Here is a 124,697-nt window from a genome sequence, read left to right as displayed (position 1 = left end):
TTTACTGCTCTTTCTAACTAGAGAGGCTATGAACTCTGTTTCACCCTTTAAATTCAGTGAACAGTGATATCACTGACATTCCAAAACCACATCTCCCATCCAGCGCACTGTAAAAATGAGGTGTAAAGGTGCAACACCATTTGATACAAGTATATTTGCCAAAGAGGGAGTTCTAAATAAATGTCATTTGAGTAAATGGTTTTCATGTACAGTCAGAAGAGAATAGGACAAAAGAAACTTTCCTATCTGCATGTATTTTTTATATGTGAGATGCATTTCAAATATATTGTTTCATTCTAAAATGTATTAGAAACTAAAATAAAATGTTGTCCATTTTTATACATTTTCAAATTTGATTAATACATTTTACATGTTTTTCCTTTCCACATTACAATGATGTGACACAAAGCTCTCAATGTAGCTTTCCCAAAATTGGTGCTATTAAACACCATCATATATACATTGTGATTATTAATTTTTGCGATGTCTGCCATCAAACATTTTGGTCAATTTTGAAAGTAACCCAAAACAGCCCAACAGCCCATTTTGACGGGAAGATCACGAACCTGGCAACCCTGGTTGTATGGTGACCTGCAGATCACTTCGTGTTGATCCTTCTGAAAAAACAAACTCTCTATTATGTTTTCACCTTGCTTGACCTCTTTACTGAACAACAGTGTGTGAGAATTTGCATTTTACAAATGAAATGCTGCATTTGTTTCAGAATTGAATGCAGTCCACCTTGAAATGTAATAAAGGTATGACTATATTACTTTCCATTATGCAGTATTTAAAACAACATTAAATCAATGTAATGAATCTTTTCATTTTGGCATGTTTTCTGCAGAAAATGCATGTTACTGTTTAAACACAATTTCATGTGCACATTCTATTTCACTGTTTTGGTTGCATTTCAAAGAGGCAAAAACATTTAAAGTGCAAAAAAGAGGTCAAGTGATGTGAAAAACAGTGCTACCGAATAAAAAGCTGTTTGGGAGTCGAAAGAGGCTTTTATTTGTGACCTGAGCCAAATGATCTGATCTGATCACTGAAAAGAGCCAGAATGCCCATCATTAAATTAAATCTCCATTTTCGTTTTTCAGTTTTTTACATAATTTGAAAAGGCCTGTTGTCCTTTACATTGTGTGTAAACTTCATGAAGAATGGAGCAAAAGAAATGGCCCAAAATGACTTGGAAAAAATTCTGGTTCCTTTGACTTACATTAAAAGTAAAGTAGGTTTTTTTCTTCTCCTGTAAAGTTCTCATTTTGGAGATACAAGGTTTTCTTCTGACAACAGCGATATGCTCTATTAATGCCCACCGTTTATGCTTGTGCAAACTGTTATTTTTGAGGGTTTGTTTTTGTTTTTAAAGTTAAATACTGACATAGATTTGACTTTAAGTAATGAATAATGTGCATTAATGAAGAAATCATTTCAAAGTTGTTCTTCATAGATATTTTGAATGTTGATAATTAGAGAAGGTTTATTTCCAAAGTGTGCTAAAATATTCTGAAAACAACTTTTAATATGTTATCATTAAATTATCACACAAAAGCAAACCAAAGTTTGTTTTGTTTTATTTTTAGGTTTCATTTGCCTAATTAATGTTTTTATTGACTGAATATTTTCTGAGATATACAGTTCACAACAATTGTCATACTTTTGCTGAATTTCACATTATGATTTTTTTTCCCCAGTAAAGAATAATATCTGTTGTAAACTCATCAGGAGAAGATTGTGTCACTGCTGGAATCAGGATAAATGGGAGAATATGGCATCTAGAAGAAGCTCAGCTCAGCAAACTGGAACTCAGTTGTCAGTAACAGAATGTGTTGTATATGGTTCTATGTAGAACTTTTTTGAAAAACTTTTTCTACATAGCACCAAAAAGTGTTACCAAAAATTGTTACATGCTTGACATCATAACAATAGAATAACCCTTTCTGGTGGTATAAAGAACCATTTTCATCAACCGTATTCAACACATTCTCCATCAATCTGAAACATTTCACGACACAAAGAACCCTTTAAGCATACTAATCATTCTTTGAGTGTTCATGGTTCTATATAGAATCATAGTCTTTACTAAAGGACCCTTGAAGAACCATCTGTTTTAAGAGTGGATGTTAGAATAAGTGGATCTTATCTCTTTAGTGAGATTTGATTGTTGCATGATTTATTATGCCTATATGCTTATATATGATTATTTCCATGATGACTGCATGTTGAACTCAGTTGATTTTGCACTGTCAATTTTATTTTGCCTCCAGGTGATCATACAAACAGTGTTTCTCCAAAATTTTCTGTCTTCTTTTTGGGTCTTTAAGCTTCTAAATGGCTTGTTCATAATTCCTCTTATTGTCTCCGCCCATCTTTTTGCTGCTCATCCTCTTCCTCATTTACCTCCAACTATTCCAAGCATAATGGTCTTTCCAGTGAATTGGTTCTTCTCAAAAATGACTAAAAAATGAGAGCTTTAGTTTGATTGACTGGGCCAACACCAAAGTTCAAAGGTATAATTATTTTTCCTGACTTTTTTATTTTCCACCTTTCACATCCATAACGAACCACAGAAAAGACCACAGACTGGACAGCTCTTATTTATATTGAGCTGAAGTCTCATGCTTTTAAGGCAAGACAAGCCAGGTTTGTTTACATAGCAACTTTCATACACTGCTGTCATTCAAAGTGCTTTACAAATGAGAAAATACAGAGTCAGAGTTGTTAAAACACTTATAGAATAGATTAGATTAGAAATTAAAACATAATCGTGATTGAAACATGATTAAAACAATAGATTTAAAAGAGAAAATCATGACATTAAAAATTTAATTAGGATAGATTAAAAAATCGAATTAAAAATTAAAAGTTAGATTTGGAGAAAAAAAAGTGCCATTACAGAGAAAAAGGAGCTAGAAATGCTTTCACTCTGTTCTTAACTTTCCTTATAAAAGCCTTCCTGATTTTCCACTTTAAGTGTCATGGATTTCGCATGTGGAAAGTTATTGATGTTTCTTTCACCAATCTTGAATCCTCAATCGTCTTCCTCCAGTCCTGCTTCTCTTGTAAAATGTTCAACATACAGGTTAAACAATTGTGGTGATAGGAGGCAGCCTTGTCTAATTCCTTTGCCAGTGTGGAACCAGTCTTTTTCACATATGAGTTTTGCTTGTTTAACAGTGTAGTGATTCCTCATTAGAACACTAAGATGCTGTGGTGCACCATTTCTCTAAGAACATTCCATAATTTTACATACTCAACACAGTTGAGGGGTTTGCTGTAGTCATTTAAACACATGTTGACTTCTTTCTTGAATTCTTCGACTTTGTAAACTATCCAGCATACACGAGTAATTATATGTCTTTTTCCTCTGCCTTTCCTGAGTCTTGCTTGCACTCTGGCAGTTCTCTTTCCATGTAAGGCTCTAGTCTGCTTTGAATGATCTTGAGCTTAATGTTATTATGAATCACAAACAACTCTTGCATTAACATAGGTTTGCACTACTGTGACTGTGAGTCAGTATAGCACAGTGAGGTCTGATCCACTAGCTCACATATTCTGTAGGTTAGAGATAGTGGAAAAGATGGTGCCATCTTTTCTTCCCTCTCCCTTTTCTGACCCATTTAAACACAGTATACACAAAAATGCAAAATAATGTCTTTTTTGAGATCTTGACATGAGTGACTGCTCTCTTGCTATAAATACTTTTGAAACTTTTCACAATTTTGAAACCAGATTATTAATTGCTAAGGACCTGCTTAACTGCAGAAACATGGCTGGTTTAACAGAGCTGACTTTAGCTGGCAAAACATTGAATGCTAATAGAATTTTACATCTTAGTTCACAATATTTTTGTTAATGCCAGTAGCATCTCAATACTTACTATTGACTCATCAGAATCAACATTCATGGGAGTTTTCAATCACAATCTGTCTATTTTACCTGAAATTTGCCTGTCTGTGATCACAGGGTGAAAAAGAAGGACGGACAAAAATGAACACCTAGGGGCAATTTAGTGTGTCCTATTGGCCTGACAACATGTCTTTGGACTGTGGGTGGAAACCAGAGTAGATATTGTGAACAGCCAAACAAAAAAATCGGATTTGGTGAGAAAATCTGATTTGGGCCACCTGCTGTGTAAACGTGGCTTTTGTGACAGGGGCAGATCTAGCAGGACTGACTTGTAGCAGAGGAGGCATCCTATGACAGTGCCATGTTTAAAGTCACTGACCCCCTGTTCTACTGCCAGTGTTTGTCTATCAAGACTGCAAGACTATGTGCTTAATTTGATCCACTATAACTATATATATATATATATATATATATATATATATATATATATATATATATATATTATATATATATATATATATATATATATATATATGTGTGTGTGTGTGTATAGTATAACTATATATAATTGTATAAATGTATAATTATAATAATTACATACTACGTATTACTAATAAATAAAGAAATAAAAAATAGATTTTAGCAATTTAAAAAGTACATATACGCTATAAAAAGAAAATGACCCTTTAAGAGAAATTGTTTTGGGATGTCTTTTGTTTCTAGATATCTTTTGTTTATATCATTTAAATTGATTCATTTTTTCTTCCATTCCATTGATTCCATTCCAAAGATATTAAAGCTGTTTAACAGAAACTGATGAGATGTAGAAGCCCTGTTATCAAGTACAAGAGATAACCAACTCCTTACCAGAAGATGGTGGTAATGCACCAAACCATTGTTTGCCAACCACCACAAAACCCATAAAGAAGAAGCTCAGAAGTCCGTGCTCAGTGTTGTTGCAGGGAGAGCAGAGCTTTAGAAAGCAGACAGCTGTTCAACACTTATTGTTTGAATTGTGTTGTTCATTGACTCTTGTGGAAATAGCTGGAGAGATGTCTGCTGTTTGAGAAGAGGGACACAAAATATGTAAACTGTCCAACACAGAAGCAGCCTGCATCCTGACCTGGCTGAGTAGGTCAATGTTAACTCTCAGCTCTTGTGCTTGTGTTTTTATTGTTTTCAAATATAGATCTTTGGCAAATATAGATCATTTTCTGATGTTTTATGTAGGTTTGGGAAGATAAATATCCACAAAACAGTCAAAGGATTATTTTATTTAAAAAGAAATGTATTTTAACTGTTAAAGCTCCTAGAAGAGATTTTTTAAGCTCTTATTTAGCTTTTAAGCAAACTGTGCCAAGTTTATCCTGTCTGCTTTTTTCTGTTTTTTTGGTTGCTAACATTATAGAACTATTCATTATAGTGTTACACTGTACAGAGGAAACCTGTGGAATATCTGCATAACTTTCTCTGCCCTGTTATCATAGAATAGAATATAATTCAGAACCATTAGCCAACTGTGTTTGCACACAGAGGAATTAGACCTCTGCATTTAACCCATCCGTGCAGTGAAACACCCACATACATGCACACGAGTGAACACGCACACTAGGGGGCAATGAGCACACTTACCCAAAGAGGTGGGCAGCCCTATCCACAGCACCTGGGGAGCAGTTGGGGGTTAGGTGCCTTGCTCAAGGGCACTTCAGTCACGCTCTGTTGGCTGAGGGGATCGAACCGGTGACCTTCCAGTTAGCATGAAAGTTGTATCCTTGGTCTGCACTGAAAACAATGATATCTTGGCAAATGAACTCACTTTAAATTGACTTACAATGTAATATTTCTCTGAAAGATTGTTGTAAGAATACATTTACAAAAAGTTACAAAAGTGCTTTGTTGTCCACCCAAAAACAAGAAACAAGAGGCAGGGCTACACCTAGAAAGCAAAGTAGAAAATACAGAATTAAAATACATCACTATAAAATGCAATACAAGCCTTTTCTAAGTGCTAGATTAGCCTTTATGTAAATTCTTCATAAACAGACGGTTCTTCAGTTGAGGTTTGCAGACAGTGAAAGACACTTTGGTGTTCTGACATCCAGTAAAATTTCATTCCACCACCTGGGCTCCAGGACAGAGAGTGTCATGTGTCTTGAGTCTTTGGGTCAAGCTGAACCTTCCCCGAGGGCACAAGGCATAGATTGAGCCTTGGGAGGAGCCAGGTTGGGAGGAGTGTGTTTATTTATGACTTTGCAGGCAAGCATCAGGGTTTTTAATCTGATATGGGTAGCTATGGGAAGTGAGAGGAACACAGCAGGCCTTGAGATGACAACAGAACAACTGAAAAGGCACCTGGCTTTCTAGAGAGAAAGGGTGGAATCCTCTGGATTTTGTACATGAGACCTGCATGATTGAGTCAGATTTGCTGGAATAATAACTGGTCAACCAGAATCATAGCAAGGCTTCTTGCTTCTTCAGACAGAATCACCAAAGAGTTCTCTAAAGAGATGGCAAGATCATGGTGAGGACCTGTAGTCCTGTAGTTCCAAGGAGGAATAGCAGCTCAGTCTTGTTGGGACTTTAGCTTCAGGTGGTGAGCTGCCGTCTATGAAGAGATGTCAGTCAGACATGCCAAGATGTGGAAGCATGAGTGTCAAAAATTGGGAGGAAATGATGAGTGAAAATAAGGAGTAACTTGTATCCTCGCCAAAATTCCTGACCAATCAAAGTGTATAATTTGGTGCACTTTAACTGTTACAGTGTAAAAACAATTGAACTAAGTGAAAAAGATAAATTATCACAAAAACCCAAATTCAGTTTTGGACTTCAGCAAACAAACTAGGCATGAAAACAGCCTTAATTCAAACTTCGCATGTACCAGTACAATTCAGTTCCTCTGTGAGAAGCAGTTGTGCCCAATAACAGAAACTGAAAAGTACTGAATTAGATGTGATTTTTTTTTCAAGGTTTTTTTTTATTTGTTCTGTAAGTACCTGAACATTATTTTGGCTGCATGATTTTTGCTTCTTTTTCTCTTCCAGAAAAGAATTATGTCCTGTGGCTAACTCATCAGGAGAAGACAGCAAATAAAATCAAATGGCGTCTAGAAGAAGGTCCAGTACTCGGCAAACAGTCTCTGATTCCATCCAGTCTAACCCCAAAACAACTCTCCACTGTTCTGAGTGTGGAAAGAGTTTTAGTCGACTGAGTCGTCTTCAGCTACACCAGCGCATTCACACAGGAGAGAGGCCGTATTCCTGCTCAGAGTGCGGGAAGAGTTTTATCCAGCAGAGCGTTCTCCGACGACACCAGCGCATTCACACAGGAGAGAAACCGCATTGCTGTTCAGAGTGCGGGAAGAGTTTTATTCAAAGGGATCATCTCCAGCGACACCAGCGCATTCACACGGGAGAGAAACCGTATTCTTGCTTGGAGTGCGGGGCGAGTTTTTCTCTGCCGAGTAGCCTCTTGGTACATCAGCACATTCACACAGGAGTGAAACCGTATTATTGTTCACACTGTGGAAAGAGTTTCAGTGACAGTAGTAGTCTCCAGAAACACCAGCGTGTTCACACAGGAGAGAAGCCGTATCAGTGCTCAGAGTGTGGAAGGAGGTTTACTGAGAGAGGTACCCTTAGAAAACACGAGCGGATTCACACAGGAGAGAAGCCATATCAGTGTTCAGACTGCGGGAGAAGTTTTAGACAGAGCGGTAACCTCAAAAAACACCAAACAATTCACACAGGAGAGAAGCTGAATACATTCTGAGTGCTGGAAGCGCCGGGGCAGGTGTGGAGACTGAGAGTTTTTCTTTTATTATACGTAACATAAAATCACTCGGCTTTTCAGCCCACATACAAACTGAAACAACACGCACGCAAGGACTGTTCTGTCTTGTCTTGTCTTGCCATCAGCTCAGCTCTGCCCTCGTGTCTCCGATGGCCTCCTTCTCTCTGGGATCTGCCACCTACTGAGGAAAGAGATGGCTATAAGTAGGCTGGCAGAAACAAGGCACAGGTGAATGTCATCAGCTACTTAGCCCGCTGGTTCAGCCCGACCGGCTCTCCGTCCTCCACAGTTGCCTATATCCTACATCAGTGTTTCTCAGCCCTGGTCCTGGAGGCCCACTGCCCTGCACCTTTAGTGTGTGCCCTGCTCCCAACACACCTGATCCAACTAATCAGCTCATTAACAGCCCCATTATTGAGTTAAAATGGCTCTGGTAAAGCAGGAAAAGCACAAAAATGTGCAGGGCAGTGGGCCTCCAGGACCTGGGCTGAGAAACACTGTCCTACATGACTGTTTTTCAGCCTTTTATCCTTTTGAAGTAAACAGGCTGTTTTTGCAGCGCGAAACTGCTGTAGAGTGAGTCGGCAGATTAGTGTAAATCAAGGGCTGTTGCTGCATTTTAGTTTTTTATAAATGAACTACATGGACTTTTGTTTACACACTACTTCAAACGCTTTCATTTTACATGAAGTAGGAAAATTTAAGTTTCCATTACCTGAGCCGTTTAAAGGGTTTGGTTGAATTCACTGATGTACACTGTACTTCTCTCTAGTGAAGGCAGTTGTGAGTACTGTTGGAAAAGAGGGCCTGATTTTATCATCCATAAATGGCTGCATGTTACTTAACATCTTGTGTCCTTTATGATTAAAGCATGCAGTAGAATGAAATGCTGTCCTACAGTCTAAAAAAGGACTTTCTGAAACTCAGTTCTATATACACTAACAAGAAACAATAACATTGATCACCTGCTAATCTGCTGCTTTGGTTCCAAATGTTTAAGAAAAGGGATTTTTTTCCCCAAGGCTTTGTCAAATATCCTAAGGTGCCACTGTTAAGAGACAGCAGAGGCTTCAAGCAACAATGGTGGTAGGAACAGCTACTGCGGGTAAAAAAAAAGAAAAAAAAAAGTGCATGCATGGATTTGAATTGCTGCTGTAGCCTGCTATTCTACTATGGCAGAAACATTAGTTTGCCACAGCAACTAAACCTTTAATGAATTACTTAAAGAATAATTCCTAATTTAGATGAGATTTTCATTTTTTTGACTGTACACTATATGGCCAAAATCATATTTCGCAATAATGACACTTACACTTGACCAGGGCAGATCTAGCAGGGCAGAAATTTCATACACTGACCTGTGGCATCCTATGACAGTGTCACATTTAAGGTCCCTGAGCTTTTCGGTATGACCCATTCTACTGTCAGTGTCTAAGAAGATAGCATGGGTTTTCTTTTTGTTTGATGTTATACACCGGTCAGCAATGGATGTGTCTGAAACACCGAAACTCAATAATTAGGAGGGGTGTCCACACACTTGTGGCCATATAGTGTATATCATCAGGTAAGCAAAGACAGTGAAACACTGTTCCACCATTGTGGTACAGTTGTTGCTTAGTGACTTTAGTTTCCACAGCATAAAAAATATGTTAATTGAAAACTTATTTTCAAACTTCAGGTATAAAATCCTTATTAAAATTATCCTATTATTCTGACCGGGGCCCATTTTTGTAACACAGACAGTATGTACACTTTTTGAGTAGGATTACATGAAATAAAATTTTAAAAATCGAATGTTTTCCTATTAGTAAAATGTCCTTTTTTGGAAACCATCATTAAAAAGTATGTAATTTAATCCTTTTTTTTCATTTATAGACTCTTAATCTTGAAATCTGAATTTGACATGTCCTCACTGTTTGTACAAAAAACACTAATTCACCTCAAAATTTCAAATAAAAGTTCTGTTTATTTGATTAGTCCATCAATCAAGAACATTATTCAGCATTCATTTAAGGACCATTTTACTCCATTTCCATCATTTTTTAACAAGATGACCCTGTGACAGGGACAAACTGTCTCTCTATATGATCTGTTGGTTTTTTCATATATCATGTTAACAAGAACACAAATTAATAGCTTTAAGCTTTGGAAACACATTTTGGCACTTTTGTGCCTTATGCTTCTCATCAAATGTTGACCCAAATGGCACCCATTTGGTAGAATGACTCAACAGTGATTCAGCATCAGCACAGCAGTGGCACACCTTAGCAACACTATGCATTATCATCATATATAATGAATAATACACAAAAAACATAATTATTCAAAAATGCTACTGTGAAAAATCTGCTGTAATATGAACACAGTGCTGTAAAGGGACAGTACATACTAAATATGAAGCAAGCAATACTTGCCAACAGTTACATGGACAACAAAACCCAGTGACTGAGAAGATAAATGTCCCACAGCCTGACCACTTAAACTAGAAGACATACACAGACCAGGCATAACATTCTGACCACCTCCTTGTTTCTACACTCATTGTCCATTTTATCAGCTCCACTTACTATATAGGTGCACTTTGTAGTTCTACAGTTACAGACTGTAGTCCATCTGTTTCTCTGCATACTTTGTTAGCCCTCTTTTACCCTGTTCTTCAGTGGTCAGGACCCCTATGGACCCTCACAGAGAAGGTACTGTTTGGGTGGTGGATCATTCTCAGCACTGCAGTAACACTGACGTGGTGGTGGTGTGTTAGTGTGTGTTGCGCTGGTCTTAGTGGATCAGACACAGCAGTGCTGCTGGAGTTTTTAAACACCTCAGTGTCACTGCTGGACTGAGAATAGTCCACCAACCAAAAATATCCAGCCAACAGCGTCCTGTGGGCAGCGTCCTGTGACCACTGATGAAGGACTAGAGGACGACCAACACAAACTGTGCAGCAGCAGATGAGCTATCGTCTCTGACTTTACATCAACAAGGTGGACTGACAAGGTAGGAGTGTCTAATAGAGTGGACAGTGAGTGGACACACTCCTGGCCATTGAAGAAGAGGGTAACAAAGTATGCAGAGAAACAGATGGACTACAGTCTGTGATTGTAGAACTACAAAGTGCACCTATATAGTAAGTGGAAGTGATAAAATGGACAATGACCGTTTAAAAACTCCAGCAGCACTGCTGTGTCTGATCCACTCGTACCAGCACAACACACACTAACACACCACCACCACGTCAGTGTTACTGCAATGCTGAGAATGATCCATCACCCAAATAGTACCTGCTCTGTGAGGGTCCATGGGGGTCCTGACCACTGAAGAACAGGGTAAAAGGAGGCTAACAAAGTATGCAGAGAAACAGATGGACTACAGTCTGTAACTGTAGAACTACAAAGTGCACCTATATAGTAAGTGGAGCTGATAAAATGGACAATGAGGGTAGAAACAAGGAGGTGGTCATAATGTTATGCCTGATCAGTGTGTTTCATGCCAGCCGATTCCAGCATGTAGTAAATTCTCTGACTCTTCTAACATAACAAACACAAATAAATAAATAAATAAATAAATAAATAAAAATCTTGATTTATATAGCACCTTTCATACATTAAGAGTGCAACTCGTAGCTCTTGTCCTTGAAGCTAACTGTTGCTTAAAAGATAACTGATGATTAAGGTTGTGTTCACTTCAAAAATCAACACAATTTGAAATTTGTAATTTTTGGGTGACCAAATGACATATACAGTCAAAAAAATGTTTGATTTGCATTATTATATCTTAAATGTATTTATAATTGGCCATATCTATATTTAAGTGTGTAGCCTAAACATATAATTTGCAGTAATTACTGTTAGGAGGCAATAAAATAATAATCTTGAAAGATAATTTACAGAGAAGGTCAAACAGTGTGGACATGTGTTAGTACCTTAAGAAAGCACAGCTATTTGATCTGTTGAATCTGCTGAGAGAGGTGGTGGAGAGCAGTCCAGCTTTAGGCTGTGAGAGACATGCCGACCCACACTCTATACCAGAAGGTGGCGGTGAAGCACCGAATCATTGTTTCCCAACTGCCATTAAACCCAAGAAGAAGGAGAAGAGCATCAGCAGTCCCTGCTCACTGTTGTTGGAGGCAGAGAAACAGGAGCAGAGCTGTAGAAAGTAGTGCGCTATTCAATACTTATTAACATTGTTGCATTGTTTTTCATTGATCCTTGCAGAAGTGCCTGGAGAGATGTTGGCTTTTTGTGGGATGCAATATATGTAATCCAAACCAACACAGGAGCAGCCTTCATCCAGACCTGGCTGAGTAGGTTAATGTAACTCTCAGCTCTTGTGTTTGTGTGTTTAGTTATGAAAATGTTTTCCTAGCTGGGTTTGACAGATGTAGAGCATTTTGTGATGTTTTATTTAACATTTGAATATTTGCATGGCAAACACTCATAAACCTGTTGAATGTTTTATTGTTTTGATAGTTAGTGTTCTTAGTAAAGATTTAAAGATACAAAATAATGTGTTATCTACAGAGCCCCGCTGGTGGCCCTGCTGTATAAATAAAAATAATGCGTGGCCACGACTTAGTAAGCTTCATTGTCATGTTACAGTAAAATGTAACATAAAGCAAATCATGAGAATATGAAAACATTGCAAAAAGATACCATGCCATATATGCACAAATATATGTGCAAAAACTTGGGAAATTATACAAATATAATGTGAGGCATATATAAAATGTGCAGTTGTGCTGTGGGAAAATAGCAGCTGATTTGAAGTACTTCATGTTCCTGGTGGAGATCTGTAGTCAATGGCTACTAGATTAAGTGAGTGTGTTTACATGCACTCAGTAATCCGATCGTAATCGTATTTCTGCAGTTATCCGATTATTCAAATGGTAATGTAAACACCATACTCCGATCTAGAAATCCGAATAAGAAATCCGATAAAGAGAGCTGGACTTAGTAATCAGATTTCTCAGCGCAGCAAAATACTTTTGGAGTGACGCTGAAACCAAACACAAAATAAAGGATTGAGATATTCTTCTTTTTGTAGATGATGTATGTTCATATTTTAAGGTAAAGTGACGCGATGTTTCAAAAAAAGACGCAGGATGAAGTTCGAGTTTTACATTATGTCACGTCTTTTGTGAGTTCATTGGCTGGTTGCAAAGCAAAAATCCGATACTGCCTGACTCATGTAGACCCGGAGGTTTACATCATCTGATTAGTCAAGAGCATGTAAACATGTTGATCGGATTACTGGCAAAATCTGATTTTCTGCAGTTACTGGATAATTAAGTACATGTAACTGCACAGAATAAGAGGTTGTAATAGTAGTTGTTTATGGTGGGGAGTGAGAACCATTCAGGAACCTTTTGGCCTGATGTTTTAAAAATATCCTGGACACCGTATCCTTAATCTGTCACTCGCTCTCCAGACAGCAAATAGACTGTGGTGGGGTCTGTAAAGTAGGGCATGAAATATTCGTCCAAACCTGATGGGACCTTCACAAAATTTCTTAAATTTGTTCTGAATTTATCTGAACATTGTCTTTTATGTATGGTTCCCAACAATTTTGTTGTACATTTGTTTCATTTCACAGTCTTTTTTTCCTTGTTCTTCTCCAGAAAAATATAGTATCGTGTTGCAAGTACATCAGGAGAAGACTATCACAATGCCAAAATCAGGAGAAATTAAATCAGAGGACACATCTACAACGAGCGCCTCTGACCCCGTCCCCACTAAAGCATCTCACAGCCAGACACAGACAAATACAGGCGAGAAAGGAGCTCAACATAATCAACATGATCTCCAGCTACACCAGCTCATTCACACAGGAGAGAAACCGTACTCCTGCTCAGAGTGCGGGAGGAGATTTACTCTACAGAGATACCTCCAAACACACCAGCGCATTCACACAGGAGAAAAACCGTATCACTGCACAGACTGTGGGAAGAGTTTCACTAGATTAAGTAGTCTAAGACTCCACCAGCATACTCACAAAACAGAGAAACCGTATTCCTGCTCGGACTGTGGGAAGAGTTTTATTCAGCAGAGTCAACTTCAACGACACAAGCGCGTTCACACAGGAGAGAAGCCGTATTGCTGTTCAGAGTGTGGGAAGAGGTTTAAAATACAGAGTACTCTCCAACTACACCAGCACATTCACACAGGAGCAAAGCCATATCAGTGCTCGGAGTGCGGGAAGAGGTTTAGAGACAGAGGTAACCTTAAGGCACACCAGCGCATCCACACAGGAGAGAAACCGTATTCCTGTTCGGAATGTGGGAAGAGGTTTAATCGACAGAGTAATCTACAAACGCACCAGCGCATCCACACTGGAGAAAAGCCGTATTCCTGCTCGGAGTGCGGGAAGAGCTTTAATCTACACAGCACTCTTTTAATACACCAGCGCATTCACACTGGAGAGAAGCCGTATTTCTGCTCAGAGTGTGGGAAGAATTTTAGCGGTAATCTCATAAGACACCAGCGCATTCACACTGGAGAGAAACCGTATCGGTGCCCAGAGTGTGGGATGCGTTTTAGAGACAGAAGTAACCTTAAAACACACCAGCACATTCACTCAAGAGAGAAAACGTATCAATGTTCAGAGTGTGGGAAGAGTTTTAGACAAAGAGCTAACCTTACGAGACACCAGCGCATTCACACAGGAGAGAAACCGTATCAGTGCTCAAAGTGTGGGAAGAGCTCCAGACAGTTGAGTAATTTGAAGACGCACAAGTGCTGCTAACCCGAAGGTGAACACCTGTGACACTTATCCATTTAAAAAAGGTTTTCATTATCAGTTCTTTTAACCTTAACTTCAGTAATGTATCCTGTATTTCTGTAATTCAGTAGTGAAGGCAGTTGTTAGTTTTGTTGAAAAACAGAGGCCCTGACTTTATCTCCTTTGTTTGAGTTGTATGTCTTGTATGTTGATAGAGTGATTGCATATAACACTATATGTATAATAATCATTTCAGTACTGACAGCATGTTAAACTTGTATCCTTTTTACATGTGACTTATGATTAAAGCGTGCTGTGGAATGCAATTTCTTTTGGATATCTGGGAAATCATTTCTGAAGCTCTTTCCTCTATATCAAGGGCTCCAATTACCCAGGGGCCACTAGCCAGGGGGTATTCCACAAAGCAGGATTTATCAGCCAGTGATGGACAAAGATGAGGACTGTTCAATGGGAGTGTCCCTCAGCTCTTTTCCTATTAGACAGGCTTGACTTTGGGCTTAAGTTATCTAGCTAAACTGAGAAATCCTGCTTTGTGGAATACTGCCCAGGTGGTCACCTCCAGGGGAGTGCTGGTTAAAAAAAGGGGGAAAAAATTATGGAATTTTATTCCAAGTATGACTTTTGACTTCATAACATACACTCATGTGAGTGTGTGTTAGTCAGTGTTTTTTAGCAATTGTTCTCTCACAACAAACCACAACTATTACTACTACTACTACTACTACTACTTCTAACAATAATGATAATAATAATAATAATAATAATAATAACATCAGAGCTCGTGGCGTGTCGGTAGAGAGCACAGAGAGGGGCTTGGAGTGAAGGGAGGACGAGGCCGGCGGAGGGCGGGAAGATACTGTGAAGAACTGGTTCAGGGGGTCTGGGGCGAAGAGTATGCTCTCCTGAAGACAGCAAAAGAAAGCAGCAAGTCTCCATGAAGCATGGGTGACCGGGGGATGGTCCACACCCATAGCCTTGTTGAAGACAAGAAAACATGTGGCATGCTGGGTGGAGTGGGCCGGCGTCGCTTCCCCACACACAGGTAAGCTGAGGAAACAGCTGAACTGCAGCAGCTGATGGGGCAATTAGGTGTTGTTGTTGTTTGTTAGTGAAGTAAGCTCGCAGTCAATTGGAGTTTTCAGTTCTTTAACTGAAAACGACAAGTTTTCAGTGGTGAAACAGACAGCTATGACTTTTGTTTATATTGTATAATGTAATCCTATTCGGTACTTATTCGAATTTTCTGTTGCACCTCAAGTGGTGCAGCAGCTGCATTCTGCCGCCTACAGGTGTGGAAAATTTGAAGAAACTTCAGCTTCCTGGCGGTTACTGCAATGAACAAGTACCTTTGTTGTCTGATATCTTCCACTGATTAAAAGTCCGACCCCATCAGAAAAAGTAAAAAAACAAAATCAATAAATAAAAAAAGGCTGCAGTCCTGAGTTGTTTACTTTGCCATGTTTACGCACTAACACGTACACACAGAATTTCCAATGTAGGATACAGTGATTAGGGACCATTTTGGTCGTAGCAATAGAAACCATTAAGAGTTTCTGCTGGTTCCTGGTGGTGTCCAATAGTCATTAATGGTATTTTGTGTTTTCCTGATGGGTTGATATCACAGTGTAAAGGATTCTAATGGTTTAACAGGAGTTCTGGGACTGATTCCAGATGCATTTGCTGGTTTCCTAATGGGATCTAAAGGTTTCCTACAGGAAACTAGTGGTCTCTAATGGCAACCATTAAGACAATTCCTTAAAAAGCACAAACCGCGTTTTAATACTAATGGTTCTACTGGTCTTTTTCCAGTAGGGCTTTCACAAGCTGGCTGCAAAAACCAGAGAGAAAAGGTAGAGTGCATAGTTTTCTGTTTCTCAATAATAATAATAATAATAATAATAATAATAATAATTGTTATTATTATTGTATTATTAAAAGATGACGAAGAAGTAGAATACATTTAATAATGAGTTAAAAATCATTATTATTGGTTTAATACAGAGTTTGAATAATATTACATTGTCACTGTAATAATGTAATAGGATATTAATTAGGATTTTGACCAAATCCTAATAAATGTCCTGTTAAATAACTACAGTAACAATGTAATAATATTTAACCTATTTGTTAAATGAATTATAATGTAGGGATTGTTACAAAATAGGAATCTGAAGGTATCCTGCAGGAATTACGCAGACATTAGAAATTCCTGCAGGATCCATATAATAATACTATAAAAATATACTAAATCATTTTTAAAGTGAATTCATTAATACATCTGAACAACTGAATTACATGTTAAAATATATTTTGAGCATTTAATCTTGTGTTTTCTCACTCCAACTACTCCAGAAGTCCATTAAAGATTTGACCACTGAAGAATTATCCAGAAGAGTTATGTTCAGCATTCAGTTTTCTGTTGATTCTCTGGTCCCATTGCGTTCTATTGTAGCCACGGTGCTTGTTAATGACTGTTCAACAAGCCAATCCGCGAACTGCAGGAAAGAGCTCCTGTCCAATCGGAGCGCAGGAGGCGGAGCTTGTCCGAATACGGGTGGGATTAGAAATAGCAGCCCGGTTGGTTGAGCCGCGCTCAAAGAAGCCCCTTTGACCAGCAGGTGGCGCTGTGCTTCTCCAGCGCCGGTGAGGTCAGCTCGCACAGATCGCCCATGTGACTCCACTGTGTTGTTGGAGGAAGAGAAAGAGGAGGAAGAGCAGCTGCTCTGCACTGAAGGTAAAGACGCTCTCCACTGTGTTTTCATTTTCAGTGTCAGAGAAACTCCAAACGTTCGAGGCAGCGAAGAAGCAGCACAGATACTCAGCTGGACAGAGCAGAGCAGGCTCATGTTGGCTCTTGTGCCTGTATGGACATCTCCTTCATGCTGTATTTAGTGTTTGTAGTAAGAACACTCAAAAACCTTACATCTTAACCACTTCATTATGTAGAAATGTTGAAAAATTGGTGGAGTACCCCTTTAATGTCTCTCTTCCGTGACTAATATGCCTGTGTGATGTGTGATTATATCCCTAATGGCTGCATATAAAATTTTGAGTCTTTAGTTTCTTATAATTGAAGCAAGTAACTTGTCAGTCATAATTCATTCTGAATCATCTGAAAAATGTCACGATACATTAAGACAGATCCTGATGTAGCATGCATTAGATAGGAGGTCTAAATGTATTATTGTATAATGACATTATTTTTGGACTAATAAAAAAGCCCACTGTCCATGGTAGTTTCAAATGAACTACTCATCACCATCGGAAATAAATGAATCAGTGTATATTCATTTTTTTAATTCATGTAAATTGCTGTAGATATCAGAGACATGGATTAATTTACAGTTTAAAGTTAAAAAATATAATAATATATTTTTCTCCATTTTAGTGTAAAACTTAATTTATTTATAGTTTGTAGTTTAAGGAAAACCAAGGGAAATTGAAACAGTGTTGCATGAATCACTCTGGAATAAAATATTACTCTCGCTAATATAAATGCATCGGTTCCTCTTACATTTGGACCTTTTCACTAAACACATTGACTTTGAAGTTGAAGCTGTGCTTGTTTATGTTTTTCTATGTAGTTGTGATTTTTATATTTTGATTTGATTTGATTATATATATATATATATATATATATACACTGATCAGGCATAACATTATGACCACCTCCTCGTTTCTACGCTCACTGTCCATTTTATCAGCTCCACTTACTATATAGGTGCACTTTGTAGTTCTACAATTACAATTACAATTACTTTTACGCTGTTCTTCAGTGGTCAGGACCCCCATTGACCCTCAAAGAGCAGGTACTATTTGGGTAGTGGGTCATTCTTAGCACTGCAGTAACACTGACGTGGTGGTGGTGTGTTAGTGTGTGTTGCGCTGGTACGAGTGGATCAGACACAGCAGTGCTGCTGGAGTTTTTAAACACTGTGTCCACTCACTGTCCACTCTATTGGACACTCCTACCTTGTCAGTCCATCTTGTAGATGTCAGAGACGATAGCTCATCTGCTGCTGCACAGTTTGTGTTGGTCATCCTCTAGTCCTTCATCAGTGGTCACAGGATGTTGCCCACAGGACGCTGTATATTTGGCTGGATATTTTTGGTTGGTGGACTATTCTCAGTCCAGCAGTGACACTGAGGTGTTTAAAAACTCCAGCAGCACTGCTGTGTCTGATCTACTCGCACCAGCACAACACACACTAACACACCACCACCACGTCAGTGTTACTGCAGTGCTGAGAATGATCCACCACCCAAATAGCCCCTGCTCTGTGAGGGTCCATGGGGGTCCTGACCACTGAAGAACAGGGTAAAAGGGGGCTAACAAAGTATGCAGAGAAACAGATGGACTACAGTCTGTAACTGTAGAACTACAAAGTGAACCTACATAGTAAGTGGAGCTGATAAAATGGACAATGAGCATAGAAATATATATGTATATGTATATATATTGTTTTCTTTTTTCTCCTCCAGAAATAAATTTACACTGGGAAATTTATCTCTGCATGCACATCAGAGAGGACAACACGACTGCTCAAGAATGGGAGGGATCTGAATATGAGAATATGACATCTAGAAGAAGCTCCAGAACTCGGCGAACGTTCTCTGTTTCTCACCTCAGGAACACGTTTCACAGACGAACACAGATAAATCAGAACAATAAAAGCCAAAAGAGAACTCACCACTGCTCAGACTGCGGGAGGAGTTTTGCTCGACAGGGTCATCTCCAAAGACACCAGCTCATCCACACGGGAGAGAAACCGCATTGCTGTTCAGAGTGCGGGAAGAGTTTTAATCAGCTCTGTAATCTCCAAACACACCAGCGCATCCACACAGGAGAGAAGCCGTATTCCTGCTCGGACTGCGGCAAGAGTTTTACTCAGCAGAACTTTCTCCAAAGACACCAGCTCATTCACACAGGAGAGAAACCGTATTGTTGCCCAGAGTGTGGGAAGAGGTTTAATCAACAGACGAATCTCCTAAACCACCAGCGTATTCACACAGGAGTGAAGCCGTATCCCTGTTCAGAGTGTGGGAAGAGTTTTACTCGGCAGAGTGAACTCCAACGTCACCAGCTCATTCACACAGGAGAGAAGCCCTACTGCTGCTCAGAGTGCGGGAAGGGTTTTACTCAGCAGAGCACTCTCCGAAATCACCAGCTCATTCACACCGGTGAGAAGCCGTATCGCTGCTCAGAGTGCGGGAAGAGTTTTACTCGACGGAGTTATCTCCAACTGCACCAGCACATTCACACAGGAGTTAAACCATATCACTGCACTGAGTGTGGGAAGAGTTTTACCCGACACGACTATCTCATAGGACACCAGCGCGTTCACACTGGTGAAAAGCCGCTTTACTGTTCAAAGTGAGGGAGGAAGTTCAGGTATTCAGTAGGGATGCACTGATCATGAATATCTTATGACCGATTCCAATTTCTTTACAACCAAATTGGATTTTTATGAGCCTTTTTTTAATCTGAAGCTCACACTGTGTGGGGTTAAATAAACTCATGCAACACCCAAGTACATTTCCAAGTGTCTGTTAATTAAAGTCACAATATAAACAACTTTTTAATGGGCCAAACTTGTCTATTAATGGTATTCAAACTATATCAGACATCTGTGCTGTTTCTAGCATAGTGTTGACTCTCCTGCAGTTTTTCATGGAAGTTACTAGAATCAGTCTGAATAAACTGTTGAAAAGCGGTTCCCTTTTTGAGGACTAGCGGTTTATTTCTCATGTTTCCGAGAGTTTAGATGTAACAGATTATTGTTATTATTTAATTTATTTGAAGAACCATAAAGCTGATCATGTTGGATAGATCAGAGAAAGAGTCCCTTAATGTTAAATGGGCAGCTCAACTGGCCGGTAGATGTTCATATTTTCTAATCTTAGGGGGCTTATATATTTCTGACTGAATGGATAAATGAGAAAGGTCCAAATAGTGGGAATATTAACCCACAAATACTTGTTGCAAAGTATGTAAAGTATGTAAAGTGGTTTAACTGAGTGGCCATTAAAGCGCTAAGAACTGTCACAGTCGTGGTATGAATTATTTGAACACACACACACAAACATACATTGACTCAAAGATGAGAACAGTAAAGCCAGCCTCACCATTTTCAACTGAATTGGGTTGATTGCTACCCAGCAATTATGCCCATGTGGGTCCATTGTGAAGCCAATGTGGTCAGCCACTGGTAGTCATTCGTGAAACCGGGGGCACATGCGGTCCCCCCAAGTTGAAAGCCCAACCTAAGTCTTGCTATGTGGGTTTAGTGTCAGTTTGCAGTATGGAGCCCTAACATGCAGCACCGTATGTGCTCATGTCCTGCAAACATGCCTCTGTGGGTCCAGTGTGGTGCAGTTGTGGGCTAAAAATTGGGCCCACTGCAGGCTGCCCATTGTGGAGCCTTGGTCAGTTGTGAAACGGGCCACGTGCAGGCCCCCATGTTAGGGCCTGTGTTGGCAGCCCACACCAGGCCTTTATATCAGGTGGACCCACATGGGCATGTTTGCTGGGGTGCAGTTGCAAAGGGGCACATTTTCTTTCTGAAAGGTTTGGAACTCGTTTGCCTCAGTAGTGTAAACTTGCAAGCAACATCATGCTATGTTCTTAGAAAGTTTTTGGAGTAGTTGTTTCTTCACTTAATTGTTGCTTACAGAATTAAATAAATGTGTAGCAGTTGAGTATCTGTTAATAAAGTGTTTATTACTTTAAGATGTTTACCACTTATTAAATTATCAAATCAAGTTTGTCACATCACATTAACAAAGGTGCGAAGGTGAGTGGAAATCTTAGGTGTGTGTAGCCCCCTTGTAGTACTTAAATACAAAAAAAATATATATATATATATATATAGCCACAAAGCAGTAGATCAGTCAAACTCATACTTGGGGCCCTCACTCTTAAAGCTGGCGAATACCAGGAGAACATAACCTGCCTGACTGCATTGTGCCAACTGTCAAGTTTAATGGAAAAGGGATGCTGGGGTTGTTTTCCAGGGGTTGGCCTTAAACCCTTAGTTCCAGTGAAGGGAAGTCTTAATGTTTCAGCAGACCAAGACATTTTGGACAATTCTATGCTTCTCACTAACTGTGGGAACAGTTTGGGGAAGAACCTTTTCCTGTTTCAGCATGACTGAGTCCCAGTGCACAAAGCAAGGTCCATAAAGGCCTGGCTGGGTGAGTTTGGTGTGTAAGAACTTAACTGGCCCCCACAGAGCCCTGACCTCAACCGTTGGGATGAACTAGAACTGAGATTTTGAGCCAGGCCCTCACACCCAACATTGTCTGACCTCGCAAATGCTCTTCTGGATGAATGGGCAGAAATTCCCACAGACACTCTCCAAAGTCTTGTAGAAAGCTTCCCAGAAGAGTGGAAGCTGTTATAGCTGCAAAGGTGGGCCAACTCCATATTAATGCCTATGGATTTAGAATGGGATGTCATAAAATATTCTGTAGGTGTAACGTATAGGTGTCCCAATACTTTTGTCCATATAGAGTATAAGCCCAAAGTCCTACCAGGAGGTGGCGGTAATGCACCTAATAGTTGCCAACAGCCAGTAAACCCAAGAAGAAGAAGAAGATCAGCCATCCCAACATTCCCTTCTCAGTGTTTTTTTGAGGGAGAGACAAAGAAGCAGTACTGTAGAAAGTAGGGGGCTGTTTAACACTCAAGTTATTTTTGTTTTGTGTTTTTTTTTATTTTTTATTGAGACTCATAGAAGCGGCTGGAGAGAAGTTTGCTTTGTGAAAAGTGGGATGCAAAATATGTGAACCAACCAACACAGAAGCAGCCTTCATCCAGACCTGGCTCAGTAGGTTAATGTTAGCACTTAACTTTTGCTATGGAAAAGAAATATACGTGAATGCATTTATCAAATACACATAAAAATATATGACAATGTTTTGGGTAAAGTAGTGTTTGGAATACATTTTTAAATGAAACACTGTATTTGAAATGTAAGTCCATATATTTATTTTCTATATGTGTGCTTATCATTTTATTTGATAATATTTTCCTTGCAGCGTTTTACAGTGTTTGTGATGTTTTATTTAGTAATTGCATGATAAATACTTAAAACTCAAATAGTCTTCTGTGTATTTATTATGCTCTTCATTGTCATGTTAGAGTGTACAGAGAAATCCTGTAGGATATAGTGTGCACATGAAGCAAAACTGAAAAACAAACATGATAACAGTGCAATGCAAAGAGACCATACTACATTGTAAGTGCAAGTATACAGATATAATTTGACGTACATATACTGTAAAATATGCTGTTAAACATTCATCTCCAAAAGTTAGAACAGCAGTTTACAGTGAATACACTTGGGCTTGAGATCAAAAGATAAATGAGACGATAGATCAGAATTTCAGCTTTTATTTCCTGTTATTTACATCTAGATGTATTAAACAATTGCAACATGGCACCATTGTGGGCAGACCATCCAATTTTTTCAGTGAGCAAAAGTATAGGAACAAAAGTAAATAACACTTAATATTTGGTTGCATATGCCTTGCTTGCAATAAACGCATCAAAACATTGACTCACTGACATCACCAAACTATTGCATTCTTCTTTTGTGAGGATTTTCCATTCTTGTCTTTTATCACAGCTTCTTTCAACTGTTTGTTTTCGGGGCTTCTATCAGTCTCCTCTTCAGGAGGCAAAATGCATGATTAATTGCCTTAATGTCCGGTCATTTTGACTTGGCCAGTCTACAACCTTCCATTTTGTTCCCCCGATAAAGTCTTTTGTTATGCTGGCAGTGTTTGGGTCATTGTGTTGCTGCTTCCAATTAAATTGAATACATTTGTCTGTAAATAGGCAGACAATGTTTCTGTAGACTTCTGAATTCACTCTTTTCGCTACCATCATGAATAAAGATTAGTGAACCCATCCCAGAAGCAGCCTTGCAAGCACAAGCCATGACACCACTCCACCATGCTTGACTGATGAGCTTGTATGTTTTGGATCATTACCAGATCCTTTCTTTCTCTACACTTCAGCCTTTTCATCACTTTGGTAGAGGTAAATCTTTAAACTAATTCTGTTCCAGAGCTTTTTCTGCAATTCCAATCTGGCCTTCTGATTTTTACTGCTGAGAGGTTTGCATCTTGTGGTATGACCTGTATTTTCATGCATCAGATGTCCCCTTTACTTTATTCTTCCTCCCAACTTTTATTATGTAAAACAGTTTTAATCTGGCATGCTGTATTCGCCCATTTGTGCTGTTGACAGGATTTAACACTGGGGTCCACACACAGCAAAGTGATTAAAGAAAGTAGTAGTGCACCTAAAAGGTAGTAAACATGTATTTTTTTGCCAAAGATGGAGTTTTATGATTAAACAGGATGAGAACAGCACATTATTGAAAATTTATCTTAATTAAATTGTTTGTGCAGAATTTTAACTTAATTTTGGATAGCTGAAAATGTATTATGTTATTTAAGTTTGTTTATGTCTATTTTATCCATGATCTCATGACAGCCGCTTCATGGAACATAAGCAAAATAAAGATTCTGTTTTATGTGGCACTTTGGATGACAATGGGCAAGAATTTCGGTAGCCACAGGTCAGTTTCAGACTAAAAACTTGACAGTGATGGTTGAGTCGGGTCAGGTGTAGATGTAAAGTCAGAGACGATAACTGATCTGCTGCTGCACAGTTTGTGGTGGTCATCCTCTAGTCCTTCATCAGTGGTCACAGGATGCTGTTGGCTGGATATTTTTTTGTTGGTGGACTATTCTCAGTCCAGCAGTGACACTGAGGTGTTTAAAAACTCCAGCAGCACTGCTGTGTCTGATCCACTCAAACCAGCACAACACACACTAACACACCACCACCACGTCAGTGTTACTGCAATGCTGAGAATGATCCACCACCCAAATGGTACCTGCTCTGTGAGGGTCCATGGGGGTCCTGGCCACTGAAGAACAGGGTAACGGGGGGCTAACAAAGTATCAGAGAAACAGATAGACTACAGTCTGTAACTGTAGAACTACAAAGTGCACCTATATAGTAAGTGGAGCTGATAAAATGGACAATGAGCGTAGAAACAAGGAGGTGGTCATAATGTTATGCCTGATTGGTGTATGTCTTGCAGATGAGTATGTCTCGGGGGTGGAACTAGGCCTGTCATGTCTCAGCTCTCAAAAAATTGGACAGTGGGTGAAATGGCCTGATGCTAAACAGCCAAATTAAAGAAGACAATACACTGCAAATACAATTAATTCCCCAAAAAAATCACAGCATCCACTTCAGTGTTTGGGCAGTTCACGAGATATCTTAAATTTGTTATGAATTTAACTGATAGATACAGTGTAACTGTTAGGTACAGTTCTCAACAGTTTTGTTGTCCTTTTCTTTCATGTCACACTGTTTTTAATATACCTTTCTTCTTTTTCTCTGCCAGAAAAGCATAATATCCTATCACGAACAGGTGAAGTCTGTCTTAGGTTGGAGAACATGGCATCAACAGAGAGCTCTGCTGCCCAGCCAACGTCTTCTGATCCCGTCTTCACTAATGCATCTCAAAGCCAGACAAAGAAAAAAGACAGGCAAGAACAGAACTCAACATGATCTCCAGCTACACCAGCTCATTCACACAGGAGAGAAACCGTACTCCTGCTCAGAGTGCGGGAGGAGATTTACTCTACAGAGATACCTCCAAACACACCAGCGCATTCACACAGGAGAAAAACCGTATCACTGCACAGACTGTGGGAAGAGTTTCACCAGACTGAGTAGCCTCACACTCCACCAGAGCACCCACAAAGCAGAGAAACCGTATTCCTGCTCAGACTGTGGGAAGAGTTTTATTCAACCGAGTTACCTTCAACAACACAAGCGCGTTCACACAGGAGAGAAGCCGTATTGCTGCTCGGAATGTGGGATGCGATTTAATCTACAGAGTACTCTCCAACTGCACCAGCACATTCACACAGGTGCAAAGCCATATCAGTGCTCGGAGTGTGGGAAGAGTTTTAGAAACAGCAGTAACCTTAAAGCTCACCAGCGCATCCACACAGGAGAGAAACCGTATTGTTGCCCAGAGTGTGGGAAGAGGTTTAATCAACAGAGCAATCTACAAACGCACCAGCGCATCCACACTGGAGAAAAGCCGTATTCCTGCTCGGAGTGTGGGAAGAGCTTTAATCTACAGAGTACTCTCTTAGTACATCAGCGCATTCACACAGGAGACAAGCCGTATTTCTGCTCAGAGTGTGGGAAGAATTTTAGTGGTAATCTCATAAGACACCAGCGCATTCACACTGGAGAGAAACCGTATCGGTGCCCAGAGTGTGGGATGCGTTTTAGACACAGAACCAACCTTAAAGCACACCAGCACATTCACTCACGAGAGAAACTGTTTCAGTGCTCAGAGTGTGGGAAGAGTTTTAAACAAAGAGCTAACCTTACGAGACACCAGCGCATTCACAAAAGAGAGAAACTCTGTTAATGCTCAGAGTGCGGGAAGAGTTCCGAGCAGTAATTTGAAGACACCCAAGTGCTGCTAACAGGAAGGTGGACATCTGTGCGAGTTTGTCAAATCAAAAAACTTCTTTTTCATTATTAAATTTGTTAATCTTAATTTTAGTGATGTATCCTGTATTTCTTTGATTTTGATAGCTTCTAGTGAAGGCGGTTCTCAGTACTTTTAAAAAAAGAGGTCCTAACATTTCATTTGTGAGAAGTGTATTTGGGTTGTGAGATTATTATGCATGTATGTAATCATTTCCATAATCACTGCACTTTAAACTCTGTAGTGTATTTTGTTTCTTGTTATTTAAGAATAAAGCATGAAGTAGGATGGATTGTCCTTCTTTAGTCTGGAAAGGAATTTCTCAGTCATGCGCATTAAAGAAAAACAAACAGGACACCTTTCACTTGTTAATATACTGCTTTGGCTCCAAATGTCTAGGAAATGGATATTTTATTTTTGTACGGAAACATGATCCTGTTATTTTCAGGCCTCATCAGATGTCTTAAGATGCCACTGTATACTGCAGGGACTTTAAATGGTGGCAAAAAAACAAACCCCAGTGCTGTTCTATGCATGCACATGTGTTGTATCTTGCCACCATAGCCTGCTTTTCTACTATGGCTTTGAATATTTCAGTGCACATTTTTCAAAGACACTGGTTAAGTTAGTTGATTTATCCAGTGATGCACTCTCCATCATTGTGGTAGAGTTGTTGCTTGGTGACTTTGGTTTGTGTGGCTGTGGTATTCATGCAGATTTACTGCCAGTTGATGTTACAGATGTGCCAGTGCACGAACAAGTTCTCCCAATCCTCCTTTTTAGTAATACTGTCAATTATATTTGTCTGTATAGGCCTGGGGTCGGCAACATGTGGCACTTTTACTGCCCTGTTGCAGCTCCACAGCAGAGTTAGATTTTTAAAGTGGTTATATCTGAGCTAAAGCTTAAAGCAGAGGAAAGTATGCGCTTTTGTTTAGCGTATACTAGGACATCAGCACATACTGAGACATGTTTACTGCCACGATGATAAAATATACATGAAATGTTGTGGCTCCCAAGGTTGTTTGATTTTTGTTGAAAGGACAATATGGCTCTTCTTAACATTTGGGTTGCTATCCTCTGGTATAGGCAGTCATTGAAGTTCCATGTCAAATATTTGACTTATCATGCCCTCTCCAGTCCCTTCTGGCATGCACACATTGATCCAGACTTCATCTTCTTGCTCTGCCCCTCCACTGGCTTCTTCACTCACTGGATGATTTGCATTGCCACATCTTCCCCTTGTTATCCCGCCTACGAATGCCTGACTCTTCATGGCTTTTCTTGCCTCCGTCTGCAGATTCTCAAGGCACTGACTTGCATTTCTCCTCTGTGCTATTACCTGGATTCTTCACTGTTCATGCTAATGACACTTGTGAATCTTCCTCTCTCTGAACTGCTTGAATCTGATGTGTCTAGGATTCTATTTTCAAGCCTTCCTTCTGCAGGCTCTTGTCATCTATTTTGCCAACTGCCCTCATACACCATACTTTAACTCCTTTAACCACATCTTTTGTATTTTACCACAGCGGCTCCCCTTCATCTCCAACATCCAGACCCACATATCACTCATGCATATAGGGTTGGGGAATCAGTCTCGTCACAGTGCATTATGTGAATGTTCTGCCATATTGGCAGGGTTTGTTCCTTGTTTACATGCTGCAAATATGTAAGAAAAGTGCGAGAGCTTAAGGAGATTGTTGTTTTTCAGGCTGCTTAAAAGTGAATCAAATGAAACTGAATGAAATGAAAAATCTGGAGGGATGCTAAACAGCTATATAACGATAAAGTTAGCTTTATTGACAACATGGACCCATACAAACTCCCAAACAGTTCAGTAATGATTTGGATATGCTAAAGTAACTTCAGTCCAGTTTTAGTCCAGTTTACAAATGGTTATTGCACTCAGCTTGTGGCAGATTTAACTTTCTGACATATTTTAATCCGCCACTGAACATGTAACTCAATTCCTGCTGTATTTCACTCAACAACTGTCAGATTTATCTCAGTTACTGCTGTATTTCCCTCACTGGCATATTTAACCAGAGAGGAGTCATACGTTCTTTGATTTAACTCAGCTACTGGTATATTTTACTCGCCATGTTTCACTCAGTTATTGCCATATTTCACTCGATTTTGGTATATTTGAACCAGCTACTGGCATGTTCCACTGTAGGTAGCCTTTTAGCAAGTGCTGCATGCCTAGTTTGAAGTTCATATGCATGGTTTAAAGAAAAATGAACATTAAGCTACTGAGTTTATTTTTTTTTGTTACCGTATTAACTACATAGACTAACTGTTAATAAACACATTTGTAGGACATGCTTAAGGCTAAACTCAACAGAAGCTTCCTTGGGCACAATTTATACCAAGCAACACAACTACACTGATAACAACATTAGCAATAACAACATCAACTACAACAGTCCCTTTTTAAACCAGGAGCATGGCACACCCCAAGAGCCCCTTTGCATGGCCACACCCCCTAAGCTCCTCATGGCAGCATGGCCCATAGTGGGTGCCACAGTATGTATGGAGGAAAAAAGGAGCAGCATTTGATGAATAGAACACCTTGCCAACTGTTAAGTAGTTGTAGTACTAATTAGATGTAGTTGTGTGGCAGCTAATGGCATAGGAAACATTGCATGGGTGGATGGAAGAATAGTTAAATGTCAGCAAATTTCAGAAGCAAATGTATCACAGTAGGTCAAGAAACTGAAGCTGAAAGGATGGCCTCAACAACAGGACAATGATCTAAAACAAAATCTACTATGAACTACCTCAAGAAACACAAGCTGAAACTTTTGGAATGATACTTATAGTTCCCTGATGTTAACATTATTAAAAATCTGTGGGTAGATTATAAATATGCTGCGCATCTCGTCTTTTGCACATGCCACAATTCCTATTTGATTTGTTTTTCATTTTTAAATTCTTCAAATATATAGTTATAGAATTAATGTATCTTTTCAGTTTACTGCAAGAGGTTGTATTTACTTTTTATTACTTCAAAATATGCGACTTGGCCATACAACTGTATTTTTTTATTTGCATTAATATATCTTAAATTTATTTATCTATACTTGGTTGAGAATTTTTAAAAATGGAAAGTTTATTTAAATGAGATTTTACAAGAATTAGTCACTGAATCATTAAAATGGGTGTACAATCTTATCTGCAAATGGTCGGTGTGGCTGCACACTTTCGTTCCAAACAAAAATATTGACAAAAATATGAAAGAAAATAATTACTCTATTTCGAAACTTGGTGAGGACAACTTAAGATACATGTCTTCAAAGACATCATATGAGAAGGATCTATATATATATATATATATATATATATATATATATATATATATATATATATATATATATATATATATACATCTATATCTGAACAAAATCTGATGGGAGAGAGGTAGTAGCCTCGTTTTAGGCTGGAAGAGAAATGCCAGCCCCCAGTCTTTACCAGAAGGTGGTGGTAATGCACCAAATTATTGTTTGCCCACTGCTGTCAGACCCAAGAAGAAGAAGAAGCTCAGCAGTCCCTGCTCAGTGTTGTTTGAGGGAGAGACAAAGGAGCGGTACTGTAGGAAGTAGGGAGCTGTTCAATGCTTACTCACATTGTTGGTTTTGTGCTTTTCATTGATGCTCATAGAAATGGCTGGAAAAATGTTTGCTTTTTTGAAAAGTGGGAAGCCAACCAACAAAGAACCAGCCTTCATCCAGACCTGGCTGACTAGGGTTGTCAGCTGTTTTGCTTTTACTGTATACTCCTATTTTCCTAGCTGAGATAGACCAGTGTAGAGCATTTTGTGATGTTTTATTTAGATATTGCATGATAAATATTCAAAAACCTATTGAGGGATTCATATTTATTTTGATAGCTAATACTAGTGGAGATTTAAAATGCTGTTTTACTTTCAAGCTAACTTTGCCAGGATGATTCATGTGTTTCTCCTTTCTTTTGTGTGTTTATTAAGCTCTTCATTATTATGTTACACTGGATAGAAACATTCTGTTGGATATAGTGCACACCTGAAGCAGATCTCAAGAACCAGTATCAAAACTAGGCAAATGGAGACCATGTAATATGGTGTGTGCATTATAAACTCATAAAAATATGAGCAAAAATGTGGGCAAGTATACAGATACAGTATGAATGTGCAGCACTATTGAGAACCTGAAGGCTTGGAGTTTCAGAAATATCTTGGAAGCTGTATCTGTGATCTGTCACTCACTCTCCATACAGCATATAGACTATGAATGGACCGTGATGGGGTTTGAAGGGTAGAGCATGAAATATTTTTTTAAATCTGATGGGACTTGAATGCTCATAGCAAATTTGGTTTGGACTAGGGTTGGGCAGTGTAACATTAATAACATATACTGTGGTATTTAAATAACAGAATTTAAAAAATGATGATGGTATTTCAGAATTATGATGTGTCAAATTTCTATTCGAAATTAACACATTCCACTCATTTTTTACAGGAGTTTACTGATATTCCATCAGTGGTGATAGAAAGACAGGAATAATGAGAGCCAGAAAAAAGTAGTTATGCTATTTCAGCACCACAGGCAGAATTTTGTTGGACTCACTTCAGGTTCAGGCTCAAAACTTGTTGATATGATTCGGATCATGCTCAGACAGACATTTTTTGGAATGTATACAGGTTTAAAACAAAAAATCCATTGTAGTTTATTGTTCTTAGAACACCAGCAATAACCAGCTTCACGGTTTGATAAGTACATCTTGATCTCCTCAGCAATATGTTTGGGGTTATTATCTTACTGTTGAATTAACATCTTCCTAATCAGACTTTTTCCAAATTTGTCCTTCTCTTCTTACGATTTCTTGGCACACAAAAAAAAACTATCTCACCCAACCAATCCAACATGACACAACACAAACAATACATAAACACATCTTCAACTATCCACAACATTGTTAGCAATGTAACAACAGCAAATATTGTCCTTCCTTACCAGGATTGTGGAGCCTCCAGAGAGCCTCTTTGCATGGCTGCACCTCCTGAGCCTTTATGGTAGCACAGCCTGTGGTAAACACCAACTAGTCCTGCCTTCAAAGGGCAGCCATTCCTGTGACCTACATAGTTCGAGCAAAGTCCTTGGGGCATGCAGAGTCCTGGCCAGGACAAATGCTCCTTGGTGGCAGGCTCCTCCAGTCCTCTCTCAGGGCCGCGTCCTTGGCGCAGCTGCTCCTTAACACAGTCCACTCTGGGTGTGCTGCCCCCTCTGACCCTGGCAGGCAGCCGGACACCACCTCTATGAGCAGAGAGACTGGGCGGAACTCCTTGCAACTCAGTTTTATGTCCAGCGCTACTGGAGGCGACGGTAGCAGCAATGGCACTCCTCTCCGTCCTGGAGTAGCTTCTTGACAGACTGCACTACCAGCACCTTCCCAAACCACTGCTGGAGAGCCATGGTCAATGCTGTTAGTTCATCGTGTTGCTTTGTTGGCAGGTTCACAAGCACCTGGAACACTTTTTCAGCTGTATCATGGTGATGGACACTGTCCAGCTGTGATGCCAGGACAATCACTTACAGCTGCACAGAATACGGCTCCCAGGCTTTTTCGCCATTATATTGCGGTAGGCAGATGTGTGCCCTTTTCCTTTTGCTTTGCTCCAGTTGGGCCCTGCTACCAGTTGCCGCTGTGTCTTTTTTTTTCTCAGACTCACCGTCTCTTTCACCGCCGACCGTTGTGCCATCCCTTTTGCCGTGCTCAAGATGGGCTCCACTGCCAAGCTTTGCTGTGCTGTTTCATTTGCCGTCTTCCACCATGCTCTATCTTCTTCACTGTTTGCCTTTGAGTTTGTTGAAGGGTGGCACTATCCCACTTCTGACACCACTGTGGCATCAGCATAAACAAAGATTTGAGAAACATTGTGCTTACAGAGAAATGCGCTTTTATTGAACAGGCAGCAAGGGAAAACCGCCAGCCCAGCTTACTTTTGTTACATCCAAAAATTTCAAAACTGACACCGTATCACAGATGTCCAGTTTTGCTCTTCTAGTGTTAGTCCATTGTTCTGAGAACACCAGCAGCTACTTAATTTGATAAGTACATCAGCAGTGTGCTTGGGGTTCTTAGCTTGCTGTAGAATAAATTTCTTCCCAAACATTTTGCAGAGAGCATTGAATGATCTATACATATTTTTTTTGTACTTAGCATTCATGATGTATGTAATCTAAAACCAATTACCAACTCTAGGTGATATTTTACATTTTACATACAACTTGCACTTATCCTCCACCATGTCTTTCATTGCTTTTGTGGCAAATATACTGCCTTCTACTACTTCCAAAGCTGTAACTGATACAGTGTGACTGTGAGGTGCGGTTCCCAACAATTGATATACTTTTTCTTTTTGGGTTTTACAGTATTGTTAATAGTTTTTTTCTTTTTCTTCTCCAGGACAGTATAATATCCTGTTGCAAACACACCAGGAGGAGATTCACAATCAGAAGAAATTCAGTTGAAGAATATGGCGTCTACAAACAGGACCACTGCCCAGCAAACGTCTTCTGATCCCATCTGCACTAATGCATCTCAGAGCCAGACAAAGAAAAAAACAGACAAGAATGAAACTCAACATAATCAACATAATCCCCAACCACACCAGCTCATTCACTCAGGAGAGAAACCTTATTCCTGCTCAGAGTGTGGGAGGAGATTTACTCTACAGAGATACCTCCAAACACACCAGCGCATTCACACAGGAGAAAAACCGTATCACTGCACAGACTGTGGGAAGAGTTTCACCAGACTGAGTAGCCTCACACTCCACAAGCGCAGTCATGCAACCGAGAAACCATTTTCCTGCTCAGACTGTGGAATGGGTTTTAATCAACAAAGTCAACTTCAACAACACAAGCGCATTCACACAGGAGAGAAGCCCTATTGCTGTTCAGAGTGTGGAAAAAGGTTTACTCAACAGAGTACTCTCCAACTGCACCTGCACATTCACACAGGAGCAAAGCCATATCAGTGCTCAGAGTGTGGGAAGAGTTTTAGAGACAGAGGTAACCTAAAAACACACCAGCGCATCCACACAGGAGAGAAACCGTATTCCTGTGCAGAATGTGGGAAGAGGTTTAATCAACAGAGCAATCTACAAACGCACCAGCGCATCCACACTGGAGAAAAGCCATATTCCTGCTCGGAGTGCGGGAAGAGCTTTAATCTACAGAGTACTCTCTTAGTACATCAGCGCATTCACACAGGAGACAAGCCGTATTTCTGCTCAGAGTGTGGGAAGAATTTTAGCGGTAATCTCATAAGACACCAGCGCATTCACACTGGAGAGAAACCGTATCGGTGCCCAGAGTGTGGGATGCGTTTTAGACACAGAACCAACCTTAAAACACACCAGCACATTCACTCAAGAGAGAAACTGTTTCAGTGCTCAGAGTGTGGGAAGAGTTTTAAACAAAGAGCTAACCTTACGAGACACCAGCGCATTCACAAAAGAATGCGGAATGAGCTCCAGGCAGTTGAGTAAATTGAAGAGTCCTAACAAAGGTGAACACATTTTCATCACCAGTTCTGTTAACGTTTACTTCAGTGATGTATCCTGTATTTCTTCGATTTAAATAGCCTTTAGTGAAGGCGGTTCTCAGTACTGTTACAAAAAGAGGTCATGAGTTTTTCTCCTTGGTGAGAACTGTGTTTTGTTTGTGATTATTATGCACATTTGTGATCATTTCCATGATTGCATGTTAAACTCTGTACACTAAGATTAATGCATGCAGTAGAATGTAAGTTCTCATACAAAAGAACTTCTCAAACGTATACATAGAGCTGTGTACTCAAGTGTACTCAAGATTACTACCACAATTGACGGTCTCGGATTTTAATCATTTTCACTTCCTCTTGTCTCAGTCTCGGGGTAAGGTGGACCATCTAAGTGCAATGCCTCTGTGTGAGGTGATTGGACTTTTTTCTGTCATAAATAAATATCAACAAAAACTTCAAGCAGAATAAAACCGTCCTTTCATTTATCTTTCCATGATGGCTTAACTGAGTATTATTGGTTTGTTGATATTCGTTGGTTCCAAAATTCACACATCTCCTGAGGGCAGATCAGAATGTTATTACTATGTTTTCATTTAATAATAAAATGAATGTATTGTTTGATTTTTGTATTGATTTTTGCAGAAGAAGGAACAGAGAATAACCTCACCATCATTTGCTTCCCAAGTTAGACTAAGACTACAATATAATATGACAATACAGAATATATTACAAAATAAAATGTTATTTATGAATATTATTAATGTATAGTGAATGATAGTGAATGTAAAATGAACCTCTTTCTTCATTTTTTTAACATACTGAAAAACTCAATCTTGTCTTGAACTTCATTTGGACTCGACTACTGCAAATTCTTGGTCTTGACTCAAACTCGATGTGTCCAGGTCTTGCTTTGATTCATCCAGTGCACATTTTTCTAAGACACTGTTTAAGTTAGTAGATTTGTCCATTTGTGGAAGATATTGTATGTCAGCAGGTGAGCATAGACAGTGAAGAACATTATTCTGACTTTGTGGTAGAGTTGCTGCTTTGACTTTAGCACAATCCCATTTCACCCCTTGCCCCTACCACTTAGCCCATAGCCCTCTGATTTGCGCGTTCACATCTAGGGGTAGGGTGTCCCAATTTTTTTGTTGAGATAGAGGAGTGGAGTAAAGTGTTAGGGCTACATGGCCCTCCAAACGGAAGTTTTTCAAAGGCACACTCCAAACAGAGTGTTATGAGAAAAAAGAAAACTGTCAAGATGGCTGCGCAAGCGACCAAAAAACACACAAATGTAAGTATGTTCTATTAAAAAAATTATGATAACTATTGTATTGTCTTAGTTTAGTGTCGTTTCAATGTATTATGGTCATTTTCTTCATGACAAGCATAAAAAATCGCTAATAGCATGCTAATGCCTCAGAAGCTAGCTAGCTAACTTTCCCGGTCCACCTTAAATAGTCCAGCTGTATTGATGCCTGAAGCGCCAGAATGTAACTGCTGCACCATTTAAGGTGGAACGGGAAAATTCGAACAAGAAGCTGGTTAATAGCTGACTTCAGCTTCGTATCACCAAAGAATTAGCGATGTGTGATAATAAATAATTGTCTTGTACCCCCTCTTTAAAGGCATATGATGCCCTAAATGTAACTAGGTTGCTGAACTTTACCCTCCTCTTCTATCACTGAAGACGGGCCAGGTCGCCCACAGAGCACCGCTAGTAGCCTGTTAATGAAGTAAGGTAATTTGAGGGTTGTCCCATTTCGTAGGACAAGATTTCAATCACTACCCCTTGTAACTCAGTTAGGGTGACACTTGAAAACAAGGGGTAGGGGTAAAAAAAAAGAAATGCGATTGGGCCTTTGACTTTGGTTTGTGCGGCTATCGTGTTAATACAGATTTAATGTCAATTGATAAATGGTGATAAAATGCATGATTGATGTTCCATCCTCCTGTTTAGTACTGCTGTACTTCAGTAGTAATAACTGGCATTTTTACATGTCCATATAGACAGTCATTGAAATTCCCCCATACATTTTACTAAGTAAAAGACATAACATCAAACCTTTGTCATGTTCAAATGTACTTTCATGCAAAATATATTTATTGAACATAAAAATGTTCATTTTAAGAAAAATATTAACGGTTCTTGTTTTGCTTTCTACCCTGTCACACCATAACCTATTTATCAAAAAAATGTTATTGTCACATAAAGTGGCATGATTATGAGGAGGTGACATCAATTAAGCCTTTAGGGGAGGCTACCTTAATAACTGGTAAAGTTTGATCAGCATTCAAGATTATTAAAATTGACTCTTGGGCAAATGGGAAAGGGTGCTTGCGCACTTGAAAGTGGACAATCAGGTCCTTCTTCCTTCCTTCCTTTTCTCTTTTAACCCCCCGCCATCTCCCCCATTCTGTCTCCATTCCTCTCTTTCCCCTATCGCGTCATACCTCCTCTGATCCCTTCCGACCTGCACCTTGAGATCCAAGTCTCAGACTTCAGTCTCTCTTCATCTTTTCATCACTTCCTGCACAATCAATGCTCTGCCCCTCCACCCATCTGTCCCACCTGACTCTCCATGTTTGTGTCAGTCCCCTCTGGCTTGCACTAGTGGATCCTCCAAACATGGACTTTAGTCTCTCCACCTGCTCTGCCCCAGGCCAGCTCTGACACTCCCTGCATAACTGACGACGCCACCCTAGCTGCCCCACCTAGCAATGCACAACTTTTCCCGCCCCCTCCAGCCCCTTCTGGCATGCACATGTAGATCCCCCAAACATGGATTTAACGTCCCCTCTTACACTGCCCTTCCACAGGCTTCTTCTCTCGCTCCACAGGCTTCTTCTCTCGCTCCATGATTTGCACAGCCACCTCTCACTCTTGTGACCCCACCCAAATTAAATGCCTGACTTCACGGCTCTTCTCGCCTCCTCCTGCAAATCACAAATTTGCATTTCTTCTCTGTGCACTTGCCTGGCTTCATCACTACCATTGACACTGGTGAATCTCACTCTCCCTGAACTGCTTGAATCTGATGTGTCTAGGGTTCTATTTTCAACCCTCTCTTTTGCAGGCTCTCGTCATCTATTTTGCCAGCTATTTCCATAACCAAACTTCAACTCCTTTAACCACACTCTTTGTGATTTTACTATAGGGGCTCCTCTTCATCTCCCACCTCCAATCATCTGGATGGTTCACTGCTCTGCTGGCTTAGTTGCTTCCAGCACATCTGACTTCTCACTATCCTTCTGGACACCGTTTCTTCCACCACCTTCTTCCTTCTCCCCTGGCATGGTACACTTCAAAAAAACCCATTCCATCTCACTGTAGAGGCACGCCTTCAGAACATCTTTCAGCCTCTCTCCATGTGTCCTTTCACTGGGTAATGCCTGCCTCATGGGTCCTCTCCTTTTTGGACTGGATCAACATTTGTGAAGATGCCACTTGTACCCCGGGAAACCTGCTGGTCTATTAATTTCAGGTGCTGATTGCTGATTTGTCTCCCCCCAAACTGCTGATGTTGCTCTCGTCCCATTAACTTCTCAGTCCAGGGGAGCTATATCCCCTTGTCATTACCGGCCTTTATTAGGGACGGGTATTACAAGCAAATGATCCTCATCCACCATGATAACTGATTATTCTCAATACTTGGATGCAAATCCATTGCAGTCAATGGCTGCCTGAAGTGTGGAGTTTTGTCCTTAGTAAGTGAAAAGCAGGCTCAGTTGCATTGAGGCCAGGTGAAACATTAAACATTCCATTTCTTTGTCTTAAGAAGCTCTTGGGTTGCTTTTGTGGTATGTTTTGGGTCATTATCCATCTGTACTGTTAAGTGCTGTCCTATATGTTTTGCAGCATTTGACTGAACCTGAGCAGAAAGTATAGCTCTATTCACTTCAAAATTCATCCTGCTACTTCTATCAGCAATCATGGCATCAATAAACACCAGTAACCCAGTTTCATTTGCAGCCATACATGCCTTTCATGACACTACTTCCACCATGTTTGACAGATGATGCTTCGGATCTGGAGCCTTTCCTTTCCTTCTCAAATCTTGTTCCAGAACTGGACAGGCTTTTTTTAAATGTTTTCTTGCAAAGTCTAATCTGGCCTTTCTGTTCTTGAGTGTTGGTTTGCATCTTGGGAAGAACAGCCTGCCCGATCTAAACCCAAATGGTGAATTGTTATTGGCTTTCTGTGCCAGGCACGGATTGTCCATAACGAACACCAAGTTCGAACACAAGGATGTTCATAAGTGTACATGGTACCAGAGCTCCTTGGGTCATAGGTCAATGATCGACTTTGTTGTCGTTTCATCTGACTTGGGACCATATGTTCTGGACACTCGGGTGAAGAGAGGTGCTGAGCTGTCAACCGATCACCATCTGGTGATGAGTTGGATCAGATGGCAGGGAAGACCGATGGGCAGACCCGGTAGGCCCAAGCGAATAGTGAGGGTGTGCTGGGAACGACTGTTGGAGGCCCCTGTTCAGAAAGATTTTAACTCCCACCTCCGGGAGAGCTTTTCTCATGTCCCGGAGGAGGTAGGGGACATGGAGTCTGAATGGACCCTGTTCAAAACCTCCATCGTGGAAGCTGCCAGGCATAGCTGTGGCCAAAAGCTTGTTGGTGCCTGTCAGGGTGGTAACCCAAGAACCCCCTGGTGGACACCAGGGGTGAGGGAGGCCGTCAAGCTGAAGAAAGAGGCCTTTAGGGACTGGATTGCCCGAAGGACTCCTGACTCTGACTTCAAATGAGGATATTGTCAGTCGGTGGAAGGAGCACTTTGAGGAACTCCTTAATCTGGGAGATATGCCTCTCTAACAGGACTCAGGGCCAGAGGCTTCTGGTGTGTCAAGCTCCATTTCCCTGGTGGAGGTCACTGAGGTAGTTGGCAAGCTCTTCAGTGGCAAGGCACCGGGGGTGGATGAGATTCGTCCGGAGATGCTTAAGGCTCTGGATATTGTGGGGCTGTCATGGCTGGCACGCTTCTACAATATTGCATGGACCTCGGGAACAGTACCCTTGGACTGGCAGACCGGGGTGGTGGTCCCTATTTTTAAGAAAGGGGACCGGAGGGTGTGTGCCAACTATCGGGGTATCACACTGTTCAGCCTCCCTGGGAAAGTCTATGCCAAGGTGCTAGAAAGGAGACTTTGACTGATAGTTGAACCTTGGATTGAGGAGGAACAATGCGGATTCCGTCCCGAAAGAACGAGATCGCGAATACAAGCGGCGGAAATGAGCTTTCCTCACAGGGTGGCGGGCTACACTCTATTTGATAGGGTGAGGAGCTCGGCCATCCGGGGGAGCTACTCCTCCGCATTGAGAGGAGCCAGCTGAGGTGGTTCGGGCATCTGATCCGGTGGGGGTGTACCAGGCACGGCCTACCGGGACAAGACCCCAGGGTCGTCCTAGGACGCTCTGGAGGGATTATATCTCCAGGTTGGCCTGGGAGCGGCTTGGGGTCCCCGGGAATGAGCTGGAGGAAGTTGTGGGGGACAGGGTCGTCTGGGATTCTCTGCTCTCCCAACTGCTACCGCAACCCTAGCTGGACTAAGCGGTTAACGACGATGATGATGATGATGATGATGAATGAGACACCAACTCCAGCTTGATTGTGTTTATCATCTAAGAGCTTTGGCTTTCTTAATGTAATCAAATACAATGAATTGGTGGAAATGAAACTCTGATATCAGCAATCCAATTTTGGTTTGCAATAATTGAAGTATCTGTTCATTGATGTCTGATCCACTTCCATGCATCCATTTGGTGAAGTCTACAATCCTAGTTTTCACAGTGCTTCACCTGGAGAAAATGGATGTGATCTTCTGTGTGTGAAAGCTCCTCCAGCTCAGCATCTCTCCTCCTCAGCTCAGCGATCTCCTGCTCAAGTCACCTCAGGAGTTCTTCAGCTCGACTCACTGCAGCCTTCTCCTGAGCTCTGATCAGCTCTGTCACCTCAGAGCGTTTCCTCTCAGTGGAGCTGATCAGCAGCTTGCTGAGCTAAATAAATATAAATGCAGACTTTGAGGTCAAATAATAAGTGCAGCTAATTGGCTTGCGACCAGCAAGCGGCAAATTGCAGTAATTTAGTTTGGAAATAAGTAAATCTTGAACAAGAAGTTGAGCAGAACCTGCAGTCAGGAAAGGTCAAAGTGTAAAATATAAACATTCAGCAATTAAGAACTTTAGCTGGTCATCAAGGACCACTCCAAGGTTTTATCACCACAAATGGACAGTGAGAGATTCATTGATGATAAAGAGATTCAGTGTTGGGGAGTGCTTTGTATGTAGCTGCATCAGTTTGATCTGGTTAAGATAAAGTTTTAGATCATGGATCTCCATCCGGGAAGAGCAATAAAAAAGCAGGCAGGAATCTTCTGTGAGATCTGGGAGATTTGATACAGATAGGCAGAATCAGTATAGCAAGAGAGCCATGTGAGGTTACTGCTGATCTTTAACACCTCTGATCATAAGCTGAATTTTCTAGATTACTATAGCCACTCTAAACAAGCTAGTTCTTTTCTTGTCAAAGCACTGATGCACACTAACTTTCTCGCTACTTGATTTGCTGGCACGATGTGTAGCAACGCTTAAACAGCTAACTTCATTAATTTATGACTTTATCATTATGTATGAACAATATGTGATTAGCCAACTGTGCTGATAAACGTGCAAAAAAAAGAAACACATAGCTTCAATCAGAATGAGAGCTGTCGGATGTCCCATTTTGTTTGTATCATTTGGTAGTGGCCTTGTGCATACTATGAGTAGAAGCAAAGCTAGCAATATAGCCAGTGTTTACAACAGAAGCATACTGCAGAGCTGTTCCTCCTCCTCCTGCTACTCTTCTTCCTCTACCTCAAGTCAGACTCTAGTCCTTGTGGGCCACAGCACAGCAGATTTCAGTGTCACTTTCTTGGAGATAAAGATACACATACAGATATACTAAATAGAAATGCTATACTGACAGAGTTAATTTATTTTAGCAGTGGTCTCCAACTGGTCATCGAGAGCTATCTTCCTGCAGAGGTTCGTTCCAACCTGTATCCAATAAGCTGCCCTGCCCCTTACTTAGCTCTAATACATCTGATCCAGCCAATCAGGGACTTGGGAAGAGGTTGATTCGCTGGAGCAAGTGTGGTGAATTGTGGTTGGAACTAGGCTCCGCAGGAGGACAGCTATCCAGAAACAGGGTTGGAGACCACTAAGCTAAAGTGTATGAATTTTTACAAAAAATTAATCCAGGAGTTATAAAAAGTAAAGGTTCTTACTTGTCTGTCAGCTCTTTCAACTGCAGTTGACACTGTTGTGTCCTTTATGATCATCCAGCATACAAGATAGCAAGATAGATACACTGCTGGTCAGTGCGACAGTAAACCTCCAGCAGCTTCTCATGCTGAGAGCAGATCTGCTCCTGGAGTCGTCTGGACGCTTTGACCAGCATGTTCTTCTTAAAGGCAGGAGATTCATAGTGAGGCTGCAGGTAGGTTTCACAGTAAGAGGCCAGACACACCAGACAGGAACTGCAGGCTTTTCGTTTTCTCCCAGTGCAGAAATCACACTTAACTCCAGCATCTCCAGATCCAGTGGAAGTGTTAGCAGGTGAAGCAACCTGAGGTCTTGTCTTCTTTATTTTCTCTACCACGTCACATGGTGTTTTTACCCACAACAGGTCTTGGGGTAAAGGAGTGTCTGCACTGAGGGCAGCTGTAGGTTCCCTTCTGATCCTCCTGATTCCAGCAGTCATTAATACACACCATACAGAAACCGTGTCCACAGGGAATGGTCACAGAATCCTTCAGTAGTTCAAGGCAGACTGGACAGCTGAACTGATTCTGAGCCACTGAAATACTGGCCTTTGACATTTTACCGCACTCACATAGACAATGACAGGAAATCCACCATATGCAGAGTCAAGCACATCTGTTGAAAGTGAAATGTCTTCCAAGTGATTCCTTAGTGGCATAGAAAAATATAGATGCTTAAAAAGCAGAGATAACATCATCTAAAGCTGCATAGCAAAATTTAAAGCACTAAAATTTCTACCAGATTGCAAATCTGGGGTGAGATTCACAAAAGTGTTGTAACCTCTTTCTGCAGCCCCCCTAGTGGACATTTCACCCGCAGAAGGGAGATCAACTCAATATCTTTAAATAATAAAATCAAATGAAATGATCTCCCCCCATATTCTGTTATCAGATTAATTAGGACAGTGTTGTCTCTGTGTATAAAATGTTGTGATTCTGCATTGAGCTGCTAAGCAGCAATTATGGGAAAGGGGAAGGGTAAGAACCCCCTGCCGGGAAAACAATTCGCACCTCTCCACAAAGACAGCCATGGCAAGAAGAACAGTCAGCTGCAGCTTTCTTCATGTCGAACAGTCCAGTACAATTGCCACAATGCACATTGTGATTTTCATAAGTGGTGCCTCATCCTGGACAATCATTTTTTTTTTACTGGAAAAACACCACTATCGTCCAATCAACGGTTTGTGACATCATCATTTGCTGTTTTTCAGCAAAGGCTGAAAGCCAGTGCCTCCTGCTTGTGCAGAGCAACAGGTAACTCCACAAATACATTGTTTATGAGCTATTTCCATACTAAAATGTATTAGGATAAAACAAAAGGGTACAAATTTTTACTAGTCATTTCATCAACTGACAGATATTGTGGATGGATAATGTTGAGTCTCTCATACAGGCTAGTCAGTTATCTTACCATGTAGCATTGCTAACCAGCTATCTGGCTAGTTAGGTTGTGTTTAGCAAACAGTAAAACTAAGAAAAGTGTGATTTTTTTTTTTTTAAGGATATGTTTGACAACATTCACAAATACCTAACAGATCAAGTTAGGATCTACCTAAAGCGTATCTAGTTAGCATGCTAGCAAACGTAGTAGTACTTTTCACAGCATGATGAGCTGCTTGTCCAGGGTAGCCAATGGTCGCTGATCCTGGATCGTCAATTAATGACTGTATTAATCTGACATAGCCAATTAATCCTTTTATTGACAGTATTGATCCTGGAAAGTCATTAATCCTATTACTGATAGTATTAATCCTAGATTGTCAATTAATCTAGTTAATGACAATTTTTTGGAGGGTCAATACAGTCATAAACTGTTACGATCCAGTTAATGACTATATTGATTCTGGATAGCCAGTTAGTCATATTATTGACTGTGTTGATCCTGGATAGCACTTTATTCCTGTTACTGATACTATTGATCCTGGTATAGCCAGTTACTTGCTTTATTGATTGTGTTCATCCTGGATAGCCAGTTAATCTAGTTCATGACTGTACTGATTCTGGATAAGCACTTAATCCAGTTCATGACTGCATTGATCGTGCATAGGAAGGTAATCCAGTTCATGACTGTATTGATCCTGGATAACCAGTTAGTCATATTATTAACTGTTTTGATTTTGGATAGCCAGTTAATCCAGTTCATAGCTGTATCCATTGTGGATAGCCAGTTAGACTTATTATTGACTGTTTTAATCCTTATTAATTAGTTAATAGTTTTTGACTGTATATATCCTGGATAGCCAGTTAGTCATATTATTGATTGTATTGATCCTCGACAGCCAGTTAATCTAGTTCATGACTATTGATCCTGGATTGCAATTTAATCCTGTTACTGATGGTGTTGATCCTGAATTGCCAGTTACTTGCTTTATTGATTGTGTTGATCCTGGATAGCCAGTCAATCTATTTTATGACTGTACTGATCCTGGATAAGCACTTAATCCAGTTCATGGCTGTATTGATCCTGGATAGGTAGGTAATCCAGTTCATGACTATATTGATCCTTGATAACCATTTAGACCAATAATTTACTGTTTTAGTCCTTGCTAATGAGTTAATCCAATTCCTGGCTCTATTTATCCTGGATAGCCAGTTAGTTATATTATCGATTGTATTGATCATGGACAGCCAGTTAATCTAGTTCATGATTATTGATCCTGGATAGCAATTTAGTCCTGTTACTAATGGTGTTGATCCTGAATTGCCAGTTAATCTTGTTCATGACTGTATTGATCCTGGATAGCCATTTAATCCTGTTACTGATAGTGTTGATCCTGGATAGCCAGTTACTTGCTTTATTGACTATATTTTTCTGGATAGCCATTTAATCTAGTTCATGACCATGCTGATCCTGGATAAGCAGTTAATCCAGTTCATGACTGTACTGACCCTGGATAAGCAGTTAATCCTGTTCATGACTGTATTGATCCTGGATAACCAGTCAGTAATATTATTGACTGTTTTGATCGTGTTTAGCCAATTAATCCAGTTCATGGCTGTATCCATTCTAGATAGCCAGTTAGTCTTGGGATCCAGTTTCAGGTGGTCAAATGATTTGTGTCCAAGTATTAAAAATGACAAAGCTCAAAATGATAAAGATGAAAATCTGCACTTTGAGCTTATAATCAAACTTTTTTAAAACTCCAATATATTAATATATGATAAAAATAACATTGTTGACGTCAAAATATTTATAAACCTGACTCTATATCATAGTGAAAATGTACATAAGTTTAACATCTCTTCATTCAATTGCCAGCCAAAGCATTCTTTCCAAAGCATTCCAAAGTGCCGGCCAAAGCATTCTTGTTTAGAATATGCATACAGCCCTTACCTTAAATAGGAAATATTGTGCATTTGCTACATTAAAATACATAAGGCTAATCAGTGTAAGGAAAACCCATGGATATAATAAAACATTGCTGTTTTAACAGTAAAAACTGTTGAGAGAAATAATTGTAGATTTTTTTAGGAAGACAAAGATAAAGAGGAAGATAGTAATAGGCCTAGAAAATAGCTTTGTAATGGACTATGTGTATTCTTTTTCCATTTTTAATACTGCTTGTAAAAATGTTTAGTTACACTTTATTTTGATAGTCTACTGTAGATGCTGTAGCCCATATGTTGTCATGCACATTTTATCAGCTGTCTTTAACCCCTGTAATTATTGGTCAGTTTCTGGGACTGCTGTTGACTAGACAGTGGTAGATCAGTATGGTAGAGACACTGATATGGTACTCATATTGTGGCCCTAACAGTGTTGCTGGATTTTTACACATCAAGAGTGTAATGATGATTGTGGAATGATGATTGTGAGGACATCGCTCCAGTCATTTAAAGATGGAAGATGGCTTATATATCAATATATTTATTCAGCTGTATGCTTTAGACACTGACAGTATAGTAAGAGAACGCAGTGTAAGATATCTGATGTACTTATGTTGATGTATGTGATGTATTTTTAATCCTTATGCTAACTAGAAGCAATACAAAATAATCCAGTGTCTTTTGCATGTTTCTAGGTGCACTTTAATGGGCACACTGTTCTTATATATATATATATATATATATATATATATATATATATATATATATATTGCAGTGCATATTATATACATGATAACATGATAACATGATTCATTCATGTGCAAAAGTTGGAATATTCTTGTTCAGATGAGGTTTTGTTGATTTTCTAAGTGAAAATAAGGTAACTCAGCTTCTACAGGGAACAAAAATACAGGGTATTTTTTCCTACAAGTTTTAGCACTTCATTTCTATTTATTTGCTGAGTTTACTGTACTGAAATGAAATAAAACAATAGATATTTTGCACGATAAAAAGTACAAGAACACTTTGTTTGTTTTTCTTTTTTTTCCCAAGTGTTGAATTCAGCAAATAAACAGTAACTATATTAAAATATGCAGAAATGTGTTCTCTGTGGAGAATGTGTACTTATTTTCACTTAGAAAATCAATAAAACATGCAATTTGACAAGGGGCACCCAAACTTAAATAAATAAATGATTCAGTGACTTATGAATTATTTTGTGACCACTTAATAATTCAGTAACTGCTAAAAATTATTCAGTATCTATTATGACTTGTTTAGTAAATACTATGAATGATACAGTAACTAATATGAGTGAATTAGTAACATTAGTTATATAAATTATTCAGTAACTATGGGAAATATGTCGCAATATTAAGCTCAATATATGACAATAACAACCCGTATAATTGCACAGCTGAAGACTCATAAAACAGATTGTCAAAAAATTACACTTTCAAAACTGGAACAATTTGTGTCTTCAGTCCCCAAATGATTGTGTTTTAATGAGGTGATTTAACACAAGGGTAAACATTCTCCTGTCACAACTTTTATGGAATATATTGAAGGCACCACATTTGAAATGAGCATTGGAGTTTATCAGGTACAACATAAAACACTGTTTTTGTACCATTTTTATTTAATGTAGGTCAAACATAATTTACACATCACTGCTTTCTGTTTTTTATTAGCATTTCACATACTGGAATTGGATTTGTATTATTATAAACCATAATCTCAAAGTCAGATCCTAGAGGGCCAGAGCTCTGCATAGTTTTGCATTTTTCTGCTCTTACACAACTCATTGTTTGACCTCATTGTTTCGTTATACTAAATCAATGTCACTCAACTGAATCAATAAGTCACCGTTCATTCCACTCAGTAATCACTTGATCAACTGAAAATACTTTTAAAATCAAAAATCAACTAATGATTTAATATAAGAAGCACACATGGAATTACAAGTTGATAATATTGAATGATTCATGGAATTACAAGTTGATAATATTGAATTATTAATAATTAAAAACAAATCACTACACAGAATAATGGTGATGAACCATGCACTGACAAACGTTTTTGTAAAATTAAAAGTAATAATTAACATACTTTAAGTTTATAACAGAGAAATCTGACTTACTTTAAATGCATATTTCAGTGGATTCAGAGGGGTTTGATGTAATATGGTTCATTGTGTATAAACTTACAGACTTCTTTACAGCTGTGGTGACAGGAACCAGGGGTCACAAGGTCTACAAAGTAGAATATAGTCATATAATTTACAATCCAAAAATCAGTGAACACGTCTTCTGAAATTTTATAGGTAATGCTTACATAATGGTCAAACCAAATGGCTGCCTTGAACATACATGAACTGAATTAATAGACTATCCAGGATTTATACAGTCATGAACTAGATTAACTGCACATCCAGGATCAATAAAGTTTTAAATGGATTAATTGGCTAACCAATTGGCTAATCAATAGTTATGAACTACATTTATTGGCTATCAAGAATCAGTACATTCATAAATTGGGTTAACTCTTTATCCAGGATCAATACAGTCATAAACTGGATTAACTGACTATCCAGGATCAATAAGGTCATGAACTGTGTTAACTAGTTATCCAAGCTTATTACAGACAATAATATGTCTAACTATCTGACCAGGATCACTGCAGTCATAAACTGGATTAACTGGCTACCCAGGATCAATTAGGCCATGAACTCCTTTAACTAGTTATCTGAGATCAATATAGTCTATAATATGTCTAACTATCTATCTAGGATCAATACAGTCATGAACTGGATTAACTGACTATCCAGGATTGGTTTAGTCAGAAACTGGATTGACTGACTATCCAGAGTAAATACAGTCTATAACTAGGTTAACTGACTAACCAGGATGTATACCATCATGAACAGGATTAATTGACTGTCCAGGATCAATAGAGTCATCAACATCACCTGATTCAATTCAGTCAACAATAGAATTAATAGGCTATGCAGGACCAATACAGTCATGAACTGGATTAACTAACTATCCAGGGATCAACACAGTCATGAACTATATTGATTGTTTATCCAGGGATAAACACAGTCATGAACTAGATTAAGTACCTATCCAGGATCAATACAGTCAGGAACTGGATTAACTAACTATCCAGGGATGGATGCAGTCATGAACTGGCAACACTGACTATCCAGGATAAACACAGTCTTGAAATGTATTAACTGACTATCCAGGATCAATAAAGTCAAGAACTTGATTGTGTGTTCACCCAGGATCAATGCAGTCAGTAAGTGGATTAACAGGCCATCCAAGATCAATAGTCATGAACTAGATTAATTGACTACACATGGTCAGTACAGTCAGATACTGGATTTATTTTACGTTCCACAATCAAGGCAGTCTTGAACTGGATTGAATGACTATCCAGGATCAAGGTAGTCCTGAACTGGATTAAATGTTTATCCAGGATCAATGCAGTCTGTAAAACAATTAACTGGCTATCCAAGATCAATACAGTTATAAACTAGATTAATTGACTATCCATGATCAGTACAATCAGATACTGGATTTACTGATGTTCCAGGATCGATGCATTCTTGAACTGGATTGAATGACTCTCCTGGATCAATGTAGTAATGAACAGGATTGAATGACTAACCAGGATCAAGGTAGTCATGAACTGGATTAAATGTTTTTCCAGGATCAATGCAGTCTGTAATACAATTAACTGGCTATCCAAGATTAATACAGTCATGAAATAGATTAAGTGACTGTCCAGGATCAATACAGTCATTAAATGGATTAACTATCCAGGACCAATGAAGTCAGGAAGTGGATTAAGTGATTATGCAGGATCAGTGCAGTCAGATACTGAGTTTACTGAGTATCCTGGATCTAAGCAGGATTGAATGACTATCCAGGATCAATGAACAGGATTAAGTGATTATCCAAGATCAATACAGTCATGAACTAGATTAAGTTACTATCCAGGATCATTACAGTCATTAACTGGATTAACTAACTATCCACGATCAATAATGTAAGTAGTAGGATTGACAGGCTGTCAAAGATTAATACAGTCCATAGCAGGATTAATTTGCTAGATCTAAATCTCAGATTAACACAGTCATTAAAAGGAATTTCATGCAGGTTCCAGAAGAAATACAGCCATGAACAATGTCCAGTTGACTATCCAGGATCAGCAGATATTGGGCACCCAGATCAAGCTGCTCATCATGCTGTGCAAAATACTTCTAAGTTTGCTAGCATGCTAACTAGATAAGCTTTAGGTAGCTGTTAGGTATTTGTGAATGTTGTCAAACATATCCTTAAAAAAAAATCACACTTTTCTTAGTTTTACTGTTTGCTAAACACAACCTAACTAGCCATATAGCCAGTTAGCAATACTACATGGTAAGATAACTGACTAGCTTGTATGAGAGACTCAACATTATGTATCCACACTATCTGTCAGTTGACGAAATTACTAGTAAAATTTTGTACCCATTATCCTAATAATGGGTTTCATCCTAATACATTTTAGTATGGAAATAGCTCATAGACATGTAAAATGTATTTGTGGAGTTAGCTGTTGCTCTGCACGAGGAGGTGGCACTGGTAAGAATTTGAAAAACAGCAAAGACACAGGCTAATGATGTCAACAATCATTGATTGGACGATAGTGGTGTGTATCCAGGAAAGGAGAACAAATGATTATCCAGGATGAGGCACCACTTATGAAAATCACACCGTGCAAGGCTACCCACCGCATGTAAGCACGTTTTTTGTCATTGGGAAGCGATTGATTGCGGTGGAAAGAAGTTCGAACTGAAACAAACCCGATTTAAATACGTTACCACGAAAACCAAGAAAATTAAGGAGAGGAAAATCCACCTGAGGCCACTTAGTATGAACTCACATGCAAGACAACAGAAGCGTCCGTCATGACTGAAATCAGGCTGTTATTTGGAACTTTGTTTCAGCGATCAGCAGTACCTCGTTTCTGAGACAGTTGTCCTCCTCAGCTTCGTTCGTAATCGCATTCCTTCAGGTTGTAGAGGCTGAAAGAAAAATTCTGGACAAGAAGTGGTTGCAGATGCTCAGATCTAGCGCCCATTACTCACAGAGTGCTTTGTTCACATCTCTGTTTAAAAAATAGTAACAGCCTCAATAACAGCCACCTGAAATCATTGTTAGGGATTCGCACGACTGTTCATCCTTTTTTAGATGCTTTGAACAGTGTCTGCCTGATTTGGTCAAAGTGAATCCAGCTGGTTTATCCAGTACCTGTGTAATGTGCCACACAGTGGGTATAGCCTTAATTAAAAGACAATAGGCCACTATAATAATAACAATAACAAAAAAGAAGAGAAACAATTGTATTACATAATAATAATAATAATAATAATAATAATAATAATAATAATATTCTTGATAAAGCTAGATGAGCATTTTCTCTCAATAATTGGTGGGAGGTCGGTGGAAGTGAGATTATTAGTTAGTATTATTTTTCCTACCCACCAGTGACCTAATAATAAATCAGAAGACAGTTTAGGGACAATAAAAACAAGGTAAAAATGATTTCAGGTGAACTTCAAATATTTTGAAACAGTCAAATAAATTGATATCGTTTTCTGGGGCAGAGGTCAAAGTTTGAAAAAAAAAAAAACTCAATAAAACATAAAATACTCCAGTACAGTGCAGATCAAAACTTAGGCAATCAACTACTGTCCATCACTGCAGGTAACAACTCCACCAGAACCAGATAACTGAGGATGCAGGGATTTGAGGAAGATTTTCTATTTTTATTAACAATACATTTATAGTCCATTAACCAAATCTTAGGGGCATTCCAGCCTAAAACTAGCATTTAACAGGTTATTTGTTCTGTAGCATAGGATTATATCCCTCAGCTCATTGGGTTGAGAGAATTCAGGTTTTGTAGCATTTTAATGATTCTGTCCACTGTTTTTGTTTCTCTCACTACAAAGCCCTACTTGCATTATGCAAATACATAATACAATCTCTGGGAACATGTGTGGTAGGAAAAATCCAGTCAATTAGCCACTGATGTAGAGGCTAATAACACAGATGTGATATTCAGCTTCCTACCAGTAACGTAAGCTATCTGGGTGGAAACTTTCGAATCTGAAATTGCAATTCAGAGTCATTGCACACATAAGAAAAACTCAGATCTCGTTTGTGAGATACTTTTTCTTCTTTTTAAACTTCTCTGTGGATTCTGTGGTTACTCTGAGGAACTCTATGCCAATCATACTCAACTAACATCAGCTACCTACAGAGACAGTGTACACTAAAGCAGGCCCGTTAGTGGAACTGCTATGGATTATTAACAAACAATGACCTTTTCAGAGATTCACCAGGTTTGCTTGTTTTTTTGGCCATTTTTATTTCGTTCTTTATACATAGCAAAATAAGACAGGATTAAGATGAGTTTTGCATATCTTTGTCAACTGCAAGATATTTTAGATAAGACTACTGAAAGACTACATACATATGCAATAAAAAGAAAAAGCATGTGGGATAATCTCTGTTTACACAATCGTCACATTAAAATAGTTTAAAATGTACCAGGCTTTTACATAGAAGCATGAGATCAAAGAAACAAAATGTTGAGTTTGTATTAAGGGAATATTTGTGGTTTGTTTTTGTATTTTGTAAAAATGATCAAATTGTATGCCAGGCCTACTGTTAAAGACATTGTTGATAATTTAACGCACATTTCTGACATTCATGGAGGAGTTAATCAAAGTTGTCAGTTTGGTGTTCAATGACGGTAGAGTACGAGTCAGAGACCCTTCATTTGTTTAATTTCCAGTAAAAACGGCCATTACAGGCAAGACACTTTTATTTCATAGAAACCTCCAAAGTTCAGTCTTAGAAGTTGGTTTTGCATTTTCTGCTTTTTATAATCCAAGAAATTGCAAACACATTCAGTGATGCTGAGGTCTGGACTCCGGGGTAGCCAGTCTATTGTTTTTTGGCTTTCTGACATCTGCACACCTTTCAGACCCAACATGTCCATTCAGGTTCAAATATAGATAGCGTTGTCTTTTCACAGTGGAAGGATGGACAGAAACACCTGTGGATGTTTTCAGATCTGAAGCAGCTTGATTTTCTCCTCTCCCTCAAAAACGAACGCTTTATCTGTGCTCTTTATCTGATGGGGGCAGTTTCGGTGTCTACCAGGTCTTCCAGGTGGTTGTTAGGAGTCACATTTTCTCTGTAGCTTTTAACTCTAGTTTTGGAAACTCCTGATTTTCACTTATTTTCCTTTTACTGATGCAAGTGGGTTATTTTATATCTAATCCTCCTCTGAAATATTTCCTGAAAAAACAAGTTATGTTTAATGGCTTTTTTGAAAAGAAATTAAATAACCGAAGGGTGGTCTCTGATTTGTGCACAGCCTATGTCCCTCATTAGCAAGAATCAAAAAGGATGAGTTACTAAAAGGAGTCAAACTGATAAATTAATGTCTTATCATTTATTCTGATATTATGGTATGCTGGAAAAAGTATTTCATTCTGAATCCTTTAGTACTTGTACTAAAGTAAGCTGTTTTGTGATCAAAGAGGAGGAGAAATTAATGCTAGAAATTAAAGTAAACATTAAGGTACTGCCAACATCCACTCTGCTCCCTTACTCTGGAGGAACTGTGCATACTGTTTTTGTCGCCAGAGTAGTGGCGTGTGTTCATCTAAGAAATGTATGTGGCATGTAAATTTTAGTCAAATGTTGAGAGACATGTAGCCAGAAAAACACGGAAGGCGCTATGAAAAACAAATTAGCTTATCAAGCTTGTGCTTGTTTGAGCAGATGAGAGACTTATGAGTTGTTTGTAAAGCTTCGTTCAAGAATCAACCATCACAAAGATGGTTACTGTTGTATGTTCCATTTCCCATTTAAATGTGCCCTGGGTCTTAGTGTTATTCTGAACTCTGAAGCCATAATGGCATCTCCTGTGAAACCACCTGCTCTGAACACTGCATGGGATAAAAGAAGAAAAGAAAAAAACATAAAAACATTAGTTTGTAGAGTTACCAGTAAATATATTAGCTATATTATCTAATAAGGATGTCAATTTGTTGTGCTGAGAATGGCCCACCACCCCAATAATATCTGGTTAAAGGTGTTCCTATGGTGGACCCTTTCCATTGATGGACATGGTAGAGGGTGTCTGACAAACTTTTCTCAGCAGTAGATGGGCTACAGCCAGTAGCTGTGCACCAATATGGTAGCTGTATCTGACAAAATGGTAATGAGGGTAGGTACAATGTATGCACTTGCAACTACCTACTTCCATTTACTACTAGCTTGCACATTTGTTAGTGTCATGCCTTAACTGTATTTTCTATTTTCGTTTACCAGAGCAGAAACATTTAATGCAATACCATGAATCCAATGTCTGGTTCTGGATTTTGTAATTACTAGTAGTTTACTGAACAAGTGATGTAACTGATCCAATTCATCAGCTAATCATCAAGCCTTTCCTGAGCTGGATCAGGTGTGTTGGAGAAGTGAAAACTTGAGACTGTACAGAGCTTTAGGTCCCCAGGACTGGAGCTGAAAACCCCTATTCGATAACAAATTAACAAAAAGTGATTCTAAAGTCAAGACCAGAAATCTGACTCATAGTCCAGATTCCCAACTCTCCTAAACCCCTGAAACTTCCTGCTCTACTATACCCACTAGTTCATGAACTAGTAAGTTGAATTAAGTGTGTTTGAGCACGGAGGGAAGGGGGTTCTTTTGGCTCAGGGCTGGGAACCTAAGAGCTACAGTATAAAGGAGAAGCACTACATAGAGGGTCCAGACGCGCAGGAACCAGAGGATCCAGAGCAGGAGCAGACATGAACTTATAACTATTGCTAGCTAACAGTTTTACCCTGCAAGAAGTAAAGATAGTTCATATGTAATGTATTTTCTGCACACGTGATCAGATGTTTAATCCCTTAATTGGTCAGGGCCCAAAATTTTATTACACACTTCTATAACCTAAGAATAGCTCAGCCAGTTCGCACTGAAGTACCTGTAGTTACTGCATAATAAGCCTTAGTGTGTAATAGGCCTGGAATTTAAAGGGATTGACTTGAGTTTTTTGGTGGGACATCTCGTATCCATGTGCTTATGACAGGCTTGTTGTCTGCTAGACAATGTTAATGGGCACACCGTCACCCCTACTTTCAGCACCTGCTTCATGAGGCAATGGAATTGTTTAGAAATTTCACACTCATTCTGCTCCCACCTTAATAAGCCTATGAGAATTTCTCATGGTTGTCTCCAGACGTTCCTATTATAAGATCATGTCTGGCCCGCAAGAGTAGAAATTAGGAAGAAGGAACCGTTAGAACTGACAATAAGAACTGACTGAATATTCTACCCCTCATATACTTGCTCGCCAAATATTTTTATGTACCTATAAAAAATAAGAAGAAAAATAAAATCAAATTAAGCGCTTGGCTAACTTTCGAACATGACAACAGAAGTGCGAAAACAGTGGATTCTAGCCAAGAAAGAAAGTCTAAGCAGTTACATCTTTTCTGTGTAGGATAAACAGTGGAAATCGAAAAATATTGGTGTTTTTTTTTAAATGTACAGTGATGTCACAAAGAGAATGTTTAAGTGATGTAATAAAAATAAAATATAATAAAATACCACAAAGGGATTACATACGGAAACCTGTTTAGAGCCTGTTTTGTAAAAGTTAAAAATAACTCAATTTTGAGTAAAAGGTTTTGAACAACCAGCAGTTTTCTAGTCTCATGTCAGTTGTGAATGTCCAGAACAACACAGAACAGATAAATTAGTTTATAGGACTTGGGTACATCAGAACTCACGCTACACACTGCCATGCTTTCTCTCTTTTACTTTGCGTGCTCTTCGTCAAAGCTTTCCTTTTCCAACTTCCTTATTGCTTCCCTTGCATCAAAATCACAACTCCTGGCTCTCTTCTGAGTCCGGATCACACATTGCATCCTCACCCTCCAGCTCATCAGCAGGAGCAGAGGAGCAGTGCTCTAAGATATTTTTATGACACTCCTTAAATCTCCTTTTCAGAGGAACATCACTGAACGGTCTACCTATTCGTTTTCCCTCCTTTGTCGGTAGATACTTAGTGTCGATGCCGTGTTGTCGCTGCAGGTGGTTCTTCAGGCTGACGTTGTGGTTGAAACACTCTCCACACTGCTCACACATGAAGGGCTTCTCTCCTGTGTGGAGACGCATGTGGGACTTCAGGTGGCCGGCCTGGTTGAAGGAACGCTCACACACATCACACCTGTAGGGCTTTTCTCCCGAGTGGATGAGCAGGTGCCTCTCATAACTCGTCGCCTTGGAGAACTTCATGCCACATGTGCTACAAAGGTACCCTTTCTGACCACCGTGGCTTTTAAGGTGAGTGTTTCGTTCATGAAAGTCTTTAAATCTCATCGAACAGCTCGGACAGCTATACGGTAAACCTCGTGTATTGTGAACCTGCTCGTGCTGAAGCTTGGACTCTTTTGTAGTAAAGTTTATCATGCAGTACTTACAGAAATGTGTATAGTTCCCATGGAGTCTGCGATAATGGACCTTTCGACCGTTCTCTGTTAGGAAACGTTTGGAACACAGCTCACAGGAGAACACCTTTATCTTGCATTCGCACACGTGGTGCTCATCTTCCACCCTGTTTAACTTATTGCAGTCTTCACAAGTCTTGAACTCGGGCGGTTGCTCTGGTACACCATGTACAGTAATGGCATGTTTATGGAAGCTGATTCTATTTTCAAAGCGAACAGGCAAGTCCTCCAAACACTGGATCTCAACAGTGTCCTCAGAAACACACTGTGGACAGCCGTAGATCCTTTGGTGCTTCTTAATCATACAAGACGCTCCAGCATGAGCCTCACAGTGCAAACACCAAGCAAGTGGTCGCAAGGTGTTCTGAAAGGGTTTATGGGAGGTGGACTCCTCATCATTCTCATCTTCCTTACAGCTCTCCGAGCTCTGATCTGGGGAACCGGGTAAGTATTCTGGATCATCTGGGTCGGCTTGTACGCTGTCCTCCACGTCGCTTGAGGCATCATCCTCCTCAGCCTCTTCTTCGGATGAAACGTCTTCTGCTTTCTGAGAAAAACAGAAGATAAAACGTCTAGTTTGTCATTTTTTTTTTTTTGTCTTGAGTTCAAATTGCATAACGAACCACGATGCCCAACCTGTAAAACTATTTAATTCCACCCGTTCAGACATTTTTGTTGTTAAATTTGTGCAGAATACGTAACCTGCACACTGACCTGTTAGGCCAAACTACTGCACCAAACCCTAAATATGCCCTTTTTGATTGAAACTGTTAAAAACTAAAAACTTGTGCTACAAGGCTAATATAGCTAAAAATAATGTCCCTCACAATGTTTTTCTGTTGCAAACTTTGATTATATCAGCATCATAGTTTCAGAATAGAACTAAAGGAGCACAGTTTGGAGACTAAACGTGTCGTGGTTGATTGATTATGTTTTGGGGTAATAAAATTTGTAATTAAATTTGATTTTTCAACAATGAACAATTTCTCCAAGTCTTGCCCCTCCTCATTTTCCCTACATTCCATCTTTGGTAAAATAATGTCAGTGCCACATAGTACATATTACTAAGCAGGGTGCATGCATTTGGTAGCATTCAGCCTAAGTAAACCTGGAAGACAATATCAACCATTTGTTTCATAGGCTGGAGGGAAATGTGTTTTATAGTAGCATTTCATTTTCCTCTTCAAAATCCTCCAGCTTTATCTCATTTCAGTCATCCTACACTCTTAAAAATGATGGTTCTTTAAGGGCTCATTTAGAAAATGATTCTATATAGAACCATGAACACTAAGAACCCTTGGCATAATTAAAGGATTCTTTGCATCATGAAAGGGCTCCTCAGATTGATGGAGAATGTGCTGTAGATGGTTTTATATAGAACCTTTATGAAAAGGTAAGAGGCTTGACATTGTAATAATAGAAGAACACTTTTGGGTGCTATAGAACCATGTAGAGCATATTCTCCATCAATCTGAAAAACACTTTCATGATGCAAAGAACCCTTTAATCATGCAAAGGGTTCCTTGCGTGTTCATGGTTCCATATATAAACATTTTCTTTACTAAAGAACCCTTGAAGAATCAAGAAGAGAGAGTGTAAGAGTGTTTAAGAGTGTAGTTTAGTCAAACATAACTCTATATTAATCAGTCATACCCACTTTACTTACCACCACTATCTCCACTGGAGAATGCTCTTCGGGGCTCAGTGGGGATACGGCTGTCTCAATAAGCTGAGGAGGTGTAGATGGGGATTCATCATAGAACACTGCTGCAGGTTGATCGTCTTTCGTGTGGGTTGATGCCAGCTCACTAAAGTGCGGGCTCACCTGCCTGTTTGTGCCAACACCAGTCTCTCTGGTCTTAGGAGCAACCAAAACACCTATACAAGGGGAAGCAGGTCAGTTTGTGAGATTGCTATGCATAAATTACTAAGAATTAGACTAAATATGTTTAAGACAAAGAACAGTGTTTGTCCTGCTGACCCTGGCTTCGTTTGTGTATCAGCGTGCTGGCCGACAGCTGTGTTCCTACAGTCCTAACAAGCTTCGGCACGGGATCACACTGCAGCCCAACGTCACGTGTTCGTGGTGATTCACTTTGAGAGCCGTCATTCAGCCAGAAAGAGTCGTCATCCTTCATTAGAGACATAACAACATTAACAGACAGGCCTGCTGTCTGTCATGTGGATGTTTCACTAATTTTCATAGGAATTAGAATTTTTTTCAGTTTTTGGTCAATTAAGTGACCCTTATTAGTCCCACAACGGGGAAACTTCACCTCCGCATTTAACCCATCCATGCAGTGAAACATCACATGCACACTAGTGAACACACACACTAGGGGGCAGTGAGCACACTTGCCTAGAGCGGTGGGCAGCCCTATCCGTAGCACCCGGGGGGCAGTTGGGGGTTAGGTGCCTTGCTCAGGGGCACTTTAGTCACGTACTGTCGGCTACGGGGATTGAATTGGCGACCTTGCAGTCACAGGGCTGGTTGCCTAACCTCCAGCCCACAATATTAGTGATGCTGTGTTTTGTATATTTTTATTATTTTATGGATATGAGATATATAGAGTGGGTAATGAAACTATGCATTGCTGGCAACATCCAGGTAGTAAAACTGATTTAGTTAACGCTTATCTCTCTCTGGAAAAACACAGGAAACAAACCCCTCACAGCTAGTAAAGGCTGATGCATACTTCAGCAAAGACACACGTAAATGTATTTATGTTGAGACACGCAAGAGATTCATGGGTGAGTGGAGCTCACACACCTCCAAAATATCAACAATGCTTTGTGCATATCTGCAGAGTTGTGCATCAAGCAAATTCTGAATGGCTATTCAGTAGTGTTGGGGTGGGATGAGACCCAAACAATACTCCATCCAAACTAGAACTAGTGCAAAATCAAAGGCATTATGGTTTACGTTACACACACCTTACAACACACAGTAGAAGTTCTTGTTTAACCTAGAGATGGCACAGTACTACTTTTTCTCTTCTGATACTGAAATTGAAACCTTAAGTACTGACCGATACCGATATTGAAATCTTGAGTACTAACCATTAAGGACATTGAAATATTGAGTACTGGCCAACACGGATACTGACATCTTGAGTACTGGCTGATACGGATATTGAAATCTTGAGTACTGACCAATGCGGATGTTAAAACCTTAAGCACTGGCCGAGACCAATATTTAAACTTTGAGTGTACTGATTTTTTTTAAAAAACTACTACGCTTAAAAATGAGCTATTTTTAAATTGAGGCACTTCAATAAGCGTCTATAAGTAGACTATCATGCTGAAACTACTTAAACACTCTATTAACCCCACAGGAATAACTACACAGCTAACATCACATTGCACAGTATGAGTAAGTGCTGTTTCACGACACATTTGTTACAGGACTGAATCACATTTATTTGTTCTTTCCTTCCCGTATCCCATCCAGCATTTTCTACTGAAATCAGCCTGATAGCGATGCCCATCAGTGCTGATATGCCATCTCTAGATTAATCTACGTCTGTAATTTTGTAAAATAACAGAGTTTATTTACCATCATGAGTTGAGCTGAACTAATGGACTTAATGTACTTAAGGAGGTTCAATAATTATAAAGGATTTGACTAAGCAACTCATACAGGATAGAGTATCTGTGTAATTTCCCCAGTAGTCATAACTGAAAGGTTACAGCCCAAACATTCACATCAGCATCACACAACAGCTGGCACACTTAATTACAAAAACACAGTGTGTCATGCATTCGGCTCCCTCTATGGAGGAAACGGACATCATCTCCCAGAATTCTCTGGGAGATCATGTGACTGAGCAGCCGCACTCGGAATCCGACTCTGACGAGAACTCCATTTCCCAGGATACTATGGAGTCTCATGTGACTTCAGACTCTCACAGGCGCTCCTATCAGCGCTCACAATCCCCTGAGTTTTGACTGCTTGCACCTGTGTTGATGATCATATGACAGGTAGTTTAGAGTAGATAAGCCCGGGCTTTAGTTAGAATCACTGCGAGGTATTGTTTCTCCGAGACTACTGAGCGTTTTTCATCCTGTTCTGATTGTTTACCGTGTTTGAACTTTTTGCTTCGTTTGACTCCGTTTTTGCCTATTGCCTATTCCTTTGGTACTTTCGCTTGTGTGTATGATCTGTGTTTTGACTTTTGGACTGTTTTTTGACTACGATCTCTGTTTTTCCCCTTTTGACTACGGCCGCTTGGTTTATATTAAACCACCTGCACTCACCATCCACACACGTCTGGTTTTCTGTCCGAGCGTTACACAGTGCATGGCTGCATCTACTACCAACTTCAGTTATCACATTACTCAGAGGACGATTTGAACATGACTGTCACAAAAGGAGCTCCGTATTTATTAGGGGTGGGGAAAAAATCAGTTCTTAGATGCATCGCGATGCGGACGTGAACGATTCTGAATCGATTCACAAAAGTCAAAAATCGATTTTCTAAATATTTATTTTATAACATAATGTTGACGGAACGCAACAGGCGGAACTTGGAAGTGGGTAAGGGCAGCGCCCGGACAGTCTGTGGCAGCACATAACAAAAACACCACTTGATGAGTGAGAAATCCGACCGGCTCCCTCTGCGTTAAAGCCAGGTCAGGTCAGGAGTCACAACCCAAATGATAAGAAGAGCCATTTTTTCCTTTGAACAAAAATCAAACCACCTTGGAAGCCACAACATTTCATGTCCAGTATGTCTCAGTGTGTGCTGATGTTCTAGTAGAGGCTAAACAATGTAAACGAAAACACAGATTTACTTTACTCTGCTTTAAGCTTTAACTACAGCCGCTTTTCTTCCATCTTAAAAATTCCTCAGAAGTAGATCAGTTTCTTGTTAAAAGTCTCTCAATGTTCGACTGTTTTACGAGGCTGAAGTCGCTTCTTATTCTCCAGCTTCTTGTTCGAATGTACCCGTTCCACCTTAAATTCTAACTGAGGCACCGAATGTAAATGCGGCATCATTAAGGTGGTACGGGAGAATTCGAAAGAGAAGCTGACTAAAGGCTTCGCAACTATTTAGTGTTTGACAGTCTCTCGTTGCAGATTTAACGGACCAGGAAATCAACTGCAGTGCATAAAAATGCGAATAACGCGAAGTTATAACATCACTAAAGAAAACGGGTAGAATAGCTGTAACGTGCTGCGTGGTCATCTATTGCCACTGGATCTTTCAACTGCGCATTTTATCGCAGATTTTGAATTTTGAGTGTAAGTGTAAATGGCAGTGTAAATGGCAGCTGGTGCTTAAAAAAATAAAAAACAGAAAAATGTGAGGTTTTATTCCGAGTACTATTACCTTCAATACTGCAACAACATTGTTTTCATAGTGTGAACGCATCATTCACATGAACCTCCTGCCTGCACTTCTACACTTGTCTGTTCAAACATTTTCAAGATTTTCTGCATTCAACTGTTCATATAGACTTATTAAAGTATTAAGTGGCAAATCATTTATTACATTAATTACCTTTGACATCACCAAATAGCATAATTTTAGAGTTTCTCACATCTCAAATCTATGCAACCATGAAATTTCAAGTGACACTGTTTTTGTTAAGCAGTCCTATTGTTATTGTTGTTGTATTTATTAGAACAAAGGAAAATTTTAAAACGTAAGATGTTAAACCTGTCACTCAGTAGAAGTATTACTGATAATAATATAGTAATAATATCAATACCTACCTCACATTTAAGTACAAGGATGGACTGGCCATCGGGACTACCAGAATTCCCAGCGGCCCGCTCCATTTGTCGGCCGTACTGTCGGTCCACAAACAGAGAGAGCGAGAGAGAGAGAGAGAAAGAGAAAGAGAGACTGTGTGAGTGGCCCACTAAAACCGCGTCCTCAAGGCATCGGCCCAATATTTGGATCAGACTATAAAACACCCCCCACCCCAGTAAAATCCAACCGAACCTAAACAGAGAAGATGAAACTGACGAGAAAAGAACAAAAGCGCCCCTTTGACAAAACAGGAAAGTGGTCGGGGGCTGAAAAATCGCTGCAAACTACAGCAAGGCACTAACTATTCCCACGAGACACGTAAATGACCTTTTTAAAATGTGGGGTGCTGCCTACATTTACTGTAACAAATGTAGCTGCCATTTTCCTCTTCCAATAGAAGCATGACGCAGCGGAGCCATTTTACAGCTCTGCTCGGTGGCCTTGGTACAGAAAACGTGAGGTGGAGAACAGTAACGTACTCGGTAACAACCTAATCTCACGCTGTCTGAAAAACATACGACTTTGACAGAGCACTGTTATTACGATTCTTGTTAGTATCACTAAATGTCACTGTAACTAAAAGGAAGTACCATCCAGTTCTATCATTAACTGTGTTTCATGCAGGATTTCCTCTTATAAGGACAGCTGTTTTGAGGCCCTCTGCTTGGCAAATTAGGCATTAACAACCTCCAGGCCACTTGGCGGCTTAATAACGAGATCCATTACCACAATGTGGCACGTACCATTATTAACAGTTAATGCTACATTTATGTTTTTTTGAGCTCTGAAAGTCTCAATCCAAGGTGTCTGACAGAAGTCAGAATGCCACAGCTGCCTCAGGTATGCTGGTCCAAACTTTACACACAAAAAGGTCTAATTAGCTCAAAAATATGTTGTGCCAGTTTGATGAACAGGATTAGAAATTTGTAAAACTTGACTTCTGTCTTCATTTGTGGACATCATACAACAACAGACTTAGCTGCATAAAATATGACCTGTAGACCACAGGAATAAAGTCTGTAGTTCTTATTAAATAAAATAATAATAATAATAATGTTTTACCTCTTATTGGCTAAACAGATAAATATAGGAAGGACAACGTTTAAACATACACATGCATATAGGGAGTAAAATATATTCCCACTTCCTTACAAGGGTAAGGTGGTGGGATGTGGTGGGACATTGATGTGACAAAATAAGACATAAGATGAGACAGAATGGGACAGGGGGACAGAATGAGGCATAAAACAGGACCTGATGGAACAGAGTGATAAAAGTGGGACATTAGGCAGGACAGGATGGGACAGAGTGAACCAAAATGGGACATAAGGCAGGATGGGATGGGATGGAGTGAACCAAAATGAGACATAAGGCAGGACAGGATGGGATGGAGTGAACCAAAATGGGACATAAGGCAGGACAGGATGGGATGGAGTGAACCGAAGTGGGACACAAGGCGGGACAGGATGGGATGGAGTGAACCAAAATGGGACATAAGGCGGGACAGGATGGGACGGAGTGAACCGAAGTGGGACATAAGGCGGGACAGGATGGGACGGAGTGAACCGAAGTGGGACATAAGGCGGGACAGGATGAGATGGAGTGAACCGAAGTGGGACATAAGGCGGGACAGGATGGGACGGAGTGAACCGAAGTGGGACATAAGGCGGGACAGGATGGGACAGAGTGAACCGAAGTGGGACATAATGCAGGACAGGATAGGACGGAGTGATCAAGATGAAATGGAATGAAGCGATGTGGGATATGAGGTGGGACAGAATGGAACAGGGTGGGACATCATAATATATACAAAACATTGGAAGGGGTGGTAAGGAGTGGACATCAGTTGAGACGGGATGGGACAGAGAGAAGGGCAGTGATGCTTAGAAACACATTGTAAATCAATTTTGCTCTACACCCTTGTTTCATCGCTTTAATGCACGGTGTCTACAACTTTTTAATAAAACTGATATTTCCAAACAACAATTAAATCACATGTTCATGCGTAAACCTTTTTTTTTTTAACTCTGGACATATTTTTAAACAATTTATCCATGAAGAGGTTAACTAAGCATGCTAATTCTGTTATGATACAGCCCAGCCTCAACCAACACAAGCTGGCTGTGACTCAAAGTCAACAATCTGGCCAGTACAGTAAACATAACAGCTAACAGTAAACAGCTGCTAGCTAAACTAGTCCAAGCTCGAAAAACAAAACAGGTGTCTAATCAGCAGGTTAGCTAACGTTACCCTCTGAAAATATGACAGTTACATGAGTCTAAAATGGCCTGGCATTATCATTTCACACATATTTAACCCTATTGCGGACAAAATGATGAGTTTACTGAGGGACGACGCCAGCCACAGCAAAACAAAACAACATCCTAAACAACGTTAACTCAAATAACGGTTATACGCCGAATCGTTCCCTCGTAAAATAATATTAATAATGAGACGAAAATATCCTTAGAAAATTAAAATAGGGTTGAAAATAAGATTCATAAAGGGTTTTTGACAGACGAGGCTGAGGCTGGCTACCTATTCGCCAGCTTCTTGTTCGAATTTCCCCGTTCCACCTTAAAAGAGTGCAGCAGCTCCAGCACCAGCCTCAGGAGCCAGAATGTAACTGATGCACCATTTAAGGTGGAACGGAAACATTCGAACAAGAAGCTTCGTTTTTTGACAGGCGGACGGAGCGAAAACAATTCAGTTATAAAAGTGTAATAAAGCCGTATTATGTTGGAATAGAGGGAAAACACACACCGGCTGACACACTTACATGTTGCGGCTTTGAGACGGAGGTTAACAGATCTGGAATCGCCCCCTCTTTCAGCAGCAACTTTTTGGCAAACCCCGCATTGTATTGTTCCTGGTTGAGAAAGCAGTCGGCGCTGAAGTGAGCCGAGCAGATGGTCAGGTTGGGGCTGAAACTCTGCGGAATCTCCTCGAAGATGAACTTCAGCCACTCGTCTCTGATGGTCGGGTGTTTGGGGAGAGTATGTAAGGAGACATTCTCCTGCCTACAGCCCACGACGCTGCAGCGTTTCGAGGTTTTCCCCCACATCTCTGCGCTCCGGGGTTCTGCCACAAACAGAACCCAAACAAATCGTGCAACCCGAGGACCCTTCTTCGGTAGCTGGGGAGTCCGCCTGATGTAAAACCACACTTTGAACAGCAGCACAGCTGGACTTGATGAAAACAAACCACTGTCAGTAATATTTATATTCCAACTGCCATTTCACTTAGGACTGAACTGAAATAGTTATCGATTAGAGGATATGGATTGGACTAAAGGCACATTTTTAACATTTGAAGGTAAAAAAGGCGTGGCTCTCAGGTCTTCACACATGCATCTGTTTACTTACGGCAGGGCGCCCAGCCACTTGACCACGCCCCTTTGGCGGCAAATTTTAGCGCCGAATTCAAAACAGTGTATAAAGGAGAAAAAATAGCAACAAAAAATGTTTTTTTTTAAATCATTCTCTGTTTCTGGCAGCCATACGTAAATATTTGATATAGCATCAGATAAATTACCTACTCAACATTTTGATTTGTTTTCCTGAGACTTTGCTATTGAAAGTGCCCATATAATGCAAAGCACAATTTTCCTTGTTTGTTTAATTTTTTAATGAATAAAATAAAATAGTGTGATGTAGTATAACACTGTCAAAGTTTCAAAATGTAACATTCACTCTCCAATAAACACCATAGTGTTACATTAGAATACTACATTTACTACTATAGACAACACTATAATACTGTATCATTACTGTGTTACTGCTGCTGCATAAACTCAAACTAATTAACCATTGCTCTGCCTGTTTTGTATTTTAATATTGTATACTAATGCTATCTGGTGTGGACCAGAGGAGGATGGGTTCCCCTTCTGAGTCTTGGTTCCTCTCAGTGTTTCTTCCTCTTGCTCTAAGGGAGTGTTTCCTTGCCACTGTCACCATTGGCGATGTTCATGGGGGCTCGGACCCGTATTTTTCTGTAAAGCTGCTCTGTGACAACACCTGTTGTGGGAGGCGTGGCCATGCAGAGAGGCCACACGCACAGGCCCTTGGGAGGTGCCACACTTGCGCTATGCTCACTGTAGGAGAGACTTTTATTGTATAAAAAGTAGTGTGTGATAGCTTGATGATGTGGACGTGTTATTTGTGCTATTCTGTGCTGGGTGCTGTGCTGTGGGGTAGTTAGTGCAGTTTTAGTGCCTACTGTCAGGGAAAAGCGTATGGCTAGAAGTGACCTGCCTCCTATCTCAACTGCTTCAGCACCGCTGACCGGTAGTTCTCCCTTGCTACCTGTTTCAATAAAAGAGCATTTGCCTTTAAAGCGCACCGCTTCCTGTGTCTTATTCTACACTGATGCCACAATATAATATAGACAGACTATTAAACACTATAGCATTACATTACAATATTTTAGAGTTCTACACTGTACTATAGACAACACATATAAAATATGATAGACATTAAACTAAATACTATAGCAATACATTAGAATATAGAGTACTATGCATTAGTACAAACAACACCATAATATACTATAAACACCATAGTAAACACTATTATGTTACATTAGAACACTATTGTGTACTAAACCTGACTTTAACAGACTATAAACACTATAGTAAACACTACAGCATTACATTAGAATACTGTGTGTACTACACTTTACTATAGACAACACTTCAATATACTATAAACACGATAGTAAACACTATAGTGTTACGTTAGAATACTATGTTGTACTACACTTTACTATGAAAAACACTAACATACTATAAACATTATAATAAACTCTATAGTCTTAGGTTACAAAACTATAGTGCGCTACGCTTTACTATAGACAACACTTCAATATACTATAAACACTATAGTGAACACGACAAGTCTTACATTACAATACTATAGTGTACTACACTTTACTATAGACAACTCTACAATATACTATAGACACTATAGTAAACACTATACTACTCTTTATTCTATTAAACACTAGTGTAATCCTCTCTAGAGAACACACTTCTGCACATTTTAATTCAACTATTACTCTTTATTTGCTTAATTAAGCATATTAAGAAAAAAATAAAACATAAAAATGTGGCCTGTGCAAAAGTTATGGCACATTTTATATGTTATATTTTTCTAATATATTTAACTCAGCCAGTAAATAGCAATTTTGCACTAAAACTAGCAGAAACAATGCCATATCTAAGTTTGCTCCCTGTAGAGGACGTGTTCTTGTATTCTCACTTAAAAAACTGAACGAAATGTAATTCGACTGGGGGTGTTCAGGTTTTTGCACACGACTATATAGTACCCCTGCTGAAGAGCTCAGCACAGAGCAGCATGCATTCCAGGCTGATTTAAGCTGGTCTGGTGCTGGTTTAGGTGGTCACTCAGTATGGTCATGCTGGTTGATCAGCAAACCAGCAACTAAAATATGCTGCTTTTGCTGGTAACCCACCCATGCTAATCTGGGACAATATTGGAATACTATAGCATAGTGTTTCTCAACCCTGGTCCCAGAGGCCAACTGTCCTGTGCTTTTTAGTGCTTTTTCAGCTTTAACACAGCCACTTTAACACAGTAATGGGCTATAGACACTATATTAATGTAGCGTAACATCAGAAAACTCTAAAGTACTGCACTTTACTATAGAAAACATTATAATATACAGCGTTACATTAGAATACTATAGTGTACTACACTTAACTGTAGACAACACCATAATATACTACAGATACTATGGGAAATACTATGGGATAACAGTTAATTAACAGTTAAATAAATAAAGTGTTTAATATGTTTTAATGTTCGCAGTTCCTTCACCAAATTATAGCTCCTTAACAAGCAGCTTGTTGTTACGTCAGAGTAACGAGCTCCGCCCACTCGCTGCACAGCCGGCAGTTCGTTCTCCAGCTCCTCACACTAAACTCCCAAACTGTCATCACCACTGAGCAGCTTTTCAGTCGGCAGCTGTGAAAGAAGAACCTAAACTACCTGGAATCAGCCAGAAATGAACCCAATACCATTCGCCAAACGTGTAGTCTGATCTTCAGAGCCTGAACAAATCAGACTGAGCCATAAAAATACCGCAATATCAAGTTTAGCTCAGTTTTGTCAGTTTTTGCCAGATCAGTATTAATGTTGTTTTGTTCCAGCCAGTCTGTAAAGCATCTTACAGCCCATTTAGTTCGGCGAATGGCGTTGGGTTCATTTCTGGCTGATTCCAGGTTGTTTAGCTGTTCTTCCGTCTCAGCTGCTGACTGAAAAGCTGCTCAGTGGTGATGACAGTTTTAGTGTCGTCTCATCTTCAGAGTCTGACCAAATCGGCTGTCGGTCCAATGTGACCTTAAAAGTGTGCATTTTCTGTTTGTGGTAAAAAGTAAGAAGTAAAAATGTTCAAATAGCTTGAGCGTCTCCTACAGCTGTCAAAGTCGCTGCTTAGCAACAGCTTCTCAGCGGAGTGATACAGTGTTTGTGAAAAAGCCGTGATGTTATGGTGAAATAACACCAATAACCAATCAGCTTGTGTGGCCGGAACTAAATGTTGTATAAAGGAAGACAATAAAGTGCTATTGGTTCCACCAAGAAACATATGGATGGCGTGAATACAGACTTATTTTTAGTATTTAATATTATTTACAGCGTGAAGTGCTGCGGCTGCTGCTGGTGTTGTAGTAGCGCATCAATCCAGTTGGGGGAGCTGCGCGTGTAAGAATCACCAGAAACACGACGAAGAAATACTGTTAGTGTTTTGCCTGATTTCTCTCTGGTTGTTGAGATTAATGTGAGGATCTTTGGCGGCTTTTAATGGCTGAAACAAACTCTTGGCTGTTTAAGGTCTTCATTACCAACAGAGGGACGTCTAACCGATGTTACAGTGAAGAAGACGGATGTTGGTGGTCCTGAGTGGAGACGTTTGAAGGATAAAGACTGAAACCGCATCAGCACCATCATCATCACCGGCCTGGCTTTGTGTTCATATGGAGGAGCTGAGGAGGGACTTTGGGGTTTAGGACAGATTCTGATGGGACTCTGTATCTGCTGGACCGGCAAAAGCTTCAGCTGGTTAGTCAGCTGTGCATAAATAAAGGCCTCTGTTTAGATTTCATTAGTTTAATGCAGATGTAGTGAATCTCAGTAGTGAGTCTGCTGCCCATATTGACACTGGAGTAACGCAGGTGAGCTGTGTTCACCTTTAAATTATGATTTTTTAAAATGGGGATGTTCGATAATATCAGAATCATATCAGTGTGGGCAGATAATCCGACAGAGTTTTAGTTTTGACTGATATTTCAAATATGGAAGAGCAGAATGTGTAAATAACCCTGAATTACTGTGCTGAAATATATGCATTTTGCTGCCTAGAAACAAATTTTAAATATATTTGTATTGCTGATACAAGTAGATCAACTCCTAATTTCCACATTTTATAAATGTAGATATATTGGAATATATAAAAGTAAACATATAGGCAGACATGTACATATAAGATATCAGCACGGCATCTCCAGTTTAAAACAATCCGTTTTAATAGTAAATAAGTGAGACCATGTCTGATTAACACGTTAAATTCAACCACAATTCACAATTTTTACTCGGTCATGTTAAGCAAGCTTCAATATTTCATATGATTTAAGAGTCTGAGTTCTTGTTAGTTAAAATGTATTGACTTTTGCCGGCCTCTAAAACATCCTCTGATTTTTGATTACATCACCGTGCACCAGCAGGCAGAGAAACTAATATTACACAATATCATTAACCCCTCCTCCTCTGCCACGCCCACCAATCATCCAGCGAAAAGCGCTGAGCTATAGATCGCGATCACACCAGCTACTCTAGAAAGCATCAGCATGGGCAGAAGGTGCGTATTCGGATGCTCGCTGCCAAAACCCTTGTTCCCGTTCCCCAAAACGCCGTGGTTGAGGGCCCGGTGGCTGGAGTTTGTCCATTTTGAAGAGGGTGGGATAGTGGAGAATTCCAGATTATGTTCGAGGCATTTCACCTCAGACTGCTTCAGAAATTTGATTCAGCACGAAATGGGATTCACCGACACTCTGTTGTTGACGGACACGGCTGTCCCATCAGTGTACACAGTCGGTGCCTCACCTGCTCAGAAGGTGAGTAGGAAAAGACTAAATCTGCTGTTCAGTGGCCGCTAGCTTATAACATCTTAAATGCATCACTGTGCAAAAGTGAGAGACCACCTGTCATTATTTAACTTCCAGTCAAAATGGGCAAGGCATTTCAAAAAAGCAGAGAACGGATGAGCCTTTGCGACGATAAACGGTATATGTGACATTTTTTGTGAAAATCATATTAGTATGGCATGGTCTGGTGCTCTGTATTTAAAATAAAGGAATCACTAAAATGTAAATAAAGCATAGTTTGGCTTTTTAATATAAAAGGTCATACAAAATAAAATAGAAAACAAAGTAACTGATGATCCAAAAAAGGTGAAAAGGTTATTATATGGTTTATCGTTGGAGGGGCTCAAATATATAAATGTTTCACAGAAAATTACACAAAAACCTGAACAACTAAGTATACAATTTTTTTCAGTATTTAACTTGTCCACATGTTGACTTTGTTATAGACCTCCTTTCAGTTCCTCAAGTAAATCTGCAGACACACCTCCAAAGTTCAGTCTTAGAAGCTGGTTGATCATTTTCTGAAGTAATCAAACATATTCAGTGATGTTGAGGTCTGGACTGTGATGGGGTGGTCAGTCCATTGTTCAGCTTCTTTGTTTGATGTGTCCGTCTCCTTTTCTCAGTGAGGTTCTTCTTGAACAGCTACACATCCTTTCAGACCCACAGAGCTGAGTGGTCTTCTCACAGTGGAAGGATGGACAGAAACACCTGTGGATGTTTTCAGATCTGAAGCGGCTTGATTTTCCACTTGCTTATGCATGTGGATTATCTTATATTTAATTTACTCAGAAATATCTTCTGAAAAATAAATTATTTGTACTTAATGGTTGTTTTTGACTGGAAATTCAATAAACGAAGGGTGGTCTGAGACATTTTGCACAGTACTATGTATATATCACAAGTTAAATGGTTAAAGTTGTAAATTTCATAAGTGCAGAAACTTCAGTTTATGCTTCAGTTTATATTCGAACAGTCTTTAAACTGGGAAACTTTAATTGGATTTATGGAGACATACTGAGTAGAAATAACTGTGTTCATAGTTTCTGATAGTATTTTTTAAATACTACTAGAAATTTAGTCTGTTCCAATGTATCCAATCTCAGAAAAACAAAATATCGTGACGTATATCATGAAAATGTTTACGATTTTGTATTTTTGCCACATCACACTCCTAAACACATAACTAATATTTTGTTGCCTAACGTTGTCTAACGTCTGCCTTTGCTCTTCGGTGCAGCCGATAACACGAGAAGAAGGCTGCCAGTGTGAATGTCCATCTACCAAGAATGCTGGTGTCCAAGTGATGATCTCATCTCCGAGACCCAAACGACGGAGTAAAGGTAGCTAACATTGGGCCAGGAATGAAATGACAATCATGAAATTTTAGCTGATGATTAATTGCCATATAAGTAGTTGTAATTAAAGATGTGATGGTCTATTTGTTCATTGCATCTTCATTGCAGCTGTTAAAGTACAAACCTAAAGTGGCCACAGTGGCTGATTTGCTATCTTGTTTCATAACTGTTGGTACTTATTAGCTCCTGAATTGACAACAGACAAAACTCAAGCCACAATAAACAAACATTACCCATCTTAAGTTTTTGTTTTGTGAGATCCATGATGCACCTCTGTGTGTTTGCTTCTTTTTATTTACATGAATTTGCCGAAAACCAACTGATGAACATGCACCCAGTTCACATTCAGTTTGTAGCAACGTAAACATGACTGTGAAAGCTAACGACTGTGGAAAGTGATTGCAGTCAACTTAAAGCTGTAAGATTTTTTATTACAATTGAAAGAGCAGCATTACTGAGTTAGGAGGAAAAAAACAGGCTAAAATGTGTGAGCATGTGCTGCTGTGGGTCTTCCTGTAAAGCCTGAACTAATAATAATACTACTAATAATAAATTAATTAATTAATAATCATAACTTTTCAGACCACGTCATACATCTTTACGTATTAATGTCACACACAGACTCAAAAAGAAGGTCCAGCTCGATGTTTAGGTCTCAAATACAAAGTCAACATTATAGTGAAGAAAGATGTGATGACAATAGTAGATAATTCACTCACATCCTCAGAAGACACATCCTTCAGCAAGTTTTGACCGAGTTCTCTTTTAATTCTCTTTCAATTTGATCGCAAACATTCGATTCATCTGCTCGGTGAAGGGCTCCAAAGCACGTTCTAGTACACATTACCTCAAGAGAGGACTCAAAAATCCCCAAATCATACATAGTGTAACTTTACCATGGTTCAGTCAGCTTAATTAATTGTGATCAGGCGATTAAGTAACTGTGACGGGCCTAACATTTTATGTAATTTTTAACAGTTTATCTTTAAACAATTTTAAATGTAACTTTACACATTTGTGTTGTGTTGCAGAGATTTGACTTGAAATGTTTGTGCTGTAACGTTAGCCATTCAGGTAAAGCCTCTGGGATGCTCTGTGACCGTGACCCTCTCCGAGGACAATTTCGACACCAGCCTCGACCCCCCGTTCACCTCAGCACCAGCGAAGCGGCTCCGCATGGAGAAGAAGTAAGTTTTTGTGTGTGTGCATGTGTACCGTACATCTGCTAAGCTACACTTTGGGCAGTAATACATGAAGTTTGGTGCAAATTTAATGATGAGATCTTCGAGCTCTCTAATCTCATGCATCTAACGTGACATAAAATCAGATCTATTTTAAGCTTGTTTTGCTTTAGTACATGTTACATGATGGTGAAACAAGAGAGCTCATTTTTAAGAATGCCATGACTTCATGTCCATTAATGCCTGATTTCCATACAGTACTTGTTTACGTTTACATTTACAGCATTTGGCAGACTCTCTTATCCAGAGCGACATACAACTTGATCATTTTACACAGGTAGGTGAAGGTAGTGTTAGGAGTCTTGCCCAAGGACTCACTCTGGTATATTGTAGGGTGCTTACCCAGGCAGGGATTGAACCCCAGTCTACAGTGTAAAAGGCAGAGGTGTTACCCACTACTCTACACCAATATAGCCCTCGGTAGTGCCATCAAATGCACTTGTATGCAAATATTTGGGCATCCCTGGTCAAATGGCATATTCCTTTGATTTTCTAAGTGAAATAAGTTAACACATTCTGCTGGACAGGTATGTGAACACACTGGCCCTTATTCATCAAATCTGAGTGAAAAATGGTCCTTCCAGTGTTGTTGTAGTTAACCTACTTAACCACTAGTGGGTGAGTATCTTGGCTCAGTCTCAGCTGACTCCCTACTCCCTACATAGTACACTATTTATGTCATTAAATAACGACATCTGCTCTCAAATAGTGTATTATATGTGTAATAGAAAGCCTTTTGGGATTCAGCCATAAGATGCACGACATGTAGTGCACTATCTGAGTGTAGAAGCCATAGTTTTATGACTTAATGCACAAAATACCCTCTAGTATTTGGGGGGTACCATGTTGGCTGGCTACTCCAGCGTTGGCTGACTTCTAACTCATTCACCAGCGGCACTGATACTTCAATGGCAACAAAATGTTTGGTTTCACAATTCTGCTTTTGGAAATGCTCTCTTCTGGTTTGGTCATGCGCTCTTCTACACATGAATTGAGCGTGTACACATCTCCTCTTTTGTCTTTAGTTTGAGAGATGAATAACAATTCTTTCCACCAAACTCTTGGGAAATTTGGCAAGTTTTCAGATTTACAAATATGCTACAGCATATTATAGAGGTGTCCTGGGCGTAGTTACAGTTGCTAGGCTGCAGTGCCACCCTGAGGCAGACTCTCCTGTGCAGAGAGGCAGGTTTCATTGCACTACAGCACTTTTGATATTAGCTAAACCTGGGTTTCAGGCGAGATGCTGATATATATGATGGACAAGGCAGAGCAGCCTGTCCTTTCACTGAAAGTCCCAATTGCACCGAACAACTGCTTCACCTCAAAACTGCCTAAGAAAACGAGAAGCTAAGAGAAAAAAGAGAGGGCAGAAAGGAGTTTGACCGAGTGAGAGAGAAAATGAGGGTAAACACTGGTGTCTGTCTGTGTTTTGGCTTGTGATCCTGCCTATTGCCCATTTCCTAGTACCATTTCGACACCTTGGGTTGCCAGATATGAAACAAATTGTCTGGCAAACACAGCCCGCTGCAGCCATGGAAGCAAGCAAATAAACTGGATCAACAGAGATAACAGACTCTATCTGACCTAAAAAGCCCTGGCATCCTTCTAAAAAGCTCATCATTTTAAAATAACCAGGTTAATAATAATAATAATAATAATAATAATAATAATAAAATCATCTTGAATTATTATTATTATTTAATCCTTTATATATGTATTTTACAATTTTAATAATAATTATAAATAGTGCAATTATTATTATTATACATTATAAAAGCATATATCAATACATATGTATACATAGTTAAAAAAAGGTACATAAAAATAATAAAATGAAAAAGAAATAATAAAATTTTAAAATGATAAAAAATCACTTTTTTGAAATTATGTGATTGCTTATCTTTATTGATAAATTATTTTTGGTGTACTAAACAACATTAAGCATTGAATTTTGTTTGCTGTGTCATTATTATTATTATTATTATTATTATTATACACTGAAACCACTGTTTTATATAATTGAGAAGCTTCTACTTCAGATATTACAGCGCAGTGTTTGGAGTCACAGCTTTATTCTCATCATTTTCTATACGGTCACAGAAAAGTATTTATTTTGAAGCTATAAAGTGACCGACAGGCCTGCGGATCAAATGACACAGTCCAGTCACTGTAGAAGCTCTGAGGTGATCTAAAACAATGTACATGCCTTTATTATTGGACTGAAATCACTGAATCAGCCTGAAATGAATGGAACTGAACAGGGAACCCTGTTTAAAAAAAAAAGACCTTTAAAACCAATGGTTTTGTTTTCTAATGGGAATTGGCTAAATGGATACCATGAGTGACCACTTCCTGTAGGGCACCTTTAGATCCCATTAGGAAACCACAAAAGCATCTGAAATCAGTCCTAGAACACCTGTTAACACCATTAGAGTCCTTTACACTGTGATATCAACCCATCAGGACAAACACTAAACAAAATACTGACCACTGGACTCCACCAGGAACCAACAGAACCCTTTTTTCAGCAGGGAGCTTCTCTCAAATGGTCCTGTGGTGTCCAAGCCCTGTAAGCTGGGGGCCTGTTTTTTTCCTTCAAGTCTGTTTGTGTTTTGGCCTGTGGTCCCGCCCACTGCCCGCTTCCCAGTACCATTTCGACTCCCCGGGTTGCCAGATGTGGAACACACACTGACAGGCAAACACAGCGTGGTTCAGCCATGGAAGCAAGCAAACGAGCCGGATCAACAGAGACACCTTTAGACTCTACCCGACCTAAAAAGCCTCGGCATCCCTCTAAAAAGCTCCATGACCAGAGACGCGCCAGAACGCGAGTCAATATTGGCGATGCGTTTGAAAGATGGAGGCAGCTTAGAGCCCAGAAGGACTTTAAGTCAGATGCCGAGCTGGCTGATTTTCTCCTGAACAGGTGAGCACTGAGCTTCGGATAACCTGGTAATCTGTGTCAAATTGAGCGGTATGTTATCGGGGCCTGGAAAACAGTAACTCCAGATCCAGGGCGTGTATTGTCGGAGCAGTGGGCTTTTGTTTTCGGGATAACGGGGGGCTTAGATTTGGCTGTACATAACCAGTTATGCATCTAATGTTAGCTAACACTGACAGAGTTTAAAAAAAAACACGAGGTGTTTTATAATTTGCAAACAGTAAAAACACTGCAAGCGTATACATCAGCTACATTAGCTGATCGCTTACAGTGGTTGACTCGTCGTCGTCGCTTGCTGTTGTCAAAGTTTAGTGGGTTCAGTGTCGTCAATCTGGCAACCCGGCTGAGCTTCGAGTGTGGGAGTGGAAGAGGAGGAGGGAAGGAGCGAGGGCAGGGCAGATGACTCTCTCCAACACTTTAATTTGGACTGCAGTACCAATGTTAAACGCTTTCTGTCAGAATTACATGTTGTTCTGTAATAGCTGCTGTCCTAAACTCGGTCCTAGCTGAAGTTGCCATGGTGATAGGGTTTCAGAGGTAAAGTTAGGGTGTTTCTGTAAATACGGCACCAGAATGGGGAGAGACTTAAATACTCGAGACTGAAGACCGGATTACTGTTTCAAAACATATTTGAAATGATTGATAAAACCTGACAAAAACCCAGCAATAGATTGTAGCGTTCAGTAACGCACAAAAACACATCTTTTTCTGGCTGTTCTGGCTACTGCACCTGCGCGGTAGTGATGTGTCGTTAGCGAACGAATCGACTCTTTTAGGTGAACGTTGGGAGCCGACTCGCATTGAGGAGCCTTTTTTGTGATTAAGACAAAACAAATGGTTTCTCAACCTCACTGTTCCCAACACCTGCTTCTGTTAGTCAGCTCTTGGCCTTGTTTCCAGGTGTGTCTCGCTAGTTATTCTGATTTTTGCCTTGTTTGTTGATGACTGGTGGTTGGTTTTGCCTGTATTTTTTTCTGCAACTTTATTTGTTTCAGAACGTACATGATGTAATTTTAGCTAATTAGAAAGTAATCGAAGGTTGTGAACTCGGGTGCTCAAAAAACGGACAGTGCTGTTGAACGAAGAGCCGTTTGGGAGTCGAAAGAGTCGGCTCGTATGGGTGAGCTGAACCGCTTGATTTGACTCGCTGAAAAGAGCCACGGGGCGGGGGGAGTTTCCCGCGTGTGGCGTTACCAGGCAGCTGATTGGCTGCTTTCCTGAAGGGCGGGACTTTCTCTGTAAACAGTCGCCATGTTGAGCGGTGTGAGTTTTCCCATTCATATTCCGAACAGTGTCGTCTGTCCTCGTTTCTGCCTCCACGCACTGTGAAGAAGGAGAGAGAGACAATAGGTCAGTGTTTTGTTTGGTCGGTCAGCCTTGGCAATGCTTGTCCTTGAACTTGAAGGACACTGGCAGGAGGGCTGTGTTGTTTAGCTGTGGAGCTCAGATGTCAAACATCTTCCTCCAGATTCGCTCACTTTCCCCACTTTGATAACTCTGCAGAACAAGGTCCCCCCAGTCCCCTCACGGCGTGCTGAGGTTATTGACCAACTCACAGCCTCGCTGACACTGTCTGAGCAGGTCACTCCACTGACGACCGCAACAGTTTGTCCTGCCCATCGAGCGAGCCTGTGGGATATCATTACTGTAGGTTAGCGTAGTAACGTGTGTCTGTGATGTTAATTCAGCCTTAGTTCAAGTCTATCGTACAGTCTGTTGTATTGCCCACTTTGATATTACTGCTTATCTGTCTGATAAGGTGAGTTAGACTATCAGAATATCCTAACTCTACTCTTTTAATGCTGGTAGTTATCATTTTCTGATAAGGTGAAGTTGGCTTCTTATTCGTCAGCTTCTTGCTCGAATTTTCCCGTTCCACCTTAAATGGTGCAGCAGTTACAATCTGGCGCCTCAGGTGTGATTTAGGCTGCCAAAATGTCCTGCCAACCTACAATTTTAATGCTGGTGCCATGTTCTGATAGGGTGATTTAGGCTTTCAGAATATCCTACCTGTAGTTTTAATGCTCGTAGTATTTTCTGATGAGCTGATTCAGGCTATGAAAATATCCTACCTGTAGTTTTAATGCTGGTGCCATGTTCTGATAGGGTGATTTAGGCTATAAGCAATATCAAAATGTTAATGTAGTGCACCATAGCGCTCAAACACTAAGCTACAACAGTTATACTGTCATTATAAATATGTACCCTGTTATTTTAAGGTTTGTGCATGCTAATATTGGGTTATTTTGCTGGTTAGGAACTGTTATAGTCTGTCCTCATGCAGGGACTTTTATTCTGGAGGGCGAGCTGCAGCCAAAGTTTGTGTTTTGGTAGAAGCTCAAATGGACTAGACGGCTATTCAGTTCTGGTTCCACACTTACGTTCTGGCGCCTCAGGCAGAATGTAAGGTGGAATGGGAAAATTCAAACAAGAAACTGGCGAATAAGAAGCGACTTCAGGCTCGTCAAACATTAAACTATTCAGCATTTGAGGAAAGGTTTTCTGGGGGAAATGTGAGGAAAGCAGCTATAGCTAATGCTTAAAGCAGAGCAGAGTAAGTCTGCTTTTTCGTTCATATTTTTTAGCCTATAGTACGACATTATCACATACTGAGACATACTGGGCATTAAATCTTGTGGCTCCCAAGGTGGTTTGACTTTGTTGAAAGGACAAAATGGCTCTTCTTATCATTTGTGTTGTGACTCCTGACCTAACCTGGTTTTTAATGCAGAGGGAGCTGGTCGGATTTCTCGCTCATCCAGTGGTGTTTTTTGTTATCAGACTGTCCAGGCGCTGCACTTTCCCACTTCCAAGTTCTACCTTTTGTGTTCCGTCAACATTACGTTATAAATGAAATATTTGGAAAATCGATTTTTGACATTTGTGAATCAATTCAGAATCGTCCACATCCCGATGCATCTAAGAATTGATTTTTTCCCCCACCCCTAATAGCTAATGCAGTTACGTTTTTTCCTCCAGAGAGGTCACCAATTCCCTGAATTTGCCAAGCTTACAAAGTGCAGCTTTAAGTTTCAAATGGCTCCCTACTCTCTATGTAGTGCACTATGTGAGTTAGAAAATTGTAACTAAATAGTACTCTTTATATACAATATGGCTTGTTGTTTGACATATTAGGCACTGTTTGGGTGTAAGGAGCTGTTATTTCAAGATCTACATAGTGCACTATGTAGGGAGCCGTTTGAGACACTGCCGAAGTCTATCAAATTCAAACAATACAGACAAACCAAACACTGGCTCTACAGAGTGAGTGCCTGTTGCGATTTTATGTTGAAGTGGCAGCTTGAATTTGGTTCCGCTATAGCGCCAGTTGGAAGACATAGAAAGAAGAAGAAGAATAATCAGTGGCTGCTGCCAGTGCTGGCTAATAAAGCTGCGCTCGGGTGCAGATGGGTAGCAGATTGTTTACTAGTAAATACGACTAATATTCAGTTTGGGTGCTTGCTCATACGTACACCCACCACACGGAGGAAGACAGCATGGAGATCTGGAGAATACATATCCTGCTTTTTCTCTGCTGTGGTAAAGAGCACACAGATCTGTGGAGCCCTCCAAAGGACATGGGTGAAAAAAAGACATGGGTTAAATTATATCAGAGCTGCGTTTGAAAAGGGTTTTGAAATGCAACAGACTGTTTCTAAAGGAAGGATTAAAATATATATATCCAAGTTATTCAAGAGCAGCTTCCTGGACAATGGCTTTAAGCGGATGCATGCAAAGTGTTTACAGAATAACTTGTGTGTCAAAATAGAAGACGTCCAGATAATTCTGAAGATGCTGGACCCAAGAAACGTAGCGCTTACCACAGCAAAGCATCTTAATCGATGCAAGTACTTCGTGAAAGGACTCTATTACATCTGGCTTTTTCATTCATGTGACAAGTTAAAACCCTTTGGCCTCTGTATAAATGCAACCAAATGGTGCTCTGATATAACAATATATATATATATATATATATATATATATATATATATATATATATATATATATATATATATATATGTGTGCACATATATATATATATATATACACATATATATATTGTTATATTATATCAGAGCACCATTTGGTTGCATTTATACAGAGGCCAAAGGGTTTTATATATATATATGTGTGTATATATATATATATATATATATATATATATATATATATATATATATATATATATATATATATAGAATCCCTAGTTGTAAATATGGCTCAATTTACAAGTGGGAAAACTTTGTATTTCCCAGTTTCTGACACCACTCAAACGCATTTTGTGTTGTTGGAAGTGTGATAAGCCAAATTTTGACAAATGGAGGATCAAATTATTATTTATTCTTGAAGGATGGGACGATTGCAGCATGACCAGCGAACTGATTGGCTTCTTTTCTTGAAGGGCGGGATGATCGCAGCATAACCAGAAAACTGATTGGCTCTTCCTTGGAGGGTGGGACATTCTCCGTAAACAGACGCCTTGTTGAGCAGTACAAGCTTTCCCGTTCGTATGTCAACCAGTGGCAGGTCTCCTCATTTATAAAGTCTCTGGTGGCTTCAGGAAACAAAAATGCAATGGCAGATAAAGAACCGCCAGCATGTAAAAAACTACCCATCCCTATTTTGCCAACAACAGCGTACACAACAAAGACATGTAAACAGAAGAAGACAAATGAAGAAAAGCATGCTAAAAAGAAAGAATTAGACAGAGCCCGAGATAAAACAAGGGCAAACCTTGGAGCAGCTTTTCAGAGGTGGAGGGCGCTACGGGACCTGAAAGGCTTCAGATCCGATGCAGAGTTAGCCACATTTCTGCTTGACAGGTAATTACGCCACTTGATTTATGTTTTATTTGATTTTTGAAAAAAAATTAACCACAAAGCTAAGATGATAATGGTTATAGTAACACCCCGTAGAGTACATCTCATGTTACTCATTTTACTGAATAGATATTTCTGTACATTACTTTTCATGTCAAAAAGATTGAAGTCTGCCTCCTCTGTGGGGGGGGGGGCATTGAAGGAGTACAATGAAAAAGGAGGAGGAAGGATCAGGAGGTTGTATTCATTCAAATTTTAAAGCCCACTCAGGTCCACTCTCCTCTCAGTTCTACCTACTGTGGCTTGAAAGTAATTTTAGTGTAATGTTAAAAAAAGCTTTGGTGCTCAAATTAGCTGACTCACTTAAACAAATTTCACAATTTACAAGGCTGGTAAAAGCTTTTTCCTGATTTTAAAATCAAATCCCTGCATAGGGGTTCTACTACATGCTTGGAAAGGGAGGGGTGAGGGAGCGGTGCTCAGCTGGCTGCATTCTGTAACCTCACTGCTAGATGCCACTAAATATTGCCCACTACTCATTTAAAATTCAACTGAAAAATGCGTATTTGCATTTCTGTGTATAAAGGCTGAATTATCTTAAGGGTCTGACTGACATAAAAAAAGAAAAAAGAATGCCAGAATGTATTTACATCACTGTTTTCAAATTGCGTTTTCACTGTCAGCAAGGCACAGCTGTCAAACATTCGCTGTGGATGGGACTTTTTAGTGCAGGGCGTGTTTTAAGTGTTACTGGAGCATTAGCAACCGCTGCTGTTGTCCTACTAATGAATCTGATACGTTGGGGTGTTGGTGCTCCTCTACTTGCACAAGCATCCATGTGATGTTGCGGCCTTTGATATCCGCTGTGGTGTGCACAGAGTGACTAGCGCTGTCAGCGGTGTTGTAAGAAGGTTCATCACTTTGCCCTATGGGGATGAACTGGAGATGGTAGGACCATGAGTGTTAGAGCAAAAACATGTTCAAACACACAAACTGCTAATATTGATGAAGTCAGAATTCCAGATAGGCTGGGTCAGGTAATGTAGATCGTCAGGAAACATGACATTTTAAAGAAGTGCCCAAATTGCAAATTAAATTGTTAATGGGATCTGCTCTTCAATAGAGAGTTAAAAGGATGAGTTTGTGTAGATGTTGTCAATACGCCAGTTTAGCAAAATCTTATTTTCCAACCGAACAAACACAGAGATCCCCTGTATGTTTTTGTTACATGCCATTTTACATACGGAATATAGTGTATGTGTATATATATATATATATATATATATATATATATATATATATATCATTATAAATGATTTAATAATGTTAAACATTAACCTGGATAATGACAATATTACCAACAGGGATCATGGAAGCTATTGTGTATGACTCTGTAACACTCACGTGTAAGAAATTTTAACTAGATATCATGAACATTAGTATCTTTATTACTGATTCTTATTTTTAAACTGAATAGGCTAATTAGATTTTAGATTATTACTTGTAGTTTATGTGTGAAGCATAAATGCTTATGCTGCATTTACATGTTGGACAGCAAATAGGATATTTTATTGTTTTCAATGGATCAGCAACAGAAAATCCTCCCAAGGGAACGTTCTGTCAGGAGTTTAATTATTGCCTAGCTATTGCCGTCTGCTGTGGCAGTGGAACAAACCAGATTTATTTATCTATTTATTTTGTTTTATTTTATTTAGGGAGCCATGAATGCTGAATGTCTTGTTGAATTGAAGGCGTACCCAGTATTGTACAAAAAGGCCACCATTGTCTCCAATGACAATCATCTATTTTTGCGGGTAACGCTGCCACCATGGCAATGTTTCCATGGCTGAATGCCACAGTGCGTCGTGTACCGCTATGAGGCGTGGAACAACACTTCACTGCCAACATGTGAACACAGCATTACTGACTATTATCTAAATTCTGCTGTAAATTCCTGTGTTGCTATTGCAGGTTTGCTAAAGGAGGATTCTTGGCAAACACTTCCTGTGCTGCATCGAGAATTGAATTGACCTTAACAGATGAGTCAACGGATTCAGATTTTGAGAGGTAAATGCTAATATGCTTTGTTTGGGTTTAAGAAGGATTAGACTGAAAAAAAAATGTCATTGTGAACTGTACTCTAGTTTAATGTGTGGACAGGCTCGTGAATACACAACACGAGGCAAAGCCATAATTCTATGTGAATTACTGATACTGATTGGCATGCTGATTAATCAATCGAATGTGCCTTATACATTGCAAAAAATGGTTGAAATTATTTTATTATCCATCATATTTGATGAATGGATGGATAGATAGATAAATGTGGCAATATGTTGCACAATAACATAACTTGTCATTATCAAACAAAAATACTGATTTTATTAATTAGTGACCCAATTACAGGGTTGTTCAAAGTCCAGCCTGGGGACAGATTCATTTGCTTCTGTTTTATAATATATATTTTTATGATATAATTTCATATATATTTGAAACAGTGTATACGATACAGTATGATATTGTTCTGTTCGGGGCTGGTTTCCTGAGCTTAGTTTAAGCCTAGTCATGGACTGTATTTTCCTCTCAGTGGAAAATCTTCATTTCGTCCAGGACTATGCTTAATCCCTGTCCTTAAAACCAGCATTTGATGTTTAAAAGTAGTTTTGATATACAAACATCCAAGTTCTCAAACTGGGGGCGTTGGGGGCCGCTAAGGGAGCTGCAGAAGCTGTACGTCCACTTCGCAAATTTTCATTTTCTCAGTTTATCAAATATGCTTCAGCCATACGTAAAACTGGTTCTTTTAAGTGTTTGAAAATGGTAGATGTTGTTAAACGCTGTTAAAGTGAAATGCTTGCTAACCAATCGCAATTGACTATAATAATGCGACTCTCTTAACAAGTTATCTGTAATGTAATAGAACAAAGCCACATCTCTATGTTCAGGTCAGCAGTAGCTAGAAATTGGACAGGAATCTAATGAGATACGGTCCTCATTCGATAAGTGAAAGTATCGACAAGGGGTGGGGGGCTGAGGGGTGCTGCAGTGGCACTTACTATCCACAGAGGGGGCTGGTGTAGTGGATGACACGCTTGCTGTCAATGCAGGAAAACGAGTTTGACCTCAATCAGAACTGCTATAAGGCAAGACTCATAGGTTTGGATTTACCTGTCACTGTAAACTGCTGTGAATAAAAGTGTTTTTTAAGTAATCACAGTAAATGTTGCTTTGTCTACTCTGCTAAATTTGTAAACGTAAGGCAAGGGTGTCCAGTCTAATGTAGAGTGTCCAGGCAAGGGACAATGTTTCGCTTCACTAACTAGATTGAAATGAGATGAACAAAATATAAACTTCATTAGATAAATGAATCCTTTATTTTGGAGGAATAATTTGCATAAACTACAGTGTATCACAGTGTGTCATATCACAACACTTACCATGGCTCTCAGCCCCATGGCATGATACCAAGTATCGTGGTATCATGCCATGGGGCTGTAGCGATCCCCACCCCCAGTTTGCATGGTTGGCTTCCTCTTGTACCGTAGTTTTGTTTTAATCCATAATTAAAAAGTATTTTGAGAATCTTGTATGTACACAATACACCGGTTCAGTGTTGCATTTATCCTTTTGTGCATCTGAAGGAGGGATTATGCCTCGGATGTTGGGGACGATAGTGAGTTACCACAGAACGGACAAACAGCACCGACGGAGATAGAGTTGGTAAGTACTGTTATGTAGATTCTCTGTTAATGGGGTTCAGCAACTACTCAGTTTATTAGCATTAGAGAAAAATGCATGTCTTGTAGTTATTATACACTGGATCACACAAGGAATCAGTGTGGTTTATTCTTCTCTTTCTAATTCTACGATTTCAATGTGGTAGGAGTTAACAAGTAGCATGACAAGTAAGCCTTCGGCAGCTCTACAAGCCAACAGAAAAGGTGAGCCTCAGCACTGCCCAGTCTAGTGTTATCACAGCTGTAGCTTTATTATTTGAAGCTGTTGTGTTGAAGATATAAATGAATGATTACAGTCTTAGCAATATGAAATTTCTATTAATATAACTTTACCCATTCAATTTATTTACCCATTTGTCTGGTTTTGCTTTTGTCTTTTTCCAGATTTCTCAATGAGGTCGTCTTCCACTCCAGACGAAGAAGAAAATTCTGACATATCTGAGTATGTCGCCTTAATTTTACACAGTACAAGTTTGCCTGCTGTCATACATGTAGTGCTATTTTTAAAACTATAAGGGGTTATGACATCTTTCACATCAAACTCATTGACCGTTTTATCAGAAACACCTACAATATATGTGCATTTTGTAAGTTTAGAGTTACAGACTGTAGCCAGTCTGTTGCTGCACAATTTCTCACTGGTTTTCGTACATAAGAGACAAATGTCTAAAGGTTTTGACAGAACAAACTACAGGTAAGTGTCAGAGTCTAAGATTTTATAGTAATTAAATAGTAATGTGAATCTTAATTAAAATAATAATATAGTAATAGTTTGTTTTCTATCCCATCTTAAATAGTGCAGCAGTTATCTTCTGGCACCTGTACCATTTAAGGTGGAATGGAAAATTCAAGTAAGAAGCTAACTTCAAAGTTCCTCCCAGTTTGTTTATGTCCATTTCCCCCTGCTAAGCAGGTCTCCCCGGCAATAATGCCAACAAGCTGGGGGGGTAATGACTAGCACGTGCTTCCTCACAGTCATGTGGAATACTGCTGCACTGTTTCAATCTGCTGTTAACGCAAAGTCATTGGACAGCTAAACACACTAGGAGAGAAACATTCACTTCTAATACTGTTACAGCAGCTAACAGATGCCCCTGTTGCTGAGCAATGATGGGATAAGGAGGACCATCCCACCCACCCAGAGAGAGAGAGGGAGAGGACAGTTATGCTATCTTGAACTACCCGGCCACAGATGGCGGTGGCATTGCCTGAAAACAAACTTGAAGTGAAACACTTCTTAACTTTCCCGCTTCTCAAAGAATTTGTTGACAGTTGCAGCCCTAAATAATAGTACAAAAGTGCAAAGTTCAAATGACAGATAATAGAATCCATTGCCTTCGATTACCAGCTGTTTTCTGTTGTCATGGACGTTTCATACGACTCTGTATGATGAGTGTTTCTGATGAAATGGACAAAAAGATGGAGTGTTTTATGTAGAGTTTCCATTATTTTGTAGACCCCCTTTTACCCTATTTTTCATCTAATATATACAAACCCCATTATTTTGGAAAAGTTGTGAGATAAAAACAAGAATCTTTCTTCTTAATTCTCTTGAAAGCTTCAATTTTTTTAATTCCCTTGTAACTGACAAAAGTACAGGAAAAGATTTTTCACTGACAAACTTAATTGTATTTTGTAAATATAAACAAATTTAGAATTTGTTCCCTGCAGCACACTCATAAGTGTTTGGACAGAGGCATGTGTACCACTGTGTAACATCGCATTCCTTTTAATTACACTTTTTAATAGTTTGGAAACTGAGGGCACTAATTGTTAGAGTTTTGCAAGTGGAATTTTTGCCTGTTCTTGCTTGATACAAGACTAAAGCTGCTCAACAGTCATCGTCTGATTCTCCTCTTCATGATGTGCCATACATTTTCAATAGGAGTGGCAGGCAGGCCAGTCAAGCACACACGCTGTGTCTACGAAGCCTCTTTGTTGTACAACATGAAGAATTAGGCCTGGCATTGTCTTGCTGAAATAACCATGGACTTCATGGGAAAAAGACGGTGTCTTGATGACAGCATATGTCTCTAAAATCCCAGTAAATGCTTCTGCATCAAGGGTACCTTCACAAGTATGCACCTCACCCATGCCGTGGGTAATGATGCCCCGCCACATTTTGACAGATGTTGGCTTTTGCACCTTTCGCTGATTAAAGTCTGGCTGGTCACTTTCGTCTTTGTCACAAAGAACTCAATGTCTGGTTTTCTCAAAACCAAGCTGAAATGTGAATCTGACCACAGCACACATTTCCACTGTCTTTGAGACCATCTGAGATGAGCTTAGGCCCAGAGAACTAGGCAGTGTTTCTGGATAGAATTTGATGTGTAGCTTTCTCCTTGTGTAATATAATTTCAGGTTGCATTTCTTGATGCACTGACAGACTGTGTTAGGTGACAAGTTTTCCAAAGTACTCTTGAGCCCATGTGGCTGTGTTTAAAACAGCAGTGTGATGGTTTCTCATGACATGGTGTCTGAAGGCTCGTGGGGCTTGCCCTAGACAGACTGAGATTTCTCCGGATTCCCTGAATCTTTTCACAATATTATGTATGGTAGATGGTGGAAGACCTAATTCTTTACAATCTTGCATTGAGAAATGTTCTTTTTGAACTGTGACAGTTTTCTCATAAAGTTTGGCACAAAGTGCTGAGCCATGACCCATCTTTGCTTGCAAAGACTGAGCCTTTAGATGCTCCTTTTATATGGTGATATAATATCCTCACCTGTTACCATGTACCAACATAGTAGCGTACAAGTCAACTATATGTCAGCGTACATATGTTTGGTCACAGCTAATCCTTGGAGCTACACAACAAATAAAAGCTTTCATAAGCACAGTTTTCAACCATCATGACCTCAGTTTGCATGATATCCCTTAATTAAATAGAGAGGTTGGGATATTGCATAGGTTTGAGAACAGTTTGATGAGTAGGTAGAAATGTTTAATCGACTCAATGTTTAGTATCGCTAGAGGGAAACTATCATGACGTGTTTGTCATGTGTTTTGTGTTACAGGAGCAGTTATGTGAATTTAAATAAAGAGGTTTTGGTGCTGCTGATGTTTCGCTGTTTGGAGTGCTCCAGTGAGTGCAGTGTTCAGGGGAAAGGCAAAGGAGGAAATCTCTCTCTCCGACAGGAGTGTCTGATCTGCTCTAACTGCAGAGTATGGACTGCTCAAACCGTTCAAATGCCAAAAGACAAGGTATGTCAGGGGAGGGTTTTTTTCCCTTTCATTAAACACTATAACCAGTTTTCATATGTGTGGAAAAAATCCAAATGCATCTTAAAATGCTTAAAAACTGGTTAGTGTAATGAATCTTATTAAATAAACACCTTATTGCAAGTATTTATGCTGGTCGCAGTTGTTTTAGCTGATGGCAATTGTTTTCCATAGGTATTCTTAACACTTATGTTTGTTTCAAACAGAATTAGAATTTTGCTTTTTATGCATTGGGTTGAGGCTCAGTGCAGAAATTGCATTCATTGACAGTCATCATTTTTACAGAAACAACGAAACTTCTAAATGGTGTTATAGTATGTTTAGAGAGCAGAGGTGGGTATATGTTTATTTGATCTCTGCTTGTGTCTGTTGTGAGTTGGGAGCTGTTAAGTATCAACAGTTAGAAAGCAAGTTGGCCAGTTTGGCCACTTTAGGTTTATTCTTTAATAGTTGCTTACAGTGAACAAAAACAGACAATTGCTAACCACAGTTATTTATATGGCAATTAATTGTCAGCTACAATTTCATGATAGAAACAGGCCTAGATGCAATTAGCCTAGACTTCACCTAACGTTAGCTTGCTAGGTAACTGGTTGCTGTTTTCCCCAAGTAAGTACTACATATTTTTGTTTATTATTATGCATTTTCTTTATTTAAATAAAACACATTTTTTTGATCTGACTGGACTTTTCATTTAATGAAATGTCTACCAGTGCTGCCCCCAAATATTAGGTTGTCTTTAAAAACAATTTGGTGGCAGTGGCATTTAAAGTTTGCTTTAACAGTGTTCCAGCTTGTGGCCACATTCTGTAAGGCAATAACAGCTATCTGTAGCTGATAACTATTGAACATGCATTCTATGACATGTAGCAAGTCAAAGTGGTTAAACTACACGTAATATGGTTTAACGTCTGCTGTATCCTTTTCTCCATGGATCTGGTGCGGCCTTAATTAATATGAAGTGAGAGTCAAAGGAAATCCAGAGATTCTAGAATACCTGGAGCTGTGCATCACTACATGAGTTGTACTTGCATACACTGCATCCCGATTGCAGTCGTCGGTCTATTTGTTATGAAAATTATATCCAAATATACCTTTAATGGCAGTTTAACCAGCTTTGTTTCTTGGAAAGTATTCAGTAGTTCTATATGATTTTCCCCTCTATGTTCTCTTAGCTTATTATTTTGTCTTCTCTCCAGGTACCTGATGTGCATCTGACAAATGTCAAGTGTGATGACCTCTTGAACCCTGAGCAGAAGGCTCAGGAGACCAGTCTCTTAACGCAGACGCATCAGGACAGAACGTCTGTGAATGCTGTGCAGGAAGAGGCAGGTGCTAGGAGTGAAATCACAACTTTTGTAGTAAAAGAAGAAATTGAATGTGATCGTGAGAATGAAGCGGGGAGTCTCTTGATGGAGACGTATGAGGATACTCTTCCAATTTCCTCAGTAAAAAAAGAGGACAGTGTTGATGAGGCAGGTTTTAATGGTGCGTCCGCAAATAATGAGACAGCTGAACCATCCCACATCTGCTTGACTGATCAGAAAGAAGAATTTCCTGATGAGGATGTTGAAAGTGACCAGGCAGACGATTCTGAAGATGATTCCGAGAGCTTGTCGAGCTCGTACGAACCCATGGACAGCTCAGATGAAGATTTTTCTGAGACTGAGTCATCCAAGACGAAGGTGTTTCAGAACACCATTAAACCGGTAGTTTGGTGTGAGGACTGTGGAGCTGTTGCAAATATGCACTGTGGACTTCGGCGGCACCAGAAGATCTATGGCTGCGCGCACTGTGGTGCGGAAGACAGTGTCCAGAGCTGCAGTTTCTCTGTTCATTTTAGTGACATTCATAGTTTTCATAAGCATGCTATGGACGTGCACGGTGCCACAGAACACTTTTATGAACGCACAATCTGCCAGGATTGTAATAAGACATACAGGGTGCACACTGACCCCAACAAAAAGGGCCATGTTTGCGAGAACAAGACCAAACCCTTTTCCTGCCATTTGTGTCGCAAACGCTTCGCTACCAAAATCGGCCAGAAGGTGCATTACCGCAGACTGCACGGAGACTACACACACATTTGCAAGTACTGCATGATGGTGTTTAATACAAAGATGTCCAAACTCGAACATGAGCAGACTCACAGCAAAGATGAGCTGACCTACAACTGCCCAGACTGCCCCGAGAAGTTCAAAGACTTTATTAGCCGTAATCAACACCTGAAGAGCCACAGAGGTCGGAAGAAATACGTCTGCCACACGTGTAACAGGACGTTTGTTTCCCTTCAAAGATACGAGAGACACATGCGCATCCACTCTGGAGAGAAACCTTACAAGTGCGGGGTCTGCGAGCGTTCCTTCAACCAGGCTGGTCACCTGAAGTCCCACATGAGGCTCCACACGGGAGAGAAGCCCTTCATGTGCGAGCAGTGCGGAGAATGTTTCAACCACAACGTCAGCCTGAGGAACCACCTGCAGCGGCATCACGGCAGCGATTCCACCTCTGTGCCGGTGGAGGAGAACAAACACAAAGGTAGACCTGCGAAGAACTCAGCAAACAAAGACCAGCGTAAAAAGCGAGCAAGGAAGCGCTCTTCCAAGGCTGCGGCTACTGAGGAGCTGGAGGTGGAGCTGGAGCTTGAGGAGGAGGAGGATGAAGAGGAGGAGGACAATGTGCAGCCTGATCCAGACCTGGACTATTGGGAAGAGACTGAAGAGTCAGACGCTGACGAAGAGAAGGAGAAAAGAGGCCGCAAGAGGAAAGCGAGGAGGAAGAAACAAGGGAGAAGACAGAAATGCACGGTCGATAATGACCACTGATTCAAAGCGGACACTGAATGCTTGGCTGCACTGTAAGAAAATAAGGGGAATATTAACAGATATTTCAGCTTTTCCTGCATATCTCGGTTGTTGAGAAGTCATTCAGAGTGGGTTGATGTGAAATTGCTCATTGTAAAGTAACTTGGCAACCCTGATTTCTTTACATGGTGGTGATGGGAACCAGGGGTTGCAAATATAGCCATTTTCTGTACTATCCAAAACCACTAGTGAGTCTACACATCTAAGTTTTATAAGTTTAGTAACTTTGAAGAGGGTAAAATAGTGGTAAATCTGTTCTTTGGGGACTGTTTTCCTTTATTACACCCTGCATGTTCTTATCCACAATGAGTGGATTGAAAAAAATGTTTTTTAAACAAAAAGCATCTTCAAACTGTTCTAATACAATGTCTCAGACATTAAACACCCTATTCAGGTGAGGGAGCTTTTAGAGGCATGAAACTCTTCAGACGTCTGGTTCCTATCACCACCACTGTGAACAATTCTGACTCAGTAAGTTTCTCTAGAACAGAGCATTTCACACCAAACCACTCTGAATGACTTTGTTTATCTTAGTGGTTTATTAATGCAGAAATACTGGAAAATCAGTGGAATTCCCCTTTAAATTTTCAGACGTGTAGTTTGTCCAAGGAATATGAAAGCTGGTGCTTGATCAAAATGTGACCCAGAACTGTCTAAAACTGCAAGAGTATTTCACTAAAATACCTGAACAGGAACTGGCAAAAGTACAAACGGACTAACTGAAAGTTTGCTACCACTTGATGTCATAAATGTACATCGCTGTATGTTTTAACAGTCGCTGTCTTGCACTGTTGCTGCTGTTGTTTGAAAACCTCTGTTACTGCAGGACCAGATACTGGACCGGCATTTACTTCAGTTCCTCACTGATTCTTATACTTCAGTCTTGCCAAAGATCCCTTACTTTCTTAAAGGTAGTGTCTCAAACGATTAATAACATTGATGCTATTACTCATCCTCAAGAAAAACATGTAGTGAAATAAAACCTGAAAATAAAGCTCTTTCTGTAATAATGAGTGTAATGAATGGTTAAACCACTAGAAGTTACTCTTTCATCTGTTTTTCGGTGCCTTTTTGGTCCTTTTTAAAAGTCGTGTTGGTCAAGCTCAGGCAAGTTGTTGCCTGTATCAAGACGTTTTCATGAAGTGACTGACCTAGAATGTCTCTCTTAGTACATCTTAGTACAGCCAGATTATGTAAAGGATATGTCCCATTTCTAGTTTGATTTTCTTTTTTTTTGCTTATAAAAAAGCAAATGTTTTATTATTATGTGACTTATAAGCCTGTTTTCTCATCAGAACTTAGTTTTCTGAAAAAAAAATGTCTTTTTAAGAAATCCCTTAATTCAAACTTGTAAACAATGTGAAAAACCTGAAGGATTATGATTATACCGCCTACATCCATCATTTCAATTGTAGGAACAACCCTATAGGGACATGGCACATTTTAACTGTCTGTTGGACTAAAAGTCAAAAATTTATGAAGTTAATATATAAGTTCAACATTATTCACCATATTTTACCAGTGTTTTTAGACATTACAGTGCCAATATTTTGATTTCATGTTTGAAAGTATTCTTTGGTTAGCCATGAAGACTGCTTGCCTGGTCTACCATGTCACTTGATTTTTCTAAATTAACCAGGATATTTTTGTTTCTTGATAACTGTTATTTTAACACACTGTTATTTTAGTTCTGTCTCAGATTTGTTTGTGTAGATTTTTCAGTCCAATTATGACCTGTTTTACCGATATTGACACCTCCTGTGTCCCTGTGTGGAAGGAAATCCAACAAACTCCAGATGCAAATCTAGTCAACTGTAGACCTTTTGTTAGCTCTGTTGTGTAACTGGTAATGCAAATACAAACAGCAAAGAAACACATTGACTTCTCTGTGCTGGGTGGTGAAAAGTTGGATGATCAGTTTCACATGACTGGTGCTTTTACATTAAATGGTTATCTAATTATTTATCGGCTGCTTCATTAAGTCCACCTCCTCGTATGTACACTCTTTGTCCATTTTATCAGCTCCACTCACTAAATAGGAGCACTAGTAGTTCTACAATTACAGACTGTAGTCCATCTGTTTCTCTGCATACTTTGTTACCCTCTTTCACCCTGTTCTTCAGTGGTCAGGACCCCCACAGGACCACCACAGAGCAGGTATTATTTTGGTGGGGGTTCATTCTCAGCACTGCAATGTCACCGACGTGTTAGTGTGTGTTGCACTGGTACGAGTGGATCAGACACAGCAGCAGCCGCTGTATCATACGAATAATTGCGAATAAACATGAATACAGATTTTTTAACCAGATTTTTTCTTCAAAAGTAGTTGATATATTGTGATCTACTTTGAAGAGCAAAGTCTGGTTCCTGATTTCTCTTCAGTGCCTCTAACCGTCACATGAATTGTTAAATTCTATCACCAGCACACTTCATTTGGCTTAATGAAGGATTGATTAGATAAACCAGGTATTGGATGATAACTGCAAATAATATTGGGCTTCCCCAAGGAGAGGTTTGGAAATGACTGAACCAATACACTGACACAAAATCACTACTTGTTGTAGTAATATTATTTGTATTTATTGTTGTGTTTTTCTGAGGAAAAAAACTACTCATTGCCCAGATGCACAATTTTGCAGATCTAATTTTCTCCCTGTTTTTGTACAGTACTTTGTGCTTTTGTTTTGGCACTGAAAAATTAATAACTTGTATTTAATGGCCGTTCTGACTGGATGTGTGTGTGAGTGAATGAAAACATGACATTCTGACATGGCTGTGGTTCAATGATACAATTTGTATATGCAAAGTGGTGCCAGTCACTAAAACATATCCTGAAGAGTGCAACAGCAACTCTGTAAGTTTCTCAAATGAGAAATTCTGCCTTTATTATCAGTTAAAACAGAAATAAACTTTAATGGAAAGTAAGCTGTCAATCACTTTCTAGTTCTCATCCGATTCTTACCCTGGTTTGACTAATAAATAATTTATGATGTTTTATCAGGTGTGCTGGTGATAATACTTAACAAATCTGTGTGATGGCTGGAGATGACCAGGAGAAATTTGGAACCAAATTTTATTCTCCAAACCATCTCATAGCATGTCAACTACTATTTGAAAGAAAAAAAGAAATCCTTGTTATTTTTACTGTATTTGTGTTTATTTTCAAATGGGGAAATTCTGCCTTTATGGACAGTAAGAATGGAAATACTTTCATGGGAAACTGGGCTGCCACTGACATGTATGCCTCACTGCCAGTAAGTATTTCTTTATAAATAATGCTTGCCTTTTTACATGTTGTCATTCAAAGTCTGGAATGCCTGTGCCTGTATGTATTTGTGTGCATTTGTGAGGTTTTTTTTTAATTGGGTTAGCTATAATTACACAAAGCCTGAGTTGATGAGAACAAAGGAGGCCTACAGACTAACACAGCAACTTCACAAGTATTAGTATCATTTTTGTGGCCAAAGTTAAACATACGCATTCATATGCACTTAATCTGTTTCTTTATTAATGTATCTTTCATTCCTCATGTGTTTTTCTTCTGTAAAGTTATGAGTATGGAGATATGAGGTTTTGTACAGACAGCTATTATATAATTCCTTCTTGTTCACAGAATTCCTAAAATAATGTGTAATGTACAAAATAAATTTTTGTTAAAATAGTTGTTAAAGTAAAATCAGTTGTTATAGTGGTATAGTATGTATATGTATAACACTACGCGACCAGCATTTTAAATTTGTTATGGCATGTCTAGGGCCAAAATTTGTTAAAATAACATTGGACATTATGGAATCTGTATGGTGGTTGCACATGCTTAATGTTCACATGCCCCTGCTTTCTTCTGCTGATCTTGGGTTAGATCTCTGTACTGGAAATTCATGCAAAATTTCTCATATAGACAAAGAAAGTCCCCCATGAAAAAAAAAAATGATGGCTTCTCTGGATCAGTACTAGAGTAGTTCAGATTTACTGTGAGGCTGCGACTATCATGCTGCACTGGATATCTTATATGAATGCTGTTCTCTGTGGCGTCCCACAAGGCTCAATTCTTGGACCTATTTATTTTACCCCTTAAGACCGACAAGGGAAGAATGTAATCTAAAAAAAAGCCAAGATATGAAAATTTTTATTTTGTGTCACAAACTTACTTTTGTCACAAATATGTAACACATCAGTCATGTTCCATCATTATTTTGATTAAACAACCAATAATAACAATTGTAATTCATTAGCTTGTGGCTAACATGTTGCCACTGGTTGCCTCTGGTTGCCTCTAGTGTGTTAAGTCACAGTTAGCAGGTTAAGTCATGGCTAGCAGGGTGTTTCATGCTTAGCAGGTTAGCTCACAGGTAGCACATTAGGTTGCAGCTAGCAACTTAGTTCACAGTTAGTGGGTTACCCTGCAGCGTCAAGAGGCCTCTGACTACAGACTGCAGGAGGGTGAAGCCGGACGTTTATGTCCAGTGAGCCACTTTGTTAGCTACTCTTTCCTCCAACTCGCAGGATCCTTAAGGTAAGTGTAAAATTATAATTTAATGATTATTGTTTATATATTACTTAATAAGTCCGACAATTTAGACTGCTATAAAATATTCTGTTGGCATTAACTAAAGTTTTACTGTGCACCGTGAGTTGTAACATTGTTGTCTGCTAACTTATTAATATGTCTCGCACAACTGGTTAAATTAAGTGATGGGCAGTTAATGTTGCAAACTGAGATTAGATCAACTCACATGAAAAAATACTCTTTTCAAGAACTGGTCATGATGATGTATTTGCACTGGTGTTTGCTGGAATCAATCCAGCCAATCCAGTGAGTGCATGAACAATAGTGGATAAGAAATTCAGTTTAATATTTATTGCTTTATTAAGTTAAAGTTTATTTAAAATTGGAGATTTCTTTACTAAATAAAAAATGATTATGGATCTTCGTTTATTATGATGACTGTAAATGTTAAATGGTATGTAAAAGGGATTTGTAATGGTCCTTTATGACACACATATACACCGGTCAGGCATAACATTATGCTCCTTGTTTCTACACTCATTGTCCATTTTATCAGGACAATTTAATCCGATTTGTAACTAGCAAGATACTTTCTCTCGATAGACAAAGCACTTTTTGTAAGTTGCTCTGGATAAGAGCGTCTGCTAAATGCTGTAACTGTAAATGTAAAAAGCCAAGCTATATTGCGTTGTCAGTGTTGGTCATAGTCTGATCAGGCAGAGACATGTTGATCAACGGCTGGATGCAGCCCAGCCCAGACCAACCACCTCCGAAATGCACAAAACCAGCTCAAGTGGGCCTGAATGTAAGGACCAAGGGTCCAATATCACTAACAGCGCTGCAACACCTGACAATGACAGTGGTTAAAAAAACGACAGTAGCGCTGAGGCTGTACAGCAACTACAAGTCAAGATTCAAGTACCTACAAGGCACTTCCCAGAAAAAGTTCCAGAAAAAAAGGGTCTACACTATAATGCCAAAAGTATTCACTCGTCTGCCTTCACACGCATATGAAATTGAGTGAGATCCTATTCTTAATCCATAGGGTTTAATATGATGTCGGCCCACCCTTTGCAGCTATAACAGCTTCAACTCATTTGGCAAGGCTTTCCACAAGGTTTAGGAGTGTATTTATGGGAATTGTTGACCGTTCTTCCAGAAGTGCATTTGTGAGGTCAGACACTGATGTTGGACGAGAAGGCCTGGCTCACAGTCTCCACTCTAATTCATCTCAAAGGTGTTCTGTCAGGTTGAGGTCAGGACTCTGTGCAGGACAGTCAAGTTCCTCCACACCAAACTCGCTCATCCATGTCTTTATGGACCTTGTTTTGTGCACTGGTGCACAGTCATGCTGGAACAGGAAGGGGCCGTCCCCAAACTGTTCCCACAAAGTTGGGAGCATGAAATTGTCCAAAATCTCTTGGTCTGCTGAAGCATTAAGAGTTCCTTTCACTGGAACTAAGGGGCCGAGCCCAACTCCTGAAAAACATCCTCACACCATAATCCCCCCTCCACCAAACTTTACACTTGGCACAATGCAGTCAGACAAGTACCGTTCTCCTGGCAACCACCAAATCCCGACTCGTCCATCGGATTGCCAGACGGAAAAGCCTGATTCGTCACTCCAGAGAACACGTCTCCACTGCTCTAGAGTCCAGTGGCGGCACTTTACACCACTGCATTCGACACTTTGCATTGTGCTTGGTGATGTAAGGCTTGGATGCAGCTGCTCGGCCATGGAAACCCATTCCATGAAGCTCTCTACGCTGTTCTTGAGCTGATCTGAAGGCCACATGAAGTTTGGAGGTCTGTAGCGATTGACTCTGCAGAAAGTTGCCGACCTCTGCACACTATGCGCCTCAGCATCCGCTGACCCCGCTCTGTCATTTTACATGGCAGACCACTTTGTGGCTGAGTTGCTGTTATAATCCCACTGACAGTTGACTGTGGAATATTTAGTAGTGAGGAAATTTCACGACTGGACTTGTTGCACAGGTGTCATCCTATCACTGTACCATGCTGGAATTCACTGAGCTCCTGAGAGCGACACATTCTTTCACAAATGTTTGTAGAAGCAGTCTGCATGCCTAGGTGCTTGGTTTTATACACCTGTGGCCATGGAAGTGGTCAGAACACCTGCATTCAATGATTTGGATGGGTGAGTGAATACTTTTGGCAATATAATGTATATCACATAAAAAGAGACCTGCTGCATTTAATGTGCAAAAGTCTCTGAGGTGTTGTTACTGGGGTGTGGTGGAAGATTTTACAGCATTTAGCAGATGCTCTTTTCCAGAGTGACTTACAATTTGATCATTTTACACAGGAAGGTGAAGGAAGTGTTAGGAGTCTTGCCCAAGGACTCTTATTGGTATAGTATAGGGTGCTTACCCAGGTGGGGATTGAACCCCAGTCTAGCACTGAAGGCAGAAGTCTTATCCACTACACTACACTACTACACCAACCACTGGTATAGACATCGGTGCTGCAGGGGAGGAATTGTTGTGTATTGTTTAAGGTTGCACTATTGTTCTTGTGTTGCTCTGTGTGGTAGTGCTTGTCATTATCTGTGTACTATGTTCAAATGTGTGCAGTAATTCATGCGTGTATGTAGGAAATATTGTATGCCTGCCACAGTAAAGAGGCAAGCTAAGTTGAGCATTGCAAACCAACGTTAAAAACGTTACAGGCTTGGTCCTTCACAGACTTGCACTTCTTTATGATTCTTAACTTTTTTGACATTTGTACTGTTTTTTTTTTTTTGTTTTTTTTTCCCTGTTATATTTTCAGCAAATGAATCAGTCCTGCATTGTGCCATGTTTTTCTGACGAAAGGTATTTCTATGTTTTTTTTTTATTATTTTTTCCCCTTTCAGGACTGAGTTCATTGTTGATTGTTAATGATGTGCTTTACATGTACCGTCAATCTATCACGTGTGTGCATCCATTTGCATTTGTTCAGTGAGTCATCATGTAAATCATCGTTAACATACTTACAGAAGCACAAAACAAAGAAACAGTTGTCAGTTGTTGGCTTTTAGGACACAAACCAAGACACTGATAGAGCAACGTTACCAGCAGTACCAGGTAAGAAACACCTTTTAGACTCTAATCACTTACTGAACTTTAACTTATTGTCTAAATAGCTAATAACATTGATTAAATGCTATAGAGCTTTAACATATTGTCAGAGTGGAAGCATTTGTACTTTATTTGTAATTTAGGGACTATTTTGGTTTTTTTTAATTATGCTTTATTTTCTTTATATTCTCTTATGTTGCATAAAAAATGAATGAAGTTTTTTCCTTTTTTTCTTCTTCTTTACCCCTTCAGAAAGTGATAAAAACAAAAGCTGACTTTTGATACTGTACATATCTAAAAAATGAAACTACATCTCCGTTTAATTTCTCTGAGCATATTTCTGTAGCAGAATAGGTGCGTAAGATGAGTCATTTTAAAGACAGGTGTAGGTCAGCGTTTGGTCAGGAGGAATGAATGAATGAATGAATGATGTAACATTAGAGTCTTCCTGGCAGAACTTTGGCTATAGCTTCCATTCCCAGGCAAGGCAATTTTATTTATATGGCACCTTTTATACACTGCTGTCATTTAAAGTGCTCTATGATCTGATGTACTGGTAGTAAAGACTGTTGAGGTGTTTAATGTGTGGATTGTGTCTCTGTTGTTCTCCACAGTCATGAGTTCAGCTCTGTATCTGATTTTGCTTTTCTCAGGTCAGTGTAGCTTCATGATCATCTGTAAAACTCTCTGCTGCTTCATTACTGTACTGTCATGCTGATGAGAGCTTTCATCTCTACAGCTCTGTGGACTCTCTCCTTCTGTGGGACTCGTCAGTTTCATGTGGTGAAAGTAAAGAAGAACTGGACCAACGCTCTGAAACACTGCAAAGAGAAGTTCACTGACCTGGCCACCATTGAGAGTAAAGAGGACATGAACGCTGTAAAAGCTCTCGTCAGAGGGACAGCAGGCCTCTTCTGGATCGGACTGAGACAGAAAAATCTAAGGAACAGTGCTGTAAGAAATCATGTACATTTAGAAGACGTGACAGTAATGAGACTAAAGAGGGGCGGGGGTGTGTGATAATGGTGTGATATTGAGCACTGAGAGGTCAGTGTATAAACAGTTCACTGATCAGGTGTTAATGTGTTTCTAGAGCTGGATCTGGTCAGATGGGAGTAACTCTACGTACAGAAACTGGAACACTAAAGAGCCAAACAACGGTTTGGGTGATTACTGTGTGCAGTTATGGAAAAGCCCTGAATACAAGTGGAATGATGACAACTGCACTCACTCAAATCCATTTATCTGCTATAAAAGTGAGTAATATGAGGTGATGAAATGCTCCGTTGCAAATTTAACTCATTCACTTTTATTGTTAATGTTTGGAGATGACTTGTTTTTTTTTAATACAGCTAGATCTGAATAGTGAATCTGGATGAAGTGTGAGATCAACATTTACAGATAGAAAGTACAGTAACCAAAACACAACTAGCCTTTCTGAATATTGTCGCCGTCAGAACAAAACCTTATTTTGTTGTTTTTTTTCCACCTGCCCTTTACACTGTGTAAACATCATGATGAATGGACTAATGCAAGTGGTCTAAAATTATGTGGAAAAATATTTATTTATTTATTTAAAATATTTATTCTTAAGTTAAGAATGTTTTTTCCTTCAAGGGGTAAAGTTACCAAGATTTTGTTCATACAGCATTTATATATATATATATATATATAAAATGAAAAGCACAAAATTGACAGTTTGATGTAATGGTTAAATCTTTTTTCTCACCCTTCTGCAGAGCTTCCACTCATCCTGATTAATCAGACCAAGACGTGGAGAGAAGCTCTGAGATACTGCAGAGTGAATCATGTGGATCTGGTCTCTGTTCACACTGAGAAAATTCAGCACTGGGTGGAAACAGCTGTTTATTATGCCTCCACTGCTAATGTGTGGATGGGTCTGCGTCACACCTGCACCCTGAGCTTCTGGTTCTGGGTGAGCGGAGAGTTCACCTGCTACCAGAACTGGGCTCCGGGGAACGGGACAGGAGTGGAAGACTGCAGTGGAGGAGAAAGAACAGGAGCGGTGCAGTCTGGAAGTAAGAAGTGGGTCAGTCTGCCAGAGAATCAGAGACTCAACTTCATCTGCACCACCTCTGAGGGTGAGACAGAGGATTCTATATCTGTCAACAGTTAAATATTTATGGTGAAACAAGTCAAGTCAGCTTTACTGTCAATACTACAACATGTACAGGACATACCAAGTATTGAAATTGCGTTACTCTCAGACCCCATGGTGTAGCAATAACATTAAATAGAAAGTAAACAGGAAAAGTGTGAATTTAAATAGACATTAAAAAAAAAACTAAACATTGAAATTAACACTGAAGTGACATAAGGATTACTGATACAGATTAAGGTCTGTGGGTATAAATTGTGCAAAATAAAAACAGTAGTGCAAAGTAGGGAGAGAGTTCAGCATCCTGACAGCCTGGTGGATGAAGCTGTCCCCCAGTCTGCTGGTCCTGGCCCGGAGACTCCGCAGTCTCCTCCCTGATGGCTGTGTAGTGGGTGAGTGGGATCACCTGCCATGCAGAGGGCTTTTCGGGTGAGACGAGAGCTGTATATCTCTTGGAGGGAGGGGAGGGAGGTGCCAATGATCTTCTCAGCTGCTCTCACGATGCGCTGGAGTGTCTTGCGGCAGAACACGGTGCAGGCGCCATACCACACGGTGATGCAGCTGGTCAGGATGCTCTCGATGGTACCTCTGTAGAAGGTGCACATGATGGGGGCTGGGGCTCTGGCTCTTCTCAGTGTGTGGAGGAAGTAGAGTTGCTGATGAGCCCTTCTGGCCAGTGATGCTGTGTTGCTGGCCCAGGGGAGGTCCTCTATGACATGCATGCGCAGGAACTTGGTGCTGTTCACCCTCTCCACAGCAGCACCGTTGATGGTCAGAGGAGAATGCTGGGTGCACGTTCTCCTGAAGTCCACAACGATTTCCTTCGTCTTCTCAATGTTCAGATGGAGATTGTTGTGTCTACATCACAAGGCCAGGCGGCTCACCTCGCTCCTGTAGTTTGTCTCATTGTTGTTGCTGATGAGACCCACCACAGTCCGCGAACTTGATGAAGAGGTTGGAGCTGTGCGACGGTGTGCAGTCGTGGGACATCAGAGTGAATAGGAGGGAGCTCAGTACACATCCTTGGGGGGCCCCCGTGTTCAGTGTGATGGTGCGGGATGTGTTGTTGCCGGCCCGTACTGCCTGTGGTCTCCCAGTCAGGAAGTCTAACAGCCAGTTGCGCAGTGAAGTGTTCAGCCCCAGCCTGTCCAGTTTGAGAATGAGCTGCTGGGGGATGATGGTGTTAAATGCGGAGCTGAAATCTATGAATAGCATTCTGACATAAAAGTCTTTTTTGTCCAAATGTGTGAGGGCTGAGTGGAGGGCAGTGGAGATGGCATCATCGACAGAGCGATTAGGCCGATATGCAAACTGGAAGGGGTCCAGGGAGGGGGGAAGGACAGACCTGATGTGTTGCATGACCAGCCGTTCGAAGCACTTCATGAGGATGGGAGTGAGTGCAACTGGACGGTAGTCATTGAAACAGGAGGGTGACGCTTTCTTCGGGACAGGGATGATGGTGGTGGCTTTCAGGCATGTGGGGACAACAGCCTGACTCAGCGAGATGTTAAAGATATCTGTAAAGACATCTGTGAGCTCCCCAGCACAGTCCCTCAGCACACGACTGGGTATGTTGTCAGGACCAGGAGCTTTCCGAATGTTGATCCTGCTGAATGATCTCCTCACACTGACTGGGCACAGCGTCAGCACCTGGTCTCCAGGAGGGGGTGAGACCTTCTGTGCAGGCATGTTGTTGTCTGTCTCAAACCGGGCAAAGAAGTTGTTAAGCTCATTCAGCAGAGAGGTGGAGCTGTCACAGGTCTGCGGTGGAGGCTTGTAGTCTGTGATGGTCTGTATCCCCCACCACAGGCTCCGTGTATCTCTGCTGTCGCTGAAACGATGGGCTATCCTCCTGGAGTACTGCCTCTTTGCCTTTCTGATGCCGCGGGACAGGTTGGTCCTAGCTGCCCTCAGGCCCACCTCGTCTCCTGCTGAGAAGGCAGCATTCCTAGCCTTCAGTAGCCTGTAGACCTTCCCCTGTCAGCCATGGCTTCTGATTGGCCCGAACCGTGATGGTCTTGAGAACAGTTACATCCTCAATGCACTTGGAGATGTAGCCAGTGACTGTGTCAGTATACTCCTGGAGATCTGTGGTGTTGTTGTAGGTCGCCGCTTGTTTAAATAAATACTTAATAATGGTTTTTTTTCTTCTTTTCTTTTTTGCTTCTTTTAGAGATCTAGAAGAGGATGCAGGCTGGATCCTCATATTTGAGAATCATGATATTTGATAGTTATTTCTTCATCAGCATGTGGGGCATTTTTTAACATGCAAACACAACAATTCAGTTTAATAATGCAAAATAACTGGGACTATGACACTTTTACTTATTGTTGTTATACTGGGTTCCTCTCATTAGATTTCTTCTTGTCACAGTGATTTATTGGTTTGCTGGTTTGATGCATCACTTGTTGACTGTAGGTTACTGTTTTTTCTTTGTTTCCTTAAATAAATAAACTCTGGTGTAGATTCTTGTACGCTTCATGTAAAATCATTGTTTTTTTGTGGATGCTTCATCACATCTTATAGAAATTGAGAGGTTTTTTCTCTTCAATTGTTCAGAATGATCAGTTTGTATGCATATTATACTGAATGTCACACAGGCATGCAAAAATCTTATCTCAGACAAAATTCGGTCCCACTTTATATAAAGCATCTTTAATAACTGTGTAGTTACATGTGAACAACATATGCAACAATAACGTAACTACTAGCGGTTTAGTCACTGTTACAGATGGATTATAGGAGTACACCTTATGTAATTACACGTGTATCAACTTCAGTTTTGCCTCATGTAATTAACGTGTGTCTTAGTTGTAACAGTTGTAGCAGCCTATTGTCTCTCATGTAATTACACAAGGGTAATAACACAAATGTAATTACATTTGTTATCAGACTGAAACAGCAGTTTTTTCAGATCCTTTTTCCAGCAGTAAAAGGGAGTATCTAATAAAGTACATTAAGGCATTACTTACACTGTATCTGCCAGCTTTGGTAACATTTAGCTAGCATTTATGTTGCTAGTGCTGTGACACTGTAACCAGTTTCAGCTTTAAACCATTCTGTAATGTGTCAGTCCAGTAGATGCCCCCTTATCTTAACATGTAACTTTTAGGACATTAATATGTCGCATTTCTATATCACCACTCCATTATTATACAGTACCTATATAATAACTACACAGGAACTGTCCACTTATTTTAAAGTGTAACTTTAACACTGCACTACAGGAACGTTCCTGTGTAGTTGATATATTGGTACAGTGTAATTACAGAATGGTATTAATCAATGTGATGTGATTAGGTTACATTGTTACAACACAGTTGTTCCATAGTAATTATGTAAAACATAAATATAATGTTATGTAAAACATACTTCCTTTAACTGCTGGAAAAGACTTCTGATCTGTAGTTTATGAAAAAGATACGCCTGTGTAATTACATGAGGCAAAACTGAAGTTAATACACGTGTAATTATATACATATGTATGTATATATATATATATATATATATATATATATATATATATATATACATATATATGTAATTGTGTGTATATATATAGATTCTGTATTCCATCTGTAACACTGACTAAATCATCAGTAATTATAATTACTACTTTAACAGTTGGTTACATTACATGTATGTTACACAGTTACATTTTTAAAGTAAAAATTCCATCCCATTCCATTATTATACAGTACATATATAATAACTACATTACATGTATGTTACACAGTTACATTTTTAAAGTAAAAATTCCATCCCATTCCATTATTATACAGTACATATATAATAACTACATTACATGTATGTTACACAGTTACATTTTTAAAGTAAAAATTCCATCCCATTCCATTATTATACAGTACATATATAATAACTACATTACATGTATGTTACACACGGTTACATTTATAAAGTAATCCTCCCAGCCCTGCTAATAGAGTGGACAGTGAGTGGACACACTGTTTAAAAACTCCAGCATCACTGCTGGGTCTGATCCACTCAGACCAGTGCAACACACACTAACACACCACCACCACGTCAGTGTTACTGCAGTGCTGAGAATGACCCACCACCCACATAGTACCTGCTCTGTGAGGGTCCTGTGGGGGTCCTGACCACTGAAAAACAGGGCAACAAAGTATGCAGAGAAACAGATGGGCTACAGTCTGTAACTGTAGAACTACAAAGTGCTCCAATATGGTCAGTGGAGCTGATAAAATGGACAAAGAGTGTGGATCTTGTATTGTTTTCCTAAAGAATAATTTATTTTATCCACTATTTTCCCCCCAGAGATTTATTACAGACAGATCTACTGGGCTCAGAGTTGACCGTTAAAATGATGTGGTTTCTATTTACTGTTAATCTACTGTGTATGTGCATTCATTTGCATTTGTTCAGTGAGCTGTTATGTAAATTGACATGAAAATAAATGGAGAAGCACAAAACAAAGAGTGATTATTGTGTCTTTAGTTTTCTCTTTAGTCCCACATGATAAACAGCAGGAGACACGAACGCAGACATGAACAGAGCAGCTTCACCAGCAGTAACAGGTAAGGAACACTTTTAAGACTCTAAACACTGATATTGATCTTTATCTGATTGTCAGAGTGAAGAGATGTGTTCTTAATTTGCAGCTTTGAAAACAAAATAAAAGAATATTTATTATTCTTTTACATTTTTCTAAAGCAAAACACCAGAAAAAAAAAAAATCGAAAATAAATTACTTTATACATTCATACATTGTCGTACATGTCATCATAACATTAATAGAAGACAGCGGTTGATTTGAACTCACAGGGACAGTGAAAATAAAAACAGCAAAGTCTAGACTAATACTGTACATAACTGAAAACTACTCTCTATTTCATTTCTTTTATTTGTGTTTCAGACTAACAGCTTTGCTCATGTTCAGCTAAAACACAGCCTCTCTCTGAATGCACTGCTTTTGCATTCACTTACCACCTACTAAATCAGTTCGTTTGCCCTGATTCTTGATGAAATGGATACTTTGGTACCACTTTAAAATAACCATGGGAAATGGTCCATGAATGGTTTAAAATGAGTTTATTAATGGTCATTAATTTGGTTTTGAAGACCTTAGAAATCATTAATTAACCTTTACAACACATGAATAAAAAGGGCAACAGTGATCTGTCAATTGCCTAATAGTGAACTCACATTCATTTTTACTGTCAAACTTCATACTGTCAGCTTCATCACATATTCATATCATCAAATACAACAGCTCACTTTTGCCACTTTTATTAATGTGTTATAACTGCTTATTAATGATTAATAGTGTGTATGATCTAACCCAACCATTAACAAACTATTTTTAAACCATTTGTAAACTCTTTTTTAAGGGTTTTAAAGTGGTACCATTACTTTTTTTTTTTCTTTTTTTCAGGGGGCTGGGCTGGTGACTTATTGTGTACATTTATTAATTCTACTGTATTTATTTTTATATTATATATCTTCTCTTTACAAACTTCTTTTGAATACGTTTTTGTGAAATGATGCTTCACTGTTTAACCCTCAGAGGTACTACTAACATTAAACATTAGCAGCCTATTACTGCACATTGGACAGCTTGAACGTGGATGGTATAACATTATCCAAGCTGTGGCTAAAGCAAAAATCAAGTCTTTCATTGTTGTCTGCCCTTTCTTCCCTACATGTAAATCAGATACCTGAAATATTCCAAAGGCAGGAGGGAAATTCAGACCATTCCTAAACTGCTTTGTGTTTGTTTTTATAGCCTCTTTTGCTTAACCACTCCTCTTTCTGGCGTCTCCTTTGTTCATCCTTTGCTGCATCATTTTCCCACCACTTCTTGAAGAGATTTCTCCATCTGTTTTCATCCCTGCCTAGTGGCGCAGTGGTAAAACGGCAGTCTGCCATTGCACACATCGGTGATTCAAATCAAGATTGAAGCCCAGTCTCACATCTCCGTCCTGACTTCACTTCCCAAAGACCCTCGGCCAGAATTAGCAAGTTAGCATGTTTTCATTATCATGCAAGCCAGTACTGTTAACTATAGAACGTGTCACTGTTTTAATTCAGTTGTGTGCTTTGTTGCTTTTGTTTACTAATAAATTTAAGTTTAAAAAAAGTCATGCACACACATACCTACCCATGCCTTTTGGGGTTCGCCCCCAGGGTTGTTGATTGATGATTGATATATCTGATTCATGGGAATACCGTGACCGCAAACCAGGGGACGTAAGATCAGGATGGGAATGTGAGATTGGGCACCACACCAGCACAGACCCCACAGCATACCACAAAAACACTATTCCTTTTGTTGTCCATACGCCTCTTACCCATATTTGCACTCTTATAAACAAAACATTTTTTGTATGAATATAAAAAAAATTACACACTTATACTACTCTGTACTTGGGCATTCGTCCTGTAACAGTAATGGAAGTGTACAGTCAGGGTTTATAACACACTGGACAGTGACACTAAATAGCCTGTCTAACTCTAATATCCATCCATTAAGTATGACGGTACCATAATCAGCTCAGTCACCTAAACATTCCAGTGTAAATAATGCTCCATTCCGCATGATACCTTATATACTGAACATGTGATTTTATGCTCAGTGATAACTTTATTCATCCTGAAGAGAAGCTACAAGTGAAAGTGTATATGCACAGAAAGGTTCTACATAATTAAACATGCTTCTGTTTGTGTAAAATCAGTTATAAGATGGACACGTTAGGAAATAAAACCAAGACTGTTTTTGTAAGCAAGCACCAAAATTGACAATGGAGACTGTCTCAGTCGATAGTGGATTGTTCTGATATCACCTGATGGAGAGAAACAGCCTACAGCAGTTACAACTAGCCAGAGTGATCAGGCCAGTAGAGGAGACTAAAGACTGACCTGTTGCTGAATTAGTTATTCTGAGCACACTTTCTCTCTCACCTCTCACAGCTTCATCCTTTTCTTCTATTTCTACCCATTTTGCAAAGTTGTGAGCACAAACCTCAGCGCGAGCTCTCAGATCTAATACTACTTATTACACGTATACCGTGTATGTGCTTTGGGAAGACTAATCACCTGAGAGATCAGGGGGCAGAAGGGAAGAGGGTTTTGCTCACATATTAATGGATGTGATTGTGCTGTGTTCTGGTTTAGATCATCTTCAGTGCAACTGGCCTGAACAATCTAACTGACAGGTCAGGCAACCGGCCGCACAATGTACTTCTGATAGGCAGTCCAAGCCTGGAGTGGCCTCATAAAAAAAATGTAGAACCTGGACCCCAGTGTGACTGTCCCCCCAGAAGCCACTGATTCAGGGGTCCACCATGGGCTTCAGTGAGGTCACCTGTATGCAACTTGAATAAAATAGCCTTGTTGTCTTTAGCACAGGGTCTTTCATAAAAGGCTGGTGCATGAAATCCTGTTGAGGCTAGTCAAAGCATAGGATCAAACCAAAACACAAGTGTCATTAAAGGAAGTAAAGAGCTTTGAGAACATAGCAACATAGTTGTTGCTTTATTTGGCTGGAGAAGCAGAGGAAAATTCAAACATCTCAATTTCGAGATTAAACTGTGTTTATTGGTAGAATATTGTATATTAAATGTTTCCAAATAGTAGGTGTATGGAAAGATGCCAGCATTTTTTGTTGATTGCAGGCTTAACTGAGTCCTGCTGGATGTGGCCCTGCAATACTATGAGGTTCCACCAGATGGCAGCTTACACTGCTGTACAGACTATGGGTTGGTGTGTCCTTTGCAGGCAGCCAAATAATTATGAAGATTGTGTCCATTCAGTTAAATGAAACACAAACCATCATAATGAAACTTTTCACACTTGGTTTTGGGCTGAAACAGACTTGTCAAAATTTGATTTTAGGACTCAACAGGGACTCCATCTTGGTCCTCCTTGATATTGGTGCCAACTTTGACACATTTCACTATGAGATTTTACTTGACCATCTCCAGAACTAGGGTGACTTTTTGGCACTGTCCCATGTTCTTTTGGTTATTGGCCAGGGAAGAGTAGAGTAGGATAGATAGATAGATAGATAGACGGACAGATGGATGGAGGGACAGATGGATGGAAGGACAAATGGATAGATAGATAGACAGACAGACAGACAGATAGATAAACAGAACTTTATTGATCCCAAAGGGAAATTGCAGTGTTTCAGTAGCAAGACATATACTTGCACATAAACCTACATATAATATATACAGAGTTTTTGTTTCATTTTGGTTTTCTAGCTAAGGGCTATCTGATTTAGAGTAGACTAGTGTGGTTATGTTTAGTTTAGTCCTTTTCTTTGGTGCTGTCCACAGTTTGATTCTCCCAAAGTCATACTAGTCAACATACCACAGCATTTTTATTGTGGCTGGTTTTAATAAAATAGCTTTCAAAAGCTCTTATTTGCCCATTTTCCCAGTTCAATATTTTAAAGCAAACTCTTATTGATCCCACATCACCCTAGACAAAATCTGGGGTCGTAACAAAGTTCTAGAGCATTATCAGAGCATGCTTCTCCAGCTAACTTAAATCTAACTTTTACTTTCATCCATATAAATGTAACATCAGACTCTAGATGATGCTATAGCTGAAGAATAGGTTTCAGTTCTTATCACCTCAAGCTCTGGGGTTTTCTACCTGAAAGCTAAGCAATTTATACTCTTAGCACTTTTCAAAAGCATCTTAAAACACTAATTTCATAATGTATTTATAGGGAATCATCTTTGCATTGTCTTATTTATCGGTTATTTCTCTATGTTTAAACTTGGCTCAGATGTTGGCTCAAATCTTTGTTTACTCTTGAATCAGCTCACTTGGAGGTTAAATAAGAGCACTAGTCATTATCCCAACGACTGATTGATATCTTACATGTATTGTATTACTTTGCAGTTTGGTTTAGTCACAGCTGCCATTCAATTAGGTGATCTTCCTCACTCAGGGTTCTGAATTCTGCAATTATTCAGCATTCTGTGACCTTAAAATGGCTGTATGCAATTAATTTCATTTTGATATTCGTACATTTCCAGCACTCTGTGCACTTGTGTTAAAATGTGCTATGTAAATATGTTCCCATTATGTATGAAGAGATGATACGTGTGAATTCTAACTGTGAATGTTTCATTACGTAACACCATGCAAAGCAGATGGCCTTATGATCATTATCAGCATGCAGGTTTGAAAGAGATACAGACACACACACAAACACACAAACACACACACACACACACACACACACACACACATCTTCTAAGCCGCTTATCCTTCTGGGTTGCGGTGGGGTGCTGGAGCCTATCCCAGCAGTCATTGGGTGGAAGGCAGGATACACCCTGGACAGGTCACCAGTCCATCTCAGGGCAGACACACAGACATACACATTCACACATACACACACACCTAGGGGCAATTTAGCATGTCCAACTGGCCTGACTGCATATCTTTGGACTGTGGGAGGAAACCGGAGCACCCGGCACACGGGGGGAGCTGGAGGCTATACCAGCTGCCATTGGGTCGGAAGGCCGGACACATCCAGTTCTACTGAATTGTTGTTCTTGAATTTTAATACAAAAAGAACACAGCAGAGAACAGTTCAGATCAGGAGGGTGAGATGCACTTCTGGAGAAAATATTCAGTTCTCACTTTAACTTTCATCCAAGCTGCCACCAGCTATAGGTAGAATAAGCAGTTACCTACGACATCCACATCAATGCAAAATAACATTAAGTACTTTAGCTGAAAAATCATAGGGGTTACAGATGGTAGTTGTTCGGTGATACCTTCAGGAAATGCACCACCAAGTTGGCTAAGATCAGGTGTTACCTCGTGACTACAGAGGTCATTTGTTCCTGTAATGTTCATTTTTGGGGGACTGGGATGATAGTAGAGGATATAAATCATGTGGGAACAGAGTACCTGGTTTTATACACTAATGTACATTGTTATTGTAGGTATAATTGTTTTATTAAGAGACAATCTGCAACATGTAATGGCACTTAAGTTCATCTGCATCTTTACAGCATTTTCCTGCTGATTCTCCAGAGCAGCAGCCTAGATCCAACCACAATCTGCCACACCTGCTCCAAATTATTAACTACAACAGAAATCCTTGTCTGGGTCAGATGTGTTAGTGGTAAATAAGGAAGAGGCAGCATTTTTGATGCAGGAACTGTCCTCTGCAGAAAAGTGGATCTCTAGGAGGCTTGGTGACCATGCTTCAGAAGCATGCATGTACATTTATTAATACAACTCATCCATTCCACTTGATGCTAAAACAGCCCATGTTGTATATCCACTGTTTCCATGTGGTGGTAAAAAAGTAAGAACTGCACAGAGAAATATTGTAGAAAGAATTTCACCTGACCTGGTCACCACTGAGAGCCAATAAGAAAAAAAAGGACCACTCACCCACAACTGAAGAAACAATTATCAATCCCACATGCATAGTTGCACTGATCAGGTGGGAAATCATGGAGGAGATTCGGAAGGATCATCCGCAGTCGAATGGGCAGGCAGAGCGACTTAACCAAGAAATCAGGTGCTTTCTAAGATCATATTGTGGACAGGCAGAATATGCGCAGAATTCTCTCACTAACTCCTCCACTGGTTTAACTCCCTTTCAATATGTTCTAGGTTTTCAACCTCCTTTATTCCCTTGGTCAGGTGAACCCTCCTCGGTTCTGGCTGTAGATGAGTGGATGAGGAGAAGTCAGAAGTGAGCAGACTTGGGAGGAGGCACATGTGAGACTTTAAAGGGCGGTTCGTAGACAAAAGGTACAGGCTGATCGTCATCGCCGTACAATTAACCCCTTTCGTCCTGGACAGATGGTATGGCTATCTACTCGTGATCTAAAGTTGAAATGACCATGTAAGAAGCTTAGTCCTAAATTCATTGGCCCTTTTAAGAGTTTACGACAGATTACGCCAGTCTCCTATGGGTTACAGTTATCTTCATCTTATTACATATACCCCACCTTTCATGTTTCCCTGTTAAAACCTGCATTTGCCTCTTCCCAGGATCCGGCGGATGTGGCAGCGCCTTTACAAGTGGGTGTGTCTCCGGCTTACTCAGTGCACGCTCTTCTGGATTCTAGACAGCACGGCGGTCGTTTATTCTACTTGACCTGTCCAGGGTGTTTCCTGCCTTCTGCCCAATGAGTGGCTTTGATAATGTGTGTGTGTGTAAATAGCTGTATGAAATTAATTTAATTTTACATTTCCAGCACTTTGTGAACTTGTGTTAAAATATGCTAGGTAAATATGTTCTCATTGCTCATGAAATGGTGATACATGTAAATGTTTCATTGCACAGCACACCATGCAAAGCAGGGGGCCCTGTGGCTATAATCAGCATGCAGGCCTGAAAGTGATATGGACACATCATTTAGTTCTTGTTCCTGAAATCCAATACAAAAAGAACACAGCAGAGAACAGTTCAGATCAGGAGGGTGGGATACACGTCTGGAGAAAAAGTTCAGTTTTAACTTTTAACTGCAACCCCTGCAGCTGCTTTTGTCCATGCTGGCACCAGCTGTAGGTGGAATAGGCAGTTACCTAGTACATCCACATCACTGCTCTTCATTGACAGAGTAAATTTTTATTTTATTATTGGATATGTTGGTTGGTTAATACGTGTCATAAGACTGTTTGCTCTGACGGAGTTAAGCTGGGCTCCTCACCTCTTCATATATGAAAAGATCTAATCCAATAGGCTCATGCAAAGAAAGGCTGTTCTTCATGGGCCTATGAAAGCCCTGCCCCCTCCCATTTGGGTGCAAATGTAACTGCTGATGTTAAGATAGGATAGTATAAAGAAACACCAACCATATCGATGCCAAGAGTCAGAATCGGCTTGATGGTGCATAGTAACAATAATGTTATGCTTAGTGCCTAAAGAGCAGGAGCATTAATGGGGACAAAACGATATGCAAGCTTGACCAAAGAGTACTACACTTAATGCAGGTATGTTACTGTATTATTCACCCTATTCAAGCTGCGTTCCAGCAGTGATAGTCCATGGATTACCCCTCCTATTCTGAAGACATCTGACACCCCCAGTGATGCCAAGTACTTTGTAGAATGAGTGCTTTACAAAGCCCCTATATCCTACATCTACACCAATGAGCCAAAACACGACCACCTGCCTAGTATGTTGTTGGTCCAAAACAGCTGTAGCCCTTGAAGGCATGGACTCAGCCAGACCTCTGAAGGTGTCCTGTGGTATTTGGCACCAAGTCTTCAGCAGCAGATCATTTAAGTCCTGTAAGTTGTGAGGTGGAGCTGCAACAGATCAGACTTGCTCCAGCACATCCCACAGATGCTCGATCGGATTGAAATCTGGACAATTTGGCAGACAAAAAAAAAAGCACGGGTACTCTGACCAATCTGTGGCTACACAGCCCCATACACAGCAGGGTGTGATGCACTGTGTGTTGTGACACATCCCTCCCATTACCTTCATTAAGAATTTCTGTAACTTGTGTCATAGTAGCTTTTTTGTCGATCTTTTAATGATATTACGTACCGTAGATGATGAAAAGTAAAAGTTCTTTGCTATTTTATGTTGAGAAACGTTATACTTGAATTGTTGCACTATTTGATCGTGCAGTCTTTCACAGAGTGGGGAACCCCTCCTCATCTTTACTTCTGAAAGACTCAGCCTCTCTGAGATGCTCTTTTTATACACAATCATGTTACTGACCTGTTGCCAATCAACCACTAGGTGTTTTTTTTTGGAATGTGTTGTTTGCATCAATTTCAAAATGGGCAAATATTTTTGAAAAAACAATAAAATGTCTCAGTTTCAACATTTGATATGTTGTCTTTGAAGCATTTTCAATGAAATATAGCGTTTAGATGATTTGCACATTGCATTTTGTTTTTATTTACATTTTTCACAGCGTCCCAGCTTCTTCAGATATGGGGTTGTACACTTGGGTGTAACATTTATAGTTTGTCTGATTGTTCTTCTGCTTGAGTTTATACATTTGCTCACAGTAACCAGCCCAGAACACTGCCAGTCCACTGAGAATTCCCCTCAACTCTCCAGATTGCCCAATTCAGCATAGCTGTCCCTTTTACACTCACTGGTCATCATTCTTAACTCGTTTAACTTTTATGTTTGTCTTTATTTACAACAAACAGAGCAATTGTGAAATGCTTTGTTGACAAACGGTGTTTGATAAGGTTGTTTCATGTTTTATCTCAATATTTTAATGTATGTATCTACTGTGTGTTCATTCATTTGCATGGTCAGATGAGCCTTCATGTAAATCATCAGTGAAATAGTCTGAGAAGCACAAAAACAAAGAAAGAGCTGTTGTGGCTATAGTTTCTCTTCAGTTACAGACACTATTGAGCAGAAAACACACAGACATTAATAGAGCATCTTTACCAGCAGTAACAGGTAAGAAACACCTTTAAGGACTCTAATCTCTGTCACTGAGCTTTAGCTTCCTGTCTGAGTGAATGTGTTTATCCTTAATTTGAAGTTTAGACGGGAAGCTTTATTTTTTAAATAAATATGTTACCTTTTTCTAAAGCAAAGCACCTGGAAAAAAGTGCGAAGGAGAAACATCTGTACTTACAGGACAGTGATTAAGTTTAGTCTTGGACTACACAGAATTGGAAATCGGACCAATCTCTCTCCACAAAATCGATTTTTTTTCATATCATCATAACTTCAAAATAAGACATGAGTCATTTATAGTCCACAGGGACTTTATACTCCAGATTAACAGGTTTATTTGTGTTTAGATAAAATACTGCTGCTCTCTGACTGCATTGTGTTCTATGTTGTAGTCTGTGACTTTCTGACCTACAGCAGTAGCTTTATTTATAACCTACTTTTAAAGTATGTTTGATTATGGCTGAAATGATAACATCTGGGGTTTTAACTATGTAACAATGTACTATAATACTGTTCCTGGTGAACAGTACTTACCTTACATATCCATGCGTGTTGTTCATTAACACTAAAAAAGTATAGCCCAGGCTACAGAGGCCCCTGCAGTACACAACCTGTAATAAAAGGCAATGGTTCTGTTCTCGAAAGCTGTTTATTGACCGAATAAAGTTCATGTTACTTACCTCAAACAGTGTCCTCCTGCATAAAGAATAACCATATTACAATATAGACAAAACAATCAACTATGAAGCCCATTGCAGAGAGGTTGGCTGAATATTTACATTAGAAAAACGTGTAATACTGCTCTATTGTAGACCTCCTCTGAACAAACGTTACACTTGTGTTCTCTGTTTTGAATGTGTTTGATTCTTGCTGTGTGAAACAAGGACTAGCGAAGTCCTCAGGTCTCTGTCTGTTTAAAATGTTACATTAATATTTCTGTAGCTTTTACGTTCTTTTGATCTGACAATATGACCGACAGTTCATACAGCACTTTTTACTTTAGTTTTTTTTTTAATTACTTATTATTATTATTATTATTATTTTTTAATTGGTGGAATTCACCTTAATCTTTGGAAAATTCCATTTTAATATCAGTTATTATACAACAGTTGGTTTCCAGCCACGCAAGCTGATTGGTTGAGAGGCGTTCTAATTGTGCTGTTATTTCACCATAACAGCATGGTTTTTTCACAAACACTGTATCACTCCGCTGAGACACCGTTGCTAAGCAACGACTTTGACAGCTGTAGGAGACGCTCACGCCATTTGAACTTTTTTACTTCTTACTTTGCCACAAATAGAAAATGGACACTTTTAAGGTCACATTTGACCGACAGCCGATTTGGTCAGACTCTGAAGATGAGGCTATGCTAAATTCCCAAACTGTCATCACCACTGAGCAGCTTTTCAGTCGGCAGCTGAGACAGAAGAACAGCTAAACAACCTGGAATCAGCCAGAAATGAACCCAACACCATTCGCCAAGCGTGTAGTCTGATCTTCGGAGTCAGACCAAATCAGACTGAGCCATAAAACCGCCGCAATAAAAAACTGAAAAGCTGCTCAGTGGTGATGACAGTTTGGGAATTTAGTGTAAGGAGCTGGAGAACGAACTGCCAGCTGTGCAGCGAGTGGGCGGAGCTCGTTACTCTGACGTAGCAACAAGCTGCTCGTTAAGGAATTATAATTTGGCGGAAGAAACTGCGAACATTAAAACGTATTAAATGCCGCGTTCAAGCCCAGTGTATTAATTTATTACTTTATTTAACTGTTGTATAAAAGCAATAGAACACTCGAGGAGTGTGTTATCACCAATAACATCACGGCTGTGATGATCTACGGCGACCAAATCACAGCCGTGATGTTATTTCGCGATAACACACTCCCTCTCAGGTTCTATTGCTTACATATCTAATGTACTGGTAGTAAAGACTGTTGAGGTGTTTAATGTGTGGATTGTGTCTCTCTTGTTCTCCACAGTCATGAGTTCAGCTCTGTATCTGATCCTGCTTTTCTCAGGTCAGTGTAGCTTCATGATCATCTGTAAAACTCTCTGCTGCTTCATTACTGTACTGTCATGCTGATGAGAGCTTTCATCTCTACAGCTCTGTGGACTCTCTCCTTCTGTGGGACTCGTCAGTTTCATGTGGTGAATGAAAAAAAGAACTGGAACAACGCTCAGAAATACTGCAGAGAGAAGTTCACTGACCTGGCCACCATTGAGAGCCAGGAGGAGATGGACGCTCTGAAAGCTGTTCTCAATGGGACAGCAGGTGATTTCTGGATCGGACTGAAGCAGAAAGATAAACACGACACCACTGTAAGAAAACATTTACATTTAGATTTATTCATATTCAAGAGGTTTGTGACATTAATGAAACTACAGGGGGATGCAGGTTGGTGAAAATAAGGGGGAGGGGGTGGAAGTTTTGAAAATATTTCATCAGTGACCGTTAGGCCGAAATTCAATTGCCTGAAAACCTCAAAAGAGCTAATCACTAAAATCCTCATATGACTGTGAGGATAATGAGCACTGAGAGGTCAGTGTTTACTGATCAGGTATTAATTTGTTTCTAGAACTGGATCTGGTCAGATGGGAGTAACTCCTCATACAAATACTGGAACGATAAGGAGCCAAACAATGGTGGAGGTGAAATGTGTGTGCAGGTGTTGCATGACTTTGCATACAGATGGAATGATGCAGGCTGCCAGTGGTCACATCCGTTTATCTGCTATAAAAGTGAGTAATATGAGGTGATAACTGCAGTTCATCTGTTACAGGTTCAGTTCATTCACTTTTAACCTCTTATTACTCAGCAACCACATTACATTTTATGCAAAAGTTTAAACACCCCCTGGTCAAATGACATTCTTTTCTTGATTTTCTAAGTGAGTATAGAGTAACAGTGAACACACTTAGTATGACATTTCCCTGCAAATTTTTGTGCATAATTCCTACGTATTTTGAGTTTTTAGAGTTTATCATATATGAAAAAATATAAAATATAAAATGTGCCATAATTTTATGCTTTATTTTTTCCAGTAAGTTCAGCAAATAAACAGTAATTTTGTATTAAAATGTGCAGAAGTGTGGTCTCTGTAGATGATGTGGTAACTTATTTATTTGCCCAAACCTCTGCAAACAAGTGTACAACAGTAAGGCTGGGTATTGTCAGCAACTTCACAATACTGCTGTGCTACTTCTGTGCTGCTGTAACACCACAAATTTCCCCGTTGTGCGATTAATAAAGGATTATCTATCTTATCTTATCTTATCTTATCTTATCTTATCTTATCTTATACAATACCAGATGTACAAGAGGCAATTTTTGTCAATGTTGCCATAAAATGTTTTAAAATGTACAGTAATAGTCTAATAAATGTTCATTAAATGTGCAGTAACTGTCAGAAACAGAGTGCTGTGATGTGTAAATTCACATTCTGTTCAAAAAACTTCTAAAACAGGTGATGCATTCATGCTTGGGTATAAAAAGAGTTCCCCAGTAAGCGATTGCAGGGATTTACCCCCTACAGAGAACAATAACATTAAAATACATAAAATCAAAATATTCAGGGAATCCAGAGAAATCTGTGTGTGTAAATTACAATGCTGAAAATCATAACTAAATGGCTGTGACCTTTGACCCCTCAAATGACACTGCATTTAAAACTGGCATGCTTCTGTGATGGATATCACTTCATTGGCTCAGGAACCACTGTTCATCACTGCATCCATAGATGTAAGTGAAGACTGACTGTCTTTAATTGAAAATGTGTGGTGCGTTATTAAATGCAAAATATGATAATGAAGGCCTTGAACGGCAGCACAGCTGAAGACTTGTATAACAGAAGAATGGCGAAAATTCCGCTTTCTAAACTGGATAATTTTGCGTCTTCAGTCCCCGAATCATTATTAAGTGCTGTAAAAAGGGCAGGTGATGTAACACAGTGGTCAACATGCTCCTGTCCCAGCTTTGAGAAGCACAATAATAACTGAACTGTTTGATGTAATGGTTAAATCTTACATTTACAGCATTTAGCAGACACTCTTATCCAGAGCAACTTACAAAAGTGCTAATCTTTTTTTCTCACCCTTCTGCAGAGCTTCCACTCATCCTGATTAATCAGAAGAAGACGTGGAGAGAAGCTCTGAGATACTGCAGAGAGAATCATGTGGATCTGGTCTCTGCTTACACTGAGGAAATTCAGCACTGGGTGGAAACAGCTGTTTATTATGCCTCCACTGCTAATGTGTGGATGGGTCTGCGTCACACCTGCACCCTGAGCTTCTGGTTCTGGGTGAATGGAGTGTCGATCTGCTACCAGAACTGGGCTCCGGGGAACGGGACAGGGGTGGAAGACTGCAGTGGAGGAGAAAGAACAGGAGCAGTGCAGTCTGGAAGTAAGAAGTGGGTCAGTCTGCCAGAGAATCAGAGACTCAACTTCATCTGCAACACCTCTGAGGGTGAGACAGAGGATTATATATCTGTCAACAGCTGAATATTGATGGTGAAATAAATACTTAATAATGGTTTCTGCTTCTTTTTAGAGATCTAGAAGAGGATGTAGGCTGGATCCCCATAGTTCAGGATCATGATAATTGATAGCCATTTCTTCATCATTGTGTGGTGCATTTTTTAACATGCAAACACAACAATTCAGTTTAATAATGCAAAGTTCATGTATAACTGGGACTACGACACTTTTTCTTATCATTGTTGTGTTATACTGGGACAGTTCCTCTCACTGGGTTTCTTCTCCTGTTACAGTGATATATTGGTTTCCTGGTTTGATGCATCACTTGTTGTCTGTAGGTTACTGTTTTTTTTCTGTGTTTGCTTAAATATATAAACTCTGGTGTGGATACTTGTAAGCCTCTTGTTAGATAATTGTCGTGGATGCTCCATCACATCTTATAGAAACTAAAATCAGAGAGGTTTCTTCAATTCAGTTGCACGCAGGCATGAAAATATCTAAACAGACTAACTTTTTCTGCCATATAAAGTACTGCAGCTTTTCAGCTAAATACAAACCATATGCACTTCACAGTGAAGTGCAGCTAACCTGGTGCACATGTTGCCTGTGTCTCTCTGCATCTGCTCAGTGATGCTTTCTAATCGCTCTCTTATGCTTGAAATTTACACCATATGTGTGACACGTCATCTGACTAGATTATTTTCTCCTCCAGTGATGCCAAAGCAGCCGTTGTACACAACAGTCAACAGTGTGCTGTTAATTTGACGAGGCAGTCATATCATATATCATTTATATATTAAAAAAATCCTTATTTTGAGTGAACCAACTTGCTACAGCACAGTGGAGAATTACACCCTGTTAGTTAAGAATATCAAAGACAGAAGCCTATTGAGGGTGAAGCAGCTAAACAATGAAATGTTCCTGAATTTTTATTTGAGCATCTGTTTTCCCCTAACAGGCAGCATATTGTAATAATTCTTTTTTTAAGGACCTCCTCCCCATTTAATGGGTCCAGAAAGTTAATTAGGTGGTCCCAGACTCCCTAGAACCCCCTTTATTTTCACTCTGAAACTCGGTTTCATAAAACAGAGCAGTTTTTTTTGTGTTTGCTTTGTGTTAAATTAAGTTCTTGTTGAAAAAGTCTTAATGAAATGATTTTTCTCTGGTCTTTGTTTAATTGTATGACCTTAAAAAGACAATTAATCCAAAAGTAACATACTCAGATTATGTTACTTTAACATGATTTTTAAAGTAACGTCCTATAGATCTGGTTACAATTACTTTTTTAGTGGACAGTGAGTGGACACAGTGTTTAAAAACTCCAGCAGCACTGCTGTGTCTGATCCACTCAGACCAGCGCAACACACACTAACACACCACCACCATGTCAGTGTCATTGCAGTGTTGAGAATGATCCACCACCCAAATTGTACCTGCACTGTGAGGGTCCATGGGAGTCCTGACCATTGAAGAACAGGGTATCACAGTATGCAGAGAAACAGATGGTCTACAAAGTGCTCCTATATGGTCAGCGGAGCTGATAAAATGGACAAAGAGTGCAGATCTTGCATTGTTTTCCTTGAGAATATTTCATTTTATCCACAGAGTTGACCGTTAAAATGATGTGGTTTCTATTTACTGTTAATCTACTGTGTGTGTGCATTCATTTGCATTCCTTCAGTGAGCTGTTATGTAAATTGACATGAAAATAAATGGAGAAGCACAAAACAAAGAGTGATTATTGTGTCTTCAGTTTCCTCTTTAGTCCCGCATGATAAACAGCAGAAGACACGAACGCAGACATGAACAGAGCAGCTTCACCAGCAGTAACAGGTAAGAAACACTTTTTAATCCATGTTAAAGAGATTTGTTCTTAATTTGCAGTTTAGAAAAACAATAATATTCTTTTATTTTCTGTTACATTTTTCTAAAGCAAAACACCAGAAAAAATCTCAAAATGTCATAATTACTGTAAACATGTATACATTGTCCTACATGTCATCATAACATCAGCAGAAGACAGTGTTTGATTTTAACTCACAGAGACAGTGATAATGAAAACAGCAAAAACTGGGACTAATACTGTACATAACTGAAAACTACTCTCCATTTAATTTCTTTTATTTGTGTTTCAGACTAACAGCTTTGCTCATGTTCAGCTGAAACACAGCCTCTCTCTGAATGCACTGCTTTACATTTTATGACCTGTCACTTTACATCACTGCTGCAGGTCTTAACTTACACAGATCACAGATAACTGATCACCACAGATCAGTTAGTTTGCCCTGATTCTTGATGAAATGGTTACTGAAATGGATGAAATGGTTACCTGAGAAGTCACGAATAGTTTTTACCACACATGAATACAAAGGGCAACAGTGATCTGTCGTTTGCCTAATAGTGAACTCACATTCATTTTTGCTGTCAAACTTTACATTTCGATGTTTACTTATTTTACTTTGTCTTCCTCATCAGTCAGCATTAAACATGTCAGTTTTATCACACATTCATATTCATCAGATATAACAGCTCACTTCTGCCCCTGTTATCAATGTGTTATAACCACTGATTAATGATGAATAAAGTGTGTGTGATCTAACTAAGCCATTAACAAACTATTTTAAAACAATGTTTGCTAAGTTGTCAGGAGTGGGTCTTTGGGACTTAAGCCCCAAATGTTTTCTTCAGTCTCAGATTTATAAAAAAAATGCTTTCTTTTACTGCTACTGTCACTTTTACTGCTTTTTTACACCACAGTACCCGCAGTATCCACCAGGCCCCCCGAGACCGCCTCCATGCTAAGCATAACAGCAGTGAAGAGAGATGTTACATTTGGTATGGGTATACATTTTTGCATGCGTGCATTTTTCCAAAATTAAAGATTAAAATGGAGGGTGAAGTTGTAGAAGAAGTGTCTCTGATTTGACATTTTATATTAGTGAAGGGCGAGGCAGGGCAGGACCGCTATAATTTAGTGGACAGATTGCAAAACTCGGAAAATATTCAGCTTTGTTAGCCAGCTTGGTACCTTTTTGCTAGTTAAAGTATTCTCTTTAGGCTTAATATTAGATATTCTTCATTGTTTCACCCTCAGTGGTACTTACTAACGCCAATCTTGCTGATGTGCCTACTACTGCACATTGGACAGCTTGGTAACTTGGCTAAAGCGTTTACTTGCTGGTGAACATTGACGCTATAACAATGTCCACGTTGTGGCTAAAGAAAAAATCAAGTCATTTATTGTTGTCTGCATGCATCACAGTACATATTCACCCCCCCTAAATTAACTGTTAGTTAAGGGTTAAAGCTAACTAGCTAAATGTGGTAGAAGTAATAGCATGTTAGCATTCCTCCCTGTGGAACAAACCAGGGGCCGTATTACAGGAAATTCGTAAGTCTGAGATCATATCCTATCTGCTTTGTTGTCATGGCAACTTCAGTTAAGACTGAATTTAGGACAGAAGCCATTACAGAACAACAGAAAATGGACACCTTTAAGATCACATTTGACCGACAGCCGATTAGGTCAGACTCTGAAGATGAGACGACACTAAATTCCCAAACTGTCATCAGTCTGTCTTCTGTGACAGAAGAACAGATAAACAACCTGGAATCAGCCAGAAATGAACCCAACACCATTTGCCAAAGGTGTCTCATCTTCAGAGTCTGACCTCGCCTTCGGCTCGTGCCTGCGACCAAATCACAGCCGTGATGTTATTTCGCCATAACACATTCCCTCTCGTGTTCTATTGCTTAAATAACTGGCATAATGATACTACACTTATCTACATTGAAAACAGTGCTTTGACTTGTGAGTTTTTTTTTAAACAGCGTTTTTTAAAAAACTCGCTGCACACACGATCTCCACTGTCCCCTCTTATTAACCTTGGGTATTAATGTTTGATAAAAACTTATTAGATACAATATTACAGTGATAGTGGTGAATAATGAGGAGACAGAGCTGAAAGTGTGTCTGTTTATTAGGAGGAATAACGTTAGCGCGCTCGGCTAAAGTGTTTGGTAAATGAAACTGAAACTGAGAGCGGCGACTCTGATAAACAGCACGAAGCGCTGCCACAATATTCTTAGCCGTCTATTTATCACACTTTAGTTTTATTTGACCTTTTTTCAGTTACGGTAGCTAACGTTAGCTGTCTGGCTAACCATCTTGATGACATGTTTATGTTCCAGTTGTGCACGTATGGTCGGTTGCTAGGTAAAAGACACGACAGTTGACTGACGACTTCAGTGGAGTAAGTTAAGATTTCCTAACTTGAAATAAGAAAAGATGCTGTAAGATAAGATTCTTAAATTAAGATCAGATTTGCTTCTGTAATATGAATTTGTGAAAAATCTTATCTTGACCTGTCAGATCTTAAGTTAAGACAAAAAGACTGGACGTTTCTGTAATACAGCCCCTGGTGCCTAGCAAATGTCTAGCATCATGAAAGTTCTGTGTTTAGCTGATAAATAAATAAATAATTTCTCTTCACACAAAATGAACCCAGAAAAATGAACCACAGAACAAAAAACTGCAGCTCATAACATAAAAAGAAAAAAAAACCCTTCTATCTCTTGTTTTTTATTGATGTTCAATATGTTAGCAAAAGTGAATATATTTATGTTTTTTTGTTTGTATTATACCAAAAATTTTAATATTGAAAATACAATTCAACAATCATTTTGGGAGGGCCAATGACAAAAGCCTTGGCCCGCTTGATCCAATCATACTACCACAACTGGTCACACTCCTCTCGGCAGTAGAGGTCAGCATCACCTATTATTTACCACCAGCACCTGTTCCTCATCACAGCTCATCTCCATTTCCTGTAAAGTCTCCCAGTCTGCCCTCAGGCTCTGGGAAGTTTTGTCACTGTGGTTACCTCCTGTTATTCCGGTCTCTATCAGTAGTTGCCACCTTATTTTGTTTCTGGTATCTGCTTTACCTACACTGTGTGGATTTGATCTTTGCTTGTTTGGCTTCTCTGCTGCCGGCTGAATTTAATACTTGTGTAAGCTTCCAGCCTCTGGACTCACTTTACGCAGTGACTTTGTCTGACTAGACAGTTAGTACTAAAGCAATAAGCCATGAGATGCTGTGTGTTACTGCGATTTTATCACGGAGAAGGGTGTTTTTAGGCACGATGCTCCATCTGTTTTCATACCTGCCTAGTGACGCAGTGGTAAAACGGCAGTCTGCCATTACACACGTCAATGATTCAAATCCGTGAATGTGAAGCCCAGTCTCACAGCTCCATCCTGATTTCACTTCCCAAGAACTCTCGGCCAGAGGTAGCAAGTTAGCACAGTTTCATTATCATGCAAGCCAGTACTGTTAACTATAAAATGTGTCACTGTTTTAATTAAGTTGTGTGCCTTGTTTCATTTGTTTATTAATATATTTACGTTTACAATAAGTCAGGTACATACATATCTACTTATGCCTTTGAGGTTCCTCCTAGAATTGTTGATTGACAGCTGTGATGTGTGATTCTTCAAATAACACTATGATTACCGTGACCGGAAGCCAGGGATAGTAAGATCAGGATGTGAATGTGAGATTGGGCACCCCACCAGCACAGGCTGACGCCTCAGTGTACAAGAAAAGCACTATTCCTTTTGTTCTCCATACACCTCTTACCCATGTTTGCACCCTTATAAAGAAAACATTTTTGCAACTGTCCCCCCAGAAGCCACTGATACAGGGGTCCACCATGGGCTTCAGTGATGTCACCTGTATGCAACTTTGAGCAATAAAACCTTTGTCGTCTTTAGCACAGAGTCTTTTCAGAAAAGTTTTCAAGGCTGGTGCATGAAATCTTGTTGAGGCCAGTCAAGGCACAGGATCAAACCAAAACACAACTGTGATTAAAGGAAGTAAAGAGCTTTGAGAACTTAACTACATTGTTGTTGCTTTATGTGGCTGGAGAAGCTGAGGAAAATTCAAACATCTCTATATTAGATTACATATTAGATGTTTCCAAATAGCAGGTTCATGGATGGATGTCAGCATCTTTGTTCATTGCAGGCTTAACTGAGTCCTGCTGGATGTGGCCCTGCAATTCTATGAGGTTCCACCAGGTGGCAGCTTACACTGCTGTACAGACTATGGACTGGAATGTCCTTTGCAAATGGCACAAACTTTTGGGCAAATAATAATTATGAAGAGTGTGTCCATTCAGTTTAATGAAACACAAACCTTCATAATGAAACTTTTCAGACTTTTTTGGGCCTCACATAGCTCTGAAATAGAATTGTCAAATTTTGATTTTAAGACTCAATAGGGACTCAGGCAGCCTGTCCATCTGTGTCCTCCTTGATCTCAGTCCAACCTTTGACACATTTCACTATGAGATTTTACTTGACCATCTCCAGAACTAGGGTGACCTTTTGGCACTGTCCCATGTACTTTCGGTTATTGGCCAGGGAAGAGTAGAGTAGTTTCATTTTGGTTTTCTAGCTAAGGACTATCTGGTTGAGAGTAGGCAAATGTGGTTATGTTTTGTTTAGCTCTTTTCTTTGGTGCTGTCCACAGTTTGATTCTTCCATAGCGATACTAAACAACATACCACAGCATTTTTATTGTGGCTGGTTTTAATAAAATAGCTTTCAGAAGCTCTTATTTGCCCATTTTCTTACCTTTCACACTTTTATCATCAGTTCAATGTTTTAATGCGAACTCCTATTGATCCCACACTACCCTACACAAAAATTGGGGTCATAACAAAGTTCAAGAGCATTATCAGAGCATGCTTCTCCAGCTAACATAAATCTAACATTTGCTTTCATCCATATGAAGGTAACATCAGACTCTAGATGATGCTATAGCTGAAAAATAGATTTCAGTTCTTATCACCCCAAGCTCTGGGGTTTTCTACCTGAAAAGCTACACTATAATGCCAAAAGTATTCGCTTGTCTGCCTTCACACGCATATGAACTTGAGTGATATCCCATTCTTAATCCATAGGGTTTAATATGATGTCGACTCACCCTTTGCAGCTATAACAGCTTCAACTCTTCTGGGAAGGCTTTCCACAAGGTTTAGGAGTGTTTATGGGAATTTTTGACCATTCTTCCAGAAGCGCATTTGTGAGGTCAGACACCGATGTTGGACGAGAAGGCCTGGCTCACAGTCTCCGCTCTAATTCATCCCAAAGGTCTTCTATCAAGTTGAGGTCAGGACTCTGTGCAGACCAGTCAAGTTCTTCCACACCAAACTCTCTCATCCATGTCTTTATGGACCTTGCTTTGTGCACTGGTGCGCAGTCATGTTGGAACAGGAAGGGGCCGTCCCCAAACTGTTGCCACAAAGTTGGGAGCATGAAATTGTCCAAAATCTCTTGGTCTGCTGAAGCATTAAGAGCTCCTTTCACTGGAACTAAGGGGCCGAGCCCAACTCCTGAAAAACAACCCCACACCAGAATCCACCCTCCACCAAACTTTACACTTGGCACAATGCAGTCAGACAAGTACCGTTCACACCGTCAAACCCAGACTCGTTCATCGGATCACCAGACGGAGAAGTGTGATTCGTCACTCCAGAGAACGCGTCTCCACTGCTCTAGAGTCCAGTGGCGGACTATGCACACTATGCGCCTCAGCATCCGCTGACCCCCCTCTGTCATTTTACATGACAGACTACTTCGTGGCTGAGTTGCTGTCGTTCCCAATCGCTTCCACTTTGTTATAATACCACTGACAGTTGACTGTGGAATATTTAGTAGTGAGGAAATTTCACAACTGGACTTGTTGCACAGGTGGCATCCTATCACTGTACCACGCTGGAATTCACTGAGCTCCTGAGAGTCTTTCACTACCAATAAAAGGGAGTCGCTGTATGTGGTGATCATCCTCACTCAGGGTGTTGGTAATTGTGCAATTTTTAAAATTACTTTAATATTTTCAACTTTTTAATCTTCAGCATTTTGTAATCTATAAATGGCTGTACGCAATTTAATTCATTCAGTTATTCTTATATTTCCTACACTTCCTGTGAACTTGTATTGAAATATGCTATGTAAATATGTTCCCATTATGTATGAAGAGATGATACGTGAGAATTCTAACAGTGAATGTTTCATCACGTAACACCATGCAAAGCAGGTGGCCTTATGATCATTATCAAGATGCAAGTTTGAAAGAGATACGTACACATCCAGTTCTACTGAATTCTTGTTCCTCAAATCCAATGCAAAAACAAACAAACAAACAAACAAAAAAAAACAGCAGAGAACAGTTCAGATCAGGAGGGTGAGATACACTTTTGGAGAAAATGTTCAGTTCTCACTTTAACTAAAAGCCCTG

General features: G+C 39.7%; 6 protein-coding genes and 1 pseudogene across 14 annotated transcripts; 5 read left to right on the top strand and 2 right to left on the bottom strand.

Moving 5' to 3' along the window:
* Positions 1-4,793: 4,793 nt before the first annotated feature.
* LOC118826077 (zinc finger protein 850-like) lies at positions 4,794-20,422 on the top strand. The gene is made up of 6 exons (XM_036596963.1): positions 4,794-4,986; positions 6,897-7,588; positions 13,457-14,380; positions 16,832-16,933; positions 17,018-17,113; positions 18,862-20,422. Exons 2-6 carry the CDS (start codon positions 6,952-6,954, stop codon positions 19,755-19,757), a joined length of 2,655 nt encoding a protein of 884 aa, XP_036452856.1. The 5' UTR covers positions 4,794-4,986; positions 6,897-6,951; the 3' UTR covers positions 19,758-20,422.
* A 1,555-nt stretch (positions 20,423-21,977) lies between these two features.
* Positions 21,978-33,669, top strand: LOC118826010 (zinc finger protein 160-like). Its single transcript, XM_036596900.1, has 3 exons — positions 21,978-22,208; positions 24,810-25,836; positions 32,582-33,669. Exons 2-3 carry the CDS (start codon positions 24,921-24,923, stop codon positions 33,448-33,450), a joined length of 1,785 nt encoding a protein of 594 aa, XP_036452793.1. The 5' UTR covers positions 21,978-22,208; positions 24,810-24,920; the 3' UTR covers positions 33,451-33,669.
* Positions 33,670-40,761: 7,092 nt separating this feature from the next.
* On the bottom strand, positions 40,762-41,339 carry LOC118826076 (annotated as a pseudogene).
* Positions 41,340-50,511: 9,172 nt separating this feature from the next.
* On the bottom strand, positions 50,512-63,588 carry LOC118825947 (oocyte zinc finger protein XlCOF8.4-like). The gene is made up of 5 exons (XM_036596827.1): positions 63,238-63,588; positions 60,419-60,496; positions 56,681-56,831; positions 56,366-56,577; positions 50,512-55,246 (listed from the first exon to the last, which is right to left on the bottom strand). Exons 1-5 carry the CDS (start codon positions 63,520-63,522, stop codon positions 54,074-54,076), a joined length of 1,899 nt encoding a protein of 632 aa, XP_036452720.1. The 5' UTR covers positions 63,523-63,588; the 3' UTR covers positions 50,512-54,073.
* Positions 63,589-67,208: 3,620 nt separating this feature from the next.
* LOC118825941 (zinc finger protein 470-like) lies at positions 67,209-89,831 on the top strand. Of its 6 annotated transcripts, XM_036596807.1 has the most exons (9): positions 67,209-68,589; positions 69,860-69,962; positions 71,044-71,164; positions 80,954-81,049; positions 82,624-82,702; positions 82,866-82,923; positions 83,104-83,161; positions 85,738-85,924; positions 87,142-89,831. In XM_036596807.1, the coding sequence occupies exons 1-9, from the start codon at positions 68,323-68,325 to the stop codon at positions 88,765-88,767; spliced, it is 2,595 nt and encodes an 864-aa protein (XP_036452700.1). In that variant the 5' UTR covers positions 67,209-68,322; the 3' UTR covers positions 88,768-89,831. The 6 variants fall into 6 exon arrangements, with proteins under 6 accessions (XP_036452700.1, XP_036452705.1, XP_036452704.1 ...); XM_036596811.1 differs by lacking the exons at positions 67,209-68,589; positions 69,860-69,962; positions 71,044-71,164 and adding exons at positions 74,088-74,147; positions 78,565-78,985; XM_036596808.1 differs by lacking the exons at positions 67,209-68,589; positions 69,860-69,962; positions 71,044-71,164 and adding exons at positions 74,166-75,512; positions 78,565-78,985.
* Positions 89,832-96,334: 6,503 nt separating this feature from the next.
* On the top strand, positions 96,335-100,725 carry LOC118825991 (macrophage mannose receptor 1-like). 4 transcript variants are annotated; one of them, XM_036596879.1, is made up of 6 exons: positions 96,335-96,399; positions 97,008-97,046; positions 97,133-97,359; positions 97,487-97,649; positions 98,133-98,495; positions 100,686-100,725. In XM_036596879.1, exons 2-6 carry the CDS (start codon positions 97,010-97,012, stop codon positions 100,691-100,693), a joined length of 798 nt encoding a protein of 265 aa, XP_036452772.1. In that variant the 5' UTR covers positions 96,335-96,399; positions 97,008-97,009; the 3' UTR covers positions 100,694-100,725. The 4 variants fall into 4 exon arrangements, with proteins under 4 accessions (XP_036452772.1, XP_036452771.1, XP_036452770.1 ...); XM_036596878.1 differs by lacking the exon at positions 100,686-100,725 and having other exon boundaries at positions 97,133-97,347; positions 98,133-98,680; XM_036596877.1 differs by lacking the exon at positions 100,686-100,725 and having other exon boundaries at positions 98,133-98,680.
* Positions 100,726-103,021: 2,296 nt separating this feature from the next.
* LOC118825992 (C-type mannose receptor 2-like) lies at positions 103,022-116,473 on the top strand. Its single transcript, XM_036596881.1, has 6 exons — positions 103,022-103,069; positions 113,897-113,935; positions 114,022-114,236; positions 114,494-114,656; positions 116,019-116,381; positions 116,466-116,473. The coding sequence occupies exons 1-6, from the start codon at positions 103,039-103,041 to the stop codon at positions 116,471-116,473; spliced, it is 819 nt and encodes a 272-aa protein (XP_036452774.1). The 5' UTR covers positions 103,022-103,038.
* Positions 116,474-124,697: the final 8,224 nt, after the last annotated feature.

The sequence above is a fragment of the Colossoma macropomum genome, unplaced genomic scaffold (genome assembly GCF_904425465.1).
Source record: "Colossoma macropomum unplaced genomic scaffold, Colossoma_macropomum, whole genome shotgun sequence".
Lineage (NCBI taxonomy): Eukaryota > Metazoa > Chordata > Actinopteri > Characiformes > Serrasalmidae > Colossoma > Colossoma macropomum.
The sequence above is the reverse complement of the archived record's forward strand: the minus strand, read 5'-3'. Positions and strand labels throughout refer to the sequence as shown.

Bases quoted from the DNA above. Each gene is read 5' to 3' on its own strand.
- LOC118826077 (XM_036596963.1), top strand. From the start codon at position 6,952: ATGGCGTCTAGAAGAAGGTCCAGTACTCGGCAAACAGTCTCTGATTCC. The intron at 7,589-13,456 runs CAATTCACACAG...AGCTACACCAGC, and splicing joins TAACCTCAAAAAACACCAAA to TCATTCACACAGGAGAGAAA. The intron at 14,381-16,831 runs AACCCGAAGGTG...GTTCTATTGTAG, and splicing joins GAAGACGCACAAGTGCTGCT to CCACGGTGCTTGTTAATGAC.
- LOC118826010 (XM_036596900.1), top strand. From the start codon at position 24,921: ATGCATCTCAAAGCCAGACAAAGAAAAAAGACAGGCAAGAACAGAACT. The intron at 25,837-32,581 runs AAAGAGAGAAAC...AGCTCATTCACT, and splicing joins GAGACACCAGCGCATTCACA to CAGGAGAGAAACCTTATTCC.
- LOC118825947 (XM_036596827.1), bottom strand. From the start codon at position 63,522: ATGTGGGGGAAAACCTCGAAACGCTGCAGCGTCGTGGGCTGTAGGCAG. The intron at 56,832-60,418 runs GTAGGTATTGAT...TCTCTAATGAAG, and splicing joins TCCTTGTACTTAAATGTGAG to GATGACGACTCTTTCTGGCT. The intron at 55,247-56,365 runs GTAAGTAAAGTG...TGTTTTTCTCAG, and splicing joins CTCCAGTGGAGATAGTGGTG to AAAGCAGAAGACGTTTCATC.
- LOC118825941 (XM_036596807.1), top strand. From the start codon at position 68,323: ATGGGCAGAAGGTGCGTATTCGGATGCTCGCTGCCAAAACCCTTGTTC. The intron at 68,590-69,859 runs GTGAGTAGGAAA...TCTTCGGTGCAG, and splicing joins GTGCCTCACCTGCTCAGAAG to CCGATAACACGAGAAGAAGG. The intron at 83,162-85,737 runs GTATGTCGCCTT...TTTGTGTTACAG, and splicing joins GAAAATTCTGACATATCTGA to GAGCAGTTATGTGAATTTAA.
- LOC118825991 (XM_036596877.1), top strand. From the start codon at position 97,010: ATGAGTTCAGCTCTGTATCTGATTTTGCTTTTCTCAG. The intron at 97,047-97,132 runs GTCAGTGTAGCT...TCATCTCTACAG, and splicing joins TCTGATTTTGCTTTTCTCAG to CTCTGTGGACTCTCTCCTTC. The intron at 97,650-98,132 runs GTGAGTAATATG...ACCCTTCTGCAG, and splicing joins TCCATTTATCTGCTATAAAA to AGCTTCCACTCATCCTGATT.
- LOC118825992 (XM_036596881.1), top strand. From the start codon at position 103,039: ATGAACAGAGCAGCTTCACCAGCAGTAACAG. The intron at 113,936-114,021 runs GTCAGTGTAGCT...TCATCTCTACAG, and splicing joins TCTGATCCTGCTTTTCTCAG to CTCTGTGGACTCTCTCCTTC. The intron at 114,657-116,018 runs GTGAGTAATATG...ACCCTTCTGCAG, and splicing joins TCCGTTTATCTGCTATAAAA to AGCTTCCACTCATCCTGATT.